Source organism: Pelecanus crispus, chromosome 10 (genome assembly GCF_030463565.1).
Source record: "Pelecanus crispus isolate bPelCri1 chromosome 10, bPelCri1.pri, whole genome shotgun sequence".
NCBI lineage: Eukaryota > Metazoa > Chordata > Aves > Pelecaniformes > Pelecanidae > Pelecanus > Pelecanus crispus.
Genome location: NC_134652.1, coordinates 6472128 through 6616306, shown reverse-complemented (window position 1 = coordinate 6616306; position 144179 = coordinate 6472128). Strand labels below are relative to the sequence as shown.

The window sequence follows — 144179 nt, the reverse complement described above, 5'->3', positions numbered from 1 at the left end:
AGTCTTGAAAGTCCAACACTGTATGCTTACACTGCTTGAGGAGGGCAGCCACAAGGCTAGCTTTGCTGTCCGTACAGCCAGCAAGGCTGGCTCCGGGCATGGCCAACGACTGTTCTCACATACTCTATGGGCTCCCAAGGGCTCATACATCAGCAGCTTAATAGGCTTTTAGATATTCGGCACAACTATACCTATTGAGAGTTTGCTGGTGCTGCCAAAGCCTTGTAAAAATCAGCTCTGCAGTTGGGAAGCAGATGAACAGCAGAGCACCCTGTGCTTTATGAGCAGTTTAAAGCCCACTCATGAGTATAGTGGTATTGACAGCAGACATGAAAGCACTTTTTTGAAAAGGTATAGCTGCAAGGAGAAGGTTAATTGTCTCAGTCATGGTAATAGATATTGCATTGGATTGAGGAGGGGTAGAAATGTATGTGTTTTCTCCCTTTCTGCTACATAATTCAATACTCAATTTCTGCTGCTTCTCAGATGTCGTTTGTTCAGTCCTTGCTGTCTGTAGCAATCCTGAATGCAACCTTTTTTATGTGGATGTCTTTAAAGTCTGATTATGTTGGAAGTGTCAGAGTTTCTTTTCCCCCAGAGAGGGAAGAAATGTGTTGGTCAGTGTTTACCTCTGCAGTGAATGTATCTTCAATATTTCTGTGAAGCAAAATTCCACCAAAGATATTGGCGTGAACTTTGTTAATTAGAAAATGCATTGAATGTTGACCTGGCTGACAAATGATATCGACTTCTAATGTGGTTGGAAGCAAGACATTTCATTAAGTACTAACAGTTAATGATTTGAATAATTGGCCTGAGAGGAAAAGAGATCAGTGTTGATACACAGAGAATTGTGCTGGTACTAGCCCTGTAAAAATGACAGCAAATAACACAAGTCTTTTGAGGAAAAAGTCTGACCTGGGAAGGCTGTGTGGAAGGTTCTTGGGTGACAGAAAATGTCCCTGTATGCTTGTAACATGAAAATATTTTGGAATATTCTGAATATTTTACTTTTAAATTTCAAATTTTGTCCAAACAGACAGGTCTGGGAGTAATGTCAGGAAACCCCAACACTGTCATAGATGTTCTCTTCTGTTTTTTTAAACTAGCTGTGGCTGTAACTCACATCAGGGAAGTTATAACACAACAGGGAATTTTTTAAAAATTGAACTAAAACTGTGACAAAATAAATGAGTAGAAGTGAAGGTGGTAGAAAAATCCTCCCAGGTTACCCTAGACTGCCAATGGTTAGTATGACTCCTACCATAAAAATAGTTCTGCCCCAGTATCATGGCTTTATCCCTGCAGGTTTTGTTGTGCAGATCCATCCAGCTCACATGTAGGTTTGTCCATTGCATGACCGGCACTCGCTTGATCTTCATTCTTCTGCAGAATTTCCCAAAGACATCTCGCGCTGCAGTGTGGTCCTCGTGCCAGAAAGGCCACCACACTGCAGGCCATCCTTAGGCTCCAAGCTCTAAGAAACTGGGGGTGAGCATGGAAGTATCTAGTCCAGAGCAAGACGCTATACAAGGGGACAGTGAGCTTCCAGAGAGATTCCTGCTTGTTTGTGGAGTGGCACACCTGGTTAAGAACTAGGAAATGCCACTGGTGAGAAAGCACAGATCACTAGCTGAGATTGTACCTACCATTTCACCAAAACCTGCCACAGACCACTTCTTACCTTCACCAAGTTCAGTGTAGCAAAATTAATATCTCTGTTATATGGATAAAGTAAAGCAGACCTTTCGTAGGCTTCGGCTGTGCTAGCTAACCGATGCTTAGCTTCCAACCCTTCATTATTACACACATGCACAGACACGGATAAAATAAATCAGCAGCACTCTGGAGCAATCACCAGAGAGAATCCAGGACTGGAAGCAGAATTACTTGCTCATTTTATGTAGTCCCTCTAACATGACAGCCGAGGTCTATCAGAGGAAAAATGGGATGGGTTTCATTATTAGTAGCTGTTTTGTACTTGTCTTACAGCTAGCAAACTCTTACTTCCAAAACTCATAGTCCAGTGTCTTTTATTAGCGATACCTCTGTGTAGTTACTTGTTAATACAGGAGACATGCTGGAGAACAGAGATCCATAACAATCTCCGAGTAATTTCCTGCATGAATGACTCTGTGTAATTTGTTATAGTGGCATGGATATTGCTAAGAACTGGTTAGGATATTCACAAGTTTTACTTCTCCATATTAAACACTTGCATACTGAGCAGTGAGCATTGATTTTGCTATAACATCTCATTTTAGGATGTTCATCATTTTACAAAATGTAATACTATGTTTATCAGAATCCCTTAACCTATATTTTTCACTCTTTGTCTAGTTTTTCATTCTGTTTAATGTTTTTATATTACTGTTTCACAGTCCATGTATACTCAGAAGTATAAATCTGAAGAACACTTACATTTTTTTAATCTGCCAAGCATGAAAAGTTGATTAAAAAAAAATCTTGTTTATTACAGTCCAAAAAGTCTTATCAATTATTAAATCTTTCCAAATTTCTCTGCTTTACAATGAAATCAACAGAGTTCAAGTTACGCTTTTTATAACTCTATTAAATTGGAGGCTATAATTCTTGTGAAAAAAGTTATTAACTAAGGCAATTTATGATGTAGTCTAAGAAGTAACCACCTTCTCTGTGAGTAGCTATAAATATAGGTTTTCAGACTGTATAAAAAGGCAGCCAATGTGGGAACATTCAAAAAACTGGGGAGCGAAGGGCACACATCAGAGGTGCCCAGGGGGTCACGTAGGCACCAGGTTCAGCTTCACCATGCTGTTTGGCAGTGGGTTTCTCTGTATGCATGACTTTCCTTCTGCACAGAGAAGGAAAAAGGACACCCAGCCTGTTTTTTCTGAAAAATGTGAGAGGACGGAGTAACAGAGCAGATAGATATGCATACGGATTGTCCACAAAAATAGTGAACAAAGGAACAAAGCTCGCTAGTTTCCTCTTCCAAAAGCTGTCTCAATTTTTCTTCATGCTATTCACTATCCTTTTCAGATTGTACTGCAGAAAAGCTTCCACCTTCTTCCCACATCTCCAAATACATCTCCCTAATATCCCCAGTTGCCTCCCTTCTCTGAGACCAGCTTGCTTGGCTGGTTTAGATGTGTCTTTGCCCAGCTGCCTCCCTGCCTCTTGGGGACTGATAAGGGCTTATCTCCACCTCCCTTATCACTGTGGGGCTCTAATAAGGTCTCTGTCCTCCCCAGCTGCCGGATGTTCTGCCATTTGTCCTGTCACCTATTTAGAGTTCCCTGCCCATCTGTAGCAAGCAACAGGAAAGACAACTGACCAAGAGTATATCAGCTGGTTTGGATGCCTCACCTTTTTGCACACAGAGACATTAGAGGGGCCTGAAGATGCAGAAAATTAATCCTCTGAAAATCGGGCTTTTTAAGTGACTTCAGGATGGATAGTTGGAAATGTCGTTAGCAATTTGGAGAGCTTGGGTATAACCCATGCCCCAAGTACTTACAATACTAAATGAACAGACCTGTGTTCTGTTTTTTTCTGGGCTGGAAAAGGAAAAACAATACTGCCTCTACACCTCGCAGACATGTAAGTCTTCTGCACTTGGTAGAGGGCCCTCCAATTCTTTTCCTGTAGCTGCTGTTGCTCCAGGGGGTTCTCCTCCTTCTCCAAGTCTTTCTGCAACTCTTCTGCATGTCTTTTACTTGTGGTATTTCATTTTCCCCCACACCTTTTCTCTTGACTTTGTTATTTGTCGTCAGTAGAAACAAAGAGCAAAAGACCACGGATGAACAGCAATTGATTTTCTCCTGACCAGTAACAAGGAGTATATAACTTTCCATTAACTGGATCACACTTCCAACAGCATTTACATTTCCAATGCCAAAGTCGCCAGATCCCAGGGCAGACCTTGAATCATATGACTAACTTATGACTAACTTAAACTCCTTGTCAAGCAAAGTTCTTAGCACCTTTTATTTACTATACAGATATTAATCTTTAAGATGCATTTTTGTTGAGAGAGATTTAAGGACTCGGCTTCCCATCATAGCTGGATACCATGAAGAAGGGCTATCTAGAAAAAATATGCAGGCAGTGAGGGCTCATGTTTAGTGTGGCTCACAGCAGAGAAAACCCAGTGTTTAGAGTAATGTGTGATTTCAGCTACTTAGGTTAGTTTCTGCTGTCCTGTTCTGCAGTGTATTTTTGTTTGGTTGAGATATTTTATTTTATATTCCAGCATGGTCAGAGCTAACAATACACATATTTTATTCCACGCTGTCCTTGCAGTTTCAGCTTTAATTCTGAAAAATTTGGCTTATAAGCTTCAAGACAGATAAAGAAAAGAGTCTCCAAGATCAAAGAGGTGGTAGCAGATGAAAGAAAACTGGAGAATGCCTTTAGGGATTAACAAGGAGTCTTGAGGAAAAAGTACCAAAGATCCATTCAGTCACCACCAAACTCTGGAGAAAAATCTTCTCTGTGAAAAAAACAGAATTATATAAGGAAGGATGATTGCTGTTATTGAGGCAAAAGCTGAATTTCCAATGGTGGTGTGAGGGAGAGAGAATACATAGGAAGAAAATGGTTTTTTGCCATCATCCTAGAGTGAAAACCAGAAATAGTAGTGACCCTATGTTAGAGGATTCATTATTTATAACTCTCTTGAGACAAAATGTAAAATAGTTCATGTTCTTCATTCACCCCTGTGATTTGAAGCACAGAGAATGAGCTTCCTTTTCCAATATGTTCAGGTTCTGCTAAGAAAAGTTAATGCTTCTGTAAGAAATCAGTAGAGTTGCATGACCGTATGTTTCACTTAAGTATGGAAGTAACAAATCATGCTGCAAATACATAAGAATAAGCAAATGTTGACCTGCAATAAATCATCTTTCCAAACAGTACATTTAGATAATGAGCATATGAAAATCCTAATATGGAGCCTATTACTTAATGGAAATTCTTCCTGCTGAATATAGTTAGCTTTCGTACTGGCTATGGAAGAGGAATACACATCTGCTACCAAATTCTAGGCCATTATTGCATCTTTCTCTGACATATAATTAGAGAAACTACCCACAGGAGTCAATGGCAATAACCTGTTCTGCTTTGTTGGAAATGTGGAGTCTAACAACTTTGCCATGTGGCAGCTGAGAGCATCCTTTGGCTCACTGAACACACTGAGTCAATAAAAGCTGAGTGAAAGCTAAAATTGGCTTATATTGCATGAATGACTTTGACTGTCTTAAACTGTTTATATTTATGTTCGTTCTCTCCTTGAAACATCCCAAAATTTTCACGTCTGGACTACTCAGTTACTTTTTAAGATATAAGTTAGTTCATGGAATTAAGGACTCTTTTCAAACAGTGAATGCATTCAAAGTACTCAGCTTAGCTAAAAAAATGCAGCTACTGTTTTTAAGTGTTCTTAATTATTTGCGATGTTCAGTGTCCTGCGACGCTTGTGAAGGGTATATGAATAATTAATTGTCACATATGCCTTGAATCATGGAACATATTTTACTTGTTTTATTCTATCTAGCTCTAATAACTAACTGTTATCTACAGCTCACCCTCAGGACATCCAAGGCAGGAAGCTTTCCCTAAGTCCATAAATTAAGTATTTTAAAGAAAACTGCCCTGAAACAAGCTGAGCCTGCAGCAAGTCAAACTGGAGTATATGAAATGATTTAACCTGGGCCAGACTATTCTAAGTGGGTAGCTGGGGGATGAGAAAATGATGGGAGGGAGTTATAGTGGCACTCTCTGTCTAACACTTTTTCCATTTTAATATGGAAGAGATGGGTGGAGGACTGTTGGATTAGGAAGACCAGAAAAGCTTAAAGGGAAACATTGGCAGAGAGTATGAAGACATTGGTAGTTGGGAGACTTGCAGACACCAAAGATGAGGTTGGTTACTCCTTGCCCAGCGATAGGCTTGATGGAGATTTGAGGAAGTTGCCCGGTCTCTGTCCCTGCAGCTTGGGTCGCTTTGCTCCTTGGCCCTCCTTTACTTCAGAGGGAGTCAGGAAAGACAGGCTCAGCATCAATGGGGCACAAACAGCCTCTGGAAGGACTGAGGAAAGCTAAAGATCATGCTAGGGTGAATTTCTCATGTTTCTGGAGTGGGCTAGGATTTTTCCATAACTACCCATGGTCTCGGGATGCTGTAAAAGCTTTGTGTCACCCTGGCGCGTGTCTCTAAACACTCAGGAAATTGCTGACACTCAGCATCTCCCAGGGTCCAGTTCCACTGCATCTTGTAAAGTCCACATGTAACTGGCATGGGAAGGTCCCTTCAAGCCTCAGGCTTTTGAAAAATGGATGAGGTTTACTACCATAAATGTCATCACAACCAGCTATTTATCAAAGTATAGTACATTGCGTATTGGAAAGGCAACATGCTATGGTATTGCTTTCACTGGACATTCTGGGAGAAGAAAATAGCCTAGCAAAAATTAAAGAGTTTTAGAAATGATTCAAAGGAAATAACAAAGTGATCCAAAATATACTCTTCCTGGGTTATTAAATTACAGTAAAAACATTAGTCCTGCAAAGGTCATTATTTTATCATTAGCTTAATGTCATTAGTTAATGAAGACTTTCAAGAAACATTCATGCAGCTGTCGTATATGGCTTGTTAGGCTATGCACACCCATGGATAACGGACACAATTAAAATGCTGCCAAAATAATAATCTTTGAAACAAAGCTTTGCCAGTGTCTGTCAGTGCTTCAACAGCACTTTTTTTTTTTTTTTTTTTTTTTTTTTTGGTGGCGGTGGAAAACAGTTTTAATTTTACCCATATGGGTGCTTGTTTCCCACTAATCCCAATTTTACCTATAGCATGAAGCTAGGAAATTTTCTGTCATAAATGATTTACTGTTGCAGTCCCACCCCCACCCTGCCCCAACCTCCTTCCACATTTCAGGAAGATGTATGTCTAACATATGTCACTGATAAGGAGGAAACAAAATGGTTAGAAAAGGAATAAGCATCTAAATGATGACAGCCCTCTAGCAAAATTATCATGCTAATATTTCTGGGTTGTTTTTTTGTTTGGTTTTTTTTTTTTTAACTTTGTAACCTCTTGGGACTATAATTTATTTCAATAGCAGCTTCTGTATCACTTCTGTAAAATAAAGATTTAGCATCTTTCTACCAATACTATATGTTTTAGCAAAGAATTAAGGCATAGTTTAATCTTATTACATTTTATCATAGGGAGGTTAAGACTTGTAGTGGAAAAGATACAAAGTAATTAAGCAGAACTGTCTGTATTCGCTCCTTGGGACTGCTTCAGTAGATACAGAAGAGCTCCTTTCATTATTTAAAGAAAGGGTAATCCCAATGAACTGGTTAACATTTACTCTACTTGTTAATAGCATAGTACGGCACTGTTAACAGCACACCTGGAAAATATTGTACATTAGCTGCAGCTTCTACATGTCTGCTACCATTTCAGGCACCATGAAGTCCCCTGAGGCAGACTGTATAAAGGAATGCCAGCTGTAGTAAATCTGCCTTGCCATCCCTGCCTTCCCTCCCACCCCATGAATTCCTGCCTAGCTAGTAGAATAAAAAAAAAAATGCTTAAGTGTGAAAAAGCTGCAACTTGGTTTGAATCTGAATTGTTTCAGAAATCTAAATCTGCTGTTTGGTTTTCAAAATGGACTTCTCCTGAATATTGAGATTGAGATGAGACTACAGTGGATACAAACTCCAGATATATGTACATCACCCATGGGTTTTAGCCAATATTTTGAAGGATATTTTCATCTGTTAATCTTTTTCCTTGATGTCCCTTCTGCAAAGAAGTTCATGATTTTGCATTCATGTTTATGGATGATGTCCTACAAATAAGTCATTCTACCTTTTAAAAGCATTTGCAAATGTTTTCAGAAAATGTTTCCTGGAGACCATTTAAGACCTGCTGGACATCATGGAATGAAATTAGAGGTTTTAAATTCATATTCTTTATATGTAAATTATTCTGTCACCATTTTAAAATTAGATCCCTGACGATTGTTTAGCAAGAAACTAGCACTATACACACTGAGTATGTGTTGTCTTCAGCTTGTTGAGATTAAACAGAAGACTTCCCCCATCTCTACCAGTGCCTCCAGCACAAAGCTGAGACAGGACAGAGCAGAAAAGCTCACAAGGTCATTGGCCAAATCGTCAGTGCAGTATCTTTCAAAAGGAATAGATTGATTTTTTCCAAAACTTCAGCCAAGCAATTTAACAAAGAAGCCTGTGCTGCTTGGGGATGTACAACTGTTCTTTTGCTGAAAGGTTATGAAGCATTTCTAGAGAACTTAAAAGATATATTTGCACATTGTTGCCCATCCCTTATAAAACAAAATGCTGGGTTTTTGGAGTTGTCAGTTCAGAGAGCTGTTCCTTGACTGTGCTATCATTTGCAGGAGAGGAAGCAAATAGATGGGGGTTTCAAATGCCCCCCCACCCCCCCACTATGTAGAGTGTGCGTTACTGTTCACAGATAAATTATCAGCACCATCTCTTCCTCATATGTTCCCTGTTTGCACAGACCTTGAGTAAGGGAAACTAGGCTGTTGCTGGTACCTGTGCCATTGCCTTCTCGGTATTTCCAGCCCTCAGTGCAGGAATGGAGCCCTGGAGAGTGAGGCCACGATTGCTTTGATCATCAGAAGTGGCAGAAGACAAACTGCAGAGGCAGCCAGCCTAGAGTGGTTGTCATTCATCCTACCTACTGGCTGGGAATCTGTGGTCTGGTAGTGACACGGAGGAAATCTCGCCTGAATTACCCTCTGTGTCTCACAAATAATGTCCTGAGACCTTCAGCAGCTTGTTACAATTAAATAACTTTTTTCCTAATGTTCTTCTTAATTTGAATTGTTGGATTTTAGGTCTTTTAATGACATGTGTGCCACATGGCCAGGACTACAGAATCGTGCTCTCAAGATTGGCAGATGCTTCTCATAATTAACCCAGTTTTTAGTCAAAGGAGGAAGCCAACATTTTTCAGACTTGTGTACTGAAGACCTATAAATACACACTGTGTCAGGATGGTCTGTTTTCCAAAGGCACTAAGCAACCTCAGTATCTTTTAATGTGTGGGAAAATCAGGTCATTCGTACTCAGGAATCCAGTGTGGATTTGAGCACTTAACTGGGCAAACCAACCTGAACAGCCGCTGTTTCAGTTGGTAGCAAAGGGCAGAGGAAAAGATAAAACAGGAATAAAATCCCCCGAGGGCATGCTGCAGCAGCACAGCGGTCAGCGGGAACGTGGTCATCCCCACTTGCAAGGTTTGTTCGTGCTGTAATCAGTGTATCAGGGCTGATAGTCCTGAGCTGTACAAAATTACGAAGGTCTTACAGGAGGCCTTTGTGGAAGTGAAAAGCAGCAGTTCTGAATACGGTTTCTTTACCCAAACTTGAAGTTCAGCAAATGACATGGACTAGGAACTAATATGCTGTTATAAAATTTATGCTTGATTTTGTTTGAAAATCACAAGAACAACAAAGCATTGTGCACCATCTGAATTTCTATTAACATATTAAACCAAACTCGATGAGCTATAGCAATGTATTTTGATTTAGGTCAACTTCTTTTCTTAACCAAGATTCTCTATTCTACCAACAATGTCTCCGAGTGGATTTTTATTGGGGGATTGCAACTGGGGAGCAACTACTCCTCAGGAATAGTAATAAATGGAAATGCAGCACAAAACATCTCCAAAAATCTTGAAACTAGTTTTCTGAGGTGATTAAAATCAGCAGTGGGAATTCTCTTTTTATTTATTGTTTTGGAGGAGTTTCAGATCTGCATCTGAAAGAGAAGGGGCTTGCAAGGTTTTGGTGCTGGCTGTTGGCAGTTCTTAGCGCTTTCTATAACTTATTCCCCACTATAACACAGTTTCAGCAGTCTGAGGCGAGAACTGGGTTCTTGGAAGGAAACCGGGATGTTTCAACTGAATTTGCCAGACAAGACACGTTGAGTTGTTTTTCAGCTCTGTGGTGAAAGTTACAATATTTTGCACAACATAAATGAAGACAATGGCAGTATTTGCACTGGTGAACACACTTGTACACCTTAAGAGAGCCAGTAAGTAATGACATTTTAATGAACTAATCTGTAACTATATACAGATATAAATAAATATCTGTATATATAAATATAATCCAGTTGATGTCTATCCTCACTGCAGGTGTTTAAGAAATGACAAATACAGACATGAGTGTACAGACTGCCATTTCACAGGGGTTTCTTTAAGGCATGTAAGGAAGTTTGGGAACACTTGGAAAGCAAAAGGAAAATTTACTTCTGTTCCAGTCAAGGGGTGAACGGTAGAAGTTTCTGCTGTACCTCACAACAGTGGGAAATTCAGGTTTTTACCTCAAGGGGGTTAAAGGGTTGGCTGTAGTCCTCATTAGCATCATGAGCTCTGCCTGCAGAGGAGAAGAGGATGCAGGTGGAGAGGATGTCTCACTGAGCAAATGTCCTTGGAAGGGATTTGCTTTCTAGGCAAAAAATGTGTTTTTAAAGATATCCTGAGCTTCCTAAGCTTCTATTTCTTATAGCTCTCCAGTAGTGCCTAGTGATCCCTAACCGAGAAGGCTGTAAATGCTCCTTCTTAAAGACCATCTCAACCACCAAAGTGCTATTTGCTTGGCAGAGTGAGGCATTTGCAGCCACTTTCTGAAGTGAAAATGTGATGGGTGACTTCTGGGGAAATATACTGTAATTAATATTTGGGTCAGGTCTGGGGCAGCACGCTTCACTCTCCTTCCCACTTTGAGGGAATGATTTAATGTGATTTAGCAAGCGTCTTCATTTGTGTGAGGCATCAGTCAAGTTCATGGGGGCCTGTGGTTAAGAAAGATTGGTTTTTACTTTTTGCATATGCTGGAATCTTAAACTTAGCATCCCTCAAATCTGAGCAATTTCTGTCTGCCCAAAATGCCACCGTCGTTTCTCTTTTCCACTTTCACAATAACCAGCTAATTTATACTTCACGTATGACTCAGTGTAGCTGCATTCATTTCAGTACAGGAGCATCATTTTACACTATGTAAGCATCAGTTCATCAAATTCTCTCTGGCTGATAAGATTTACTATATATGTTATTATTACAACAGTGATATTAATAAAGAAATTGCAGGGTAGCATTTGTAAGCTGCAGGTCGTTTCCTCTGCCTGATCGGGTTGGTGAGAAGACAGTCATTTCTTTCTAGCATTCCATTTCTTGCACCCTTTAGGGTCTGTAGAATTAAAGCACTTTCTTTTACTGACAGTAAGACTAAGTATGTTCTGTATTTTTTTCATAATAGATAGTATTATAATATGTTTTTGCCACTGTCCTTAAAAAAAGATTAGTTTTATTAGTTCAAACTGACAGGGAACCAAACTACTCAGAAAGCCGCTGGAATTTGCAATACATTACTATATAACCTGTCTACGATCTGAAAGACTGATTGCCCTTTGATTGCTTAATCGTATCAGTTATAGCTTTATACTGTTGATCAGTTTAGATGTATGTGTCATCCCCACGGTATCACTGATTAATTCCTTCTCACAAGCTGCTTATGGAAATACTATCCCAGTATTAGGCAAGAGCAGGATATATATGAACGGGTCAACAAATGAACGCACATTTGCTGCACTGCGGAGCAGGAGCCTGAGCTCCTCTGTCCATGAAGTCCACAGAGACACTTGAGAACTGCCAGACACCTACCATTATGTCATTGATTACATTCCACTAGAAATGAGTAGGTCACGTTTTAGTTATTATCTTTTATGCATCCCAGTAAATATACGAAATCATGCTAGGCCAAAAGGAACATAAAGTCATGCTTCATGCTGATTGCATCCTTTTTTACAGCTAGACTAGAATTTTTTATTAAAGCTAGTGGTTTTACATATATCTCAAATATAAAGTTAACTGTCAGAAGATGGAAATTACTGGCATCATTTCTGACTTTTGGGAAACTTATGAAAATGATAGGTGTTAATCTAAATGTTTTATGTTTCAGTGTAATGAAACGGAGAAATCGGTTAAAATTAATCAAAGATGCACTTGAATCCAGAGGGGAGCCTTTACCATTAGTGCTTTGGGCAATATTTGAATGAGACTTTCTAAAATAGTTCAAGCCCTGAAGGCTATCCTGGCTACTTTTCCATCATTTCAAATAAAAGTCTCTTCTGAGATGCTAAGAGAGATGTTTAGTTTGCATTCAAAACGAAGTCTGGACGCTCCATCGTTCTGACTTGTGACTTTATGCAGTCTTTAGCCTTAGGGCTAAGAAGTCCTGTGGCCTGAGAGTGTGACAAAGCAGATTTCCTCGTCCCTCATGGACCTTAAACATGGTTAGTAACAGAAGAAAGTTGGGAATCTGCTACTTGCACTTTAAAAAACCCAACTGAATTAAAAGGGACATTACTAAAGAAAGTTATCTATGGAATACAAAAAATGAATTAAAAAAATGAATACAAAATTAACATTTTGCAATATGTGTTGCAAAATATATAAGCAGAATATATATTTAAACTCAACAAAAAGAAGAGACTTCTAATATCCAAACTTTTTCATTCTATGGTATTAAATAGTAACAGATGGCTAGTCCACAAAACAGGACTGTTACCCAAATGATTTACACTGATTACACAGAAAAATAGTCAGCCACTTGCTGACTGTATGGGTAAAATATAGCAGGGGAAAACAACAGACATATTCGACCTAGCTTTTTGGAAACCTTTGATTTATCACTACTAGATGTGACTGAAATCCCATTCTCCCATCCTTTCTCTGTTCTTTTTCTTTCCATTTCTACTTTGCACCTCATTTCCAGTCTTTTTTCCCTATTCTTTGACATTTTGAAAAGACTTACTATATAAAAACATGAGAGCAATAAAGCATAACAAAACTAAGTCAAGCTAATTTCTAAATCTTTTTTTCTCAGCCATGAACTTGTGGGGATATGTTTTTAATATACTGAGAGATGTTTCTAATTAGAAGATATCATTGCCTTTGAGGGTTCCAGGTGGTACAATCAAAATCCCAAAGTCTTTCTGGCAGTTTTGAAAATGTATCCCTACAGTGACCAATTGGATCAAAATATGTAAAAATAGAAAAGCTACAAGGGGGTTCAATTGTTTAATCAAAGAGATGGATAGGAATTGCAAATGCATGTGCAATTGCCTTTGGGGAAGTCTACAGAAAATATTGCAGAGTATTGCATGAAAATCCACTGACAAAATGCACTTTCCTGTAAGTGAGTTGAAGAGACAGGTCATCTCACTGGTGCAATCTGTTATCTTTATAAAGGCTGTAGGGTTGATTTTTTTTTTTTTAAATATTGTTCTTTTCCAAAATTAAAGCTGCATTTTAAATCTTAGCTCATGCCATCTTAGTAATTAGTTCCAGCATCTATCTGTGCCAGTCACTGCCACCATAATTTTTGTTAATTAAAACCAGTCATGGCAAGGGCAAATTAAAAATGTAAATGCCTCAAGTTTCATACCAGTTGCTGTGGTAGAAATTTGGAAGCTTTTTTGAAATGGCAAAACTTTTCACTGAAACAATTAATTTGCTGCTGTTATACTTTTTCAGCAGAATACCAAGGCTGAGATTACTTAATATGATAAACATTAACATGTGGGCTGCATTTCAGTAAGCCACGAGCAAATGAATCAAATGCTGGTTCCAGGCAGCATCCCTTTCACCAAGAGAGTGATTCGCCAAATGTGCATGGCAGGAGCATTCACATCCCAGTCTGTGAGCAGCATCGGCTCCACTTCCACAGTATGTGCAAAAAACCAGAAGAGCTAGAACAGCGTGTTTGCTTTCATGTCTTTTGCAACTGTTTCTTCTCATTGGACCTGCTTTCTTCGTTGCTGTTAAGACAGAAAAGAACAGATCAAATTCATGCTTGCAGTAAATCCACTGATGTGAGCTCTCATTAGAAAAAGTCGTTCTTTTCAAAGGCAAAATTATCACAAGCAGTGAGAAGGGGTTTTGCGTCACATTAAGGCTTTGTAAAAGAGCCAGAATTCTCATACTTTATTAATGAGGATTTTCTTTTGACAGATGTGCTTTGTATCCCAGTAGCTGCAAATTATTTCAGTGTTACAAGTACTTGTATGGGAAATGCCTGGGTTATTTACAGTTAAACACTGATTTTTCAAAGAAGAGTTAATATGAAATCCACAATGCATCAGTTAATGAGGAGTTTTTGCCACGCAGCCTCCTGCTGTTTGTGAATCTTTTTATTTGAGGGAACACAGATAGGGCATCACAGTGGGACATAAGAGACTCACATTTTTCCTAGATGTGCCACCAGTTTGTTGGATGGCCTGGATAAGCCTCTTCATCCTCCTCGGAGACAGTTTTTCCTACAGCAAAATAAGCATCATGATACTTCTTTCCTTTAGAAGGTGTGTAGTGAGGAATGTTAAGTGCACGACAACACGTAAGTATTCTTATTTCAATTATAAGATGATAAACCTTTTCTTTTTAAAGCAAATGTCCATTGTGGATCCCTGCCTGTGAACGCCTTTGCCAGGCCGCTAACACCGATGAACACCAGCAGCAAACACTTAGCAGGACTAATTGCCGCTGCAGCTACTGCTTCGTATCATGTGAGGAATCACAATTAACCAAAAGCAAACTTTTTGGCATCTAGGGGACTGCTGAGTTTTGACCAGCAAAGGCTTCCTTTACTGGAAAACACAGCGTATGGGTAGCACGGTTGTTCTATTCCTGCTTCAGAGCTACTCACAAACCAACCCATCATTTTCCCACCCCCCACATATTTACTAGTATTTTGTGACCTATCTGCAATCTGGCAGCATTGCCTATTACTAAATCTTGTTGTACATTACGTGTCTCAGACAGTGACTCACTCAACTGAATTGATATGGAAAAATTGCAAATCAGATTGCTTTCAACCTAATCAAAGATGCAAGAACTCATTTTGCCCAGCAGCCCTTCTGAGGACTGAGGAGACCAACATGAAAATTGGAAAAAAAAAAAAAAAAAGGTTGCTGATGGTTAAGAATAATGCAGTTGTTCTTTTAATTGAACTTTGTAATGAAATGAGGAATGCATTTAATTATATGATCCCAATGGTAATAACTGAAATAATCAGGTTTCTATTGGGTTGTCTTCTTATTCCTCCCTGCCACCATCCTTGTGTAATTTCCAATCTTGCTAAAATAATTGTTAAATTACTGTCCAATGTTTAATGCATAAATAAGGATATAAAGAGGGCTAGCACAGCATAAATATTCACATAATTAGTTTCATCTGTTGCAAAAATACTTTCCTGAGTCACATAACTAGTCCTTCCAAGTTTTAAAAACATAGGAAATAAAGCAAAAATTGAAGAAACGTGATATCGTTTAGAGGGGGAAAAATGGCTAAGGGTTTTTGTGGGATTTTAACTCTGTAAATGAGCTACCATCCCTTAGTAAACTGTAGCACAATGGATTAGATGTGCTTGTCAATACCATGTAAAAATCAAGCCTTTGAGATTACTTGTGTTTAAATTACTTTACAAAGGACTACAAACTACAAGGTTATGTTTCAAAACTGGCTTTCTTCCTTAACATTGTGCAAGAAATCATGACTGTTGGCCATGAAAATAATCTGCATCTACCCAATTTGCTGACTTTTACATGCTAATCAGCGTTTCTACACCCTGGAAAGTCAGGGGACTTAAAATCTGGAATTTAAGGCTTTGTACTTAGAACAATTTTGACAGAGCCAAAACCTTATGGATCTATGTTTGCCTAATTTCCACAGCACACTTTGCGTGCTCAACAGTATTGCATGTATAGCGTGCACGGAAGGTTCTTATATTCAGGCCAAATAAGAGGACGATTAACTTGTGGTAGTACGTTTTCTCTTTCTGGAAGGTTTCTCCTCCTTTCCTGGAGATGAAAGGCAACCTACCTTGGCTGCCTTTCCTCTTGCAGAGAGAAAGCAACTCTTGTTCTACTGAAGAGATAACGGAGCAAATGGTCTTTGCACCTGAGCTCTCTGAAGAGAAAACCTCAGCACCCACTGGTGGGTAAGTAAGCATTGAGAGGTTGATTGCTAGGGACAGGAGGATTGTGGCTCCTGCTAGGCTGAAAATGACCCTGCAAGGACTATCACTATTATATTTGATATAACAAAAAAGTTTATTATTAGAAAGCCTTAAAAAGTCAGAATACTCAGATTTATGAAGCAAAAGAAACTTAAATGTAAAATGTGCTTTTAACCTGTCCAAATGCAAGTCAGAAGTTTTGAGCAGTACATATTAAAATTTCAGAAATATATTCTACAAAAAGTTAGAAAGTTAGATATAGGAACTTGTGGTTTTATTTGAGAAATTATTTGTTAACAGGTTAAACATTTTTTGCTATCAAAATCAAGAATGCTTTGTAAATATCACCACTGACTTCAAATCTTCTTTGGTTTCAATATTGTATAACTCATGTTAAATATTTAATTTTTTTTTAGTCTTTTCTGCTCTGAAGCTTGCATGTCTGGGATGTGATTCAGATTGATCATTCTGTCATCAAATCAGGGATATTTTATTTAAAATTCTGTGGAGAATGGGGAGCTAGAGAACTGTTTTATCATGGAAAACTCATCTACAATCATTCACTATATGAAAAACATCCGCATTCCCCAGTATATGCAAAATGTACCAGAGAGAGACAAAAAGAAGAAACATGAAAATATAAGCATGATGATGGAACAGAATTGATAAGCAGGGAAAAGGTGCTTTGGGCTCACAGTTTTAGATCTGTTGCTCTTGTCACTGAAAATGTGGTTATTTAATTTGTATTAAAACAGAATATCAGATCTTCTCATAGCAGAAATTCCAAAATTGCTGGAAGAAACAGTTTTCAGGGGGATAGGAAATAAAATGAAGGAAGCCTTTCACGAGTAGCTGAAGACTTAGCCTGTGAAAATTGTGTTTACCCCAGACTCATGTTTCCCCTGGCCTGGTAGCAGCTGAGCTCTTAGTCATGTTGATCAGCATTGCTTCATTGCCTTCTTGTAGTCCTTCATCTTTTGAATTTCCCTGCTGTCTCTTGTCTGATACTTCAGTAACTTCTTAGGAGCTTGGCTTGTTGAGCTCCAAGTGCAAAGTTCTAACCATGGACTATGACATCATTCTCTTCTGGTAATGAAATGATGATTGAAGGGAAATGTTAGGCTATAGGGAAATGAGAATGATAGCTTCCTCAGCAGAGGGAGAGCATAAGCGTTTCTCCAGACTAGAGAATCATATCCTTATTCTGATACTGCAATAATCTGCTTTTTACTTTGTCAAAAAATTCTTACAACTGATCTTTGCTTAAAACAGGGTCGATGCCATTTGTTTGACCAGGAGTACATTCAAAGAGAAATGCAGGCCATTGACTTTGAAGTTAGGGCGCTCCATGAATCCCAAACGACATCACGTGAAGAAACATCATCCCAGGACTGGAGAGAACTCATCATCTTCCCACAGTATGTAAGAGGCACTAGCTTTCTGATATGCATGTCATTTTTTTTAATTTATCAAATATTTTTTAGATTGTTGATAATAGGTAACAGAATGTGTGATAAAATATGAACAGATTTTTTGTTTCATTTGAATGCTTTGCAGATTAGTGCTTCTCAAATCCATTGAGCTTTGTTTCTTTCATGCTTTGTACACACTGTCAAAGAGGAGAAGGGGTTAAAGATATAATAAAAGAAGGACATTGAGGTGCTGGAGCATGTCCAGAGAAGGGCAACAAAGCTGGTGAAGGGTCTGGAGCACAGGGCTGATGGGGAGCGGCTGAGGGAACTGGGGTTGTTTAGTCTGGAGAAGAGGAGGCTGAGGGGAGACCTTATCGCTCTCTAGTAGTTACCTGAAAGGAGGCTGTAGCGAGGTGGGTGTTGGTCTCTTCTCCCAAGTAGTTAGCGATAGGACGAGAGGAAATGGGCTCAAGCTGCACCAGGTGAGATTTAGATTGGATATTAGGAAAAATTTCTTCACGGAAAGGGTAGTCAAGCATTGGAACAGACTGCCCAGAGAGGTGGTGGAGTCACCATCCCTGGAAGTGTTAAAAAAAAGGGGTAGCTGTGGCACTTTGGGACACAGTTTAGTAGGCATGGTGGTGTTGGGTTGATGATTGGACTGACAATCTTAGAGGTCCTTTCCAATCTTAATGATTCCTAGTTTTTACTTTCATTATAAATGATCCAGCCACCAAGCCAGGAAACATGAAATTGCTACTCTACCCTGAATTGGTTTAATGATGGACTTGGTAATGTTAGGTTAATGGTTGGACTGGGTGATCTTAAAGGTCTTTTCCAACCTAAACGATTCTATGATTCTATGATTCTAAAGTAGTCTCTGCTTCTCAAAAGTATGTGAGAAATGCTTCATTTTTTAAGCCTTGCATCACAGGCAGCATGCAGAAATGTAATTCTCTTCATTGCAACCACAAGCAGCCACATGTTGTTTATATCTGCTGCACAGTAAAGTTTGGAAGGTGGGAGCTCTGATGACATCAGATACTGTGCTTTTAGTACAGACAAGTAAGCCTTGAACCTCACTGGCTTTTTCCAAAGTGGTTTCAAGAAATATTCTTCTTCCAACAACCATCAAGAGCACTAACAGTCTTAAAAAGGTCATTTCTCCCATACTGAAACTCTGAAGTATACTGATGCCACATGGTCATCACTACATATACTTATGAAATGACATCCATTAAAAATTAAGGAACAGATAGTCTTTAAACCATACTAATTTTGGCAGTAGTCATTTTCAATTACTTCCTTCTCGAGGGAAGATGAATATATGTCATGTCCTTAGTAAAAAGATATTCTTGCTTCCTATATTGCAGATACTGTGAAAATCCCATTATAAAGGATCTGGGGAGTTTTAGCATAATAAAGTATCAAAATATTTTATCTAAACTTGCCAGGGCTGGTAACATTTGCAGACAAATGCACCACAAAGTGAGATGAAAATGGACATAAGTGGACTGTGTATTTGTTGAATTAGGGAAAATACCCCCTTACTCCATAGAGTAACAGTTTTTTCTCCATAGAGAAACAGTTTTGCTTTGTCTTCTACCTACTGTCAGCACTTTCATAATTTAGGAAAACCAACTGGAAGCTGGACAGGCAGGCTGCAGTGGTAGGGACCTCAGGAGCGGGATGCTTCTTTGTGCCAGCCCAAGTGTGCAGCACAAAGAGTACTGTCTCTAGGATGTAGATACAGAAATTATCAATACAGAAGCAAAAGTTCAGCTGTAATTTTAATGGAAAGAAGTACTTTCATGATCACTCAGCACTGTCAGAATTGAAGATTTGGCTCAGAGTGAAATTTATTTTATTGTTTTACAGGGAAAAAAGAGAAATAGTTAACATATAATAATATTTGGAAATAAGGGTTTCTTACTCTCACAATTTATGTCCCATTTAGAATGCCAGTCATCAAGTATATTATTGTAAATATAGTCTGAGAGAACTGGCTTCAAACTGAATATATTCCTTCCTTCCTGATCTCATGGGAGTCCTACTTTGGAGAGGAGAAACAACAGAAAACTGAAATCATCCCTAGTATTTGCAGTACAGGAATATAACAACTCCTTTATGGCAGAATTTCAAGGCGACAATCTGAAAATATTTTGCAAGAAAAAGATAAAGGTACATTTTCACAAGTAACAAAATCCCACTTAATGCCATAGATTTTAAATTCCCCGGCCACATTCCACTCTGGAAAAATCTGACTTCTTAAATTACCCTATGCAGTGTTGCTTTTAAAGGTTATTTCCACATTAGTTTGTCTTGAAAAAGCAGTTGTCAGATGCTTCCAAACATTATTTGCTTGAAAAAAATCACTACGCCTTTGTGCATTCCTGTATAAATTCCCCTGTAAATTTAGGTTCCCGTGTGCATTTCTTACAGCTCTGCTCTATGGCCCTACAATGAGTGAAATTTAAAAAAAAAGAAAAAGAAATTCTCAAGTAGTTTATCTTTCCTGAACTTTTTCAACACTGATTGGGTCATTTCAGGCAAGCTTAATGAGGCATGGAAGAACACTGTGTATCCTTGTAGAAGTCCTAGACTCCAGAGATTTCTTAGTCCTGCATTTCATCATAATTCCCATTTGAACAGAGATCATACTTCTGAGGCATGAGATGTCTTTAACTGATAAAACTCCTAAAAAGAATTTCATGCCAACCCCTGAAGGCCTGGGGGGGTGGGAGGGGTTGTTCTTTATTTTTTTTGTGTGTGTGTGTGTGTGTGTGTATGTGTGGTTTTGTTTGGCTTTGGTTTGCCTTTTTTTTTTTTTTTTAATCTGCCTTTGTTTTTCTTCTGTGCTGAAGACAGAAAAGTCAGAAATGGAAAAGTAAATAAAATCAAGTATGGGAGTATTGCCACAGTATGGAGGACCTTAAAGTCAATTTATCATATGGCTGAAGCCAGTCAAACTCTCTTGCATATATGAGAATGAACTGAAAAAACAGCTATTATTATTTTTCTGACCACTGCGTGTTGGGAGAACAATTTTACATTTTAAAGAATCCTCTTTAAAGAAGGGGATGTGAACATTTTAGAAAATAAAGCAAAGACAAAACATTCTCTCCTACTTTCACTGAAGGAGAAAAACAGATGAATACTGCTGATGCCACAGAATATAAACCAACGTATGCAGCTCAAATGGGACTGTGAAGGAATACATTTAATTCAATGTATTCAATCAGGCAGGGGTCTGATCTCTACTACAATGTCAGTATTTTTTTTAAATTGACTCTTCAGAGGATGATTTTCATATATATGAAGACATGGTATTTGTCTATTAACAGATACGATACGTCAGCCAAGTCATTTCATACCCTGCAGACATTTATAAGAACAGGACACTTTATATGTCAAATGTGATGGGTCTTGTGAGGATTTTTACCTCTATATTACCTTTATCAGCGATCATAAAACTTGCTTTTTCAGCACTATTTCAGTCAGATCAAATAATTACTGTACTTATGGGAAACATTTACATAAGCTCTTTAAAATCTGAAATCAGAAAGCAGTTTAAAGTGTGAAAAACAGCCACTGCAGGAGTCAGCCTTATTGAAGAAAAAGCCCGTGTGACCTGCCTTCACTCTACTGACCACGTATTTCGCCCTTTCCCATGGTTCCCAGTCTCTAATCTAAACTAATTGCTATCAACTTCCACTCCCAAGTAGACGACGATAGGATGAGAGGAAATGGGCTCAAGCTGCTCCAGGGGAGGTTTAGATTGGATATTAGGAAAAATTTCTTCACGGAAAGGGTAGTCAAGCATTGGAACAGGCTGCCCAGAGAGGTGGTGGAGTCACCATCCCTGGAAGAGTTCAAAAAACGGGCAGACATGGCACTTTGGGACATGGTTTAGTAGGCATGGTGGTGTTGGGTTGATGATTGGACTGATGATCTTAGAGGTCCTTTCCAATCTTAATGATTCCTAGTTTTTACTTTCATTATAAATGATCCAGCCACCAAGCCAGGAAACATGAAATTGCTACTCTACCCTGAATTGGTTTAATGATGGACTTGGTAATGTTAGGTTAATGGTTGGACCGAATGATCTTAAAGGTCTTTTCCGACCTAAACGATTCTATGATTCTTTCCACTCCTCACATGTGTGATGTTTCTGCAGAGCTGCCCTGGCCAGTCTGCCCCACAGACAGAGGCATTCCCCTCTGATGAGGTGGAGGCCATCCAAACCACCCAGCTTCCCATAGCCATGCTTCTGTCTGTTCACCACGCTGGTTTGCTTTCACAGCCTTTTCCAGAGTCTTTTTTCATCCTTTAAGCAAACCTCAAAGCACATTTGCTGTTTCTTCCTCCAGGATGCACTAGTGTCCTTCCCCTGCATGCCCAAGAGCCACAACTTATGAAGTAGCCTGTAAAGCATCATCAGTGCACCAACATCAGAAGTTGATTTTTTAAACATGTTTATTTAATATTTGGATTCCAGCAGCTGTGTAGAATTACTGTCTCTCTGACTGTCACAAATCTCGGTATTTTGTTCTGCTACCGATATACAGATTGCGTAGTTTATAATTTTTGTTCTGCCAGACTGCTGCACGATTTTCTGATTCTTACAGACTGGTTCCTAGGTGATCATTCTTTGCTTTATTTAAACTGGAAAAGTGACAAATCCCAAATCAAGTTGACCAGAAACTCTGGTGCACTTACACCCTGTGTTCCAAAAACTGAGTCTTTTCTTCCTTCCTGTGATCAATTTACAATTACTCCCGAGGAAAAAGAAATCACGGCACAGCTAGAGAGAAGCCACAAGTCATCACTGTGCCAAGTAAGAAGGAAAGCAAGCTTTGTGCATTGTATTTCCAGAATTTTCCTGGAACTTCTATTTTTTGGTTCTGTTTACCTGCAATGCCTTGGTCTTCCACCTAGTATATATCAGTATATCAAGGAGATCAGAGCGTTTTTCAAGACACTTTTCAAAAAAGAGCAATAAGGTTCATGAAAGAACCCCAATCCCATAGCAAAACACTGTGTAACACTCTTAAAAGTTATTTTATTAGGGGAAAAAAAAAAAAAAAGAGCAATTACAAAGCTGCTACTGAGGCGGAATGTGTAATGCCTTATCAGAAACTGCTACCTAAAGCCGCTGATACCTCTGAGAGGAACTGGTGGGCATACATCCCTGACCTGCAATAGCAGTGGTCATAGTATCAACTGGTAGCTGAGTAACTGCCATGAGGACTGGAGGCCCATGAAATGTGGTGAACAAAATCTTACTTTAAATAATGTCCCTGTCTGCTTGCTAAAGCTGTTTGAGTTTAAACAGGGACTTTATCCTTCACAAGCCATCTTAGCCTTTCTTTTGATTCTTTGTATTGTATTATCTTACCAAGCTTTAAGCATCCTTACTTTCCCTTGAGCTTATAAGAGGTTCAGAGGCTTAAAGCTCCACAGTATCTCTTAGTCACAAACCAGTCCAGACCACAGAATTCACATCCCATTTTGTGGAGGAGAGACACTGGTGAAGGAATCATCATGGTTCAAGTGGCTGATACGCTAGGCCGTTGCCACATGCAGATTGCACTGTCACATATTGAATTATACACAGTTATTTTGCACCATATCGAGATTTTTCACGGATATCTTCCATGTAAACCCTTGAAGCAGGGCCATGCTTTGACAGCAGCTGCCAAACTTCACTGGACATTGGAATCAGACAAGTCCTAATATATAATTTTCCAAACAATGTGAAAACCATTTAATGAAAGTGTTATACATTATAAAATAAGAACAACTGAAGGTTTATGCTCTCATAAGAATCATTTGTGGGCTGTAGCCAACCTAAATATTGGTGTGTAGGATGTATTACATTCAGCAAATAACTCTTTACTGGATATACTTGGTTACTGTGGTTTCTGGACATTTGAATTTCTGAATTTAGTTTAAAAAAACCCTGCACAACCCAAAACATTAACAGCATGGATTAAAACTTTTTCCACCCATTTAATATGCAATATACACAAGGACACTCTTATTTTGCAATATACACTTTATCAAATTCAATAAATTATTACATTCACATTTTTTTAGCTGTAGTCATGGAGTTGCAGTCGTTACTTGATTTTCCATGATTTTTTCATGAAGCATGTCTTTTTAGAGATTTCTTCTTCCTTAAATATTTATGTCATGGAACACCAGGTTGTCAGGAACACTGATTCATTTATCAGTCTTGAGTATACGGCATTGTTTCACATAGCTTTCAAATCCCAACTTCACATCACCATTACTGTTATCCTGTATCTTAGAGTAAAATGCAGTGATGCTGATAAATTGCTTATTAGCTACAAAAAATAATACTTTATGTACATGCCTAATAAAGTAGTAAAGAAATGCTTTCTTAGGCTGTTAGGACATTTCCAAAGCTCTAAAATAGAATCATAGAATCATAGAATGGTTTGGGTGGGAAGGGCGCTTCAGAGCCCACCCAGCCCAGCCCCTGCAGCGCCAGGGACAGCTTTAACCAGCCCAGGGTGCTCAGAGCCCCGTCCAACCTGACCTGGGATGTTTCCAGGGATGGGACATCTACCACCTCTCTGGGCATACACAATACTTCAACTTTCATAAGAAGTTATTCACCTCCTGTATACAGAACAGTTTCAGTAAATGAATATATTTGTGCTTTAAGAAAGGAAAATGCACAAAATTTCCATGCAATTACAAATATGCTCTATTAATTGCAATCTGTGGAAATACCATTTCTTATCAAGAGGCCTATGATAATTAAAGATTCTTTTGTGATATTCGTACTACATATCCAAAAATGCAGGCATTTTTTTTCCAGTTCCAAGGCAGACTTTATTGCCCCACGTCTTCCCGGCATTTATGCAAACTCATAGACAGTCCAGTCGCCTCCAAAGAGGTAAAAAGTCAAGAAGCAGAACAGCCCAGGCCAGTCTCTTGTCTATGCTATCGTTATGTTCTTTGTGGCACTACAAGAGCTGCTCGGCTGAGCTGGAGTGGAGTGAAGCACCGGTTATCCCCCAAAGCCAGCAATCCGGGGGCCGGGGACAGCCGTGAGAGCAGGACTTTGCTCAGCCTGTGGTCTGGGGCAGCACCCAGGGAGCAAATCACAGCTCCTACGCAGAGGAACGATTTATTTTACATGCTGCTTCGCTGCAAACTGTGCCATAACCCTGTGAAAGGATTCTGCCTCTGCCTCCACGCCGGTGCCCTTCTCTCGCTGGCTGCACGCCTGCCTGCGCACCCAACGTCCTGGCCCGCGGCGCGGCACGGCACAGTCAACAGACGCCCCGCATCGCTGACGAGGAGGACAGTAGTTTCCACAGCTGGTTTTGTGTTTGTTTTTTTGGGTTTTTTTTTGAAACACAGCTATGTGTGGCTTTTAAAGCATTTTGTACAGCTGGAAGAAAGCGGAAGGGAAACAGAACACCAATGTGCCATTGCTGCTGGGGCAGAAACATCCTCCCAGCTTGCTGCATGCTGTCGGTGTGAGGCCGAGGCGTGGAGGGGCACCGGGAAGGCTGCTGGGCCAGCGAGTGTATACTCTGAGCTCCTCTCCTTTTACTCATTTGCTGGATCATTTAGTGGCATGGATATCTATTGCACGCTGCCTGGCATCCCAGGCACAAAACTCCCATGCTTATCTAGAGCAGATACGCATGCACAAGAGCCAGTGTCTGAACCTTAGCAATAGTCACCACTAAAAAAGCTCAGGGTTATCTTAGTGGAAATTTTGATTTCCCTTCTTAGGAAAAAACTTAGGTTTTGTAGTCCAAATCAATCAAATGGGCATTTGATGTGGATATCTGGGATTAGCAGTCTTGTTCCCTCTTCGTGTCTGTGAGTGATTACACCCATATTTCAGATCTATGTCTGTTTATCTGATGTATTTCTCAGGAGACTTTTCACATTGTCAGTGTACAGGATATTACAGGAGTGACAGGCACACTGTTATTCTTTTGCCTTACTATTTTCCTGTAGGGCCTCTAGGTTGCAATTTAACTCAGAACTTCCATGAGTTCTGAGCATGAGACGCTGTACAAATAACAGACAAATAACAAACTCTGTCTCAAGGCCTCATAAATTGAACAGACAAGAGAAAAGTAAAAGAAAATAGGAGCTTCCTTATCTTGTACTGGGTGGGTAATGAGACAGAGAGATGTAGATTCTGACAAACTCACTCTCCCTGGGTACTGTTTAATGCACAGGACTGCATCGGTCAGCATTAGATAAGGTGGCATGATTTAGAGATTGGCAAGTTTGTGGTAGAACTAGACTAAGCTCTCTGTCCTATTCATTCGCCTTCTCTTTGTTTTATTTATGAATTCTCTGATGCTGTGTTTCAAAGTATTTAACAAACTATTATGACAGTCAAGGTTGGTGCAGCAGTAATTTACCCATTGAAGAGTATTGCAGTTAATTATTTCATGGCACCCATACTTGGAAGAGATGTAGCACAGGTAACAATAATCCTCTTTTTACAAAAGCTTTAAGTCTTTTATGATTCATTTCATCCCTCATTCAGGGGATTAAGCCACCCCAATATTGTGGTCCAGCATCATTACACTGTATGGTTCCAACTCCTAAATAGTTTTTGAGTTTCCTTTCACAAAAGTCTACTAAAGCCAGACAGAAGAGGAAAATTCACGTCCACATTTAAAAGAGAGAGAGGACACAGGTTGTTGCTCTTACACATAGGCTCTCCAGAAACCACAGGCAATGTGAGTCACACAGAACCACCAGCAATACAGCAGTAGGAAGCTCATCCTGTCCTCTGCTCAACATACTCTTCTCACATCGACCAGATGACTGCTCTCGTTCCAGGTCTCCTCAGACACATACTGAGCTGCACACTAAGAACAGACACCAGTGGGGTGAGACTTCTGTCCCCAAAAGGGCTAAAAGAAGCCTTGACAGAGGCTGCCAGCATCACTCTTACAGACACAAGAGGAGCATCACTGGTCAGAGGACTGTTCTCTTAATAACTGTCCCTAATTGAGATTTCCTGAAACCCAAACAATTCAATTTAATGAAACTTCTCTTTAACAACAGCAGAAGTATTCAAAGAAAGGCCACAAAAGGAAACATAATGGTCAAAGCTTTGCAGTGATTGTGTTAGAGCAGTCACGGATACTTGAGCCTAGGATGAAAGCAGAAAGAAATGGAATAAAACTGGCACCATAGAAATTAAGTTTAGTTTGTGTATAAAATAATCATTTGTTCTACATTTCACCATCTTTTTGGACCCTTAGAAAAAGAGAAATGCCTAAGGTTAAGGAAAATATTTTTGGGGAAAAACAGCAGACCGCTTGATAAGTTTTTCCTTTGATGACACTTAGTCAAAACAAAGTGAGACTGCAGGCAGTCATTAGAGCGCTCTTCATAGGCTGCTCCACTGCCTTTGAAAGTTTACATTTACGTGTCTAGCAAGTTCAGTGGAACTGGATTAGACCACACATGCTCACTTGGAGGAGAGTTTCGGGATAATTTTTGAGTTTTTGAGCGGAAAGCATTCAGGAAGGGAGACAAGTATTTGGGCCTTTGGTCAAAAACATCTGGTTTTGCATAAAGCTGATAGGGTTCTAGGTACCAAATATTTCACACACTGAAATTCATATATTGTTTTTATTTTTATGTCAATTTTAGAAGAACTCTGAAGTCCCAGAAATAGAATCTCTTTCAGCAATGCCTTTTATTTAATCTTTTTTCTGAAAATACAAAATGAAATACAAAGATCCCTATTAGGGTCATAGAGCTAGGTTGTGATTAAATGAATCTTGACTTCAGATTCATTTGCTTTGCAAACAACAAAAAAATTTGCTTGATTTTAAATAACAAAGTTATCCACACTAACACTCAAAGCAAGGGAGGGCATATTGAATTCCACTGGTATTCAGGGAAGCCTTGAGACGTTTCCATCCCCTTTCTTTAGTGCAGCTTTAGAAATAACCTGAAGTGCTTCATTGCACAGCATGCTTTGCTGAATAAGGATGTGATTTCTCACACTTGCTTGATGGAGAGGAGTGCGTTGCTGGAAGAGACCTAATTCTCTGCTGATTCTGAACGCAGACCTCTCAGCTGTCTTCTTGAGAAAAGACAGTGTCATGTCAGGTTGACTGATGTGGAACATGTCTTCTCAAGGGAACTACCTTCCGGTACTGCTTCCTTGAACATAGAGTCTGTGATGTGACATGGCTGTACTGTATCTGTCTTTACACTCGGTGATCTCAAGCTGCAGGTGCCGAAGGACAGCTTGTTTCAGACAAGGTGTCTGCCATTTGAGGAGGTTCCCCTCGTGGGGGCACAGGACATGGCATGGAGCTAGGGATGTGTAAGATAACACACATAGCTGTGAGGCCGTACAAGGCAAAGGACAACTGCGCAAGTCTCATGCTCTGTGCATGAGTCCTGATAGAGAGAACGGCATCAGTTCTGTGCGTAGTTTTCAGCGTCGGCCCCCATTCAACAAGGGACGCTTAACTAGAAGAGAACTGAAGAAACCTTAAATGCATGGAGTAGAACTGATAACATTAAGGCAATAACAACGTAATTTTTAAGGCAAATATAACTCTGCCCAATAACATGTATGAATTAGTTACATATCCTGATTTCAAACTGGGTTTTGTATAACGGAATGCAACAGCGCACATTCCTGAATCGTGGTGGTTCACTGGTGGATCCCAGGAGCTCCTGGAGCTCTACCTTAAGGCCATAGAAATTCAAGAACTCCCAGAAGCTTTCACAGGATTATTCCTGCAGTAATTATTATATAAAAGAGAAACCTAAAACAGGGAGACTGTGCACACATCTCTACCTTGGTCCCACTTTTCCTTATTCAAACTCACAGAAAACTTATTTAGAATCATGAGCCGAAACCTACGTAAAACCATAGTTCTCATTATTTATTTAATCTGAAGTTTTTTTCTTTATTGTTTTTTATGATTACCTACAACCTCATTCTCCATATGTACTTTGTGAGGACAATTGGAGCCTAAGCTGTCCGGAATGAAGTCTCTCCTACTGAGTATCATATCTTGGACAGTCCCAGAGGTTTTAGTGGGTCTAATAGAATTCCTGACTATGCAGTTAAACAGCTTGAAGTTTGATATTTATTGTTTGTATAGCAATCAAAAGTGAACCTTTGTATTTACAGATGAATGAGAAGACTAAGTGCCTTGACACGAGTACTTTACATTCTTCCTTAGCAATGATTTAAATGAAAAATAACATATAAAAGAGTGTATAAAAGAGTGCACACTGTTAACCACCTCAAAGACAAAGTTAGCATCTCTGGTTTTAGTTCACATCCATTTGCTGTGTATCAGCCTCTGTGCTGGTGAGTAGCTAAGGATGGACCCCAGGAATCACAGGTAGTTAGTTCATCCAGCGCACAGCTCTTCTTCCCCTCTGACATCTCACAACATTTCTGTTCCCTTCAGCTCTTCCAATGGTCCTTATCGTTGTTCACAAACCTCCTCCTCATCTCCTCTCTATCCTGCTGATAAATCTTCAGCACATATTCATCTGGCTGATGCACCCTGATTTTCACCCTGCTGTCTGACCCTGAAAACGCCTCTTAGGTTCTTAATTTTTCAACCTCTCATTTGGTGACACAGCCCTCACTGCCTCCTTTTTTTTCCCCTCTTCTGGTAGCTTTGTTCTTATCTTCAACTACCTTGAATTCTATTTTTTTTAAGCATTTAATTTATCCCTTGGTTTTCTGATGTCAAGAAAATGGATAGAAAATTGTCAAGAAGTGCCTCTGTCTTGGTTGTGCAGAAAAAAATTTCCAAAGCACCCTTCTCACAAAACCCCAATCCAACAAACCAAGCAAACAACCAAAGCCCTCTGAAAACATGAATAGCAGCAGGATGTCCAAGGACACAGAGAAAACACCCAGAATTAGCAAAAAAACCCTAAAATTAATGAGGTTAGTGGCTGCTCAGGCTCCTGCAAAATTGATCTCTGGAAGTGTAGATCATGTTTTCCTCAAAAGTTAACAAAGAAAAAGGAACAAAAAATTCGTCTACTTCTCAAAAAAAAAAAGATTTTTCATCTTTTAAGGGTAAAGAGAGAGATTTTGGGAGGAGGTTTTGAGAAATAAGTTCCAGTATTAAAGTGACCTGCAAATGGACTTGAGCAATGTACTATGTTTCACGAGCAGATTTCTTTAGAAGAGAGTTGGAAAACACATCAGCTACAGGTTGTTTCTTGAGTTTCCACTTGCACAAATTCAATTGTGATTAAAAAGAAAAAAAAAAGAGGAACACCACTTATTGCAATCTTCTGTGACAAAGTGACGCTGCGGCAATGCAAAAATGTGTGGCTGGCATTATGATCTTGCCAGCTTTGGCCATCTAGTGGCATCTTTTTCACTACGAAACCTAACAAATAAACAATTACTAGCCATCTCTATTTTGAAGAGGAATAAACTCCCAAACAGTGCATGTATGTCAAGTAACGAGCCTGGAACTACGTGATTCTGGCCATCTTATCAACGCTGTGGCACAGAAAAACGCTCTGGATGTTTCAAAGCTCTGCAGCCTGGTGTGCTCCGGTGCAAATGCACAGCTTTCTTGCATGCAGATCATAGAATCACAGAATGCTTTGGGTGGGAAGGGCCCTTCAGAGCCCCCCCAGCCCAACCCCTGCAGTGACAGGGACAGCTTTAACCAGCCCAGGGTGCTCAGAGCCCCGTCCAACCTGGGATGGTTCTGGGGATGGGGCCTCCACCGCCTCTCTGGGCAACCTGTGCCAGTGCTTCACCACCCTCACTGTAAAAAATTTCTTCCTTATATCCAGTCTAAATCTGTTCTTCTTTAGTTAAAATCCATTATTCCTTGTCCTGTCACAACAGGCCTTGCTAAAAAGTCTGTCCCCATCTTTCCTATAGGCCCCCTTTAAGTACTGAAAGGCTACAATAAGGTCTCCTCGCAGCCTTCTCTTGTGTCAGCCTAGGTGGCTTTGCCAAGCACGTGTGACAGCTTGGGAGCAGGCTGGAGGACGGGTTGCCTTAGGTAGGACTTGGTGCCTTCTGGTGCAAGTTAAGTGCTTCACGCTGCTATTGAGGGATGGAGCAGCAACACAGTGGTTACCGCAAGAGAGCTGTCACTTGCGTTTTGCCATTTAAGAGGTAATTTTGGAGCAGTGAAAGAAATTTGCTGGATCTAGTAGCGGGTCCTGCAGCATGCATGCTCCTGGAGGTCCACATGGAGACCGGTGACAAGTGGAGTCCCTCAGGGGTCCATACTGGGACCTGTGCTATTTAACATCTTCATCAATGACACAGACAGTGGGATCGAGTGCACCCTCAGCAAGTTCGCAGATGACACCAAGCTGAGTGGTGCCGTTGACACACCAGAAGGATGAGATGTCATCCAAAGGGACCTGGACAAGCTGGAGAGGTGGGCCTGTGTGAACTTCATGAAGTTCAACAAGGCCAAGTGCAAGGTCCTGCACCTGAGATGGGGCAACCCCTGATATCAATACAGGCTGGGGGATGAAGAGATTGAGAGCAGCCCTGCGGAGAAGGGCTTGGGGGTCCTGGTGGGTGAAAAGCTGGACATGAGCCGGCAATGTGCGCTGGCAGCCCAGAAAGCCAACCCCATCCTGGGCTGCATCCCCGGCAGCGTGGGCAGCGGGGCGAGGGAGGGGATTCTGCCCCTCTGCCCCGCTCTGGGCAGACCCCCCCTGCAGCCCTGCGCCCAGCTCTGGGCCCTCAGCACAAGGACACGGAGCTGTTGGGGCGGGTCCGGAGGAGGCCACAGAAATGCCCCGAGGGCCGGAGCCCCTCTGCTGCGGGGCCAGGCTGGGGGGGCTGGGGGTGCTCAGCCTGGAGAGGAGGGGGCTGCGGGGAGGCCTGAGTGCGGCCTGGCAGTGCTGACAGGGGCTGCAGGAAGGGTGGGGCAAGCTTTTTAGCAAGGCCTGTTGGGACAGGACAGGGAGTGATGGGTTTAAACTACAGAAGAATAGATTTAGACTAGACATAAGGAAGAAATGTTTTACAGTGAGGGCGGTGAGGCACTGGAAGGGGTTGCCCAGAGAGGCGGTGGAGGCCCCATCCCCAGAACCATCCCAGGCCAGGCTGGACGGGGCTCTGAGCACCCTGGGCTGGTTAAAGCTGTCCCTGTCACTGCAGGGGCTGGGCTGGGTGGGCTCCGAAGGGCCCTGCCCACCCAAAGCACTCTGTGGTTCTGTGATTCTATGACAGGGAGCCCTTTGCGCGCTGAGGTGACTTCAGGTGCCCCAGTCGCAGACTGTTCAACAAGCACAACTCTCGCTGGAGCTGCTCAGCCAAGGCAGACGGGCCTCTGCCACCCCCACGGCGTGCCTTCCGCCCAGGCTGCGCGATTTGAAGGCAGCGAGGCAGAACCCGCGTCCCCAGGCGCGGGTGGTTGCGCTGGGGCTGCCCGGAGGCACCGCGGGGCAGCCTGGAAGGCCGACACGGCGGGCCGGTGCCTGAGGCGGCGGGAGGCCGCCGCGCTGAGGGGCCGGGCCCGGGACAGGCCCCCCGCCGCGGCCCAGCGCAGCCTCTCCGAGCGGTGGCGGGCGCGGGCGGCCCCGGAACTGCGGTTCCCAAGCCGCGGGGCCCCGGCGGACCCCGGCGGCAACGGACCGGCGGCACTGCCGAGGCGACGCTTCCTGCGCGGCGGCGGCGGCGGCGCTGGGCAGGGCCCCGGCAAGCTGGGCCAGCGGCTGCCCGGGTCGGGCCGCCCCGCCGGGCCCGGCGCTCCCCGGCCTCGCCATGCAGCGCTTCACGGTGAACATCAAGCTGCCGGCGCGGACCCTGACCGGCGCCCTCAGCGCGCCGAACAGGGGGGCGGCGGACTGGTGAGGGGCCGGGCCGCGGGAGAGCGGGGGTGGCCCGCCGGGTTCGGGGGGTGCAGCTGAGGCGACCCGGGCCTCTCCTCGCGGCGTCCCCCGGGTCGCTCCGTGGCTCCTTCGCCTCTCCCCGGCCGCGGGTTGAGCTTCGCGGCTCGGTGCCTGGGCAAGGGGCCGTGCGCCCCGCTGCCTGCCCCGGCTCTGCCTCCTCCCGCTCCCCCCTCAGGCAGCGGGGCCCGCGCTTTTAACCGGGACGTTCCTGCAGCCGCACGCCCGGGTGCCGGGGCTCAGCCGGCGCCGGCAGCAGCAGTGAAGCGGCGGCAGCGATCCCTTTTGGAGGGCTGGCTGTGCCCTCCTGCGAGGGACTCGTTACCAGCCGCCTTGGCCAAGGCGGTCACCGCAAATACTCGGGTCTTTTTTTGTTGCTGGAAACAGGCGTGCTGTGCTCTTGCGTCCAAGGCAAGCCTCCTTCTGCTCGGCACCGTGCAAGCTGCTGGCATCCCCGTCCTCTCCCCTTTCCTAGCTGGAGAGGCTGGCAGAGTGCAGGCTGGGAGCCCTGTGGAGTTGCTGCTGTCCAGCTCTCAAGAAAGAACAGACCCATGGTGGTAGAAAAGCACGGGCCGGTCCCTTCTGGCAATGACATTTGCTTCTCTGGGCTGAGGTCTGGGTGCAACAAACTGTAGAGTTCAGAGCAGCTTCTTCTGGTTTCTATTTCTGTTATTTTTTGAGAGCTGATGTACAAACCCAGTACATATATTGGTTTTTGTACTCATTTTTCTGAGCAGTGACTTCACGCAGCTGTGCTGAAAAACATTGATCTAATACTGCTGAATCTTAGGGAGAGGAAATACAATGAAGTAGCTGAACCAAGTAATTTTTGAAAACTGTGGCCTTTACGTTTGTCAGCTTGCGAAGCAGTGAACATTGAAATTTTGTTTTTCTCCTTTGCCTGTTCCCACTTGCTTGGTGTTCACCGTAGCTTTATAATTGTCACCGGTGGCTGCATTAACTGCTCCTGAAGTCAGACAGGCCTCAGCAGATTTTCATTATTACTGTAATCATTGTTCCCATGCTCCTTTTTTGTCTCCAAAAAAAAAAGGATGCAATTAATTATGTAATTGCAAATATATGGCTTACCTGTGTGCTTATATATAATATTTGGGAATGTTCTTCATGAATTCCTATGTGATGTCTTAAATTTACAGAAGAGGATATTTATAGATGGACACAAAGAGGCACTTTGCGGTGGCTTAGCGTTCCATCAGCCAGTGGTTCAGCAGCCAGTGCAGCAATGGCATTTAATAATGCTTTTGAGTTTTATGTTATTGAATAGTTTTTGCTGTTTGATGTTTGTGTCTAGTAGAATGCATTCAACTTACAAAAAAAAAAAAAAAAGCCTCGTTCTTGATGTGAAGTGCTTTTTGTTCTTTTTTGCTTGTTTGATGATGATATCTGCTTTTCTAGGGGCTGGCAAGGTTTGATTGCATATGGATGTCACTCTATTGTGCTGGTAGTCGATGCCAATACTGCTCAGACTTTACAGGTTTTGGAAAGACACAAAGCTAGTGTTGTCAAGGTGAGACGTACATGTTTTAAGGTATATTACTTGATTCTGGTGCGTATATTATTTTTCTAGATCACTGTAAATACTTAACATTATATTGGACTTGATTTTCACATAAAATCTATTGTAAAATGCCTGTATTTTACATGATCTCTTTTACAGCTAAATCAAACCACACATGCTGGAATGGGACCTGAGGTTAATGGTGTATATTTATAGAATATATAGAAGGTATAGAATGTATAGAACATTTTGGTAGTGGTATAGAACACAGACAGAAATGTTTCTAAGAAAGCTCTTAACATGACAGAATTTCAAATGAACATTACAAAATATCATATGAATCTCTTTGTTGATGCCCTTGGCTGATCTTTCCTGTTGTGGGGGTAACCAGTGCACCATTTGACTAGAAAGTTACTTATAAGTTTTTACCTCTGTTCTTACCTATAGAAAAGGAACAATAGCAGACAAAACTGAACATTTATTTTAGTGATAAAAAATGGCTAAAATTTAAGCTTAAGTGTAGGGTACCTGTGCTTTCCTTTGAAGGTCCTTGACTTGAAATTGCAGAGAGTTTGACTTTGGGTCAAGTGTGGAACAGGAGGTATTTCTTTGTTAAATCATTTCTTTGACTGTGGAGAATGACGGATTCAGTCAGGGTTTAGAGGAATGTTTGGCTGGCAGATGTAATGTTTGATAGTCCTTAGCTCAAATGCTGTATTAGGAGGCAGTCAGTAATTTGTGAAGAAAACCAGATTTTTAGATAGGGGGATTTTGGTGTTTTTTGTAGTAAAAGAAAAAGGTTGAATGTGCCTTCTGGAAATTGCACACTCTTTTTTTTCCCATGTGTAATTTTCTTTAAATAGACCATCTTCATATAGATACACTAATACTATATCAGATATGGCCACTCTGGTATTTTAAAATCAAACACAATTATTTTGTCTTTGGGTTTGATAATTTACTGACTTCTGAGCCATCATGTTCTGATGATGTCTTTCTGCACATGAAAGAGCTTCAATTTTTTGGTGAGTGGTTTTGAAATTTCAGTATATACAGTAGTTACACAGGTGGTGGTATTTCTGTGTCTTTATATAGTATAATCCATTTCCGTGCTACAGAGTCCAATTAAGTGCGCTTTTTTATAATAATAAATAGACTGTTCAAATCCTGGGTGAAAATACTGGGTAGGGCAAAATCTATACGGATCCATACAAGATCTTGGCCAAGAGCCATACAGATAATGACATTGTAGCTTTTAAAAATGGTTGTAAGGTTTAGGAATTAGTTTTGCTTGATTAGAGAGAGTTTTGAAACTGACTGGCAAAAAGGAAGGTAGAAGGGTTAGTTTCAAAATAGATACTTCATGTCATTTTTTGAGACTTGTGTGCTGTGGCATGTTTAAAAATAATGCTAAAATGTCACAAAAGACTGAAAGCTGATTTCTTCCAGCATGTTTGTATACGTGCCTAAATCTTTCACTGAATTTTGAGGATTGTCAGGGTTGCCCAAACATTGCTCTCAGCTTAGAGCTTGTGCTGCTGATATGAATAATCTTTCTGGTGACAACTGTGAGGCAACTTTCCTGACTCTAAGTGAGGAGAGGTTATTTCTGTTATCTCAGAGCAAAGGTACGTACACGACAGCAACCACGGTGTTAAGTGGCACTCTGTGAATCAATACCTTTGCTTGCCTTTCGGCAACTTGTTTGGGAAAGCATACGCTTAGCCTCCCCCAAACCTCATGCTTCAGATCTGAAAAATTTCAAAACACACAACTATCTATCTGCAATAAAAAAGCAAAGAGAAAAGGGATTGTTCCATAATCCTTCGCAGTCTGTTGAACTATTTTTCTTTAAATACTTCCTGGCCTTTGGCTGTCATAACTGTGTCTGGAATAGGTAATGGTTTCACTGAAAATTGATCCATACTAGCTGTCCATACATTCATATGGTGTTTGTGGGAGACTGATAACTTTGTATGGAGTGGTTTATATCTGATTTTTTTTTTTTTTTTGTACCTTTACAAAGAGTACTTGAAAGAGTACTTTTATGAAAGGAGATGTAATTACAGGAACAATTTTTTGATCCATCAAAAAAATGTGAGGCTAGAAATTAACATTTGTGTCTGTTCTGATGTGTTAATAAATGGTGATAATAAGGTTCTTTAAATCAGGTGAGATAGATTCTGAAAATTAAAAAAAAAAAACCAAACTTCACCTATGGTTCCTGTTTCTGACCAATGCTGCTATATTTTCAAGTCAAGGTAGAGAGGCAGTGACCAATACAGTAAGAAAATCATTTCCGTTAGCAGAGGATCAGGTCATGTGTGGGGCTTTGTTGGAGCAGTGCAACTACAATAAGAAAAGAGGGCTTGCAGCGTTAGACAGCTTCATGAGCTCTGGTTAAGACTGATAGTGTAAAGGTGTCCTTTTTGTTGTTCATAACGTTGTGACAGCTCCTCCCTTGGGAAATGAAGCTTTCCAGACTTGGAATTTGCTTCAAAGTAATACATTTTTTTAACTGAAGAAGAAACAGCTTTGCAGGTTTCTATAATTACTTTTTTAATAGCTACATAGCTACATGCAGGTATCCTCATGGGTAATTTTTTTGAACAGCAGGGAAGCAGGAATTGCAACTCTGAAATCTGCAGGTAGAGGAGAGTCTCCCAAGAATTCTTTGTTATTTTGGTAGAAACACACTTTGGGTTTATAGCTAGAGCTCTTTGAAGACTGCTTGCTGTGCATGTGTAATGTTTGTTTAATTTATTCAGCTCGGCTTTTGAGATGCATCCTGGTCACACCTCTGAGAGGGTAACACAAAGGTTGCTACAGTCCTCTGAATGCTGTTATAAATCTAATTCATGTTGCACAGTTAGTGGTACCTAATGATAATTCTATCTCTATTTTTTTAATGTCATGCTTTCAATATTTGCAAAAAGTGTTGTGTTTGGCCTCACCCTTTCTGTCAGGTACTGTGACAGCACACAGCTAGCTGGCTAGCTACAGCATCATTTTTGTAGTAGGAAAACTCCCATTAGCTTAGCATTAAGATTTCTTTATTCTGTTAGTGTCTTCACTCTCTCTTAGGGGCAGAAGTTCACCTTTAAAGCAGATAGCAGAACAAGTCCATATCGAATAGATAAAGGAGGAGTCAGTGTTATCTCCCTATAATCTCGCCAGACTTGTAGGCAGAATGTTTCAAATTTCAGGCCACATGGTTTTCATAAGTATTGCCAAATTGCAAGCCCATGCAGCTTGAAATCCCTGACCAGAAAGTGGTATGTGGAAATTGGTGGTGGCAACATGCTGAAAAGGACCAAAAAGATAGCAAATGCCAGCAATAGCTTGACATGAGAAAACATATAGATGAAAGACTAACCTGCCTTCCTCCTCAGTACCATAATATAATTATGTTTGACAGATGAGGAAAATGACATGTTTTAGGATGTGTGTAAAAGTTGGATCATAAATTTTTAACTTTCAGTTGTTTGGAAATCAGTGGGTATAGGTTTGTAGGTGCCCACAGAACCCTAAACATTGCCATTTAGTTTCTTTTAAACACTTGAGTAAACTTTTTATATACATAACATATATTTATGGATTGTTGTAGTTACCTTCAGGAACAAGGATTGTTGATTTATGTAATTCGAAAATAGCAACCATGCAGTCATGCAGCACAGTTGCAACATACCTTAAATTTGCACAACTGATGGTAGCTTAAAGGTATGCTTACACAGATGCTATTAACATTAACTATTACTGTGCTTTTTTGTTGAGTTATTACTTGTTTATCCATCTGAAAAATATGAAGTATGCTGTCCTTGTTATATATGTTTGCTTCCTTTGCCCAATTTTCATCTGTATCTTCAGGTTAAGTGGGCTAAAGAAAATTACCATCACAATATTGGCTCTCCATATTCTTTACGCTTAGCTTCTGCTGATGTTACTGGCAAAATAATTGTATGGGATGTGGCAACAGGAACCGCTCGTTGTGAAATACAAGAACATGCAAAACCAATTCAAGGTAATGATAGTGCATGATGTTTGTATAGAAGTTATTTTATGGGGCATTGTGTACAAATCCATCACCTACATTTTGCAAACTAGGCTCAGTTCTGCCATTGAATTTTACTGTTGGGGTTACTAGCTTTCTCTATGTTTGTCTGCTCAGGTTCTGTGTAAACAAGACTTACTGTCTCCCAGAGAGACACTGTGAGGTTTAATTCATTGTGGTAATATTTTCGAAGATCTTCTGAAAAGAAGTCACAATCTGTTGTTATTAATGTTATTGATTGAAATAATAATATTGACAGTGTCAAGTACATCTTCCTGCTTTTGAATTGGGGATGTAGTGCAGTTTGCGTTGCACCTGAATGTTAATGTTGTCAATAGCGGTGTAGTACTTTAAGAGTATTATGCTGCTGTAAGTTAAGAGTGTTGATTGTGCACATATACTTTGACAACTGTTTAAATAGTTCATTATATAGCTACTTCTGATCAAATATACTAGTACAATAACATGCATTTGCAGTGTAACTAGAGAAAGAAAGTTTTTTTGAGCAATTTAAAAATTTTTGAGAAATTTAGAACATTTCCCTTCTGCCACCTGCCCTGAGAAACTACCTTAATGAGTTTCTAAGAATAATTTATACTTTATTTGGACTATTTTAAAAACTTGTGATGAGGCTTGTGTTATACTGGTTTTTTTAATTTTGAATTCTATTATATGAAAGTCCACTTATGAAATTAGGTTGTTTGTTTTCCTTATTATTCTGTTTTTATAAATCCTGTGAAAGTAGGTACAATACAACCTCTCCTACGAGGACAGGCTGAGAGAGTTGGGGTTGTTCAGCCTGGAGAAGAGAAGGTTGTGAGGAGACCTTATTGTGGCCTTTCAGTACATAAAGGGGGCGATAGGAAGGATGGGGGCAATCTTTTTAGCAAGGCCTGTTGTGACAGGACAAGGAGTAATGTTTTCTTAAACTACAGAAGAACAGATTTAGACTGGCTATAAGGAAGAAATGTTTTACAGTGAGGGCGGTGAGGCACTGGAAGGGGTTGCCCAGAGAGGCGGTGGAGGCCCCATCCCCAGAACCATCCCAGGCCAGGCTGGACGGGGCTCTGAGCACCCTGGGCTGGTTAAAGCTGTCCCTGGCACTGCAGGGGCTGGGCTGGGGGGGCTCTAAAGGTCCCTTCCAACCCAAAGCATTCTGTGATTCTAATATTGTAAGTCTGCAAGTCTGATAGTGGGACATTGAAAATTTATTCCATTGACTGCAGTTAATCTTAACAGTTTTATTTCTTTTTTTTTGTGTGTGTGTTATAAATAGCATTTTATTTACTCCTGACACCGATTCACTGAATGTTTGGTGGAATTTTCACCATGCCATTTGAAGTTTTCTCCAGGTTTTCAGACCCAATGAAGCCTTTCCAATCTGCTGGGCAAGAAAAAAAGTTAATAAGCAATAGAATTAAAATTCCGTTCCATCCTCAGTCCCTGATTTCATTCGGCAATAATGTCTAACAAAAGCAGCTTCTTTTCCTTTCCATCTCTTTCTGAGGCCTCTGGCTGTTTTTTTTACAAGTCTGTAGAAAATGGTGCAAATACAGAGATTGAGCACCCAAGTGATCTGCTCGTTCTCTGTGTGTTACCTGCAACAGCTTTGTAGGATAACAGCTGGAGCCGCTGTTTCAATGAGGGGAAAAGTGGTGCTTCAGTGTAAGGCATTCTTCTTTATTTGATCCAAACTCTGTGTTCACCTGGGAAGGAGTTAACCATTTGTTAACTTACAGTGTAACTGATGGACACACATGTTGCATTTTTTTTTTCTCTGAAACCCAGCGAGAAGCACTTATCAGCTCTGAAACAGCTGAATTGATAAAACAGAAGAATGGCTGAGGAAGGAAGTTTTTTCGACATCTTTATATATGACCATGCCTTTAGAGAAGCTGCGAGTTGGTGAGGTCATGCAGTGAGTGGTAGGAGCTGGACTGGGGGGACTTTATCCATTGCCTGCCTGACCCTTTCTATTGTCTAAAACACTGCCCCGTGGAGTGGGGCTAACACAGCTCCTTTCTAATAAAAGAGGTGGCTCCCTGTTCTTATTGACAGAAAACATAGTCTTTTATGTCCTTTTATCTTGAATGTTTAAATGGTGCCCAGCTGTGATGATTGGCAGCCATACCTCTTCAGATTGACCTTAGCATTTAAGTACTGTACTTGTATTCTTGATTGTCTGTTACACTCAGATTCATTTTACTCTTAAACTTACGGCGCTCTGTTAAAAAGCATTGGAAGTGGAGAAGATGTTTGTTTCCAGGTCCAGTACTGATACTATCTCAGATATTAATTTGGGATGGTGTGCGGTTCATGGTTGTCGTGGTTTAGCCCCAGCCAGCAGCTAAGCACCACACAGCCACTCACTCACTCCCCCTGCCCCAGTGGGATGGGGGAGAGAATCAGAGGAGTAAGAGTGAGGGAAAACTCCTGGGTTGAGATAAGAACAGTTTAATAATTGAAATAAAGTAAAATAGTAATGATAATAATAACAATATACAATAATATACAAAGCAAGTGATGCACAATGCAATTGTTCACCACCCACCAACCAACACCCAGACAGTTCCCGAGCAGCGATCGCTCCCCCCTGGCCAACTCCCCCCCCGCTCATATACCAGGCATGACGCCGTATGGTATGGAATAGCCCTTTGGCTAGTTTAGATCAACTATTCTGGCTGTGCCCCCTCCCAGTTTCTTGTGCACCTGGCGGAGCATGGGAAGCTAAAAAGTCCTTGACTGGTGTAAGCAGCACTTAGCAACAACTAAACGATCAGTGTGTTATCAACATTCTTCTCCTACTAAATCTGAAACACAGCATAATGCCCACTACTAGGAAGAAAATTAACTCTATCCCAGCCAAAACCAGGACAATGATGTCATTCCAAATATTAGTCAGGATGTTGTATGGTTCTTTTCATTTTGATTCTGCAGTGGTTCTGTGCAATACAGTATGTTGTTTCAGGTAGGAATTCACGGGATGAAAAGATCTGACTTCTTCAGATTGGATGTGGGTTGTGTGCATGTGTGTGGACGTGTGTAACCCAGTGTATTGCTGCTTGTTAAAAACATAAATTCAGGCCGTAAAAGGAACTTACTTTTTAGAATTGTGAAATAGAAGCGGTTTGTTACTAACAGGTCACTATTCATTTCTTTAAAGATGAGGTATTACAGAAGAAAAATATTTTTAAAATAGAACAAACTTTTTTTGAAAATTAATTTCACTGTTTGTTTGTTCTTTCTTTTTACAGACATGCAGTGGTTGTGGAATCAAGATGCTTCTAGAGATTTACTGCTTGCTATTCATCCACCTAACTATATTGTACTGTGGAATGCAGACACGGGCACCAAACTTTGGAAGAAAAGTTATGCTGAAAATATTCTGTCTTTTTCATTTGACCCCTTCGATCCATCACACTTGGCTTGTAAGTTTGCCTGTATAAAATAGTGTGATGTGAATGTGGCAGACCAGGAAAAATGTTGAACTAAAATGTTAATATTGAGATTAAAGAAATGGATTGGAGAGAATAATGTCATTAATGCCAAGAAGAAGTCTCAGAACAAAGACAGGGGAGTCTTTGGTCAATGTGGAATCTTCTAAAATAAGATGCCATTGTGTGAGGGGTGGGGGAAAGCAGGCATGAGTAGAGAAGTTGGAGATTTGAAAATAAATGTTTGAGCCTTTATGAAGAAGGTGGACAGCATGTAAATAGGGAGCTGGAGGAAGCCAAGTGTAGAGAGCCCTGTTAAACTGACATGAAAAGCTGTAAAAGCATGGATGCTGAGGGAGAATCCAGTGAGATGAGTAGACCAAGCATAAATGGTATTTTCAACAGAAAGGATTTTTTTTAAAAGGAATAGAGTGTGAGCATCAGTTTCAGAAGCAATTCAAATGTTAAGGGGGATGTAGTGCAGATTTATTGACATTTTAGCAGAAAGAAACTAAGAGAAATAAGAGAGTCACCATTTTATTCTTTAATTTCCCTTGATCACTCCTGATGAGACAGTGCAGGTTCCAGGCTTTGTGGTTGTCTTTTTTATCTGCCATACCATTCAACCTAAAAAAAAGAGCTGCTTTTTTTTTGCATAAACATGTAGTAAAAGCTTAGCTACATCTTTACAGCTTACCTGAATCTTTATGCTGCAACATAAATAATGCGAGTTAATGATTCTTTGAGCCATGCTCTGCATGAGAACAAAAAATGGTGATATAGCCAATGTGGGCAACCCTGCCTTCTGTTTGCATTGTGAAGCTTAAAGAGAAATAGTCAATGAGAGAGAATAACTGTACTGAAGAAACAAGATGTTTCTGCCAGTAATCCCCACAGTATTTTTTTAGCATAGACTTCATTTTGAAAAACTGAATTTTGTGGATATAATTAATTGTAATGGACCATCTGTAGTTCTTTCAGTAGAAGGTGCCTGTTGTCTAGAATCATGAGTTTTCTACCTAATACAGTATTATGAAAGTTGTTAATATTTCTCCCCACCAAAATGTCATTAAAATGGAACACCACAATCAAATTGCAGATTGTATTTTGCTATAATAAAAAATTTTTTCTTGGTACAGTGCTCACCAGTGAAGGAATAGTGTTCATCTCCGACTTCTCTCCTTCCAAAGCTCCTGCCAGCTCAGGGAAGAAAGTTTACATCTCTAGTCCCCATTCCAGTCCTTCTCACAACAAGCTGGCTGCTGCTACAGGGGCCAAAAAGGCCCTTGATAAAGTAAAAATCTTAATCAGTAATGAAAAACCAAGGTAGGTTGCAAATACTTCTTCTCAGATAATGTTTTGTATACCTGTGTATTTTACAGATGTAATTAGATTAAAGTCTATAAGATAATTAGTTTTAAAAAAGAAAATTCATTGGGGTAGGCAGATGGTTGGATGTCCTATATGAGGACATTATGTAAGGATATAACATTGACAGTCATTCATCCAGTCCTGTTCGTAAAAACAGCCATATCATCTCAGCATATTTTACATAAGTTAATGACATAATGTTCTCCCTTCGCTAACAGATTTTCATGCAGGTGTAAATTCAGAAACATCTTTCTTAGGTGGGAAAAAAAAAGATTAAAATGGGCTAACATAATTCATTTCAATTGTGGAATGAGGAGGGATATAATAAGAGAATAAAAATTCTGTTAGTACTGATACATGAGAAGAGTTGTCATTCTGATGTACATGGTGATGCAGTAGGAGGCATTTTTTAAGTTAATAGTGTATAAATATAATTAGAATTTATACATTTGTCTATTTGCTGACATTTTAAAACTGAAGTCATTTCATTTTGAGGGTTTTTTTTGCTAGGAATTTTATAGACCACTTTTGCGTGGTGTAATTCTTTTTTTCCTTTCGTACTTTCTATTTGAGTAATAGAAGTATTTCTCGAGTGTCTAGCAAATTTGAGAACAAACTAATCGGACTGTATTATTAGTTAGCACTCAACACCAAAATTTAGTGCAGATACGAAATTTATACTCTGTTTCAGTAAGGTGTTGAAATTGCAAACTGGGGAGAAGACTTGATGATACTTCTTTTGTTAATCATTTAAGAAATTGTGATTTTTGTATGAAGTTAAAGGGCATGATCTTGTCATTTTGTGTTCTGTAATGCCTAATTTGTACCGCGTTGGACTAAACACCTGATTTGCAAGTACTGAGACAGTACACATGCTGCTGCAGCCTTATGTATGCTCTGTAATAACAGCAAATCAGCAAAGATACCATTTTTTTGCATTCTTCTGATTGCATTTTAAAGTTGTATATGAATATTGCTAAGGGTATGATAGTCTTCTCTTTTCTCCCTCCTTTTCCATCTAGAACACCTGAAAAAGAGCAGAATGGGAAAAGGGGAAGAAAAAATTGTAGCAGCAGTGGTTTATCTGGTTTTATATTAGTTTATGGAAACTTTGAGGGAAGAGGAGCAGGAGATTGTCAGGAAAGTGAATGCAGAGAGAAGGTGAATATTACTCCTGAAGCAAGGAATGAGATACAAGAAGAGTGTAAGGGAGGCTTGGTGCATGGTAGAATGAGGAGATTAAAACCAAACCAACCCCTCAAAGGGATGATACATTAAATCACTTAAGAGACCTTCAAACCTGAGACCAGTATGAGGATGTTTTTCTTCAGTGTGACTTATATTATATACTTCTATACAGTTCATTGGATTGCATGTACCTAATGAACCTCTTTACCTTGCAGCCAGTCTCCCGTTAGCAATCAACAAAATGACGAACATTCCTGCTCTTCGCTATTTTCTTTAAGTTTGAAGACTGGTATTCTTGATAGGCTAGTTCTGTTCATTTCAAAATAAAGTAATACGCATAGTAATATAAAAACTGAAGTAAGCGATATGTTTAAGGGTAATTTCCCATGAATGCCAGTAAATATCATGGCAGCTAGCACTGTTCATAATTGAATTGCTTTGTATTTGAGATGTGCAAGAATTACACTTGTTCCATTTGAATTACATATTATTTTTAAAATTACTCTATAATCTTATTTAGACAAAAGTCAACAGAGTGTGTGTCTTTTAAAGGTCAGTGATGCTTTGCACTGCTGTAGCAATTAAATGGAAATCTACAAGTTCCGTAGTGATGAAAATAGGGAATACTTGAAAAAAAAAAAAACCAAAACAAAACCCGCAGCTGCAGGCAAATTTATACTGTTAATTTTATTTTTAACTTGAAGTATTTGTTGAAACTAAACTTGATTGAAGTTTATATCTGATGTTTTGCAGTGCTGAATCTGTAACACTCAACGACTGTCTTCAGTTGTCATATTTGCCTTCCAAAAGAAACTACATGCTGTTACTGTATCCCAGAGAAATTTTGATTCTTGACTTGGAAGTGAATCAGACAGTGGGTGTGATTGCAATTGAAAGAACAGGTGTGCCTTTCCTACAGGTAATGAGAATTTGATTGGTTTCTATCATTGTAATAGTTTATTAAGATCATATGTAAGTTCATGACCCACTGTTAGTTGTGTTTTGATTAGTTCTACAGGATGAAAAGAAGTTAGATCACCGGGGGAAAAATGTCCTCTGAACCAAGTATTATTTAATTTAGTTTTCTGAAGTCTGCAGCAAACCCACTTTATTTTGTGGTGTTACAAAAGTTACCAGGGTGGAAAAAGGACATTTTGTTCTCTGGTGGTTAAGCTGCTTACACACAAGTTAAGACTAGTTCTCTGAGCATCTGCCTTTACTTAATTAGACGGCTAAGTCTAGTCTGAGGTCTTACTAAAGCATCTTTATTCTATTGGAATCATGAATTCTGATACAAAAAAATAAAGTGTTTCTTAAAGTGATAGCTAAAAAGAATCTATGAGAGTACATTAATTAAAAAAAAAAACAACCCAAACCAACAAACCCCCAAACCAAAAAACAATTCAAACAAAACCTTTCAATTAATTTCTCAAATTAATTAACTTCCTTAGTCACAAGTGCTGTAGCTAAAGAAAGACATTGAGGTGTTACATTAATGGTAACATTTTTAGTGACTTGCTTATACATCAGGATACATTAGTGTACTTTGCAAAGGATAAAATTTTAATAACCCAGTATAATGTGGTATCTCTTTACCTAGGTAATTCCTTGTTTTCAGCGTGATGGGTTATTTTGCCTACATGAAAATGGTTGTATAACTTTAAGAGTTCGCAGATCTAACTGCAGTATAACTGGAACTCCAAATGAAGAGCCAGGTAAGTTTTCTGTCAAAAAGGTCCAGAAATGAACTCTGAGATGTTTTAATTAATGCTTTAACACCAACATTAACCATCATGCCTCATACAGCATGGTGAATTACAGCCCTTCTAGTTTTTTTTTTCTCTTATACTGTATATGCTGTATTCTCCCAACATTGTTTTTGACTTCCCTGAAATTTAGTGCAAAATAAGATATTAATAGCCTGAAAATCCTTTTATCACTAAATAATACTTTAATTATGAGGTGGCTAAATAGTCACATATACAAGAAAGTTTTAGATAAAAGATGATTAGTTTGTTCTTTGTATCTTTAAAAAAACAAACAAACAAACAAAAACCCAAACATTTTTCAGGCAAACACAAGGTTTTGGAAGTTATTTGGTTAATTGGAAGAATTGATTTTAGAACTGAAACATGGGCTTAAATTTAGGTTAAAATCTAAATTATTAAACCTTCATCTCTTTTATGAAATATTACTAAGAATGGCCTTTTGAATATAATGCAGAAGACTGGAAAAGAGAAGGGAAAACATAGTTCTGTAAATGTAAATAAGTGATATTTTTGGTTAGTTTGTTTTGGTTTTGGCAGTTTGGTAATTTCTAGTGAGCTACATTACTTGCTTCCAGGTTTACCAATAAACTGAATGAGTTTTGGATTGTGGAGAGCAGATGCACTTTCTGCCCAGATATGAAACAGTAATTTTTTTAGATTTTGCAAGATTCATGTAGAATAAGACAAGAGTTAAATTTTGGAGGAACTTCTCAAAGCTGTGTTGTGTACAGCAAGATGAATGGTATATGGTTTTTGATTATTTTTCCTAATTGTTGCAAAGGAAGCATGTGGATTTCAACCAAAGAGTGCAGTCATTCTGCAAATTTACCTCTGTTGATTGATCACATCATGTGTTTTCCATTCTAATTGTTTGTCCTCTGTGGGACATTGATGTTACAGATCCAGACCCAGTTCAGGAGCTGATTTATGATTTAAGAAGTCAGTGTGATGCAATCAGGGTAACAAAAACAGTTCGACCCTTCAGTATGGTGTGTTGCCCAGTGAATGAGAATTCTGCAGCTCTCATAGTCAGTGATGGCAGGGTAATGATCTGGGAATTAAAATCCAGTATTTCTGGCAGAAATGTGCGTAACAGGTAATGGGATTTATTTTTCTTACCAGAGCTTCCATCTGTTACATTTACAAGTGGCATGTAGTATTTAATTATATTCTAAAAGCAATAGTGATGTCCTTCTGTGTATGGTAGCGTGACATGTGCTATACATGTGTATGAATGAAAGGAAGAGGAACAAAATATAACATCCAAATAGATTAGTTCCCTTGGTTTGGGGAAGTGAAGGAACTGTATTTACTCTTTTTTCTTTAAAAAAATCATTCCATACTAAGTGGTAGGAATAAGGAAACAAAAGAGAGGAATGAATATTCACATTATTTTGGGGGAACATTTTCTTCTCATTTGGCTTTCTTCAGGCTATATAGTTTTCTTCAGGAATGAATCCCTCCCTTTCAATCACATGAAAGGACTGCAAAACAAGTCTGGAAAGGACTACATTTTTAGTAAGGTTTTCTGCTAGATTTGTGTGAATTTGACACAGAGCAATATAAGGCCGCACAGTGGGTGGGCTGGAATACAGTGGTATAAACAATATTTTTATATACAAAGCCTTTAGATTTTTAGATTTTCAGCAGTCTCTAAGCATACTATATGAAGTAGTATAGTTCTTTAAACATTCAGTGTATTAAGGTCATTCTGCTGCAGTAAACCTTTCAAGTACTACTGAATAAAATAAATAACTTACTGCCATAGAAGAAATAGAGAATTCTTAGTACACTTTTAAGTGTCAGAAGTACCAGATTTTCAACATAGATCCTTTTGTTGTTCATCAGTGATACAATGTTTTTATGCTTGGTGTTCTCAAAAATAGTTAGATGCAGTCTTTGTGATGCATATCCCAGAGAGCTGTTTAGGATCCGTACATCGCTGAGTTTTACTTCTTGGATTCTTAGGCTCATTTCTAAAATGTTGATTTTTGTCATGAATATATAACGAGGAAAAATGTAATAATAATGTAAGAACCACTGAGCCTAGAGGATTCTGGATATGGTTGGATTGTACTGAAAAGTAAAGCATATGTCTAGTTGGCACAGAGCCTTTAATGGTTTTCAAAGGAGTCTTCCTCCATTAGCTCTTGATCCTTCTGGATTTGATGGTCTTAATTAAAATTTGAACTCAAAAGTCCGTTAAAGATAACTCACAAGAATGTAAACATAGGTAATACTGTAAGTTTCTGCTGTAGCTTTGCATATGTAAAAGCAGTTGTGTTTAATATGTTTAGGTGAAAGGCATTATTTCAGTTATGGGCTTCGTCACCTGGAATGTATATAAGAAATATACGTAGGTAACAAAAACCATTCCCCAAGTTTGGGAATCTGTTCTTAAAGGTCGAAATATTTATGCATATTCCTTAGCTGTATTCATTAACATAGCTCTACATATTAGTACACAATATATTTAAAAGCTTCCATTCAGTGCTTAGGTACACTTCAGAACAAGGAATACATCTGTTTTTCTGTTACTTGTAAATATGTCTGTAAGGAAGATGAAAGTTATTTTAAATTTTGTACATTTTTGTGGGGATTATCTCCTGGTAGAGTCGTTCACGGAAGTTGATGTTGGGAATAATCTCAAAATACTCTGCAACTAGTAAGTGGTAGGAATACTGAAGGAACAACCTGGGGAGAAAACAAAATCGAGTACCTACGTCAACAGGTGATCCAGTTTGTATTAGGAACTTGTTTTTGTTTCTTTTGCAGCAGTTCAGGTGCATCACCCTTGTATTCCCCAGTCTCATTCTGTGGAATTCCTGTAGGAGCATTCCAGAACAAACTTCCAGACCTCTCGTTAGATAACATGATTGGTAAGAATTTCTTTCGCTAATATTACTGCTACTCGTTTCTAGGATTTTTGAATCATTGTACGTCTTAGCTTACTTAAGAAGTACATATGTTAGAATTATTTTCTATGCAATTTAAGTAGTAATTCTGAAAGAAAATAATGTCTGTTTGCTAAAGAAATTACCAAATTAATCTTTTTGAGGATTTTATGTTGAGGACCAATATTGAAACCTCATTTTCTCCGAGGGAAAAAAAAGGTAATTTAAAATGAATTTGGCCAAAACACCTTCATTTTTTAAAAGTAATCTTAAACGGATGAAGACAATTGATCTTGACATATCCATCTTTGTGAAATCTAGATAGCAACCAACACTTCAGTATTGAGAAATGTTTCATAAAGGTGGTTACCTTTATGTTTTAAAACTAATTTTTATTGGAAAAGTGACTAGTGCTGCTCAGAGATACGAAGGTACAGGTTTGGATTTGGTTTGGTAAAAGTTCTCTATATTGTTAGGTGCAGGCAGCTTACCACTGTGGGAGGTTCTTTTGCACGTTATCTCATGTGTTTAAAGATGGCATTTAGGGCATGATTTTTCTCTTACCTGCATTTCCTGTAGTCAATGAGATCATAGCTATTGTTATTTTATACCTTACATCACTTGGACTGGTACAGCTGACTGCAGAAGCTGTACAGCAGGGGAATTGTATCTTTTTTTGTGCCCATGTTCATTGTATCTGAGCAAATTCACTGTATTTCTAGCTTTGGGTTGCCCTCAGTTTTTACTGTTTGGAGTTATACCTCTGTAAGTCTTTGAATTGGTCTAATAATTTTAAAATATTTGTAACTAACTTTGAAAAAAACAGAAGGAGAAAAAAAGAATAGAAACTACCCTTGAATTCTGGAAGAAGACTGAAATGGTTGCACTTACTTTTTTTTTTCCCCTCTTCCTTCCTTCCATTTTTTTTTTCCCTTCTTAGAGTTAGGAAAGAAAGCTAGTATCAGAGAAATTAGCTGAAGTGCAGTCTTTCAAAAGGTTTTATCATACAGAGTTCAACAGGAAGGAATGCCTCTTTAAGTAAACATTGCTAACATATATGTTAGGTTATTTGTAATTTTCATTTTATAAATTCCTGTGTCTGATAACTTTCTGTAACACCTCAGATTAAAATTTAATACTAACAAGAGTTTTCATTTTTAAGCAGGGCAAGGCACAATTGCTGGAGAAGAACAGTTAAAAAGTTCTTTTCTGCAAGAAGTACACCTCAAATTTCTGCTGACTGGACTTCTTTCAGGACTTCCTTTGCCTCCATTTGCTATCCGCATGTGCCCACCTCTTACGATAAAAAACATTAAACAGTATGAACCAGTCCTTGCCGTTGGTAAGTATCTTGAGTAGTTTATTGGTTGCTCTGAAAATATTAAATTCTAGATTATATACAAATATAGTAACTAATAGAGAAACAATTCTGTTTTTTTGATCCTATGTAATGCATCAAAAATAGCGACCCTTGTATTAGTTTGCATCCATGGTAGTCTTTGGATTCTTTTTTTACTGCCTTGGGTTTAAATATTGCTACCTGAAAAATTGCATTATATTAGCAAGTTTGTATTTATCCTTCATTTACTATGATATTGGTCCATTCATATGTTCAGCGTTTTATGTGCTGCTCTCATTCTGAATATCACTAAATAGGGACTTCTGCAGCGCTGCATTCCTAGAATAACTGAATTAAATTAACAGACTGTAGTTTTGTTATGATGAAAATACTTAAAAATATACTTACAGCACGTTATTTTTCCTGAATGAATCTATTTTGTCTTGTTACAAACGTAGGTAACTCATCTAGATATTACAATAGTTGCCAGCGAGCACCTGATTTATTAACTCAGTTCTTCCGATTTATATCTGATTTTTCTGACATGCTCTTTCAGACCACATCAGGGATTTCACAATGTATCCACACAGGCTGCTGTCTTCCTCTGCAGTCAGCGGACTGGAACAGTAGACACATAGATGCTGTAATTTAAAGATTGTAGTAGGTTGTAAAATTAGACGTCCAGATTTTGGTTGTTCAAAATTGCTCTTGGTACATCTAAGGCCAGTTGATTCTTGGCTGCCCTTCGAGGCTGTGCCTGTCACAAGTCAGACTTGGGAGTTTTTTGTTATTCTTAAGGTTGCCTGTGCTATTGAGCCTTAGGTTTTTGAATGGGGCGGGGAGGGGGATTGCAAAGGTAAATGTTAACGCAGGAGTTTACAAAGAGGATCTCACTCCAGTAATGAAAATGCCATAATCATGTATGTATGCATGCAGTTCTCGTAATACTTCTGTTATTACTGAGCTAAAAGTATCATCAATAGTTGTGCTCAAAAATGTAGGCAAGCTATCATTACATGATGTGGTGCTACTGAAATGTAATTTTTGATTTTTGTATAAGCTGTAGCTGTTAAAACAGGCGAAATATGAAGACTGGGAAACTAGTAAGTAGGTATGAAGTGCATCTACAGCAGGGTCTGCAGCATTCTAGACTTAAGGTACCTGAACATCTCTTTAGGTATCCCTGTATTTAATAAAGTTGATATGAGTATAAAGAAAAAAGAGAAGGAAAAGTAAGTCTTCCCAGTGTGTAATAGAAAATTGCAACTTTCAGTGTTTCAGAAGGTATTTGATCTAATTGAAGCTAATAGCTGCTAAGTTACTGATTTGTAATTTGAAAGAGGTCGTTATTTCAGGGATGAGAATGCAGAATTGCTTTAATGATTCAGTAGAATCTACCCATGATTTTCCCCTGGGAGTATTGGTGGATAACAGGTAATACTCTTCCTTGAGGCATTTACTCATCTTGAGGAATCAAAACAAAAAGAAACATTCTTTTCTCCTACAACTGGATATGTTGTGAAAATGCAAGAAGAATGAACAGATTTTCTACAAGCTCTACAAGTAGGTTCAGGAAAATGGCTTGATCCAAATGGATTTCACTGGCTGGAGAGAGCCTTGCACAGTTTAATATTTGGGGTTTAACACTAGAAATCAAAATACCTTTTCCAAAATTGTACAATATAAGTTACAGGTATTTATTAAAAAAAAAACCCCAAAAAACCTGAGAGAAATGTAAATCCTGCATTTTCACTAAAGTGTGGAAGAGATAAAACAAGTCTATGTGTTTTTTTTAAATCACTCTTTATAGGTACAAGTAACGGCTCTGTTCTGGTGTTCCATCTTACAAGTGGACTCTTACACAAAGAGTTAAGCATCCATTCCTGTGAAGTCAAGTAAGATTTTAATTTTAATTCCTACTATAACCCTTCTGGGAGACAAACATTAAAACATCTGACTAGCGTTGTACCAGCAATGCTGTCTTGTTTCATTGTTAATGATGCTCAAGAAAATTGCCTGTGGAGTAGTCTACCTTAACAGTATCTTTGCTATATATAAGCAGTGACACACTGTCAAAATTAGAGTGAAATTTACATTGAACTAAATATTTGAATTGTATTTGTGCCTGCTGATCTAGGATGCATATCAACTACTTCCAGTTTCTTTAGTGCATTGTAGTACAAAGAAACTTTTTAGGACAAGAAACTATTACAGTGTCTTATTTATATAACTGTTGTGACTCACAGATTGTGTCCTTTGAAATAATTCTGGTTTGTATACCAAGGTTTATTTACCGTGGGGTTGAAATTGCTGTTGAGGCAGTTCTAGTCCTAACTGAAGTAAAAATAATTTTATTATTAAAAGATTTTAAAGACTGAATACAGGACTCAGTATTTATCCATGCTAAGTAAGGAGCAGAGTAAGTTTTAAAGCTGTTGTACTGTGTATTTGTGTGTATGGCATAACCTTTTTGGATAACTAATGGCAAAGATATTCAAGGTGCTTGCTGGATGCGTATTTCTAGACAGATTTAAGCATGGAAAGTAAAATACCTATTTTTATTAGTAATATTAGTAAAAATTTGTACCGGAGTTGTGGCATGAAGCCTTCATCCATTTTACTGTTCATTCTACAAAAAGATAAGAAAAGTACAGATGTCTGAGAATAGATAGCTCTAAGAATTCATTATGTAAACCTGCTTTGAATCTACCACCAAAATCACATAAGTGTTTTTACGTTTGTGGTGTGATTAGTAGGCACTGTAAGAATAGAATTTGCCTTTCTGTTCTAAACCATTTCAGTTTTTTGTTTCATACTGTTAAGTACTTACAAAGTTATTTTCATTTTACATTCTGTTATGCAGCACAAGAGAATACGGCTTTTTTTTCTCGTTAAGCTGATTATAGAATTCGAAATTAAAACCTCTACTAACATTTCACAGATTAAAGAAACAAAAAAAGAAAAAAGATGGAGAGACAGGAGGAAATAATACACTTTTGAAAAAATATTTCTTTATCTTTTATTTAGTCTTCATGTATCATCGGAAGTACTGTCAGTTTGGGCTTTTCACTTTGCAAAGGTTTTGCAACTTTTGAATGCGTTGTCTTTCTAGGAACTGTCCTTGCACAAACAGTATTTTTAGAACAAAATTTAAATTATTGTGAATTTTGTTTAGTCATAAGCTGTTATGTGGCTAAGTTTTTTCAATACTTGTTTTAATTCCCTCAGTCCTGCTCTTAATGGTCTGAGAGACTTTCTGCATAATTTTTACAAGTTCAAGGGAGTGCTTTAAGCAATGTAGAATAAGGCACAGTACGGTTTTTTTTTTTAATTAATATTCCTGGAGTGCAGCAGTTTCTCTTTCAGTGGGAATTCTTACCTTACCTCTAAAATGCAGATAGATTGGATAGTGCCTCTATTACAGTTTTAACTGAAAATACACCTTTAGGGAACACCCTTATTTTAGTATGTAATTGAGAATACCCTGAAACTGCAACTCAAGGCCAGCAGGGTTTTCAGTGCCTTGCAAGTTTAAGAAGAGAATGTAATAAAACTAAGGTCTTTGGAGTGGCAACTGTCTTCTACGTATCAACTGTGCTAAAGTAATGGCCACTGAGTTGTCTAGGTGCTCGCAATTGACATTTTTTTTTTCTGAGATTAAAGTGTTCTTTTTTAGCAGCTACATATGTAGTCACATGTTGAATTTTTTTTTTTTTCTGAAATTATTTTTAAACTTCGCAGTTCGGTATTGTGAGTGGGAGTAGGGTGAATTGTTTTGCTATCCTCTATTTAAAATAGTTCATACTTGTGAGTAACCTTGAATATTCATTTTGTCCATGATTATTACTTAGCTATTTCACTACGTTTAGAATTATGAGTAAATAATTTTCCTTTGAGTTTAATTTGGTTTTTATTAGGAGACCGAGGCAAGAAGCAGCAGAAATGCTTCAGAGCACAACAGAGGGGAAAAGACAATCAGGCTACTGCTAGGAGCATAAGTGAGGGGAAGAAACAGAGGGACACTATAGCATGTGTGCTGGCTGAAAGCAGCTGTGAGCAGGAGGTCAGTCTTTCTTCCTTCAGGATACAGAGAAATGCACTTAATTCTTATTACTAAGAGGAATTAGAAGAACCATGAAATGACTAAGTCTGATACCCGTTCTGTCTTTTAAGTGGAGCACTCTAAGCTATTGAGGTAAGATAGGAGATGATAATAAATCTTCAGTGCAAAGAATATATTCGAGATATGTAAATAAAATGCCTGCAGTCTAGCTTCTAGTTCAGTGAACGTGCTGCATTTGCAATGCCTCTCACTGCTACTTTTGCTTATTCTGATAGCTAGATAACTGTGACTAGAGCAGTTGTTCTCATTCTTTTTCACTGAAGCTCAGCAAGTTCAAGGTTGCAACACTTTTAAAATTAAAATCTCACTGTAACAAGAATGTGTATGTCCTGCAGGCAAAACTCGGAAATTACTGCATTACATCCAAGTTTTAGCAGTTGAATTTAAGCTGACTCCCCTTTGGGAGACTGGTTTGCAAACATTCATCACCTCCTTAAAAAAATTTTCCTCACGTAGAGAAAGATGAATGAAAAATAGGTACCACTTCTGTCATACAGGTGTTGGTGTGCTAGATTTATTTCTGTGTGTTAGTAAATACATGTTGCCTGACAAGCGTAAGGAGTGTTGCAGTGTAACCCTGTGTATTCAGAATTGAATTCTGAAGTTTCCATTACTTCAGGATGGACAGTTATCTCAGCTGTACCATGTTCAGCACTTGTAATTTCTTTTTCATAACCTTCCTCTTCTTAAAAAGGAAAAACTTGTTCCGTTGCTGATACTCACTTTTGGACATGATGATCACACAAATACTTTTGAAGCACAAGGACAACTCTTTTTAAATAATAAAATTTGAGGCTGAGAGTATTTTCTGATAATATGATTGAGATTTTAGTACAGTTTTCTTTAAGATACGGTTTTATTTCAAATTATAATTAATATGAGTAGCAGCTACCTTGTCATAAAGTCACAACAATCTGTTCCCAACTAGAAAAGTCATTTGTGTTTTTGTGCGCTTCAGTACACTCTGTAATTTGTTTGCATTGGAAACATGAATCAAAACAACTGAATCTTACTCCTGAAATATCTGAGACAAGTTGAATGTATAGAATCATTGAATTTCATATTTTAAAAGAGTGGATCCACTCTGAGAAATAGTTTACAGCTGAATGTAACCCTTAATTCTAGTAGGCAAAGATGTCTTTTATTAGGAAATTTTGCAAATGGAGATATTTCAATAGGGAAGGTATTACTTGTTTCCTTCATTAAAACTTGAACCACTGTCTTCAGATTCTCAATTTACATGTATGACAATAACAAAAATTATATTGTTTTAGGTGCAAGCAGTTAGCTAAGCTAAGGTTTCCTTTTGATTATGAGTGTCTTGGGTTTCTGTAGATTTTTATTGGTATGGGCAGATGGCCAGCTGGCAGCAAAGAAAAAGGACTTGTCCTGTTAAGTCTGAGCTGATGAAAGAAGTCTAGAAAATGCCTCAGGTCTTTGAACGAGAATAGTGAATAACTACTGGCAATAACAAAGCAAAGATTTTTCCAAAAAACATAGTAGAATAATAGATAAAAATTAGGAAGGTGTCAGAATTCATATTTCTTCCATTTCAGAAAAGCTGCCTGTATTTACGACCCTTCGGAGACTGGCCGTGTCACACATTATTGCAATTGTAGATTTCTATTCAGTCATTCCTGTAATGTTTTGATTAATAGTTGAATGCCACTCATATTGATGGAAATTACTGGTTGAACTTTCATAGGTCCTTCTGGAAAAAGGACTGGGTCCTAAATTTTTAACTTTACTCAAGGACTTAGGAATAAAACTTCCCATTTTTTTTTAAAGCTTGAACTAAAAAAAATGAAGATAATATGGCTGTAACTTGTATGTGCAGAATATTACGGGAGTGCTTTCTGCTTTCACCCATCCACATTGCATTTAGGAAACTTCTACTTAATATAATGTGAGTTGGATTTACTGACAGTAAATCATAAATACTGTTATTTATCTTTCTCATATTTCACATATATCCTTGCAAAACAGACCATGATTTTACAATTAATGTAACAGAAGACTTAGTTGTCCTGGAAATAGTTCTTAGGTAATCTGTGTTTGAAGGATTTGAGGAAAACCTAAATCCTTTTATCCGTGTTAAAATGAACTTGGGCATATATATATATATATATATATATTAGAACAGACTCAATTTTCTTTTAGATTAGTTCCTTGATTTATTTCACAGATAAAGCACTCAACTATTTATGCTGGCACAGAGTGTGTGTGGGAAATGGGGATGGGAGGACTATCTTGTTTTGGAACAGTACCACCTAGTGCTGCTTTCTGTCCTTTTGTGGCCTGTGTTATATCTCAAGAATTTGCTTAGAATCCATATGTGCTGACAATATACAGTGTAACTTTACATCCTTGCAAGACTTCAAGGTAATTTGGTTTGTGGCTGCCTTGGCATGATCTAAAAGAGAAAGGAAAAAAAAAAAAAATCATGTTTTCAGTTCTTTTGTGATAGCCTTTGAAATCTCCACAGTGTCTCTCTTATTCTATCATCTTTGTTTCTCCTTTCTCTGGACTGAAAGAATCACATCTCCTCACCCTGCTATCCATATGAATATTTTTCTCTTTCTATATACTGGCAAAGTTGAGTTACTTGGTAGTTCTTCCCATCTGGTAAATCACTGATTTAATGAGAGCAGTGATTTTAGTCCACACTAGTGCTGAGTATCTGTGAGGGATTTTTGCAAGTTACCAGTGTTTCTAACTGAATTTTTTTTTTTTTAACTAAACAAGAACCAGTGCAGTCTGAAAGGAAAGTTCTTCTTTAATTTAATTTGGTAACTTTATATTTACATCCTAATTCTAAATGCGTAGCTTCTTTTTATGCTTAAATATAGTGTTTCCATAAGATGTAGAAAACTACTTCTGTGCTGTTTTCAAATTGAAGAATATGCATGAAAAAAGTTATTGTACTTCAGTCCAGGCTATTTTATAGCCATTCAAATATTTTGGCTAATATACTCCATGTACTCTCTTCTGATGACAGAGGAATTGAGTGGATAAGCTTGACTGGGTTTATTTCCTTCGCCACATCAACACCTAACAATCTGGGGCTAGTAAGGAATGAGCTGCAGCTGGTGGACCTACCAACAGGTTAGTATTTCCTGAGAAATCTGTACAAGAGGCTAACAGATTTGCTGTGGAGTGACAAACAGAAGTTCTTACTACTTTTTTTTTTTTCCTTCTGTTGTCACAACAAAAAAAAAAAAAAAATAAAGAGGGGTTTTAACTGGTTCTGCTCTTCTGTCCTTGTGAAGCCACGTAATGTGTTCCATCTGGTGCTCTACAGACAGACTTGAAGCAACACCTTTGCAAAGATGTCTGTGGCTTGAACTTATTAAAAGAATGATTATGCGTCAGCAGGAGGTTTAGAAGCGTTCAGACAGCATGGGTATTAGTGGTATATTTTGTTCGCAAAATGCATATATTTCCAAATGTGTTTTGTCATAGTCTACACACGTTGTTTCATATGTACCTGTAATAGTGTTGAACCATTTATTGTGGTTTGTATAAGCAACAGATACTTTTTCAAAGTAGGCCAGGCATGTGGCCAGAATTTGAGTGTGTGTATGAATGTTAAATGGGTATAGTTTTACAAAGAATTGGAAGGGTTAAAAAATAAATAACTGTTTAAAAGGTACAGTTGATAGGAAAACTAACAGCCAGATTGTGTGTGTTTTTCAACCACTCTGGCCTTATAATGGATGACAAATATATTTGTGATTGAGTTCAATATTTGCACAATACGAGGAGGTAGAGTTTGGAAGATTAGACAGCTCAAAATAGGAAGCACTTCAATAATTTTAAATTATTTTTGAATGGGAAAACCTGGAGCCATTTAATTTCTAATTGAAGACCCTGAATCTTGTAACACATGGCTAAGTCTGAATTGCTTTATGTAGCATAAAGTGATAATTTTTGGGGTTTTTTTTTAAGCTTATGGAAAAGACTCAATTTTTGTATTTACAGGGATGCTGTACAAAGAACTTATTCTTTTAACATAACAATATTGTAATTTTTTTTTCCTGAGAGTGTCTTTTGTTCATTTGTTTAAAATCAAAATAGAAAAGGCATGTACTTTGTAAAATTAATTTCATGTAAAATGGGATTTTGATTTCTCACTCATCTTGTAAATCAGTACTGAAACATTTATAAATATAAGTATTTCTGCAGGCAACCAAGTTTCAAGTAAATGTGAATACCTGACACCTTAGCATATGTTTTGCTTAAAAAAAAAAAAAGTCACTTTTCCTCTTTTAAAACTTACAAGAAAGGCATAGCTACTTAACTGTTTGATTGTTGGGTCTTCCATCACTGTGTAGCCCAACTTTCTATTTTAGTTCTAGGAAAGCTCTGCTGATTTGTATTTACTTCATGAACATTTTGACAAAATTCTCATTTACGTGTCTGAACAACAATAAGGAAGAAAATTCCTATGGGTTTGATCACTGATGAAGAAAGTAGATCTGGAAAGTTTCCTGCAGGCTGGCCTCTGACATGAGAGCTCTAACTGGCATTGTTGATAACCAGATTTAGTCACATAATTGGCATAAGTAATTTAGCTATGAGTAGCCACAAGAGCAGCTAAAGTTTGAAAACTTGCATTTTCCTTGAAAGCTAAGGAGAATGAAACTTGCATAGGAGATGCTGTGATACCCTGGTGTTTGTCGATCATTATTTTAGTGATGTGTATAATGCCTTTAATTCTGCCACGCTTCCTACAGGTGAGTCAAAATTTTGTTGGGGATAAGATTATAAATTTTTATGGCGTTTCAACAGTGTTCATTCTTTTAGCTGGAGAGAAAGAATGGTTCTGCTAAATGTAGAGTGAGTTAGTACTTCAGCATGGAAATACTTTCAGACTTTTAAATATAATATTAGTATATGGTACAGTTAATTTATCTTACAAAACCAGAAATCTACTCGTGAATTTCCTCCTTGGGGAATCAAGAGTATATCTCATTGGCTTTGAGTGGAAAATAATAACTCTTTGAACTCTCTCTCTGTATTTATATAATGCTGATTATGCATCTATTTCAGTAGTTGTGCTCTGAAGCCAGTCAGGTATTATCTGAGACAGTAGAGTTTCCACTGTATTTAGTCCTTTGAAACATAGTAATACTTCGACAATGACAAGAGTAATGTAAGGTAGGGCAGGTTACTTGGAAATGTTCTAGTTTAGTTTGTAAACTATTTCTGTTTATAAACAGAATAGTTTACAAACTCTTTCTATATTTGTATTTAGTTCAGTAACTCTTTCTGGTTTCCCCCATGTTGTTTTTGTGTTCCAGGCAGGAGCATCGCATTTCGTGGGGAGCGAGGCAATGACGAGCCAGCTATTGAAATGATAAAGGTGTCTCATTTGAAGTAAGTAGAGTAACATTGTGAAGTTTATAACTTTGACTGTATTGCATGAGGATCCTCATGACTTAATAGAAATAATAGGAATTCCACGAAAAAACACTCCAGAGCATACAGAAAAATGTGCAACAGCATCAAGAGAAAAATATTTTAGAATATTAGTTCAGAGTGCAAAAGCTGTGAATGTTTCTGTGGTTGACTTTGTCACTTCAGGATCCAATCACATGGCAAGGTGAGTCATTAATATTTTAGTTCTTTGAAGAATTGTGTTCACTGAACAGACATTTTGATAATATTAGGGAGAATAAAAGTGCTGAGCAATTTTTGTCAGCTTCGATTATGTTGTGAGTTAATTCCCTTTTCTATAACTTAAGCCTTACTTAAAACTAAAAGATTGGCGTTAAAGGTGTGGGATGACTTTTCACCATCAAATTCTGCTTATTTTGACATCAGGCCTGTGACAGGAGGCCCTGGTCAAAAATAGTAAAAGTAGTGCTCTGTGAGATTACTTTACTCGCCTGTGTAAGTGAATTAAAGTAGTATTGTATTTAACAAGGCATTATCTCTAAATTTTAAAAGTTTTTTTCTTTACAATGGAAGAAAAAATTAACGTTCTCTAGCTTGCAAGGGAATATTTTCAGAAGTATGTATGTGTTCCAGAGAATTTGGAAGTGTTCAACCATATAATGGTATCAATACATTAAAAATAAAGAACAGCCATGGGCTTAGATGAAGAGACTAGAATGTTAAGTGAGAACAAGAAAGGATAGTTCATTTGAACAGAAATTAAGACAGTTGAGAAGAGCACAAATAGCTGCAGAGTCTCTCTGTATTTTCAAGGTACATGTGAAAAGTGGTGGAATAGAAGGTGTTTTACTCATCATGACTGACAAGTGGTTTAGTGTAAGAGGATTTTATGTTCATTTATCACTTGATTAGGTTACTGGCATGCATCTGGAGTAGAAAAAAAAAATCTATCCAACCTAAAGGCTTGCTGTGTCTTTCTGATATCTTGTGCAGTCATCAATTCAGGCTGAATATGGCTAAATTAGAGGTGCTGCTGTTTTCTCTGAATTCCTTCCCTTGTCTATTTACAGTAATTGAGCAGTACCACCTGACAGAATTTTCTAATTCTTTTAGCTTTGAAGGAGGATGCTTTTTCAGACAGAGTCTTTTGCACTTGAGTAACTCAAGGAAATCACAAGCTTCGGAGTAGGATTTGATCCAAGTTAATTTACTCTGCTTTCTCTTAGTTTTTGAGGTTTTCTGGAGTGCTGATATGAGCAACGCTTGTGAAGTAAAATACTCAAATTAAAATGGAATGATTACTTTTGATATAGTAAATCCTTATTTGTTTTAGGCAGTATCTAGCTGTAGTATTTAAAGAAAAACCACTGGAGATCTGGGATGTCAGAACATGCACTCTGCTCAGAGAAATATCTAAAAACTTTCCTACAGCAACTGCTTTGGTAAGGAATAAAATCTGTTACTGTTTGTTAAATGTAATATGTTGAGATAGTATAAAAATCTATGAGCAATTTTGCAGCAAAATGTTACTGTACAGATAAGTGCTTTCACTCTTCTGGTTTCATCTGTCATCAAATAGAGGCACGAATAAAGGAGGTAATAGTGGAAAAATCTGGTCTGCTCCTTGGGTGATGGAGGGAGGTATCATAGAAAGCAATTTTCATTGACATTATTATAATTAGCAGAAAAATCCCCAGTAAATTTGGGGAGTAAACATTTGTCTTTCCCATTTTTCCTGGACAATTTTTCACAGGAGTGGTCACCTTCTCATAACTTAAAAAGCCTGAGGAAGAAGCAGTTAGCAGCCCGTGAGGCCATGGCCAGGCAGACGGTTGCATCAGATACAGAAGTTAGCAATGTAGAATCTTCTGTGATCAGGTATTTCTCATTCTGATATCGTGTTATTCTGCATCAGTTGTTGTTTTTCCACTGTGTGCCATTGTTCTGTAGAACGGAATATTTTGGAACTGATTCTTGAGTGCATAGCAGAGAAAGCAACTTTATGGGCCTCTCTTTAGCTCTAAGATGTGGAACTTTGATTTACTGTTGAATGAGAGAAACAGTGTACCTGTTTCTCTTGGGTGTGTCTGCAGCAGTCCATTAGTTACCTGGTTCTTGGAAGTAAAACTCTTATTTGCCCCCAGGCATTTCCACAAGCGTGTAAATGAGTTAACCGTTGCTTCTGGATAAATTGTTTTGAAGGATATATGCATTGTTGTGCTGCCTCTGTGCATTAGTTAGGAAGAATTTGCCTTGCAATTCTAATTTCAAGAAATACATACTTGTGTCTCATTCTGTTTTCTTTAAAGCTTGTTGCAGGAAGCCGAAAGTAAATCGGAGCTGAGCCAGAACATTTCTGCGAGGGAGCACTTTGTGTTTACAGGTGCTGATGGGCAGGTTTATCATCTCACAGTAGAAGGAAACTCAGTAAAAGACAGTGCAAGAATTCCTCCTGATGTGAGTTCCAATTTTCTGTATCACTGATGGTTTAATGTTTTCCTTAGGTATGATTGCCAGAAAAAAAAATCAGGGATATGCATTGTACTGCCAAGTGGTCATTAACGCAGTAGTTTGAAATACGAAATAAAAAATTCCAACTGCAAATACTATAGCAATTCTGTTTTCACAAAGTTTTCTATTGAAAATGCTGGTGAAATAAATATATTTTTTTTTTTTTACAAGTTAGAATTTTCATAGGCCCTGACTTGCTTTCTGAATAAATTACATGTCATATTTTTAAGAATTTTAGTAAGGCATATATAAAAAGCTTGAATGACAAAGAAGATGTTATTGAAACATGACTATGTTCTGTTAATGGATTTTATCTTGCGTCATAAGGAGGACTTGAGTGGGCCAGAGCACTCTTTTGTGAGTTTTGATTCTGCCCCCCCCCCCCCCCAGATACTCTGAAGAACAGTCTTTTTTTTTCAGTTGTTCCTGAAGGCTTTGAGAAATTGAATTTACAAGTAGGATTTCTTTTATTTTTGTTTCCTACTTTAGTATATGCTAGTATTGTGTTTAATGAGGTCTGTCATGTTGGTGTTTCCTTGCAACAAGAAACAGAGAAGTGATTTCCATTGCTTTAAACCCAAAATTTCTTACAAGGAAATGTCTTTTGAAGTATATTGAAGCAAATATGACTGACTTGATAAATGCTTATATTCAATAGAATTGTTTCTTGTTTAACTGAGTAGAATTTGGTCTATCATGTCATATAATATTTTAAAAAATAAAATACTAATTTTGAAATGTTTGTTCCTATGTTTGGCTCTATTAATCACAAGATCTTATTCTGTTTCTTAAATATTTCCAGGGAAGCATGGGTAGTATTACGTGTATTGCCTGGAAAGGGGATATCCTGGTTCTTGGAGACGTTGATGGAAACTTAAACTTCTGGGATTTGAAAGCTAGAGTATCCAGGTATGAATGCAAATTAAGTCTGATAAACATGAGATAATGAGTGTTAGAATGTTTTGGGGTTGTTCCCCCCCCCCCCCCCTTCATTTTTGTTCTTCACTGTAGGTGGTCATCTGTGATGCCTGAGGGGAAAAATGCAAGTATTTTGCAATAAAATTTTGGAAAATGCCTACTGTGTTACAATTCTCTATATTCATCTGTTGTGTTTTCAGATGGAGTGACATTTTATCAAAGTTTTTAAAATGGCTAGATATCTTTATTATGTTAAATCTGCAATGGCTTCTGATAAATACTACAATACTTAACATTTTATTTCAAGCATTTAATCTTTTTAGTTTTCATGATAATTTGGATAGCCATTTGTGTGTGTGTCTATATATATGTGTGTGTATACATAGTTCTCCTTCTCAATCTGTACAATATGATCTGCAATGTTCATGGAAAGGATTTAACTACCAACAATATCATGTATAGAAATGTTGATGCTAATCTTGTGCTTTGCTTTTCTTAGGGGGATTCCTACACACCGAAGCTGGGTGAAAAAGATACGGTTTGCCCCAGGGAAAGGAAATCAAAAACTCCTTGTGATGTACAATGATGGAGCAGAAATTTGGGATTCCAAAGAGGTAAGCGTCTGTGGTTTTGATATGTGCTTCTTTGCAAAATACACATATTACTTCTGAAAATCAGGATGAGTCAGGCATTAAGTTTTACTTAGTCATGATTTCTTGGTGACAGTTTTATAATAAAGTTGTATGGCTTTTCTCAGAAGACTTTTAGTTCCTATAAAGCATTTTTAAGCTGTCATCAATGAAAAGTACCTTTCACTCATAAAGCTGACAATGTCTCTGAGATACTCTGTCATTCTCTTGTAATGTTTTTGAGGCGGACATTGAAAATTTAAGGGGGAGTCCTCAATCTCAGAATTTAATCTGTGGACAAGAGAGTATTTTTACTACAGGTTTCTTAACTTCTGTGCATATTCAAGAGTATGTATTCTTCAGCACAAGCAAGACTCTTGCTAATTAATGTTGTCTAGCTTCTCATCTTATTCAAAAATTCTGTACTAATGTTCAGAAGTCTTCTGAGGTTTGCTTTATAGGTCTTTCAGGGGATTATTGTACCATGGGGAAGGAAAGATAATTGTACAGTTTTAACTTAGCCCTGCAGAGTAAGCTCAAGTTATGAGGGTATGAAATGGGAATTTTAATGTTTTTATGTTCACTTTTTTTGTAGTGAGCACCAGATCTGAAATCAGACACTTTGGGCAATATGATATGCTCCCTTGATGATAGCAGTTGGACAGCAGATACGACCAACAACTGTGAATTATGTAGGCAGAGTAGACTATTATCCCACGAGTCCCTCCTTGAAGAACATTTTAATAGTTTTGATGCCATGGGATACTCTTCCTGTAGCTGTTCACCTCTTTTCTGGGACAAGGGAAAGAGTTTCTTACATGAAAGCATTTAAAATTAATTCACATTTTCAGCTGAAAATCTTTCAGAGTATCTGTAGAAATATTTCATAGTCTAAATCCTATTATCCATATAATCGTCTCCTTAGAACTTCACCTTTGCCTACAACCAGTTATCTGTTATTTCTACATTTTTTTTCTAATTGGGTGCTAAAAGTTATCGTGCTCTAGAGCTGTTGTACCTTACATCTCTCTAACTTCATGCTTTGCTCTAGGACAAGTGAAAGGAAATAGCAGAACGTTGATTGCAGCAGAGGCTTTGTTAATATTTCCATGTATTAAGAATTGTAATGTTCTGTGATGCTACAGAAGGGTTGCAAAATGTCTAACTACTGACCTGTGGTTAACAGTGCAGTTTAGAAGGTTTTGTTTATCTGTGCATTGCAATAAATCATCATATTCCCATAATGTTGTGTTAATAGTATGTCTAAAGGCATTTCTAGACAAGTTCAGTATTTATCAAGAAAGCATAAGTTCATGCAGAGCATGAGTGAGTTAGAGAACCTCACTTCCACCTTGATGCATGTATGCTAGATCAGGGACTGGAATTAGAAGGAACGTAAATTTCCAGCAGTTTACCGTGGAAATTTTATGTCAGAAAAGATAACAAAAAGGCAGCTGTACAGCTGTGCTCAAAAGGATGTTTTCTCAGCTCTCAATTAGGAAAAAGTATTGTTTCAGGGCAACCATGTGCCCTGCTCCAAGGTTTCTAAATTCCCTACTCTCCAGAAGAGACCATCATTAAAATGATTTATGACTAACTTCACCTTTTATTGCGAATTTTGTGGTGTGCCTCTTGGGCGTGTGACAGAGTCTTACACTGTGTGATGGAGAGCCTACTAAAAATGAAAAATAACTCAACTTTCCAAGGTACAAATGGTGAGCAGTTTAAGAAGTGGAAGAAACATCAATTTCCGAATCCTGGATGTGGACTGGTGCACGTCGGACAAAGTGGTCTTGGCATCAGATGATGGGTGCATTAGAGTTCTAGACTTGTCCATGAAACCATCGTGCTTTAGAATGGATGAACAAGACTTAATAGGTATGTTGATTTATTTTTGCTATTGGCTGCTAGATACTCCATTTTGAAAGTGGACCATAAAAATGTCCAGCGCTTCTGTTAGAACAGAGAATTGTCATATGTAGAGGATTAGGCGTCCCTAGAGTGGTTTTCATAGATGCAGAAAAATTTTTCAGGCTTCAGGCATATGCATGCTTTTTTCATACAGGTTTAATCTAAATAAACTTACATTTTAATAGCTTGATTGGAATATAGATTAACAAAATAAGAGCTTTTTGTACAGATGTCTAGCAAGTTGACCTAAAAATCATCGGTACATCAATTGGGTATCAGTACCCACATCACTGCTATTCATTACATAATTTTGAAACATTTGTTAATGTGTGAAAAATGTCTTTTCTGGTATTTCCAGATATCAAAGGCAGTTTATAGACTGATTCATTGCTTTTCAAAGTAGATTTTCCCAGTGAACTCTAAAATAGCAATATTAGAGCTGTTTGACTTTTTTTGCCATATAAGAAGGTAATTTAAATACTTAATGGTTTAAATAGTTAACTAAGCTACATTTTTCTATTTTTTATTACTGATGTTCCAATTAACTGCTTTTGGTTTGGTCTTTTTGGTCAATCCTGCCTTTACTTACACAACTTCCTTTAAACGTGGATTCTGACTAAGGCATATGTAATAAACAAAATTGTGATGTGGGGAGCTGTGGTGTGGGATGTTTGCGGAAACCCATAATTTATCACAGCTATTTATACTATCGAATGAATGTTCTGTAATATTAAGCTATAAAAGTTAACGTTCTAAAACCAAGCACACTGAAATTAGGGTACACCAGGGTTAAGGTTGCCTGTGATTTAGCTGTCCTTCTGCCTCTACGCTGTGATAACCTTTTGATTACAAAATCACATTTACAAGGTTCCTACATCATTCAGTGCATATGAAGTATGGGGAATTGCTGAATATTGAATAAGGTAGCTGGTTGGTACTTATTTTACTCCTAAGTCACTGGGTAGCATTTACTGCGTATCATCCAAACCTTGTACTGAATACAGATTTACTGACTCTTAAATTTGTATGACAAGAGATAGTGCTATAATTTTCATCTTATTTCTTTGCTAATATAGACATGTATTAAACTTTACAACAGCCTTTTGGGATGATGGTTATTAATCCTTGTATTATACTGTAGAAACTACGATTGCAAAGTAAAACTAAAACATACATTATGGTACATTTTGGTATAGCTGTACTTACTTTCCAGCATGTCCTTGTAGTAGCAATAATCATCATGTACAGCTCTACTTAGTGCCAGTATAATGTATTACAGGAGTCTATGGCTAAATTCAATATGGAATGTCCCGAAGTTCTCATTTGAGCATGGTTGATAACCCTGTACCTTCTATGAAACATTTTTGCTTGAGTATAAAGATAAGCTTTTATGTCTAGTAATGCATGCTGTGTATATGAAAAGCCTGTGATTTATGATTTTCTTCTGGTGCTTGCAAACAAGGTGGTACATTTTATGGTTACTGAACACAGTGTTTATTGCACATTAGCCACTGAACAATGAATCTTTTCCTTTTGTTTCAGAACCTGCATGGTGTCCCTATCTGCTTGTTCCAAGGGCTTCATTGGCTTTAAAAGCGTTCTTGTTGCACCAGCCGTGGAATGAGAAATATGCTCTAGATATTATAAACATGTAAGGAGAAATATATATAATTTATTATTATTATTTTAAATTCTACATATTTTGTTAGTTTTTCTGTGCAAATAACTGTTAGACATATAATTTTCCTCATTTTGGGACCGTAAAAAAGATAATAGCTTCACTATTTATTACTAAAAGTAATAAATAGAAAAGGCTTTAAGGTCAAGTATTTTGTTTCTTTCTTTTCTTTTGTTTTTTGTAACTTTCAGTAGCCCTTGGCTATTGAAAACTGCTGTCTATGTTAAAATACTGGCAATATTTTGATGTCATTTACAGGTTATATTACTTCAGAGGACAACTGTGTGTTCTCTTTGTTCAAGAAGTTAATGTAAATAGTCAGAGTGGGTTCCTGAAGTGTAATTGAAAGTGATATTCTAACTGATAGTCTAACAGGCATATTTTTACTTTTAGTGAGCCATACTTCACATCACAGTAGGAGCACCTTTCTGTATCCTTTATTGTGTTTGTGTACTGTTGGTGGTCACATAATAATGGGCTAGGCATTGTCATTTTTATTACTTTCAAGGTTAATGAATAAAAGAAAAGTGGGAAAAGAAAGATTGGCGCCACTCACTCTGAGGTTGAGAGAAAGCAAACTAGTAACTAGACAAAGAATCCTGCATGAATGGCTTACCATAAGAATATGAAAGACTGTTTCCATATATGTTCTTGTGTTTGTCTACTACCAGTAATACCCTTCCATTTCAGATAATTCTGTCATTTTGGTGATATAGTAAACCTTTTTCTTTTTCTTTTTTTTTTTTCTTTTTTTATCCAGTGATTATCCAGAGAATGAAAATATTAAAAACCTTCTTCAAGAGCAGTTGAATTCATTGTCCAAGTAAGAATTTTTCTATTAAATATTTGAGTAAACTAGTGAATTCAGAGAAGGCAAAAAACCAGACATTTGTGGCAATTCACAACTTAATGAAGAAAGAATGCTTTTTACCTCTCTAAAGATAAGCTTGAGTAATCACAGCTTTTATTTTAAACAGTTAATTTGTTTTATGTAACTCCTGAAGGTGGTGCTTTATTCATTTTATTGACGATTTAAATTTTTTTTCTATTTTTTCTAATTAGAAATAAACCATAATAAAATCTCAAAAATATTTTTTAAATAAACTATCTCAGAGTAGTTTGTTAAATATTAACTCAACAGTCAAAATATACTGTTCTGAATATATAAAGTGTGATGGAAGACAATATTGAATTTTTAACATTGACTTATCATGTAGTGGCTGACAGCAAGAGTTTTAAAGATACTGATTAGGGTTAGTGTATAATTTATAATTGACCAGTGAGCATTCATAATTTTTTAGGCAATACCTTTTGGTAATGTTGGTTCAGACTCTATTGGATACTGCTACTTAAATACTTCAGTGTTTGTTTAAGATACATAAGCTCTGAGGAAGAAAAGACAAACAATTCTAAAAATCTTTTATTGAAGAAATACTTCCAGAGTAATATTCATGCACAATGCTCTGCTGACACAGAAAACAAATTTTGACATTCCATTTAAACTATGAAAATAATATTTGAAGCTAGTAAGCAGAAGTTCTTCCCTTTTCCTTTTGTTCTCTCACTTAGTAGGATGGAAAAGATAGCGTATTTTTATCCAGTCTGAAACATACATAGAAAACCTGAATTCATGCATGTCGATCTCTTATGCTATGGCACTACATAGTTGCAAAATTATTCATAATTAATTTAATCTTGTAACTTGTAGAATCACTGCAGACTAATTTACAGCTTTGTATACACCCTTGTGGTTGGTCCCTTTATTACAAGAATAAGGGATTCCTGATGGACTCACTACTTGTATTTAAACTGGTAGAGTGACTTGCTCCTTGAGATCAAGTATATTTCAAATTATATGTACTTCCTGTTGTAATTGTTTTGATAGATACTTTTTTTTTCAGTTCAGAAGAGAAATTGTGTATTTTTTGTTTTGATGTTTTTCAATTTGTAGATGCTATATCCTATTTGTGTTCAAAAACAAGCAAACAAAAAACCTTGCACAGCATTTTACAGCTAATTTATGGCTTGCTTTCTTTGCAGTGACATAAAGAAACTTTTGCTTGATCCAGATTTTACTCTGTTGCAAAGATGTCTCCTAGTTGCCAGGTAGTAGAGATTCAGATAACCATATCAAATGTTTCCTAATAAAATCTTGATCCTATTAATGCATATGAATGTGCTGAGGTTGAAGTATTCAACTAATTCTCCTTTAACTCAGTGCAATTCCTAAAGTACTTTGTTACCCAGGTATTAGAGTGTTTTCAGGACTGGGAATGGAAATGTTACCTTACTGAAACAGTTTTTTTTGCTTGCGGATGTAGAGACCTTCCTTCAGTCTTGGTGGTACTTTCATAAATGCAGTTCTGCTAACTACATTGCATTTACTTGTACAATGGCCAAAAAATGTAATTCAGAACTTCGCAACACACAATAGATCATATGCAAACGGGGGAAGGCCTGTTTTTTATTTCAAATATATTTCTTCTGTGTTGTTCTTCTACCTAAACTGTAGCTAATTTTAGACTGTCTATATTCAGAGATGTTTTTCAAACTTAGTAACTTGGTTGTAGTTGAAAGAGTATATTAATGATTAAGTGTAAAATAATAATAAAATACCAATTTCCACATATTTATATGCTGAACCTTCATGGAGTTTAATTGCTATTGTAACAGTCGTCTGGCTAACCTCTTATCTAGCTTGCTGAATGTCATTCCTTAATCTTTTCTTGTAGTTTGTCCCATTCATAATGTGAAATACTTGTGGTGCCCATAATAATGCATGGTCTTTGTAAAAAGATATTTTAAATGTGTAATATTTTTATGTGACATATGAAAAAATACAAACGTATTTCACATCCTGATTTGCATTTTCTCAGACTGTATGGGGATGAATCTGAACTGCATTTCTGGACTATTGCTGCCCACTATTTGCACAGCTTATCCCAGCAAAAGCCTGCAAAACCAACAGACACAGCTATCCTTCAAGAACAGTTGGTTAATCCATTGGATATATGCTATGACATACTGTGTGAAAATTATTACTTCCAGGTATTTCAAAGAGTTCAAAAATATATTTAATAACAGATCAGAACATTAAAAGCTCAGCATTATAACCTTCTTTTTACCTTAGAGCTTTTTACCATACATATTTAACTTTTACTAGTAACATACATCTCTGGATTAAATGACTCCCTATGATTTCAGAAATAGGGAGATTTTTGGAACTCCCAAAATACTTCCATATTTTTTGTTTCTTATAGTAGTCTTATGTTTACAATATTTTTTCTTCTTCATGCAGAAATTCCAGCTTGAAAGGGTAAATCTCCAGGAGGTGAAGAGATCAACATATGATCATACCAGGAAATGTGCTGATCAGCTGCTTCTCTTGGGCCAGGTTTGTGGGTAATATTTTAATTTTTTGTTCTTCTTCCTTGTCCATTCTATGTACTTATCCTATTCAGTTAAAGGTTTGTCTAACTCACATGTGTTGCTTCATACCTTTATTCACCCCATGGATAGTTTTTGCTGTCTTGATATGTTACTACACTGCAGACTCAGTGTAATGACACGGTATATGGTAATGTTTGGTATTATCTGATTCAGAATGTATCATTTTTCTGGGAACCCTATAAAAATCTTTCTTTCCATATGGTGACTTAGAAAAGAAAAATTACATTTTGAGTTTTCCAGAAATATCTTAAAAACAACATCTTTAGGATAACTCAGTCTGCAATTAGTACTCGTTTTAGGTAACAAAGGACATGTCTAAGCTTTTGGCAGATCCGTACTGAGCAATGAAACATTGTACAGAGCTGCTCACTGATAAGAATATTGTTGCATTTGTACAGTATATATCATGAGCTGTTCCCTACTAATGCAGTTGTGCTGCATCCATTTCCAAAAATAACTTTGGTGTTACTAGCTCAAACTTAAATGATGTCTATGCCAGTGTGCGTTTGAGCATGTCAACAAATGTTACCAGTAAAAGATGCCAGAAATATTTAGTCTGTTGACAGTCTGTTTAAAATGCCAGTTTGTAGAAGTTTAAAAGTACCAGTTTATTGAATTGCTGTATTTTAATATGTATTTAATGTGGCTTTTCATTATTTCTGTAATTACCTAAGCCATCAGCTTGACTGACCTCTCCAAATTAACCTCTGTAAAAGTTAGGCATATCATTTTAATAACAGGCAGAGATGACATGCCTGCAGTAATTCATTGAATTTGGAGAGAGGTGTCCGCAGCCAGTGTAATGAGCCCCACTAGTTAGGTGCTCAGCTGTGGCTAACCTTTTAAATGGATGAATTCTACCTTTGTTTTAAAATATCAGGTATTTAATCAGTCCTTGAGATCCTGGCCAGTTTCTGCATTTTATTTCTTCTCTGCTTATTTTAAATGCTTCTCTTCTTTTATAACTCTGCAAAAGACTATGTAAACAAGGAAATACGTGTCCTGAATTAAACTTTTCTTTGGCTTCTAGAAACTTTAGGCTGTGATTAAACGTTATATTCATGATGGATGTTTAAATGCTATCCTTACTACAGGTATTTTACTGAAATAGAACCTTAATTATTACTATGCTGGTAGATATTTTTGTAGTCTATTTTAGAATAACTTCATTGTTATTTGTTCCATGTCTTAAAAAGAGTAAAAAATGTAAAGACTTTTGTTTAAAAGTGAATACGTTGTGATAAAATTTGTATTTTTCACTCTTGCCAGACTGACAGAGCAGTGCAACTATTGTTAGAAACAAGTTCAGAGAATGCACGTTATTACTGCGATTCACTCAAAGCTTGCTTGGTCACAACTGTCACCTCATCAGGTCCATCTCAAAGTACCATTAAACTGGTAGCAACCAACATGATAGCCAATGGAAAGCTCGCAGGTAAAACATGATTTAATTTTATGTTTGCTTGTTAGCTAGTAATTGTGATCTTATTAAGGCTGCTGATGGAGATGGGAGAGCAGAAAATTGTAGTAGATCTTATATGTTGCATATGTTATAGTATGCACTGTCTACAGTAGATAACAAAGATGATCAGTAACTCAGTTATAAAGCTCAACTTGTTTTGATTCCTTTTCATTGGAAAACATATTTCTGGAGTAATTCTCTTAGCAATTGTTTGTACTAAAAGAGGCTGAGCACATAAAGCTATGCATTTTCCACTTTCCTAATTAAAGCGTTAATAAAAAAATGGTTTCTTATTACTGAAGTTGAAATACAGACTTAGTTTCCTTTCCAGTTCAGAGCTTGTTTCAAAAAGTGTATTTTCTTATATGTACATGTTAATTTTGCTTAATGCAGGAGATGTTCACAAGATGATGATTGACTGAAATATTCAAAAGACATGCAGAGAAAGTACAAATGTCTGTACTTGCCTGGAAAAAATACTTTCCACTCTGTGGACAATTAACACTTCACTGTTAATAATTACACTATGGACAACGTTAAATTAAAATAAAGGATTATTTATGAAATCTGTGTATTTGACTTACAAAGATCATTATCTCTTTACGATGAGAAGTCCAGTGAACTCCTTGTCATTTGTATTTAGGGCAAAGAAAGATGAGAGCTTTGTGAGGTCCGTCTAAGCACTATAGCCCAGGGAGTAGATATGATAACTGACACCCAGGTATTATGGAGCCAGGTGGTAGAAGGGTTTTTCAACATCTTCATATGCTAAGAAGGATATAAGAGAGATCCTTTTTCTGGGGATGAATGATCTTCTCACACTTACATAGCACCTCTTTTTTCCCTTAACTTATTATATAGTGTGCTTTTTATTTTCCAGAGGGTGTACAGTTACTGTGTCTGATCGATAAGGCTGCTGATGCCTGTCGTTACTTGCAAACTTACGGCGAATGGAATCGTGCAGCATGGCTTGCAAAGGTAGGTAATTTGTCAGTTTTCAGTTTGCCAACATAACTGACCTACTTAGTGTATGTAGGTATGAAGGGTGATGAGGGTGCTAAAGTTCTCTAAAGTTAAAAAACTGAAACACCAATTTGAAATACCATTATCAGTTCTTTCCATGTGTTAAGCTAGAACAAGCCAGTTCACGCAATCAGTGTTGACAGGTTCTTCTTCAGCCTTTTGACTGCAAAGGTCTGCCCTGGTCATCCAAATGACAGGACTGGGGCCTAAAAATGGTTAAAATACTCAAGTGTCTATTTTTTGAGCAGTGATTTGTGAAGTTGCATATAGCTGCAGCAGTACAGAGTTCATAATAAACTAGAAAAAAACATTCCTGGAAGTGGTAAGTATTTGGGTGATTGAGTGACTTTGTGCTAAGCTCTATGTAGCTTGTGTGCTGATTTTAAAGTTAGCACCAACCACATAAATTTGCATCAACTTGTGTTTTGGTATGCAGACATTATTACAGTAAAAGTACCTAGACACAGCATTAATTCTCCATATTATAATGGACAGGAGTCAGTAAGGATGATCTTTCAGTGTCTCCAAGAAAAGTTGCTGTTATGTTTCCTGCAGAAAGTATGAGAAAAGTCATACTCGGATTTGCTAAATGGATGAATCCCACTCTTAAGGAAAATAAAGGTGTTTTGTCCTTAAGTTTTCAGCAAAGGATAAAGATTTCTAACTGCTTGATACTTGAGGTTTTAGTAAAGCCTTGTGGAAAAATAATGTTAATCACATGTAACTGTGGAGTGACCAGAGTGGGTTTTTTTTTTATATCTATGTATTTCTTCTTTCTCTTTATATTGTATTCGATCAAGGTATTAGTGTACTTTTTATAATAAAGTTGGTAATTTCAGATGCTTTTACTTCTGTCCAAAGTTTCTCACTGAAAAAACTGAAGCACAATGCTCTCTTTAGTGATCAGCTGAGAATTCACAACTGGCTTTCCCATCTCTTAAAGGTTCGTTTGAACTCAGAGGAGTGTGCTGATGTGTTAAAGCGTTGGGTCGATCACCTCTGCTCTCCACAAGTCAACCAGAAGTCCAAAGCCATTCTTGTCCTCTTGTCACTTGGATGCTTTACAAAAGTTGCGGAGATGTTGCACAGGTAAAGCTGAAACAACACAATCTGTATTCTGCCTTGTCCGAAACTTGTTATTTAAGCATTTGTGACTTAGAAGTCAAGGAGGTGTGCAGTTTAATTTCTGACATTTGTTTCTATTTTGGCATGTTTTTCTTTTAACTTTAACCTCAGCAGTGTGTCATTTCTTTGTGCTGGAACTGATGATTTTGTTGCAATTTCAGGAAATATACTGGCACTTAAGTTTACTGCAGGCTTTAAGATTGCTAGCACCCATTGACCAAGTAGTAACAATTCATAGTAACTATGATTATTTCTGAGTAAGTTAAGCCTTGATCTTTCAAAAACTTTTCATCAAATGTCAGTTCTTTGAGTGCAAGGAAGAAGGGGGGATGTAAGAAGCCTGGGGAGAGGGCAGTGCCAGGCTAACGGGTGCGAGAGGGGTCCGAGGCAGTATGTGGGAACAGTGTGACCTGTTCCTACATACTGCCTGGGAGCAGGGTCGCAGCATTCGCTGCCATGTGGAAAGCACTCAGTGCCGTCATGATGTAGTGAACGCTCGAGGCCTACGAAGCGTGAAGGCGCAGAGAGCAAGGTAGAGCAACATTGGAAACCGAGAGCAGTGTGTGATGTGAGAGCGTGATTATGTGCCATAGTGGCAGCTAAACGGTGACGCTGTTTAACCTTGGCGATGTTCGGAAGCCTTGTTCAGCCCTCAGTGCAGAAGAGATTTGCCGCTCCAGACCTAGCTACAAAACTTTAGAAAGTGTTTTGATCAAGTGTTTTGATGCAATGTCCTGGAATACTTTTCTGTTTTCCTGTCCTAACAAATTATTCTCTCTTCTTTTTTTTTGTTGTTTTTTTGGTTTTTTTGTTTTTCTTTCCCCCCATTTAACAGTATGAGGTACTTCGATAGAGCGGCTTTATTTGTTGAAGCTTGTCTGAAGTATGGGGCATTTGAAGTTAATGATGATACAAATATCCTTTTTCTGAAATCCTGTTTTTGCACCTGTGTACTCACACACAGTGAGTATGTGTGAGCCGATGTTAGATGAACTAGTCTACGCAGGAATAGGGGTTCCTATTTATATTTTCCAGGTTGTGTAGTTTGAAGGAAGTATGAGAAAATGAGTGAAAAGGAGTCATTTGCATAAATCTGTAACATTGCCTCTTCCTGATGATCTGTGAGGCCAGTGGAACTGGAAGACAAACTAAAAGTGAAAAAAATAAACATAGGAGAGAAAAGAACAGATGATAAAATGTTCTTTGCAGAACTTTGAAATTATTACTGCAGACTGTGTAGTGAAAGCACTGGTTCAGTTATCTTTTAAATACTGTATCTAAGGGGAAAAAACCCTGCATTGAACCCCTCTATATACTCGCACGCTGTTTTAGTGATTGACATCTTTAGATGAAACAGTCAGTTTTGAGACTGTGAAAACAAAGAAAATGAAAGGTCAAGATCAGATGAGGCGAAAATGTAGTAAATATTTTAAAAGGTATCTAAAGTATTGGTCAGCACAGTCTGCACATCTAACCTGGTGTTCTGAAAACTCGGAACAGTTGCTCTAACTTTTGTATTATACACAATAAATAATAATACATATGTAAACAAGACCTGGTTGTGTTTTATGGAGTCATCACTGATGTCAGCTTGTAAATTAAAAAAGCCACTGCTAAGTCATGTGGATAACTCCAGTTCTAATTAACGAACAAATCTTGTAGTATGACCTTAGAATTTCTTAATTTCTTTTGCAAGTTATGACATGGTATTATGGTAGGTACTTATGTGTATCTGAAATGTATCTGTTTTAGTTTATAGCACTTTGCATATTGCCTGATAAATGCTAATATGCATTCAACAGTAGAATTTAAAGCAACTTTTTTGTCTGTCTTTGTGCTGAAAAATACTGGATTAGCACAACTGGCAGCAATGTTCAGCATTTTCAGCTTGGGAGAGCTAAGGAGTGAGGAGAAAGAAAAAAAGATTCTGAGTTTTTTCATTTTGCTATTCATTTGTGTTTTCCTTAATGCTTCGTTTACATAAATTGATCCATGCTGTATATACAGATTATGCCAGAAGCTTGAAGCTCCTGGGCTTTAAACAGGGAGCTATTCTCTTTGCCTCAAAAGCGGGAGAAACTGGTAAAGAGTTACTGATGGAGCTCAAACAGTCTAAAGAGGAAGTGACACAAGAGTAAAAACTTTATGAGGAGATTTGGGTTGTCTATCAGACTGACATTCCACTGTGTGAAAATACATTTTTCTCTTGAATCACTGTAATAGCTGATACGTGTGATTTGAGCAAATATTGTTAAATGTGTATGGAGGCAAGATTAAGAACTGTTTTATGTTTATTCTTATGTTAAAATAGTCTTCACTTTCACAAGAGGGGAAAGAAGCCTATGATAAGATTTTACAAGAGTATTTCCAACTTTTTCAACTGTAGCAGAAATCAAATTTTAAAATGTGCTGAAAGAGTTCTATAGCTGTGTAAAAGTCTACTCCATTTACTTCTAAAAATCAAATCTTTATAGTTCTTCGCTACTGTTATATTTATATGTATAAATGATTCAGTCTGTACTATAAAAATATAAATATATTTAAAGAATAAATATAGATCGCAAAACACTTTTTTTTCCAGGAACATCGTGTTTTCTCAATCCAATTTTTCCATTTAATATTACTGTTATTTTAAATCTGTTACTGTATTGTCATTTTCATAACTGTCTGGAATGGAATCTTTAACAGGTTTACTTATGAAAGTCTCCTAACATTCCAAAAATCCATGAAATGTCCTTTTTTTTCAATTACGGTATTGTTACGGTCCATGTTGTTCTTAAGCGTGCACTCCCTGCACACCTTAGGAACTAAATTCTGCCTTGTGTTGACTGGTTCATGGGATCAAAAGATGGGAGAAGATCCTACCTCCAAAGCAGCACGGTAGGCTCCTGCAGAATATTCAGGAGATTGCTAGCGCTGTCTCCACGGTTATTGTTTTGTTTGTTTTTTTGGATGTATGATTAACAATACATAGAAAAAACATTGTGCAAAGCCAAAATGTTGGCTTTTTATTTAGATACTTTTTATGCTAACACATCTTACGGGCCAGATACTTAAGGATGCCATCCATAATGTCTTTTTCTCATTTTTGTGCCAGTATTTCAGTATTTAAGTACTTTTTTTTCCATTATTGATTCTTATGTCAGATGTATCTTTTCTATTTATTTGTGATTGACTGAGAAATTTTACAGCTGGGGAGTGGTTACCGATGTTAAATATCCCCTGCAGATTGAAGACTGTGGCATGTGAAAATTAGTCTTGGCTAAAAAATAAAATTACTCTTTTTACCAAGTTGTTGGAGCTACTGAAGTTTAATACACAGTAGTGAAAAGAATTGTGTCGTGTAAAAGTTCTCGTTTGAATGTAATTCATGGCTTGTCTACTCAAAGTAATAGTGTGTTGGATTCTCCTTATGTTCAAGTATTTGTGGATGCATATTCTACACTCCTTCCTAGAGGAGCATCAGCTTCGGGACATCTCTTTAACTTCATAAACCTTTTAATTCAAATCTAAAATAGCATTTCTGATGTGCTATTTTCTGATACTGAAATGTTAGGCTTTTCAATAATGATTTTTTTTATACAAATTGAAAATGTGAGTTTCATTGCTAGAAATAGAAAAATGTTTTAAGTACAATGTATCTTATTTCTTCTTGCCACATCTTACCTACACTATAAAATGCTTTCTGTTTAATGTATTACAAAAAACCTTTATATAGTTACTTTAGTGTGGGAAAATAAGTATACAATGAAATATGCCTTAAGCTTTAACTGGTGAGCGACAGAGTTGAGCAAAGTTAACTGTCACTAACAATGGGCTAAATTCTGGCTCACACTGACTACTACAACACTCCTCAATTCCTACTCTTGTTTTTGGTAGCAATACTCATGGACAAGGATGCTACAGAGTTAATGTAAGCACGCCCAAACTTGTTCTTTGACAGGTCATGTAGAATTGTTTGTCCGTGGGTCTCTGGAAAAAAATCTCCTTTAATATAACTCGGATTTATAAATCTAATGTTTTTAAAAGAAACACATTGCAAAGGCCTTTTAATACCGAATGTTTCTATATACTTTTAAGTGTGAAGGTTACAGAATAGTGTGGCATTCGCTATTGAAACCTTTATGGTGAAAATAGAGTGTAAAAGTAATTGAAAAGTTTATTTAGATAATAATGCTACAATAATAAAAACAAACTTTTAAAATCTCTGTGTGTCTTTATTTAATACAAAAATGTCACCTGTTGCACTGGGATTGAACTCTAATTGTGTAATTGTTGTATTTTTCCTTCTGGACCGGCACAATGCTCAGGGCTGGTTTTAGTAGAGGAAGTGATTATCCTTTGTACATATTAGTCACATTTTCTGTATTACTACTAATGAAATGTTGGGTTTGAGTAGTATTAATTCCCAACCTCTACTAGCAAACATAAAATTTGTACAGGTTAAATTAGAGTGGGACATTGCCTGCACTTTCTGATTTTTTAAAAGCATGGAAATAAGTGATGAAAGAAACCCACATCCTTTCTGTTTTCATGCTGCCCCGCAGATGATAATACAAGACTTTTCCTTGCTTCTCGGCTGATGCCAGCGAGCGTTGCACATCTTGGTTTTGTCTAGGAGGCAGGAGCACTTACAGCAGTGTAGGTAATCAACGTGTCAAAAATATGAAATGCATTCAGCAATGCTGAGATCCGTGTCAGTGAAGCCTTCTTTGCTTCCTTCCTAGTTCCCATAACTTTCTTCTTGGCTCTTAGGATGCTTTTGTCACTTTGGCTTAGAAGTTGTTTAAAAAAAATACCGATAACCATCTGATGTATAATTGTCTTGTACAGAATGAAATGTGAGAAGCTTCTCACTTGTACGTTTGAAGGACAAGCCTGAGAGCTGGAACATACAAAGAAAGTGAACTGAATTTATTTCTAAAAAGCTACCAATAAATATGATTTTACACCTTTAAATCCATTTGAGAATTCCTTCCTCAAACCACTGTGAATAGTTCAAGTAGCCCCTGAGGTTTATAATCTGTATTTGCCAGGTTTTGCATTTTGAAACTTCCGTCAAGAGCGAAGTGTTGCCACAATTCTGCAGCCTGTGTTTGACCGTTCTTGGCAACAAAGAAGCAGTAGAGGAATTGGGTTTGCAAGCCAATGTACAGAGATTCTTTATTGATCTGTCTTTGAACATGAATCTTACATTAATTAATATAAGAATGATGTTTCATTATCAGAGCAGATTATTTGGTAGCTATTTTAAGATTCATTTGCAAAAGGCCAGGACCTTTGTCCATAAATAAGGAGGTTTTTTGACATTTGGGTTGTCTAGGTAGCTTAACTAGTGGTGGTTATCCCTTTCATTATATTATATGAATCATTTTGGATTTGTATGATCAACAAAAAAACCATGCATACAACTGAGTCTACAGGGATGCATAAGTTGTCTTCATGCTCATTCAGTCCTGCAGAGATTTTCTTTCTAGATCGGTGTTCTCACATTCAACCAGTGGTTTTACAACCTGAGAGAAGCTTATGGTAAATATTATCACGGGACTTTTGCGGTAGTACTTAATTATCAAAGTGGGGTTATTTTTTTCAATTCCTGATGTGATTCTTAAAGTAAGTCCAAATTATTTCAGTTTTATGATAATGGACGTACTTGTTCTTGCTGTAAGTAGAAAGTCTAGAAAATAGTCTAGGAGCTTAGTTTCAGTATAAGCAAGCCCTAATTAGAGTTTTAATTAGAGCATGGCGTGCCTCAATAAAGTCAGCCTCTGTAAATCAATTGTATTGATTAACAATGTCTAAAACTGCCTAGCTTGGATCAGTTTCTGAAATACTTCTCCAAAAATGTAATTACATATTGTGTATATATATATACATACACATATACATATATTTGATTCAGGGCAAATAATCTATGGAAAATGACAAAATGAATTATTTTGTTGCAGTGTAAAAATGATTAGCACTATATTGCAAATTACTTATAATTTACTCTCATTAAAATGCAAACAGTCTGCCAATTTGGAGGCTTCGCAGCCAGATAGAGGCATATATTATACATCAAGGAAACCTGGTCCAGAATGTTGATGTGTTCAGTGTCTGAGTAAATAATCGAAGAGATGATGTTTTGCAGCAGCTGACTTTAGAGACAGAAAACAAGGACGATCACAGATTCTTTAATAGGAAATGGGATTGGTTTGGGTGATCACTAGCTGCCCAAAATTGTATTCTAAAAGCCCAACTGAAAATGTAATTGCTGGTGAGCAGTAAAATAATAACAGCTTGGCAAAGAGTAAGGGCTTTTTTTTAAAAAAAAAAAAATTTATTTATTACTTTCTGAGAAGAATTCAGCACAACTTTGATGTTAACATGAACCTGGTAAGAGAATTCATTAATGAGTTCAGGGTAAAAATTTTGTATCCATCGATCTAAGTAGTGGCATAAAATTCTTTAATGTGGCTGATATGGACCCATTTGTATTTTTGAATTGGGACTTCTTGGCAGTAAGTTGTTCAGTTCCTACTTAAACTCTGAAGATAGGAGCCACAGCTGTGATAGTTTCTCAGTATCTCTGGTTTTGCTGGCAGGCAGCAATGTTAAGGAGAATTAAGACGGAAAGAGCCAAGATTAGAAAGCATTGGCATGTAATGTAGTTTCCTTAAGATGGCATGTCTTAGTTTCATCATTCTGCTGTATGAGGACCAGTGAAAACTGGCCCTGAAAATTCCAGTATTGTCAGAAAAATCAGAGAGGAGAAAAACAAGTAGGATTGAATGGGTTGTGCTTAGGCCTTATCAAAATTTTTCACGCATTGAGCTATATTAATAAGTGAGAGAATATCACAGCCATTTACTGCACAGAGGCGATGCTGTAGAAAGACGTCTCTGCCTCCTTGTTCAATGAAGGCAGGTGGCGACAGGTACCAAAGCTCAGCATAAGTTTGCAAGCAGAATGAGAAAAACTCACAGGAATTGGGAAGGGAGGAGAACTTGACAATTCTTAAATTGAACTGGAGATGAAAAAATCTTAGAAAGTCCTTTTTCTTAATGTCTGGGGAAAGGAGTGTTTTAAAAGGCTTGTATTAAAATGTAGGAATGGAAGAATGGTGAAATAAAATCAGGGGATGGATGCTGATGATGCATTTGCAGATACACAAGGCATAAGCATTTTGCTTCAAAGTGACAGATTTAATACAGGATTATTATAAATAAAGAGGTTCCGCAGAACTGTGTGCTCATCTCTCCAAAGGCTGTGGTACTAAAAAAATGAAATGGCAAAGTCAGTATACGTTCATTTCCCAAAAAGAAGCTACAAAAATAATTCAGAGCCTTTCCCAACTTCATACCTACTTGCATGAGTTGCTGTCATGTCATATGTTGCTTTGTGTAGGTGGGATCTCATAGAAATGGGAAATTGCCCCACAGGCAAACTGGGTTTTGTCTACACCTGTTGATTCAAAGGGAGAAGGAAGACCTTAATAAGATCTGAAATTAATTTTCTTTGAAGCAGACTGGTGGATTTGGACACGCTGAAGTTATTTTCTGTGGAACCCATATACAAGCTTTCTTTTGCGGATCTGAAACTTGCTCCTCTAAAGGGTGGGAAGATGCTGGCAATAGATATAGTTAAACTTTGCTGTCCATGTGCAAAGTACTGTATTTTTCTCCTTTGATCTAAAGACGAGGTCTACCTTTTCAAAAATGCCTTGCTTCTGACAAGTATTTATTATGTGTAGTGAATTAAGAGATCCTATGAAAGTACATGCTGACAATTTAAATGGAAGGCACTAATTTGCTTCCTGCAAATTTTAACAATAGCAAACAATGAAGAGAGACTGGAAGTGCATACATACAGTCTGTTTTAAATAATCAACTACCAGAAGGCTTCCAACCTTCTGTAATAGAGAACATTGACCTTTTCAGAGGTCTCTGTTATTTTGCTGTTTCCTCAGTCCATCTGAACAAATTACGTTGTAATGAGTTGGGAATGGAAAGATGCGAAATACTGAAAAGGGTAAAATGTAACATATTGGTGTAGCTTGTAGGTACACCTTATTGCGGGGGTTACAACTCATCCATCTGATTCCATCTGCTCTGGCAGAATAGCAATAGAAAACATGTACATGTATCTTAACTACAGCATCTAGAATTTTTTTTTTTTTTTTAATTCTTTGAATAGTCTAGATTTATTTGCGTTTAACTTGCTATTAATTTGTTTTGTGTCAGATGGCTTTCCAGCTTGGACACAATAATTCTGGAAGAAAAGGAAGAACATGTTTACCCAGAGAAGGGAGCCAGCTAACAGATTCAAAATGCAATTACAGAAGGTAAGCGGTGTCCCCCTGTGCCTGCACTCGGCGCTGGTGAGGCCGCACCTGGAATGCTGTGTCCAGTTTTGGGCCCCTCACTACAAGAAAGACATTGAGGTGCTGGAGCGTGTCCAGAGAAGGGCAACGAAGCTGGTGAAGGGTCTGGAGCACAGGGCTGATGGGGAGCGGCTGAGGGAACTGGGGTTGTTTAGTCTGGAAAAGAGGAGGCTGAGGGGAGACCTTATCGCTCTCTACAACTACCTGAAAGGAGGGTGTAGCGAGGTGGGTGTTGGTCTCTTCTCCCAAGTAGTTAGCGATAGGACGAGAGGAAATGGGCTTAAGCTGCGCCAGGGGAGGTTTAGGTTGGATATTAGGAAAAATTTCATTACGGAAAGGGTGGTCAAGAATTGGAACAGGCTGCCCAGAGAGGTGGTGGAGTCACCATCCCTGGAAGCGTTCAAAAAACGGGTAGATGTGGCACTTTGGGACATGGTTTAGTCTAGTCTGCCCTTGATTGGCTTAGAGTAGACTTGGTAGTGTGGGTTAATGGTTGGACTGGATGATCTTAAAGGTCTTTTCCAACCTAAACGATTCTATGGTTCTATGATTCTAAGGGACGTTGGAGTTTGATTTCAGGCTTGAAAGCCTGAGATAACCAGTTACGTGATACTAGGTTTATTTCCGTGGTATTCATGGAAATTCATAGGTTAAACTTCCCCCTTCACTTTCCTATTTTCTTCTCCTTACCTATTAATGCAGCAGCAGCAGGAGGAATCGTGGCTGATAGGAGGGGATTGCCATCACCCGCGGTACGGAACGGCTCATGAGCAGGGCAGCAGTCGCTAGGGGTAAAACGAGGGTTGCCTGCTAGGCTCCAAACTCAGCAGGTGGTAAAGGCATGAGCATTTAAATACTTCTTCAGAATGGCTTTATCGGCCCAACTTAATGGTTTTCTTTCTGGGATTCAGGTCCGTAAGTTGAAAATACTTTTTTCTATGTCGTTGTCACTGCTACTTTATTTGGCAGATAATGACTGTAGTTCTGTGCGGTTCCCAGTGACAAACTCCATTTCAGTGACTGCTTTCCAGAGGGTTATTGAGTGATAGCATTAGATATCGTTCAGACCAGATGCTAAGAGGTGCTTTAAAAAAAGGCAGTGTTTTGTCATTGCTTTTCACCTTACAGTAGCAGGAGATAATAGAGGTATATTAGACTTGTCTGGCTCCTATTTCACTTGCTGTAACTAATAAAAAGCTGCAGGCAACATATTTCATTTGCAAAAAGAAGGTCATCTTTGTGCTTTTTTTCCGTGAGTGGTCATTTTTTTTCAAACATTTGTTCCATAGTTATGGCCCTAGTGAGTCAATCTTTCATTGCTGTGAGGCCTGCTTTTTGAATCCAACCGTAGACTCGTGAATAATATTATTTTGATGCCCCTTTGAAAATATTTTTTCCAGTGTTTGTGAATGAAATTTCACAGTAGCCTGTAACAAGCAGTCACAGATCATGACTCAAAAAAATGTACACAGCGTACACCTTCACAGATCACTGTTCCTTGGTAGTATAATGCATCATATTCATAATCCCCCTTGGTGAAACTGCTAGCCTTTTCGCAGTGATGCTCTCTCATCACTGATGATTGCAGGATCTCAAGGCTCACCGACATAAAGGCAAAGGTTACCATGTTTCTACATACCTGTCTCTTCTGAGTATGTTTTTCTGTTGCTGTCTTCAAGGTTGTTCCAGTATGCTGGCCTATTAAGACTTTCAGATTCTCTTCTTCATTCTGGCATGGCATCTCAAATTTCAGTCCGTACAGGAGGTGTGAGGTGTCACTCCAGCACGTCGGCTGGATCTCTCGGACAATCTGTATAACACGCTTGCTGCGTCATCTGGGAGTTAGAGCAAGCTTTCAAACATATTTTCCCTGCAAAGTGCAGTACAACACATGCAGGTTTGAAGGCATAAGACTTAAATGGAAATAAAATATTAACTCATTTCAGCACATTTCCAAATACTCTGGGTATTCTACTACTGAGACAGATTTTATTTTTTAATATGCCAGATAACAGTGATTGTCAACTACCCGTGTTTTCTTTTTCTAAGTTTCTACATCTGCCACTTATTTAGACACATCTCATTTTACCCTTTTTGCTTTCTGTCTCTAGTAATGCTTTATGTAAGCAGGAAATTAATCTGGTGTTTTATATTACTTGCAGGACTAGTATCTAGTCTTTACATCCAAGCTATGTCAGGAAGTTTCGTTGATGGTTTCCATATAATGCGTCTTCTCCAGGCTCTGTATCTCTTTACTGGATTTTCTTTTCTCTTATTCAGCCCTAGCATTATCTTGCATTATGGAAAACTAGCAAGATTGCTGCTGCAGGTGTCGTTTTCCAAAACCACAGCTTTGATCACATCACTGTGCTCTTGTACTCCTTATTCTCCATGTCAAAAAGTTGGTCTTACCTTCCAGTCTCAGTTCCCAGGACTCCACCTCTGAACATTTGATTTTTTGTGGTTTTGATATTGTTTTCTTATGTTTGGGAGAAATTTTTTTTCCTTTTTTTTTTTTCCCCTTTTCCCTTTTTTTATAAAGAAGCTGTTTTTCAGATGAAGAGCAAAGTATGAAGTTATGGACAGATGAATGGCAGCAAAATGACTCTGGGAACAGGCTGTTCTGTCTTAGCTCTGCCTCTGTGCTACCCTCCCATTTTTGCTTTTTTTGCTTTCTTTCATACTACTAAGCCATGATCCAGAAGCACAGAAATGGCAGCAGTAAATGAAACAAAGCAACCACCTCCTAAGTGAAATCGAAGCTGTGGCATGGTGCTATGACGATAAAAGCTCCAGTCTTATGCCGTGGAAATGAAGGGGAAGAGGAGGAGGAGATGCAAACCTGGCTCTGCCCAGGAGCACCACTGGCTGCTTTGTTCTTCTCCCCACCTCGGTATGCTCCGTTTCTGCTGAGGACACTGCTCTGCCATTATTGCAGTGTTTAATTTTGTACATACAAGAGACGGTGGTTCAGGACTCATAACCTCCAGCTATAAAATACCAGACTTCTTAAAGCACATTGACTTACTCCATCACTCAAGTTCTACACTGTCCATTGCACTGTAGATTTGCAAGTTTTCATAAAACTCAGAATTTGGGCTAAAAGAAACTCTTTTCATAATTTTTTTTTTTCCAGAACAGATTTTATGCAATCTTCTTGATCAATTTTCTCCTGTGGCTCCTAGTTGAACTTCTTCCTTGTGTACTACTTGGTGGTTTGGTAACCAGCCACTTTTCTGTTGCTGAAGAAAATGGCCCTGGGAACAAGAGGACATGTATTAAAGCAATGGACCTATTGTTTGGAGAACAACTGGGGATCTTTGGGGGTGGAAAATAAGGTTTAATAAATAATAAGTTATTTGTCCACTTTAACAGAATTCCATTTGCCTGAGAAAATACTTGTGAAGAAGCCATTAATTTCTGGGTGATAAAGGCATCCTGGGCACTGGTACACAGCTATGAATACAGCAGCTTTATGCTCCTTTTTGCACAGGATTTTCACTCCTTGTCCTGCCAGAGGAAGTATCTTTGAAAGCAGAGAATTATGCATGTCGAGGGTCATATGAACATAAGCTCATATTTTAAGAGTAATTTGATCTTTCCTCATAATCAGAAGCACCCTTACAACTTCTGAATTATTTTTGGCCTTCGCTGACTGAAAACAAAATCAGACAGTCTTTTCTTGGCCTCTTGGTATGACAAGGCAGGGTTTTTCTAATTAAAGAGGTCAGTGGCTTTTGATGCTTCTCTTGCTACGTATCTGTTGCTCCACACCCTAGTTTGGGGCTGAAGACAAACAGGGCTGAGCTGTGAGCGATGCTGTTAGCACATGCTTTTGGGCTGGAGAGAGGAGACTTGGCAGAACCACCCTGGTTGGAAGGGTTTCAACCTAAACCCAAAGCCATGTGCTGAAGAACGGCTTCTCTGAGCATCCACATCTTGCTGAGCCAAGAACACCCTGTCATTACACTGCAGTTTCTCCTGAACAAGTTGAGATAAGCCAGGTCTCCTGAATATAAATACTATTAATTAGCCTTTTACCCTTGACTGATAGGACAATTCCCCCAAAAGCGTTTTCTGTTCTGTTCTTAATTCTTTGAATTCTCCCTACAACTACCTGAAAGGAGCTTGTAGTGAGGTGGGTGTTGGGCTCTTCTCCCAAGTAGTCAGCAATAGGATGAGAGAAAATGGCCTCAAGCTGCGTCAGGGGAGATTCAGATTGGATATTAGGAAAAGCTTCTTCACAGAAAGAGTGGTCAAGCATTGGAACAGGCTGCCCAGGGAGGTGGTGGAGTCACCATCCCTGGAGATGTTCAAAAAACGGGTAGACGTGGCACTTTGGGACATGGTTCAGTGGGCATGGTGGTGTTGGGTTGATGGTTGGACTGATGATCTTAGAGATCCTTTCCAACCTTAACGATTCCTAGTTTTTAATTGCATTAAAAAATAATCCAGCCACCAAGCCAGGAAACATGAAATTAATTATTACTCTACCCTTAATTGGTTTAGTGGTGGACTTAGTAGTGTTAGGTTAATAGTTGGACTGGATGATCTTAAAGGTCTTTTCCAACCTAAACGATTCTATGATTCTATTCTATGATTCTGTGAATAATCTCACATATCTTTACAGTACTTTGGCTATATCCAATGTCTTTTTCAGGAACAAAGGAGTGTGCACTGTCCGTCCTCTCAGCTAGGAGCTATGTAGTCACACAAACACAGGGCTCAGACCGACCCTGGTGAGCTGGATCAGTGAATGATGTGCTCTCGTGCCCGTGTTCACTTCCCTTGCACCCATGCTCCTCTCTGCGTGTTCTTGCTCACTTTGTGCTGGTGAGTACGTGGCAGTCATGAGAAAAGTCTGGAAGCTGAACTGGCTGGAAAATAATGGGTTTTGTTTGTTATAAGGTCTTTTTGGGTTTTTTTAGATTAACATTTTGCTGGATCAGTTCCCTGGCCTGGTTCACCATGTGCGTACTAAGGCACAGAGAGTTGAATGCAGATGTGAGGGTTTGGAGTTAGGGTAGTCTGGCTTCAGGTTGCCTGTGCAGACACGAAACCACGCTCTTGATTTTAAACCTCTGGGGAGAGAGAAATATGTGAGGCGGTTGGTTTTTATTTTGAATTACAAAATTTGACTTGCAACACCTGTATTTGAAGTTGCCAACGCAATCATTTGCATTGGAGGTAGCATAGATCAGGTATTCATGGTGTGTACCATTAGTTGCTGGAAATCATTAAAAGGGAAAAAACGCAAAACACAAACAAACAAAAGGTATGAAGTTGCAAATATCTGAGTCTTTTCTACCCCACCATATTCTTATTTCAGTAATTTTCTTGCATCTGAAATTTTAACTGGTATCTATGCTAATTGAAGCATTTTATCTTGATTTCTGGTTGCTTGCATACCATCCCTCTCTAGCACGTAGAACAACTGATTAATTTGGAGTACTTGTTTGCTTGGTTTTCAATTCCTGACAACCTAAAAGTTCTATTTCCACAATCTGAGAGGATTGTTTTGCAAACTATCAACATGGGTTTTTTTTTGTTTTTATATGTTACACAACTACATAGCAGCAGCCACATGCAAAATACTGTACAAACCAGCTCATTCTTCTCACATTTGGGAAAAGAAAGCAGGCATAGCCATTTTTCCAAACTGGAACAAAATGGAGTGTTTTCTTTCTCCCTTTGCTTTAGAAGAATAGTTCTTAAATACTTATCAAGCCAAAATGACTTGTCTTTCTGTTTCTTCCAGTTCTAGTCTGTGGTTTACCTCAGCATCTGATTTCTTTTTCCATTCTCCAAAGTTAAGCCTGTTTTTGATTAAAAGCAAGCTAAAAGGCAGATTAATGCATTGCAAGAAAAAGCAGCCTTGCTAATATGAAAAGAGAGCAGGAAAGTAATTTGTTAGTGATTGCCCGGTCCTGGATGTGGTGTTTTCTGGTAGCAGCTTTTTCTCCCAGTAGGACTAAGCCAATGTGTAGGGGGTTTATTATTATTTTATGCCACAACCGTCTCATCAAAAAGCCAAGACACATTCTTTGAACTGAACTGAAACAATCTGTTTGTCCTTTCTGACCGCTTTGCAGACAAATCCCTCAGCCACAGAATTATTTGCGAAGTACATTTTTCTCTTTCCCATTCCACCACATTTTCATTTTTGATGAACTTTCAAAATGCTTGTGTTTCTGTGAAATTCTAGTGCTTTGTGATAATATCTTATGTGACTTCAGCTTTCAAACACAAGGGGCAGTGTGAAATCAGTCTTACAAATTACTATCCCAAGCTGATCCCATAGGCAATCTTGTTCTTGGTATTCCTCAGTTTTTATTCAAAGAAATGCTGAATGAGTTAAATAATAACAGAAAAAGTAGACAGAATTAAAAAAAAAAAAAAAACAAACCCACCCAAACCAAAACCACAGTATGTAGAGTCCAAGGCAGTGAATGATGAAATGCTGAGACTGGAGGGGAGGAAAAAAGGAGAAGATCAGACTCTGCAGGAGAGGAGAGAGATGTACACAGATTCTGTATGCAGAATAAGGTGGACATTTTTTTTTCTATAAGCTGAAGGAGCTACAGAACTCATCTTCTACCACCTGAAGGCAGCGTGAAGACTGGGCTGCTTCGTTTCTGAGCTGTAGCTGGAGAATCTCCAGGGTGGTGGCTGCCCGACGGGGAGCACAGCACAGCGGAGCATAGAATCACAGAATGGTTTGGGTGGGAAGGGCCCTTCAGAGCCCCCCCAGCCCAGCCCCTGCAGTGCCAGGGACAGCTTTAACCAGCCCAGGGTGCTCAGAGCCCCGTCCAGCCTGGCCTGGGATGGTTCTGGGGATGGGGCCTCCACCGCCTCTCTGGGCAACCCCTTCCAGTGCCTCACCGCCCTCACTGTAAAAAAATGTCTTCCTTATATCCAGTCTAAATCTATCTTTCTTTAGTTTCCCAAAGCACCCGCTCCCACGCACTGGCCTGCCCTGGAGGCCAGGGAATGGCACTGCTCTGGGCTTCAGCCTGACTCTGACTGAAGCAGGAAGTCAAAGCAGAAATACAGCTACTCGGCTTGTCGTGTGAGCAGCCGAGCGTTTGCTTCCTTATACACACACACCAGATAAGTTTACCACTTCTAAATTTTCTATTCTCTTGCTGGATATCTCCCTAGCAGAGGATGTCACACATCAATATCTGGATATATTTATTTTTATTATTTCATTTATTATTATTATAAATAATATTATTTGATTATTATTATTTTGTCCCTTACCCCATTCATTAAGCTGTCATGAGCACTCACCCTCTTCAGCTTCAGTTTTCCCTAATCCTAAAACTTCTGCCCCATCCTCTCAGGGTTTAAACAAGTCCCCAGGACCAGCCTTAATAACGGGTTACTTCATTAAAATCCTCAAAAGCGACTTCCCAGCTCCTGCAGGAGAGGGCAGCAGAGATCAGCAAATGCAGGGGCCGGGGGGGACGGTCGCTTCCAGAGTGAAATAGCGTGAACCAAAGGGTTGGCGTTTTTCTTTCCTTATACTCGGTTTTAAAGAGTGGCAGCTCTAAGGCACTAGCCAAGCGGGAGCGATCTGTTATGGGTTTTAGTGCCATTTTTAAACAGCCGCAGGCTGTTTGCAAAGGGAAGGAGGACATCGGGAGCACCCAGTTTTCTTCTAAGGCAGTAAGAAGTAGGCACTAGGGTTGCTATTAAACACGAGGCCGCACCTCGCTTGATATCTGTTTTGATCTGGCAAGTAAGAAATGCTTGAAAATTCATTAATAAGTACGATTTAACACATTATTTTGCATCTAATGCAGGAAGGGTAGGGTTTGCTTTAAAATTTGGTGGCTGGTTGTGGTCAAGTCCAGTTCAGTTTATTTCTGTGTCGAAGGATTGCCTCTTATTTACGTACAACAAAGGGGAGATTTACTTTCTAGAAAATACTGAGAGCAGATGTGACGCACACAGGAATTGCAGCAAGTGTGTCCTGTGTTCAAGTGGCAAAAGTAAGCTGGTGCCACGGTTACCTGCCGGATCAGAGGATGCTTGTGCCAGTAATCCACGGTAAACTGCTGGCAGCATTCCTGCGTACCAGCAGAGATCACAGTAGCTTATTTTTTGTGTGTATCTGTAGGAAGAAGAAAGGAACAGAGAAAATTTACCACCGGAAAAGTTCTCTCTGATGGTTTTCAAAGATATGTACCTCTGGTATGGGTGTTTCTGGTGAGCAGCAAATTGTTGTCTGTGAATTTTAGTATGATTTTAGCATACTTAAGTAAACTAGAAAGTACTGCGAGCACAACTGACCAGAGGCACCAGTGTGTTTTGGACAACAGATATGCTGAAATAATCTTTTATTATTGTTATTAAATCTCAGTAACTCTTGCATCATGCCCTGAACGCTCCTATCGGCTTCATGGCATCCCCTTTGAAGGGAAACCAAACTGCACAGTTTCTCTTTCAACATGCGGACTTGTCACGGGGCTTAAAGCCCTGCGTGCGCTAATTCGGAGCCCAGAGCAGTTTTAGCTCAGCAGGAAGCAATCCCTGCATTTTCAGCTGGAAAGCCGACACAGAAATGAGTTTATTATTTGGTAGAAGCATCTAATATTCAAAGCTAGTGATGAGAGTCCACAGTGGTGCTGATTGTTGAGGCCCAGCTCCGCAAAGGACATGGTCTCGTTCGAACCATGTGCGTATCCCCGTGGAGCTTTAGGTGGATGACAAGTACGGGGCGGTCTGCTCTTGTGCTTACAGCAAAGCATCTCACTTGCTAGATACAGTTCTTCAGCTAACATGGTCAAAAGTGGTAGGAAAACCAAGGGCAGTGATGCCGCTGGTATCGAAAGGACTCTCACCTTTACCCTGACAGCATCTGCGAGGAGCTTGTGCCATCCTCCGACCTCTCCAGAGCCCCTTCATTTCCTTGCCCTTTTTGTATTGCAGGCTCATGAATTATAGGGGTTGGGGACCAAGGAAGGTATATTTGTACCTTGCGTGTCATTCACACCATTTCTCAGAAAAGAGCATAATTCACCAGGATGAAAATGAACCAAAAAGCCTGAAGGCACATACTGAAAAGCCTGAAGACACATACTTGTGATGTCTTCACAAAAGAAGGGTTTGTGATGAACGTGAAGGTAAGTATTGGCCAATGCTTTCTTTGAATACAGATGATTTATTTTACACAGTGAGTAATTCTATTTTAAAGCACGGACCTGCTCATGCTCACGCCCTGAATCTAGGGATTGAAGAAATTATTATATGTATGGAGCTCGTAGTCCTTATTGAATTGGCTTCCTCCCAGCTTTTAATTCACTCTGGGGTCCTGTTTGGTGTCTGCCTGAGAGAGCAGGGGCTGGCAGTGTGTAAGGGCATCGCTGGTCAGCGGGAGGCTGGTTTCTGCGGCTGCTGGCTGGAGCTGGCCCCACTGCAGCGCGGGGAGGGGGGAAAGGTCCCCCCTTGCCCCACGGTTTTGGGGGCCGTGTTCTCTTGGCTCTTGGGAGCTGTGCTCACTTGGGACTTGTTCACCCAGGACTTTGAGGAGGTGGTAAGATGCTCTGAGTAATGAGTGTTACTGAATCTTTCACTTGCAGGTCTAGTTGGAAGCCAGCTCAGACTGACAGCAGTTGCACCCCAGGAGAGTGATAAATTGCTTACATAAATAAAGATGATGTAAACACTGGCAATGTCAGGGGAGCTGCCTCCCAAAAGCAATTCTGGGTTCACTGATGCAGTCTGTGCTTAGCTATCCTGTTATAAAAGATCTGAGAAATTAATTTCCCTCTCTCAGCCCAGCAGCAAAGTTGGGGCACTGCTGGCAGGGCAACATCAGTTCCTCTGATCTGCGCTTATAGGTCTGGCTGTTTCTGGGTTTTTGTCATTTATCCTCATGTGAATCAGCAATATCTGCTCTGAAAGAGTCCGTTTCATTTTCCTTTTAAAATGGATATTTCTGATGGCTGCTTGCTCTGTTGGTAAGAACTTCCAAAGAGGCCTTTCAGCAGATTTATTCATGGGTAAGTATAAAAGTCACGACTCATCCTTGACTGCTGGAAAGGCCAGGATGCTCATGAAGACAATCAGCCTGATTAAAAAAACAGTTTACTGAGACTTCCACAAAACTAGTTAAACCAACCGTATCTTGAACACCATATCTAATGCTTGGACACTTGAACGCTGCTTGAACGCGGTGTCTGATGCATGCACATGGTGAGTGGGACTGCAGCCTGTGTCTCTGCAGAACAGCCCGGCCGCTGAAACGCTTGGGGAGCTGTGGTTACCAGAAGCAGGACTGTCTGCAGATAGGCAGATACCTGGCACCAGCAGTAGTAAGAAATGAAAGCTAGGGAATGGTTTTTGCCTCCTGATTTTGCCGGCTCAGTCTCTGCGTCTCTATGCCTGTGGCAGAGGAAGCTGAAGCAATTTTCTCTAGAGCTTAAAATGACTTTTGCCTTTGTTCTCCAACCCTCATCATGATGGATATTCAGAGAAATGTGGGTAGTTGAACATCTTGCCTCTGTAGGTAGGCTTCTGAAAGGGTCTATGCATGTAAAATGTATGCAATTTTTCGTAATAGCGGGCAGTGCAACTATGCGATGCTTTGCATTAAATTCATGGGAATGACTACCAAATTCTGGACCCACCCATATACCTTGGCATAAAATTCAGGACACTGAGAGTCAGCAAAATGAAAAAAAAAAACCAAAACTAAAAACCAAACCCCAATCTGCTAACATTTCCTATACTGTATGTATTTTTGGCCTTACTACAGTGAGAATATTTTTCACAGTAACTAAATGTAACTTTCAGAGGGCTCCCTCTCTGTATATCGAGTATATATCTGTCTTCCAAAGTATAACATTAGACTTGAGGAGAAAAAAGGGCAAAAAGCCCAAATTGTTTTGTTTTGAAAGGTGAACAATTACATTTGTTTGTACAGATGTTTGACTAGCTATGCAACTGTTAAAAACATTTTAAAATATATCAGCAAATTTATCCATGATGAGTATATCCCTTTGCCATATAGAATTTTCAGTAAAAACTTAGTCAAAGCCGTCTTTTTCTGAACATATATAGGAGTAAGTAATCAATAGGAAAGAACCATAGTGCACGGACTGCAGTGTTTTCCTGGGCAGCTGTTGGCACAACATACAGTAGCGACGGACACCGCTCTTTGGGGGTTTGGAGCAATATTGCTGTTGAGGAAAAGAACACTTTGGAGATCTTTGCAAATGTATTTATTTGTCAGTCTAAAGCTTCTTAGCCACTACATAGAGAGTGAGAAAGTGATTTAAGATATTGGCCAACCTTGTTTATATTAAAAAGCACGTGTCATTTCCCCACTAATACAAACCAAACCCAATATTTGTGAAGCATGGGTAGGGCAGGGACTGAACATTGCTTTGCTCCAAGTGTTGCTATCATCCTTGGGTAAGCGCCAAAATAAGCACGACTGGAGCAAAGGACAGTGACTGTTTGAACATTGTGCATCTCAGAAACTATTGTAGCTGGAAAGAATGGAGGAATCCCAGTAGCAGAAGACTTTCCTTTTCTTTTTTTTTTTTTTTTTTTTTTTTTTTAGATTATAGCACTTCATGTGCCATGAGTAAGACATTGTGTAATTTCAGTTTTAATCACCTTTCTTGCTGACAGTTGACTCAACTGTTTTTTAAGATCCAGTTTGTTGCTATTCATTTTTTTTTTACCGACTGGTTTTTTATTTATGAGAGGAACTTGCTTTCTGCTAGCAAATCTTCCCCATCCTTTTCCTGTTTCAGAGTCTTCTAAATGATAACATGTTTTCACAGAGGAATGACTTATGCTGAAAGGCTCAGTTCCCTCCAAAACTTTCCTTCTTTTCGCGTCTCTGCAGGGTTTCATCCTTGCCAACTCTTTTCTCAAGTTCCATGCTGCTTACGTACATAACTTTTGAAGATGAGTTTCTTGTCAGTGTCCCTGTGGCAGAGAATTTTATGGCAGTAATTATCTCAGAATTAATACTTTGTTGGGATTAAAGGTCTCAATTAATGTTCTTTTAGTTTTGTGTTTTTTAAAAATGTTCTATGTGCAGATCATGGGCTACTGTTTAATTTTGTCTTCCAAACTTCTAATTGTTTAAAATTTTGCTCTGTTTTCTTTGACTAACAGTGTTACAGGTTCTCTGTGGGAGTGCAGTTCAGGATGCAAGTAATAAAACTGAGTGAAGAGTTAATTGCTTGGGCTCAATCCCATACTATTGTCTGTCCTCTGACTCAAGAGCTAAAATCCTTAAAATGCGATAGCTGATGGGAACAGTTGCGTTCACAGGAGGTGAATAATCTCCAAGAGAGCTTTTCAAATTCACTGTGATGCATCTTCAGGATATAACTGCGCATAGCTTTTCTGAAGCCAATTGTATATCAGCTGAGGATCTGCCCAAAGATTTCTTAAGTACCATGCCTTCACTAAATTCATTCATGCTAAGTTATTCAAAGTGAATCAAATGACAGTGCATTTTAAAAAAAAAAAAAAAAAAAAAAAAAGACCAGGAAAGCAATTCATATTTGCTTTGAAAGTTTGTAGAAAAGGGGTGGATTCTTTTCTGCAACTTTGGCAGGTTCGGATTCAGCTCTGGCAGTAATTATTCAGTGCAAAGATGGATTCTGTATGAGAGAGAGAGAGAAAATACACATAATTCCCAGGGAGTCTTGACAGTCTACGTAATTAAACTGATTTCTGACAACTCTGGACAGTGGGAAAGGATAAAAATGAAGTTCGTATTTGATAGACATGAATTCTTAAGGTAGAAAAACCAGCTCGTCTTCCAAGATGCCACGTGATTCTGCATCTGCCCCACGGTTGCTGGTTAGGCAGGAGGTCATCTCTTAGATGCCCTCTCCAGATTTCGAGTCTCATTTAAAATTACAGCTTCTGCTAAAAAAACCCATGTGCTGTATTTCCAGATTGAATTAGCCTAGCTTCAGCTTCTAGCCATTCATCATGAAGTCAAGCTGAGGGCGTTTCTGTATGTCAAAGCCGGAGAGCTGCTGGACGCCAGCCAGCTCCGACCCCCTGAGCCAGGCTGACGGCTTCAGATGTTGTGTTGCAGTGTCAGGGTCGCCCAGCTCCCCGCTCGCAGCAGACGTGCTTTCTGCCGTCGTATCGTGCGGGCACAGCGGGAGGTATACATGCCGCAAGGGTTCCACTGCTATCTCCCCCTGGTTTCACAGTTTAATCGTTGTCCACTGCAGTTCTTTTCAAAGTGCAAAGGGCTGTTTTCTAAGACAATGCACGCAGTGAAATTCAGCGTTTCTGGTGCCTTTGTGTAAGAGAGTGATTCTATTTCTTCTGAAGACCCCTGCTGAAACACTGCGTGTATGTTTTGCCAAATGGCTTGCTGAGCGCCTTCCCGCTTAGAAGCACCTTCACGAAGGCATCGCTTTACCGCTGTCTGAGCTGAACGCAGATTTTACTGTGATCAGATTTCAGTTTCTGAAAATCATTTCTGAACTTCCCAGTGGTAGAGATTCCTTCAATAAAGACTTTCATCAAGCAATCTTTTGTAATATCAGGCAAGTTACCTGCCCAAAGCAGAAAAATCCAGACATGGATACACTAAAAATATTTCCCATGCTACTAATTGATAGAAAGTGATCGCTCTAATGTGTCCTTAATCACACATTCTGGTGACATTTCTAGACATATATAATAGCTTGATCTGCTGTTTTTTTAAACGGGTATCGGTGGTTATAAAGAAAGCTAAATTCATGTCTATAGCATTGCTCTCCATTTCTGCCTGGTCTCCTGGCACAATGTTCAGAAGCCAGCAACCTTCAATGCTCTCTTCTATGAGGCAGCAAATTACTTGTGTGTTCAACACTGCTGGTCGCAGGATAAAATAAACTTTCCAGTGGCAGTTGTGACTGATATCTATAAGGGATATGATTCAGTTTAAATATAGTTTACAGACCACTTAATGGAGAGTCTAAAGTGCATTTGGCATGATGCTCCTGGGACTTACTTTGTCCCATGCTATCAAGTGAAATCCGGAGCATGGATTCAAATTGAGTGGAAACATTGCAGAATCATTAGTGTTTGTTGATGGATTCATTTGGGGTTTTTTTGTTTGTTTGTTTTGTTTTGTTTTGTTTTGTTTTGTTTTAAAGCAGAAGCTGTCATCTCTTCTTGCGGGTAAATCAGCATCTTTTATTAGCTATCGTAATTTCACATTATGTACCCAGCAGAATCTTTTTACAAACTTTAAGATTCCAGGAAAATTGTAACAAATGTTTTAAGTCAGTCAGGCATGAAGCTAATGACAGAGGCGGGAGGAGTGCTCCTGGTGTGGTGCTTAGTTTCTGCCTACAGCACAGAGCAATTTCATCTGAAAGGCTGGACTAACTAATCTAGGTTACATATAACAGGATAGGAGTTTAAGTAAGGTAAGGGTGAGCCAATATTAATAAACAATTTACCATAGGAAGGTTTCTCCTTAGGACTGTTGACTGCATAATCTCAAAAGCAATGCCCCAGCCTTTCCTGGCAGGAGCTTTGGATTCTGTACCTTGCTTGGCCCCTGAGCTGCCATGTGGGCAAATCACTTGCTTTTTTCTCTTGTGCTTACCTGTCTGTAAAGTGAGGGTGATTTCTGTCTTCTTATAGTAAATTCTCTGAAATCTGTAGGTTAAAAAATGCTACGTAACAGACTTAAGAGTTTACAGGATCCTAGTGGCAGATTCAGCACTGAAAAGACAAAGTAGGTGGAAAACCATCTAATGTACTTTATTCTATAATCGGTTGTTACTGTTGCAAAATCATGAGATGAGAAAATACTGCAGTGGTCCTATTTGCTGAACGTCTTTACTGTATCCTGCAGTGGGCATGTCTTGTGAACATGATGTGTTCGCCACTGTTGATTCACGCACAGGTTGTAACGCAGAGACCTAAATGCTACCGAAAACATCCCAAGGTGAAGAAATTAAGGTTTCGTAACAAACTAGTAACATACGAAAGCAATGTCAACAGCCTCCAAATATATGAGCTGTTTCTGATCTGTTGGTGGCAGAGAAGGGTTCTTGCGACTAAAACTCCCAAAGCTGCTCGGATGAGCTTTCCAAAGCAGGACAGATCTTCTGAGAAGACTGGTCAAGCTCTTCCAAACAGACATTAGGTTGGTTTCCTGAAAAACACTAAAAATAAGCACCAGGGATCATCTTAGGGCAAGGCAAATTAAGTAGTTGGAAGAACTTGTAACCATAAAACTGTCCTTGTCCTGACTCTTCCAGTGTTGTCTGGCTCAACTTGGAAGGAAAAAATACACAAAATTCACCAAAATTGACTCTACAGTAAAAACAGCAAGACAATTTTCCAGTAAAAAACTTTCAGGTAGATGGGTCAGTGGGGCCTGGTGAGTTTTTTGGTGCATACGATTTTGAATCATGGTGAACACTGTCAGAAGTTGCTGGTCGGAGATTAACTACCCCTCTCAAGCCTTTGAGGCTTTTGGTTAAATGCAGGCAGTTAAACTGTGTTCATCATCACTAATTCAGGTGTACACATAGGCACAACAGGTTAGTGATACTTATTTTAATATTGATGAAACGCAAAGATTGTGTTTAGTAAAACACCTTATCCAGTAAAACACCTTATCCTAAACCAGGTCTGGTTTCCTCTGTTAACTTCCATTTTTTTCCACTGTATGTGAAATTGTATTCATAAAAAAAAATTGTGAGTGAAATATATTGCAGTTGTCGTGGATGATCATTATAGATTTGAGTTTATTGGGGGTTACTGCTTATACTTTTTCTCTGGTAGCATTTTGAGCCCAAATTTAAAATCCTCTAAACAAAACCAAGCCATGAACTACTTAAGGTGATGACTGCTTTAGATCCCCTTTGATCACTCTGTAGACCCAGGCCTAATTTGGAGAATCTGTTAATACATTTTGCTTTTTTTTTTTTCTAAAAAGGTAACAAGTCAGAACCTCAATTAAAAAAAAAAAAAAAAAGGGAAAAAAAAAGAAGCCATGCTGCTATTTTTTCCCTTATAATTCTATTCAGATATATAGCAGTATCACAAAATTAACAGGCACAAAAAGATTAATTAGTCCTTATTGAGGTATTTGGTGATCTAATTTCTGGTCATCTGAAGTCAATGAATCTTTGTTGTTTACCAGCTGGGAAAGAAATCGTAAGAGCTGCTCTTTACTAAGCCTTCGGTCCAGAATTTTACCCTATCACAGGAGGAAACAGAAGTGATCTCTCCTGTCAGGGGTGTCCATAATGTACTGTGATGTTTCCCATTTATTATGGTAGCTGCATTATTGAGGTACAATGTTTGCCATCCACAGGTGTTTGATTTACAGTGTTGTTTTATACTTCATCTTCTGAGTTGAGGTAGGACAGAAGTTGCATGACCTTCGGACAGCTTCTGGCCCACAGCACACTAAGGGTTTTGTAGAGGTCTATTTGATCAAAAAGTGACTCTTCCATTTCAGTTTGCTAAAGCCCCACATATTTCTTTATCATCTTCTATAAACAAGCTATTACCTCTTGCATTATGCCCTGGAAAGTAGTCATAACTCCTTATCAGTCCGCAAGCCTGCATTTCTGTTGACAGATGTTTGATCCTGTGGCCTGGATAAAGAAGTCATCTTTCCTGGAACCAAAATTCACCTGGAACCAGTCAGAAGGTGAAAGCTGAATAAAAGGTTTCATTTTCACTAAAAAAATGCAGTTTGTTTGGACTGAAATTTTCATAGTAATGCATCTGATTCGAAAACCAAGATTGTTACGTCTAGGATGGAATTTGGTCAGATGAGGACATCAGAGCCAAGTCAGCAGCCTGGAGGTCACACATACCTGTGAACACCTGACCGCCAAGTAAGTAGCTGACCACCAAGCTATTAAATCTCCAGAAGTATTTGCTTTCCCATGGTATTTTTGGGGGACAAAAATCCACAGATAACCTTTGTTTTTCCAAACTATTGCAGAATGAATTCCTGTTGTCTTGTCACTCCTAATTCAAAATCCCCTCCCTGACCCCTCTCCCTCCCCTCCCATTTCCTCCAACAGCCTCTCTGTAGCTGGGATGGACACTCAAGCTTAAACCCTGTTACATCTTTGCTGACTCAGTATCTCACAAAAGACCTTTGCAATGTCTGCTTATGATCATGCAAGAAGGTAAGAGGATCAACAGCCTTTGAGCCAGCACTGGGACATAAGTTAAGGTAGGGAGTACAAGGCATTAGCCAATACTATTGTCATCACCTCCAGACAAGTTTTCTCTGAAGTGGTTTATCCATACTCCAAACTGGATGAAGCCAAAAAGTGAACACTAGCTTTAAGGCATACAGAGTGTATAATTAATAAAAGGACACTTTCAAGGGAGGAATGTATGAGCTAATGCAATCCTAGAGCAAAAGTAACTCATGCTTCAACAAGTTACATGCATTTTTGTGTCTCTGGTTGATAACTTGCCCCTACTTGTCAATGCTAATTATCTCCCGCTAAATGAATGTTCAGCTCTTAGTGGCCAAGAGATTCAACGCTTAAATGAACAACTCCTAAGTTGTCAGAGAATAGGTTTCCTCACATGTGTGGGTTAGTGAGCTAGCATGTAAACATGTCTATTTAGCACAAGGTCAGTTGGTGTACAAGCTCCAACTGGTATGCTTGCATGGTATATGCATGAAAAAGAAAAAAAAATCAGACTGAAAACAAGACATTGGAAAATAAAGTGTTTCATTACAACAGTCATTTGGAAGCTGTAGCTGGCAGCTATCACTTTGAGGGGGGAAATGGTTGCGGCTTTGACAGTAGCAAAATAACTGTGTACGTATGAGATAGCTAACAGTATTCATAGAGGTGTAATTCTGTCTTAAATTGAGCTTTCCTTTGGTGTCAGCAGGCTTTCTGATGAAAATATTAAGGCACAAGTGTAGATATTCCTAGAGAAAGCTTAAATATGGTGGCCCAGGGAGGATGAGGATGAGGAAGAGAGGGAGGGAGGATGAATTCTTAGCTCTCCAGGGTAATTCAGGATGGAAGGGACCTCAGGAGAGCTCTAGTCCAACCTCCTGCTCTGAGAAGGGTCAGCTCTGGGATCACACCAGGTTGTGCAGGACATCCTGCAGTTTGGTCTTGGAAACCTCTAAGGATGGAGACCTCACAGCCTCTTGGGGCAACCTGCTCCGCCAGCCTCATGAGGGAAAGTTTTTCTATCAGCATGTGAAGCCACTTGGCTCTAGATATTTGAAATCATGAGACAGAGGTGACCACTAGTGGCCTTTGAGACACTTCTCTTTCTGTGAGAAGACGGGATGTGCACCATTGGTCTTTGGAGGCAGAGCTTTGTTGCTAGACCACTCTGTTACAGGAGAGTATTTGGTCAATCTGTCCTGATGGAGCTATTCCAACTAATATAAGATGTTTCTGGGAGGTAAAGCGAGTAGGACTGTGTTGCTTGGACCCTTGTTGAAGACAGCAGACAGGAATTCTTGCTGGTGTTTTGCTTTGCAATATTTCACGTGCAGTCTTACCTTGCAGGGGTGGTCTGCTACTGCCTGTTAGATGGACCCCATCAGGTAGGGCAGAGAAACAAGAGTAGCTGATTCATACTGCCAGATGGAGTTTTTGCATTCTAGTCCCTGTCTAGAATCAAGGAGCTTTCCTAGGGGCTTCAGGTGCCTTTACCATCGCAGAAGAGCTGATCAGGCTTTCAGAGGCTTTAAGCTTTCCATGAACTACCAGATGTGAGTTCTTAGGCTGGGTCGTGGACCTCACTTCTGGTCTGCACCGGGCACAGCAGAGGAGAGCTTTGCTATTTGTTTCACCTCCCATGCTGCAAAAATGCAGCAAAGGACAGAAACTGCACTCAACTTTCAACTTTAAACACTGAAAATAGCTGAAGAGCAGCAAAAGCATGCTCCTGAGTAGCAGTCTGTAGAGCTTAAGTGTTTGGCACACAGTTACGTGATGTTTCAGTAGAGCTCCTCACACACTCCAGTTTAAGCATCTGTTTAACTGTTCGGCTGACTAAAGCCAAGAACTCTGAATATTGTATAATCACATCTCATGCTGATACCTGTTAAAGTATGTATATATCATCGATACTGGATGTCTGGAAGTAATTTGAGCTCTGTTGATAAGTCCCCAGGGTTTTCTTTTTTCTTTCTTTCTTTCTTTCTTATTCTCTTAGAATTTAGCTTAATAGATTGTATACAAATATCAGTGTCTATTTGTCGGTGGGAATGTAGGAGGTAGGAATTTTGAGTTTATTTGCTTGTTGATACTGACCTCTTTTGTGACCTTAGGAATGGTGTGTATGTATCCAAAATATGACTTGCTTTTTAACACCTACCAGTCATTAGGCTTTATGGCTATTGATTAACAAATTCTTTGAGAACGAAGTATTTTTAATATAAAGTGTCACATTGTGATGGTATATTTTGATGGTCTTTTCTGTGCATGGTATGTACAGATTTTTATTAGTCTTTACATGTAAAAATTAAATTAATTGCTTTGTTTTCTGACACCTGAAGGAAGACTATTGAAAAACCTAAATGTTTACTAAGGTTAATAACTGTTTATAACCGATTTTAGCTGTAAAGTTTGACCAGCTTGGAATGGAGACTGATGTTTTAAAAAACTATTTCTCACATCAAATTCTAATGTAAATGGAAAATTTTAATTTTAAAGCATTTAAGGGAATATCAGCAGGCTCTAAAAATTTGTACTCAAGTGGGTGGTCTTTACCTTTGCAATCCTGTTACTATGGATGAGACTACTCGCATGACTGAAGTTTGCAAGACTGGATCCAGAGTAAATACTTGATTTAGTGGGATAATATTCTGAGTCCTTTAAAATGTTATTCAGGATACTCTAAAGCATATTTATAATTTACTGGAAATGCTTGCTGTTCCCAACTTATTTTTCTTTCTCTATTGGTAGTATTTGTTGTATACTTACTCTAGCTTGTAATAGCCCAGTGTATAACACATATTTTCCACTTGTTTTGAACACTTTTAAGTTAAGTAACATACTCTTTTTAAAAAAAAAAAAAATCATAACAAAACCCTAACCTTTTCAATTTCTTTCATCATAAAGAAAAGGCTAAGATCTCAAGATAAAAAGTAAAATGAAAATACTGTAGTTTAGTCTGAGCCATGAAATGGATTCTGATATGCTCACGTTTGTATTTCCAGAAAGTAATTTTGAAGACCCTCATGGCAAAATCTAGGGGAAAAATTACGTGCTTAAAAAGGCATTTTGCTGGAATTTAGACACCTATACCAAGAAAGTGATCTGGATAATTTGGGTTTGTACCTTGTGTCTTTCCCAGGTTTTGAAACTTAAGTGCTCAGCACCTGGCCGGGCTGTGTCCACGGAGCTCTTGCCTCCTCCTGCGATGGGACCACATCTGCCATAGCTGTGGGCAGTGTCACTGATGCTCACCTTTACCATGGCTGACTCATGACCACTGCACCGCCTGAGAGGTAGGTGAATTTGTCTTTCTTGCCTCCATAGCACTTAGTTCTCCCAAAATTGTGTAGGTCACTCCCGGCTTTTTGAGTATTCTGTGCTGAGGTATTGTCCATCTCTCTTGCTGAAGCTGAATTATTGTGCAGCCAGGAACAGAAGCCTCATAGAGCTAAAGGGAAAGGGGGAGGCAGTTAGGCTTGTGCCAAGGAGATTTGGGGGTACTCGTTTGGTCCCCATGACTGCTGTTTCTGTCAGGTGGAGTCAACATTCTTAGGACTCTTCCAAAAGATGCAACCATTGTGAGTTAGGCGATTTTGGCAACAACGGTTTAGATATGATACGGAGATCTCTGTGCTATGCAATCCATCATTAACTAAGGACCTAATTTCTGCAAATAGATCTCCTAAAAGTTGTGCTTGCTGTCAGGAGTAGTCCCACTGAGAGATCTTACTAGCAAGTATAGTATACATATTTATATTTTCTAATAGCGTATTAGCATAACCTACTTGCTGCTTGGTTTCCTAAAAAAAGAGTTTAAGAAACTCATTCTCTACAAATCCCTTTTAAGACACTTCACTTACCTATTGACTTCTTCAATAATATTTAAATTTCTCTCTAAAGGACATCAGTTCTTGAGAAAGATGCTTAACAACTGGCATTGCATTGCTGTGTCCATGCATGGATACAAATACATGTGCCCAGCCAGCATTTTCGTATGTACATGGGATATTTCTGCTCCTAACTGGACTGATCCTGAGCTGACATGTATTTCAAGCATACTTCTCAAGGAAAACAGGAGCCTGGTGTTGGGGAGAAAGCACAGCATCAGGCCCTTTACCTTCATCTAACTTACAGAAACATCCAGAGATTTATTTTATTTTGACTATGAACGGTGAAAACAAATTCACTGCTCATGCAGGTTGAGATCTTATCAGACAAACTTTAGCGCAAAGCACATTTTACATTCAAGCTATGAACCCTTGGAAGCAGAGGCTTATAAGGACATTACTGACAATGTTTAGCATTGCAGCAGAGTTGATGCCAGCATGGTTGGTAAAAATGATCTTGTTTTTAAGGTAAAGAGTTGGATCTGTTTTAACACAGTAATGTCATCAAAAAAGAGGGAAAACATTACTTAGGATGACTCATAGAAGCACTTTAAAAATGCTATTAAGATTTAAGGCATAATGTAGATCCTATAAATCTACTCTGCATTCTTTCACTGGGAATGACTGACTTTTATGAAAACTAGAGATTGTAAATCAAGAACCTAAATAAGGGGTTTTTTTGGACATGTAAATACAGATTATAGGTTAGCTGAGCTCTGACTTGACTGCCTCCTGGTTCCGTGGGGGAGTACACAAAGTAGGTGTTTATTCTCCTGAGCAACAGTTTTACCTTGTAAAAGCTGGTAAGCAAAAATATAGATTACCATTCCTCTGGTGAGAAGCTTTTTTTCTAGTAATTCAGGAAGGGGATTTGCTTGCTCTCTCACTCAGCTCTGCTTTCCTGCCTCCCTATTTATTCATCTCTTGTTCAGGATTGTACACGTGTATGCATTTTTGAGGAGATGGCGTGACTTCTGAAAGCACTCCTGAAGCTTTCTAGACACAAATGCTACCTAGAAGGACAAACCCCCCACACACGTGCAAGCAAGCACACTCAGGCACACACGTACGCACATGCACGCACCCTTTTCAGCGTTCCTGGGGAGCGTTTGCTTTGTTTCTGAAATTGTTTTAAGCAGCAACTTGCATGCCAAACTATCTTTCAAAATCCATTAGATGTCCTTAGGAAATGCCAACGGCTTTCCACCTTGTTATCACAAATATATTTGACCATTTGCATCTTTGGCCTCAGCTTAATTTGTTTTCGCCTCGTACCCTTGTCTCCACGCTGTAACTCATACGGTGCAATCTTGCACAGCGAATACTCCCCTGCCCCTCCAGCTGCTTATCTGAACAGCGAGCAGACCTGGCGCTCTCACAGCAGCCAGCTTACTTAACCTTATCTGCTTTACGCTTCTATATTTAAACAAGGAGGGCTCTTTGTTGCTGAACTAATATAAAACACAACTTGACTAGATGCCTGACTTTTAAAGAAAGGGCATCTATCACTTTTATATGGCATTTCAAAGACGACAACATTTAATAACGCTGGAAGACAAAGAAGGGAGTCTGTCTTAATGTACAACTAGCCGTCTAATGATTAACTTCTCTTAATACTTAATTGGTTTATGGTAGAAAAAACCCGAGTGCCACGGCATGGTTCAGTGTTGTGTTAAGGAGTTTGCTGCGCTGCTTAAAGTGATACAGAAACTGTATACAGCTGGTGTACAAGACTGTATGATGCACTTCAAAAAAATACATGCCAGCAATACTCAAAAGCATTTAAAATGGGGAAGAGGAGGGCAGCAGCGAGCCTCCAGCCTGCAGGAGGGAGCAGTGGATGCAGACCATGACTTCCTCATGCACCTGAGATGTTAGTGTCAGGCTGTGCCACGTCCCCGGCGCTCCGGTCTCTGTCTCAAGGCCGGTGTCCCGCTTGTCCCAGCCCCGCTGCAGACCTGCGGGAGAGCTCCTGCTCGGCGGAGCAGGGACAGTCAGGCAGCTGCCAGCAGTTTGTGAAAGGAAAAGGACGGCTCTTACCCCGGTCCCGGTAGCATGAGGCTCTACCTGTGTGGGGAACTTCTAACTTGAGAATACAATGGGAATTTAACACATTTTCAACATGACTCGCTAAGCCAGCCTATTGCAGATACTTCCGTGCATATATGTTGATTTGTGTAGGGTAATAGTCTCTTTCCTTTCCATGCCTACTTCCTGGAGAACGGAGAGGTTTATTTATATTCCCTCTAACTGCTACAGAAGTTGCAGATAAACTCACCTTCAGCCATCTAAGGTTCGTTTGGGTAATTCCTATCTCATAAGAGGAAAACAATCCCGTCCAACGTTTTTACAAAATAAAAAAAACATTTTGCAGTTGTAGTCTTAAAGAACATCAGAGAAAACCAGGGAAAAAACCCTAGGAAATTGTTACAGTGGGTGTGACTTTTTCATTTATGGTGATTTTATCCTTTTATTCTCCTAAGAATAAAAGTTTACACAAGGCAACTCTCCCATTGCCTCTATGTACATAAAACAGAAATAGAAATCACCTTTTCCTTTCTCTTGGCAAAAAATCTTTCTTTTTTTTTTTTTTTTTTTTTTGTGAGTTTCACAGCTTGATTGCTATGCCATAACAGTCCGTACAGTGTAATAGCATGGAATACAGTGCCCATATCATTACTGTCTCACTGGATTAGAGGACTGCATTTGTCTGTATTTGTGAGAAGAACCTGCTGAATCTGTTCTACCCTCAGTTTGAGAGAGAGAGAGAAAGAGAGGCAAAGTCTTCATCCTCACTGCCTTCATATGTCCAGTTTCTTTTTATGAGAGCATAGTGCAAATGAGGAAGAACAGCATGTTTTGACTTGCATTTCCTATTAGTTGAAAGACCCTGCACTGATTTCTCATGAGGACAGTAATTTTTAACTGACATTATTTGTGAGGTAGTTGTGATAAAAAGTATTTTTTTTGTCAACTGTAAGCAACTGCACACAGTAATTTGTGCCTGCAGCTTAGAATAGCAGCAATACTCAACATACACCTTACGATGTAGTCATGATCCTGGAAATTCAGTATGCACTCTCCTTTCAAAACAAAATGAAAGCCTCAAGCTGAGTGCCCCTGGATAAAGATTGCTTAGCGGTGATTTGAATGGGTGTTCCTCTGGGTAAAGGGCATTGTGCACCTTCTGAGATCTGTTGACATCTCAAGTGCGTTGCATGGGTCACCCCAAAGGGCAGTTTGGACATGCTTGCCCTCATTTTCCTGGGAGGGAGTCCCAGTGATGTGCAGTCCCTGCTGCCACCTGAAATTGCAGCTAGACTCTGGGCCGCTTACATTTTGGCCTAAACTTTGTAAGAGGTGTGTGAACTCCTGTGAACCCAGCCTGTGCTCAGGACATGGGGCTCTGATTATTAAACACTTTTTCAATGTCTGTAACAGCTTTCACCCAAAGACCTTAGGACACTTGAATGCACTCATGATTAACTGCACACTCTGCACTCTGTCCCAGTAGAAAACACCTGGGAAAGTCATGTCAGTGCTGAATATACTTTCCCAACATGAGGACATGGTGGAGAGGGACCTGGACCGAAATCTTGTTTAAAATACCTCAGACAGCTCAGCAGTTCTGCTTTCCAGCTCTACATCTTGAGTGGCCCTTTTCTACAGCATGATTTAAACCATGCTATAGAACAACTACTTCCAAGTTCTGGAAAAAATACAGATGCCATATACATATGTAATATACAGCCAAATCAGCTTGATGATTATACAGTAAGATGAAGGACAGTCCCAGGTTTAGAGTACCGGTGTATGATTTGAAGACCTGGTTTTCAGCGTTTTCTTTTCCCAGTACAGGATTTTGGAGGGGGAGAAGAAAATAGTTCTGCCTCTCTGTTTCATACATATTTTTATTGCTTTATTAAACTGTCATTGTGCTTGAATCAAAGAAACTTTCCCACTGCAGCATATTATGCAAAAAAAAAAAAAAAAAAAGCACTAAAGAGCAAGATCTGCACCAGTGTTAGGGTAGTGGTGGCCGGTGGCCAGGTGGGTGTCATGGCTAGCCCATGTGCAACCACTTCCACTGACTCACGTGGCGGTCTCTCAGCAGAGAGGCAGCAGTGGGTACAGCATCTCCGTTAGCTCCCTCGCCTTGCTCTAGGGACTTCCTGCAACACAGGGAAGTCCTAACACCAAAGCTGTTATCAGTCTCTCCTCCGTACAGGTGGTGTTTAGAGGGAATTTGCTTTATTTTTCTTTTTTCCTTTATTGTTTTTTTTCAAAGTTGCGTCTCACCTGCAGCCCAAAAACCAGGTGAGTTTGCTGTCTATATAACTGGATTTTGTGTCTGTGAATATATCTGAAGGCAATGGTCAACACCGATCCTTAAAAGCCTTCTACATCCTTTCAGTTTTTCGGACACAGCTAGGCATAGAACCACAGAGTTGCACAGCCAAAGACTTCTGCCAGCTTTCTTACATGGCTGGGGTTTTATAGCGATATCACACTTAGGTGTGACTGACAATTCATAAAACCCCAGAAGTCAGAGGTGGAAAAGACTGTTAGGTCACTAGCTCCATTTCCCTGCCAGGGTGGGATATGCCGCAGGTGTTTCTGCTCTAAGACACAGAAGTGCTGTGCCAGTGGTGGTTGTCACTAATTGCTGTATTTGTGAGCCTAAGGCTAAATCCTGGTGGGGGGTGAGCACTGCCTTCCTACAGCAGTGGGAGTCCCAATGGCTCAGTTCTTCCCAAACTTGGGACATCATGGTTTGAAACGTGTTCTCCTGTAATCTTTTGTCCAGAAGAGTAGAGGACAATAAAGCACATGGATGAACTGGGTCATTCACACAGGCATAGTTTCTATAGCTGGTGACATTTAGTCAGCTGGCTGTACCCACTCAGTACGATAACTTAGTCTGGCCTTGCCTATTTTTAAGTCAGGGAGAAATTTCCTTTTTGCTACAGGGTAGTTCATTCACAGTTAAGTGTGCTCTTTCCCTCATTATTAGTTTAGTACTGTGCAAATCACTGGGGTCTTTTATTATGATATTTTCTGCAAAGGATGTTTCAAGCTATTCATTACTAGCTAGATATTACAACATTTTGCTTGAACTTGTAGAATTAGGTACTTTTTGTTTTCTTTTTTTTTTTTTTTTCAAGTAAGAATGAAATTCTTTTACTATGTTATGAGAATCTTAATGTATCTGACACAAAGAAAATAGAATTAAAGCAAATAGTAGCTCAGTTTTTACCACAATATGAAATCCTGTTTACTCTCCGATTGCACATCAAATGTTGACATTAACTAGCAGATATGCCACTTCCATGCCAGGGTTTCATTCTTGGAACATGAGATCAGGCTGATTCTGTGAAAATAAATATTAAAGAAAACATGCTCAGTAAAGTGCTCAGCTCATAAAGGCCCAGTGCTAAGAAATCTGGGCAGCCACTGGCACCCCCACTGAGGCTGGCTCGGCTCACAGCTCTCACTTTCCAAGATTTGCATTACAGTTGTATTTTTTGCAGGTAGCCAGCATATTCACATTTCTATTTAGAGTTATATGACTTCAGTTTCCAGTTGTGCCCCCAGCACTGTATTTTGAATGAGCTCTTTTCTAGATACTGCAAGTATCAGTTCTTTTAATATTTTTCAGCTGCTTCCGTTTCACGATAACCTGGCACTTCCTCGGCTTGTTTTGTTAGAAAGCAGGAGGCTTGTTTTTTTAGTGTTGTTTCCTTCTCGTTTTGAGCTTCCTCAGGTTCCAGAAATGACCCTACAATTAGACCCAGCATGCTGCATGCTTAATCTTCCTTTGCAGCTGTACAGAAGTTCAATGTGGCACACTCTCGCCTTGCCTTGCCCCATCTTCATAAGATGTTAGGACCTAAGAACTAATGTACTAATAGGACACCGTCAGTGTTTCTCCTGAGCTGGCACCCTTGGCTATAGAGCAAAGACTGGTTCTAGGTGAGGAAAGTAGTAACCAAGTGCAGCTTTTGGCTCTAGGTGGGGACAGGAACAGCCAGGTTCATTCAGCCTTTGGTTATCACCTTTGAATATGTCTGGTCTGACGGAGTGGACCCATTTGCTATTGCCCCCTTCTCTCCAACCCCTCCCCAAAGAGGCAGAAAAAGCCACAATGTTATAGACAACTGAGAAGGTTAGGGAAGCCTAGGCAGTTACTGAGGACTTCTGCCCCACAGCCATGTAGTAACCACCATATAACAAGTTTTAAATTTTATATTCCTATAGCAACAAGAGGTCCTGGACAGGCAGAAGCTCCATAGTGCCAACGTGCTATATGCGTGTGTATATCCACTCCATCCTTTCTTTGAAGATTTTCCAAATGTAGACCTACCCTTCAAGGAGTTTCCCCACAGGTAAGCCCTCCTCACTTTCAGTGATGCTCTGTGACTGTCCTGTGAACCAGCTCATTTCAGGATCAGGGGCTGAGGAAAGACTAGATGAAAACATGTAAGCGAGTAAATATCTAATATGAAGAAAAAGGAGGAGAAATCCTCTTCCCCAGGGTTACATTTAAAGCTGAATAGGGAGTTGTGGGTTGAAAGGTTAGGGAGAGAAATTATTTTTGTTTCAGGTGGAGCTCTTGTTGGAGGGAAGTGTTGAAATGAGGGAGCTTTGGGATTAAGAAAGTTTCTATGCTCAAGTTAAGTGGTAGCTGAGAATTTGCTTTAAATAATTTCAGTAAAACTAGTGAGCAGGAAAATTAATTTCCTTTCAAAATGATGTGGTGGAAAAGCAAAGCCTTGGGTTACAGCTCAGGTAAAAGAAAAAGGTAAATGCTTTGCACTAAATTCCTTGTGCTTTTCATACTTTTACAGACATCTTTGAAATTTATAGTGTAGATGCGCTGGTTTGAAGTACAAGCTCACCTTGCCTGACCTCTCCCATTACACAGGCCTTTGAATCTGACCCTGTAATTTCTGCATCAGGCACCTCTCTCTCTCTTTGAGCAATAACATATCTCTTAGATATCCATCTAGTCTTGACTGGAAGTCTGCAAATAAAGGAAATCCATCACATCCTTAGGTAGCTGTGTTTAAATCACCAAGATAAGCCTGTACATCTAAGGCTTTCCCTGAAGACAAGACAGCAACAAGAATTTGCTGAAGAGGCCAGTGCTCGTGGGAGGGTAAGAGCCTGCAGATCCAGCCATTATTTTCATAAAGCTCAGACACGGGGGAAAAAGCAAAGCATTGCTCTGGTTCCAATATAACATAAGTATAACACCATTCTGCAGAGGACTTAATGTGAAATGTATGCTTCACAAAGTTAAAGGGATTTGAAAGACAAATGGACTTTGGTTTATTAATTATTTGGTTTTTAAGGCTGATGGTTGCGTGACTAAGCAATAATGCTATAGTGAGAACAAATTAAAAACTCTTTGAGAAAAGGGGGGGTGATGCTACCTATCAAACCAATTCTATTAGTTTTTGTACTATCTGATTGCAGATCATCTTCTTCTGTCCCAGCTGTTTCAGAAATTGTTTTGAAAATATTTCACTTATGTTTTTGGCATTTGGAGAGCCAAATTTGGTGTCTATACCAAAGACTTAGGTGAAATTTAAGGCCAATTACAAATGAAGTAAGTTGTCTGAGGTAACACTACATGGACTGTTTTTATTTCATGCTGATGACCTCTAACTGCTGTTACTCTCTAGTAACAACAAACATCAACCCAGATTTCAGTTTTGTTTTTCTTTCTGTCAGTATTTGTCAAAAACTACATTCAGTTTCTCAACCCTGGGCACGAACTTTCAGCTGGACTGATTTCAGTAGCATTAGACATATACTTTCTGTATTATTTAAGTGATATAGCTCTTACCAAAGTTTGAACAAAGGTGCTGACTTGAACCATCCAATGGCTCTATATCCTTTTTACAGAGATCTTTTGATATGCTTTAACATATTGAGTTTTCTTGTCTTTCTGTGGTTTTTTTTCCTCTTAACCTTTACTGTAAACATCTAATGTTCTTGCACTTTTGCTTCATTCCTTTTCTGATCCCACTTTCCTTAATACAGACCTCCTGTTCGTAGCACCCATCAGTCAAAAATCCTAGACAAAAATAATCAGACTGGGTGGCTCCTGGGTGCAGATGGAGGTGGGTGGCAGCAGCCTGAAGCTGCCTTGTGTGGGGTGGACCTCGGCTGGTGTCCATCAGCATTCCTTTGCTGGAGAACTTTGCTCTGTTCTCATTGCATTTCACTAGGAAGGGTTTCGGTAAAGTATGTGCTCATTCTTTGAAACAAGTCCTAGCTGACTTAGAAATAAAAACAGGATGTCCTCTGAGGTGACACGTGTGTAAAAAAGCCCTTTCCAGTGACACCTCTGCCTTTGGATGCCTGATTTCACTTTGTATTCAAACAGCATTAACTCATGTATTTCCCATTCAATATTTTCATGTCTTTTATCTGTTGTTCCACCAGTGAGATCTGTGGAGTTTAAAGCAGAAGATTTAAATCATCTGGCTTTACAGTGAAGTCAGTTCCATTTTTCCTATTAGATTTGTTTTTACCTGGGTTAGCCTCCCCACCGATAGTTCTTCAGTTTCTTTGTCTTCTGCTCTTTTTCCAATTACAGACATCCAAAAGAGATTTTGCAGTATTTAAGACGACTGAGGTAACCCCTGGGTTATATTGTTCCACGTGTTTCTCTGTTCACCTAGACCACTTCAGCATTACGTTTGCTTTCATGCTATAGAAAGCACCATTCCACATTTTTAGTGCATCTTAGGACAGAATGACCATTGTTGTTCATAAATGACTGCAGAGGCATCTGAAGGCTATTCTGGTTAATTTAACTAAAGCAGCATAATTAATAAGAAAAATATGAAGGAGCCTTTCTTAGATTCAGGAAAATCTCTTTCAAGGTTAATGAGATTCCCTCTGCCTCTCCTCACAAAAGTACCCAAACAAGCAGTCTAGTGGTTTTGGGTTTTTTTTTTTCCTCATAGAAGTATCTTAAGAAAGGGAGCAAGTGGGTAATCATCAGGTCAAGAGCCTTTGGTTATGAACGCTACCTTTCATTTGCTTAAATAGGTAATCACATGGCCCTGCATAATATTTGGTACAGCCTTGTGTTAGAAATGAGGTAGCATGTTTATGGATGGAGACATCAAGCATGTGGTTCTGTAGCTCACAATTTTATGCAGTGCGTTATTTCTCCCTGCCCATCCAAAACTTCATTAACGATTATACAGAACAACTTTGTCAGGCAAGTAGAATGTGCTGGATTTGTTTAAGGGCAATTATTTCAAATGCAGTTGACCTGTACTTTGTGGGTAAAAGTACATTTAAATAAGCTTCTAAATAAGGGACTAGGACAGTGTATCTTATCATTAAAACACTTACTATGCTTGAGGTAAGAAAAGAGAAGATGAAAACTGCTTGCGTATCTGTGGCATGAAGACCAAGGTATGCAGGGGGAAAAGATGAGTAAGAGAGATTGGAAATTAGAGTGTCATTCATTAATTTATCACCATACGTCAAGTGTTTTGAGCTTTCTTAAGAGAAATTATATAGGAGTTATCTGAGGATACAAAAAATACTAAAACACGTAAGAAAGTTTATGTTTCAGGCACAACATGTAGTTAAGTAAATATATCTAGTTAGTAGCCTAGTTTCAGGAATATGGACTAGACTCACTAGTCTGTGGTAGGTGCCTACACCAATTTAGCACAACTGGAGGAATTTTTTCTGCTTAGAATTGCTCATATGCAACTCTTCTGAAACTTCTATTATTACCACTACAATACTGGAAATCGTAAAAGACTTAGGGAATTTAGGACTCCTATGCACAACAAACCAGTACATTAAAACTCATCATTCTTAGGTCTTACTGCTGCTTAGGATTAACCAAACTGGAAGCAAATGAAATATAATTTTTGCACAGAACAGCAGTAATGTGCTCTACAGAGCATTTGGCTACAAAGACATACACTTCAAGGAATCTATTGTACCAAAAATATAAAGGGTTTCCATTTTTTAGCAGTCAACGAGGAAAAAAATGTGTAGATTACTGCACTACAGAACCTTTAGAGAATTGCTCTTCGAGGTCAGGATCACGCTGGTAGACTTCTACAGTTACCAGTGCTGTATTCTGTGCAAAACTTTTCCGTGAAAAAACTTTTTAAACTTCACAGTAGACATGGGATTTATTGCACTAGCCATTAACTGTTTAAAAGTTAGCATCCTATGTCAAACTAACTGTCTAGTTTAGGCAAAGGAAAGAGGTAGACACCAGGTAACAACTCTTCCCACCTATTTGTAGATGGCTGTCTGATGAGGGGGTGGGTACTAAAGTCCTCATTAATCTCTGTTCATGTATGAGAAGCAGAGGACCTACCATGTTGTTAGGCAGAGCATTGGAAATATGAGGTAAAATGTTTATTTTCCAAAAGCAATTAGGTGCTAGTGAGGTCCTGCCTGTTTTGGGCACTGCTTCTAAAGGAACTGGCTAGAATTCACCAAGTGCTGGCCTATCCAGTGAATGACGATATTAAAAAATGAAAGCATTGAATTTGGAAGGCAGCATCCAAATAACTCCAAGTGGTTTCTAAACCATATCTTGGGGAAAAAAAAAAAACAAACAAACCAACCCCAAAACAACATATGCTGCTCCTATAATAAAATTAATAGAGCAAAGTAGATTAGTACTGTCCAATATAACCCTCTGACTTCCAGGTCCCTTCCAGACCACTTTGTGAGTCCAACTTAGTTATAAGTTCATGTTCAGAATTCAGAAGCAAATTGTGTACAGCCTTCATCTACATTAGGCTAGATGTATCATAGAATCATAGAATGCTTTGGGTTGGAAGGGACCTTGAGAGATCATCTAGCCCAACCCCCCTGCAGTGAGCAGGGATTGAACCCGTATGTTGGGTCTGTTTTCCTATGCCCTACTTTGATCGCTTGTTTTGATTGCTTCACAGGATATCAGTAATTATTACGGAAGGAAAATGAAATTAAATCAAAGCTTTTCCAAAAGGTTATGGGAAGTATGGACTCATAGCCCAGGAAACCTTACCAGATTCAAGTCAATTATACAGTCTGTGACCACAGAAGCACTTTAGGAATTTTTTTTCATTTGTCTTAATTTTATATATCATGAGGTGCTTAGTAAGATGCCATGTGTAATGCTGAAGTGACCTGCTTCTACTTTACAAGTGCAATTACCTAAAGACAAGCTGGGTTTTGTGCAGTTTTCTGCTGGGACGTTGAGGAGACGGCAGGTGGTAAAGCAGTCGGTGCCAACTATTACAGTGCTGCCCTTCTGGAAAGTGAAGTCGAGGTGAAAAATGTTACCACATCTCTGGGTCACCTTTCCCCCCCGAGCCTCCCGCTCTGGAGGGAAGCCTCACTGTTCAAAGGCTCGCATTGTACCCGTGGCCTTTCTGGATTACATAAAATGCACTCCGGTTCAGTGTGGGTGGGCAGTTAAAGCTAAGGTAAACAATCCGCATTGCCAAGCAATATTTTTTTAAGCAGTAGGCAAGATGCATTTTAACAGATGCATTTCAAAAGGAATAACCACAAAGATATGGGAAACACCTGCAAGCCTTTGTTGTATGGGACTCTCTATGGTGGGACCCAATGGGAGCACAAAGCCCACCTGTAACTTCTCTGCAAAGCTGTTGCAACAACATCTGCAAGGCAGGAAAAAAAAAAATGCACCCATTGATCAGGCATGTTTTGTTTGTGAAAAAGAGCATGGGTGCGCACAATAGTCACTGTAAAAGTGAATGCAAATTGCCTCCCCCTTATTAGTGGGGGAGGATGGGGTAGAGGAAGGGCCAAAGCAGGTGGTTGTCCCCTCCAGAACAGCCCAGGATGGCACAGCAGCACCCAGTTGTGCGACACAACACCGGCTCTTTACCTAGTGTGTTTTAAGATCTCAGCCTCAAGATTTGCTTACTAACATCCTCACAGGTACAGCTGTGATTCGCAGGTGTCAAGCTAACAGCACTTTTTTGTCATACACACCTTGCCTTGGCTAGTTTCATTTGATGTCTTGAAAATATCATCATCTTGAATAAGGAGGAGACAAACACCTCTATAGGAACGAGTAACTTTATATAACATGTTTATAATCATTCATAGATCAAGGCCAGAAGGGAATATTTGATGTCCTACACAGTACAGGGCAAGCTGCATTATTCAACAGAAGGATATGTTTTAGAAAGACATCCATTTTTATTTAAAAAAAAAAAAAAAAAAGTGGTGGGGAAACCATGCATGAGAAGTTCGTGCAGTGATTGACTGCCAGTAAGTAAAAGTTGTCACTTTTTTTCCAGTTTGAATTTATGTAGCTTCAGCTTCCAGTCTCTCAATCTTAGTATGGCTTTGTCTGACATGTTTTAAAAAAACCTCTAATATCAGATTTTTTTTTTTATCCATTTCATTCTAGATCAGTGTCTCGACGGTGGCAGGGCACCTTTGGAAGTTTAAATAGATCTAGCTTCTAAAACTATCCCCAGTTTTCCAGAGGTTGTATTATTCTTTCATCTGTCTTTTGGCCAGTCTTCAGTGTTTCAATAGCAGAAACACTACACACAATTCTTCCAGATTAGATCTTTTAATTTCTTATTCCCTCTACATTTCTTTATAAACTTGCCCCTTGGTTATAACGTTTGACACCTTCCCAGCTGATGAGCTGCCATGAGGAGCAGCACGCATGGCGAGGCAGGGCAGCGTCTGCTGCTGTCCCAAGCTCAAGGAGAAAAGGGAAACAGGGCAGCCCCTTCTCCCTGGGCCCTGGGTGTCCCGATGCTCATGAACACAACCAAAAGTACAGTACCTTAGAATAAATGGGATTGCGCTGAAGGAGCCCTGTGCCCACAAAGTGGGTCTGGTGCTATGAGAAGGTTTGACTTACCTAATCTACATCTGTAACAACTTAGGAAAATACCACAGTTGTATGCAATCCTAGTTAATGTCATTGCATCCCTATAAAACCCATCACAGCAGTGGTCTGAAGTCGTGGCAGTAATACAGTTTGGAGCTGTAGAGGTCTTGGACCACATAGTGTGTTTGTTTTGTCAAAAGCCTTTTCCTGGACTCTAGCTGCAGCCTCTAGCATTTGCATCATATTTTACTAGCATACATGGCCTCTCTCTCCCTCTGATCCAAGCAAACTGGAGGTCATGTAGCCATGATTGGTATGGGAGTCATTCTAAGGGGAAAAAAAAACCTGCAGAGAGACTGGGATAGGGGTGGAAGTCATGCCCCCCTGAAATAAAAGATTCTAGGACAGACAAAAATACATCACTGCCTTGTGTTGGCTGAAGCTAATCTGTATCTTTATAGGCTTAAATGAACACCCGGTGGAAAGACTCTTGGATGAGCCGCAGCTTGGGGCTTTTGTCAAAAACTTGCTGTACAGATTGCACCATCATGAGACACTCATCTGTTTCCTGCGTCTACTTAGACTCAGATCTATTTGCTTTGGTCTTTAAATAACCTATTGCTACTCTTTCTGGGGTTTTCTCAGTCCTGTGGAAGTGGAAGGTAACTGGGGTTCTGGCTCACATACTGTGAGTGAGATTTTTCAACATTCTCATTCAAGACCTTTTCAGAGAGTATGACCCAGAAAATATCAAGCTTTACCTTTGTTGAGCTCTCAGTGACAGGCAGTAGCAAACCTGTCCTTTCAGTGCTAAACTGGATAGGTTTGATCAAGAAATAATTGCAAGGTAATAAATAGGGAATCCCAGGATGCAATTTTTAGAAGTCTGTTTTTCACAGAAGCGCACTGTAACACACATTATTGCGCTTCTACTGTTTTACATTTGTTTTCTCAGCAGAAGAAAGATCTCCTCCCTTTATTGGACTAATATGAAGAATACAGAATTGAAAAGCCTGAAGAGACCATCTGAGGCTGAGGGGACACTAACAAACCCTGAGATTTTGATAGGTTTAAAAAAAATGAAGATCAAATGTCTAACTGTTTGAAGTTTTCTTCCATGGGTTGTTTTCCTAGTGAAAAGTCACATATGGATCTACATTGATAGTTCTTTGTAAGAAAGAAGAGAGAAGACAGTGTATATGTCTGTCTGCCATTCTAGGACGTGGGTCCAAGTTGTATATTGTGATTTGTTCAAATATTTTCACTGTCCTACAGGAGTCAGAGAATTTTTCTTCTCAAAGTCTGCTCTCTCAGGTAGCCTTCCCATTTCTGTTATACTGGAGAAAGAAGAGATATGCAGTGCCATGCACCTGTGTCCCATATAACACTACTGAATTTTCAGTCCAGAGACTAGTCTCTCAGTTGGCAGAGGAGAATTAAATGTCCCAGCACTAATGGGACATTACTCTCTTCCTGCTCTCACTCCTGGGGTGATGTGATTAAAGGCAATGTTACGGTCAGTGCTATATGCCACAACAAAGGCAAATCAGAAAAGAATAATAATTCTAAAAGCATGATGAAAAGTAAAGAAGAGGATTAAACAATTTCTTTGTCTCCTTACATTCACCAAATTGTTCTCAAATTGTAGTCAGCGGCACGATAAAGATCCACTCTGTCAGGGAGAAGAAAGAGTTCCAGGGGCCGGTGCTCTGGGGAAATGTTGCTTTACTTAAGGAGCACTGAGGTTGTATTAACACAAGCCCAAAAGTTTAATGGCTGTTCTCCTGCTTTAAGTGCAGTGGGCTTACCTTGGTTTAGAAGACTGCAGAAAATGGCAGATTTGTGCTCATTACGCTATTGATAAGCAGAGAAGCTACTTAAAATGTTTTCTAAATTCTTTTTGTCTGACAGGTAACTGATTACTCTTTTGGGGATGAATGGGTCATTAATACAGGCTGTCCCTGCAGGCTCAGGTTCTGCTCCTTTGCTACGGGCAAGTTAAAGCATGATACAAGTATGCAAGTGCCAAAACTGTCTTTTCCATCTTGCTTGGTAAAGTACTGGAATGCCAAACAAACAAAACACGTCCCGTTGCTGTCAAAAGCCTGTCATGCTGGTACTAAAAACTGGAACTATAAAAGTAAAGGTCATTTCTATCCCTTTGCACAGAAACTGATGTTTTTGTTATGTTTATCAAATACACAAAAGGATCCTGATCCGTAACTGGAGCCAAATAAAAAAAAAAACAACCCAACAAACCACCGAAGATGACAGCGGCACTGATGTAAAATAGCCAACTAACTTCACACTGGATTTTGAATCCTGTTTGGTGGAGGTCTAGTTTTCTAATAACCTGTGTCTGGGTCTCATTGGAAGTCACGCATGGAGACCACTTGCCTTTTTCCCTACCAGCAATACTTCTCTTCTTTCAAGGATGACAGGCCAATAGCATCCCAGGGCGTGCTGAGCTAATGCCAGCAGTATTTCTCCTTTGTGGATCAAATAGCAGGAATTGGAATGAACCTTCCTCAAATTCTCTTTCAGGATCTCCTCCAGGCAAAACTTTGAGGTTTGCATAACTCTGAAAAGTAATCTGACTTTACTTTGGCAATGAAAAAGCAGCCTCTTATTTGTGCCAAGCAAGAATGTATTTCTTCTTAGTAGCATTTTTCATTGCTAATATGTCATTTCTATCTTCCCCCCCGCCCCTTTTTTTTTCTTTTCCCCCCTCTTGCTGTGATTTTCCCCTCTTTTAAGGACATTTTTACATATACTGTTTCAGGCATGCTGAGACAAGAGTAAGATATTTGCAGTAGTTTATCAGAATGCATGAATTTGATGTGGTCAAACACAACATTTCAGTTAGTGGTCTGAATGTGGTGTTGAAAACTGAAGGATGATATGAATAAATGGAAAAATCAATTTTCCTTTGTTTTTTGAAATACTCCCAGAAGCCTCAATGAGGACAATCCAAAAAAGAAAAGAAGAATGTCACTTCGCAATTAATAGATAGAAATGTGGGTTTAATACAATGTAATACATTGCCAGAATGAGAGTAAAGCAGCTATCATCTTCATTTTTGATCAAGGCAAAAATTTTTGCGAAGCTTTTCATTTTCTTATATGAAATATTATTTTTAGTCTGGAGCCAACTACAGCCACATAGATGTCAAGACATGGTACCTTCTGCCATTAGAAGTTTGTGCTAGAAGTTACAAGAAAGCTTAGTTCCGGACCTACAAGATCCTTTGGCCAGTTTCAGGAGATGCTTGTGTCTCAAAGGTGGATATTTACTTACTCAAAAAAAAAAAAAAAAAAAAAAAAAAAAAAAAAAAAAAAGAGATGCATGCATGTCTTCTCAGTGATACAGCTGTGGCTGCTTCTTGCAACAGCTCTTGTGGTGGGTTCTTCTGAAATTCCTGTATGTAGCAGTCTCTATAATGATAATCTCAAATTCCTGGTGATTTTTGAATGTTCTGGTGTGTTTTGAAATATCACAGATATGCCCTACCTTTAAATGGTCATGCTCCCCTTGTTCATGCTTTAATCTTTTTGGAAGAGGAAAGAGAGAACAGTCTAGCTGTACATTATATATTTAAATCAGGAAATGTCAGAGGGGCCGTACAAAGAGGGGAGCTGCTAAGACAGCTTGGAAAGAGGTCAGGCTGGATCACATCGATCACTAGTTACAGCTTTAACCATATAGAGGAAAATCACTAAGGCACAACATCGGCAATGCGCAGCTTTCATCGCACCTTTGTCAACTCTGTGGGTGATGGAGTACAGGTTGTAAGTCCTTGATGTTAAATACGGTAATGCCCTGTGGAGTTGAAGTTAATAATAAAGAGAAGAACAAGGGAATGCAGTGTTGAACAAAAGGGGCAGGTTGAAGTGATTTATTGGGAGAGCTGAATTTCTCATTACTATGTAATGGAGAAAGTTTTTAAAACACCAGAAGTTTTTAGGCTTTCTATGGTTAGAGATGAGTGCTTTGCAGTAAGATGAGTAGGCAGATGATGTCCTTGTCTTACATTGCATAATTATTCTGTAGTGAAAAGCACTTATTCTATGTGCTCTCTTCAAGCATTTACTGTTTAATCCTTCTCATAAATTGAGAGACAGCAATCACCTACTTCTTTTCAAAGTTCCCTGTTCCTGTTTGATGCCATTGTGCTTAATTCATCCTTTACACCAGGGTTAAACCTTGTTTGCTTCTCTTAGTGCTGCTTCTATTTAATCTTCTTAATTTATGTGATGTGCTGAATTTGTTTAGAACTCTAAAATATATACAAATAGGAAAATGGAGACATCACTGAAACAAAGAGTACCTCTGTTAATAAGCATGGAAAGTAATCTTCTTTCTGTCATCTCTAAAGAGATCACATTCATGAAGAGAAACTGTGTAAAGAGGAAAGGGTTCATTTTGTGATAGACTATTTTTTCAAAAGAAAATAAAACCCAGGAACAGATTTTTGGTATCTTTTTTGGTATTATATAACCAATACAGAGCATAAGACTCCATACAAAGAGATGACATGATGTAGAACATGTCTGTGCTATTAGATTTCATTAATTTTTTTTTTAATGAAAAAGACTATGTTTTCAGAAGCAAAAGATGCATCATTTATCAACCACACAAGACAATATCATCTATCAATTTTAACTTTCCAGCCCATAATGACATTAACAGAATTAAGGATATTGCTTAAGAATAACTTCTTTATTTTCCTGCAACATGATAAACCTTAGGATGGGCAGCTGTATCCATTTTTGAGAAGATGGTGGCAGAAGATACATTGACAACCTGTTCAGAGGTCAATCCTTGTCATTGCTGGTTGGCCTAAACACTCATCTGCATAGCAGGTAGTGTAATCCAAGTTTATGACAGACCCAACAAGACTTCTCTAGAACCTAATTTAAGTATAACATTACCGAATGGTGACACTGGAAGAAAATGGTATGACAGGGTTGACCTTGACCATGAAATGGATTTCTGCTGGTGTGTAGGAACTCCCAGCTTAGTCTTCTGATTTGAATGATACTCTCTACCATACAGAAGCTGTTGGTTGCACCAGTGGCGGTTTGTCTTTCTATCCCTGTGCGGTCATTATATAGCAACGTGCCCGCATTCCTGAAATTAATTCCTTTTTGCTTACTCAGTGCCTGTTTATATACCTTTGGTCATTTAATAAGACCAAAGGAGCCATTTTATCACCTACCTAGCATCACCGCAGCTGCGTTTACAGTCAGTCTGGTGGAGAAGCTGTGGGTAAGATTTATCATTTGCCATTTCTCAGCTGGGCTTCCTCATTTAAATGGCTAAAAAACCTCAGGCTCAACAAGGTTGTTTTATGGGAGTTATAAAACTCTATCCCAGTAAAGCAGGCTAATTATTCCATCTCTTCTAGGCCATGATTGCTAAGTAAGTTTATTGTAAGCATTCGGATTAAGGAGATGTTATTTAGATTAACCGTATATGAGTTTTTTTGGTGGGAAGGATTGCTTACTGTTGTGACTTCACGTAACAATAAATAAGAAAGGATGTATCAACTGAGTTTATCAGCAGCATTGCTGGGAGAGATGGAACCTAAAATGGCAAAATAATATCCCTCTGTGCAGGATCCTCAAAGGAAATAAACTAAACTGCCAAAAGTTTTTGGGTTTTGCTGCAATGATTAAACTGACTTTAGGTTGCTAGTCAGCTGAGCTTTGCTGGTTAAGCAGGGATTTCTTTTCTGTCTTCCTAACCAATAAAATTATGCCTGCAAAACTTTTAGGTTTTAGACAGAATGTAAGTGACATATTTCAGTTGAATGATCTCAAAATTTTTTGTGTGTCTCAATCTCACAAATGTCCTTTTCAACACCATTTTACCAAAGCTGGTTTTGTAAGTGTATTAGACGTTCAGTTGCTTTTATATATAATTTTGTAAAACAATAGCAGCATAAAATACAAGGGGACCCTTATTCCTCTAAATAACTCTTTGTGCCTTTCAAATACTCAGCATTTCTCAAATAATCCTCTAACACTCTGTATTTCTTAAATAACCATTCTTATTTGTATTAATTAGTTCTGGACAACACCAAGAATTACGGACCTCTAGGTTCAAGTCCTGTGCAACAGAAATGGAATTCTTAGCGATCAGCAAAAGGGCAGAATCATGGGGTGTACAGAAAATAACTAGGTGGTCTGTTGGTGATGATTTACTGAGATGATTTAATTTTGTCAAATAGAGGAGAAATAAGTTTCATGCAGTAAGTAGAAAAAGAGATGCCCATCATTTATCTCAGTGGATCCAGTTTAGTTGGCCGGCATTTTCAGCTTTCTGTATTTCTCTAGTCCAAACTTTGCATGTGTTTTCATGTGACTGATTACACACAAAAGCAGATGCTGAAGTTTCTTCAGATGCTTAGTTATCTTGAATTTTCCTAGGAAAAAGTTTAAAATTTTCCTATGTTCTAAGTCACATTTAAATAATCCAGGGCTGTGATTCAGCTGTTTCAGGTCTATGGCACACTCCAAGTGGAAAAGCCTCTCACAGCTTTCTGTCAAAAACATATGGAGATAATATGGTGTGAAGTGGAACGATTAGCAGTAATCAGCCCGTTTCAGCTCTTCTGAGAGTGGTACCAGATTCCTCCCCGACTGGAGCTACTCAGATCACGATAGACAGAACGCCTGACTCTCAAAGTGCTGAGCATCTGCGGTCCCATTGACTCATTTAAGTCCTCAGCTGTCCTGAAATCTGCTAAGTTTTGCAGTTAGTTGAATGGTAAATTCCTTATACATAGGTTATGTGCCTGGCTTTGTTCTCCAAAGAGGCCACTCTTTTGGAAGTCAAAGGCTCAGATCTGTACTCATGTAGCACAAGCCATCCCACCCATTAATTCAACTTCATTTGTTTGGAAGAGTCTTCCCTTTCCTATGATCCCAGTAGGTTTTCTCTTGCCTTCTCATTATCAGCTTTCTCGTGTTCAATAACCAGAGCACAGCAGGACCTTCTTTCCTCTCCTAACACTAAAAATGAGCTGTCATTCCCAAACCTTTCCCACCTCATCTGTGTTTACTCAAAGCCGTGTCTCCATCTGTAAATTTCCCTTTGCGCTTGAATTTGCTCGAAGGTTGGGACCTCTTACCTGGGCATTGCGTTGCTGTCCCTTACATGAGGAACCAGTCCCTGTGTTTCAGAGCAGAAATTTATGCTACAGATGGAAAAACACATCAGGGCCTGAAGAGCAAGCCTCTTCTGCTGGTTGGCTCCAGAAAACCCTGCTGAGCTTGTGTCCCCAGGCCTGGTCACCTTGCTATAATGATATTTCCAGGCAGACCATGACTTCGTGTCCACTCCCCCCCGGTTTTCCATACAGGAACCATCGTCAGGGCTAAAAGGGCTGGTCAGTTCCTGGCTCAGCCCTTGTGTGATCCCCTCAGGGCTGCTGAAACAGCCCAGGACTGTGCTGGCTTCACTGTGATCTTCACTGTGAGCACCTCAGCCACAGCTAACAGCTATTGCTGCTTCCTCTGGGCGTTTTGTGCCTAACACTTTGTTATAGCAAGTCCTCAATGAAGGCTTCAATTAGCATGTCTAGTGTTAGAATGAGTGTATTTATCTTAGGCTAACATGACCACAGTTAATAATCATGTTGTAATTGAAACTTGCCTTTGACATCACCTCCCGACTGACTAATTGGATTGTGTCTAGTTAGTCTCTTTTTTTTTTTATTTCCTGGCTGTTCTGATCAGCCTGAGAGGTAACTCCCCAGCAGTATTAAACTAAAACTAAATTGACCTGTCAAAGCAAGCAAGGCAGGAGTTCATTTTTTACACTAGAGACCCTCCTGAACAAGTTAAATGAATGAGGTGAAAGTTTGTGCTTTGGTGCATGGTGGAGCTCAGTGACTTCTTGTGTCACCCAGGATTTTGGAAGTCAGTTTTGCTGTTGCTTTACTTTCATCATAATTGTTTCCATCAGGACAATATGGATTTTAGATGTTTCCAAATCCAAATGTTAACGTTATATTCTCTCACCATGTGTAAATGAACATATGAATTGTGGAATATTAAAATTATTTTCTTGGGGTGGTTAAGAGCATATAACACACCCTTCATAATGCTATTTATAAACATGGAGAGAGAAGTGAATGTCTCACTTAAAACAGCCAGCTGACTATGTGGCTTATAACATATAAAGCACTTCCCTCATAATGTTTGCATTTGTGGGAATATTTCTTTTTCCTACACTTTGTCATGCACTGATTTTAAATGACTGATCTCTTGCACGATAGCCTGTGTGGCTGTGATACAGCTGGCAGGCAACCTAAGGCATTCTTTAATTTTTAAATAAATAAGTTAAAATAACAGGGATTGAAACTCTGGCTGTATAAAACTTGATATAAATAACCCAGCTTACACAAAGACAGCTATAACTTTATAACTTGAATTCACCTACAGATTCTGTATCACTTCATCCATTATTCTAAAAACATTTCTAGGGAAAACATACTAGCTGACTACCCATGATTTTTCTTGGAGGGACAGAAAGGGCTTTTTGTCCTTGAAGTCACCTGTTAATTTCTTAAAACTGTAAAGAGCAACAGGACATCACGTTACTCTATATACACACAGACTACCTGAATAATACAGAGATCAGTTTCAATGCTGACTTTATTTTTTCCACTACAAGAAGCATGTGATATTTCCACTGAATGCCTGCATGAATTCACAGCTGGTGTAAATCGGCAAATTTCCATTGACTCCTTTCTTAATGCAGTGTAACTTTAGGAAGTGCCTGGCATTGTTATCAAAAGGGTAAACAACAAGACATCAGCCAGGATCCTCAAACACAACTAACTCCCAGTAACTTCAGTGGGAAAGCATCATACACACTATGCAGAAATGTGTGAATTTATCTTAAACAACTCGAAGTGTGGTTTTTTTTCTTACTCCAGAAATGGTATAGCCATGTCACATATGCTAGAGGGAAAAAAAAAAAATATTTATAATTTAAGTAATACATATTACTTAACACAAGTGCTATTCCAAACATGCTGCATAAATCCATGCTCCTTGTCCTAGCAGCTGAAGCAACCCCAGTCCTCTTGGGAGAAATGGAAGTCTTGGCTAACCCTACTGTGTCCTGCGCCTCCCACTCCCACCCTTGGAGTGGGGTGAAAGGATTTAGGAGAGATTTACTGTGGCAACAAGCCTAAACCCATTTATTTAATTCCAGAGCTATTTTCCCTTTTTGCAAAAGGAAAGCACACAGCCTTTCTTTGTGCACCACTTTGTGGTGTAAAACTTCTCTTGATTAAAGCAGTGTATAAATGCAAGACTTTTGTACCCATGTCATTGACTGGTTATGCTGTTGGTCCATCTGCTTCATCTGCTACTGTTCATGCTGTGATCTTAAAGTCTTTCCATCATGTGATATATTTGGGTGCTGTTAGATTTATATCTGAGTTCGTTTCAGGTTGAGATTTTTTGTATTGTTTAAGGGAGTAGGATGCCAAATTCCCACCACACTGATGAGAAAAAGTAACCTCTCCCTTTCAAAAAGGGTTCTTGTGTCTCAGCTGAAGGATTTCACTCACACTAGCTAAAAACTTTCCAGTACAGAGACCATTAACATATTTACGGGCAGTGGTTACTGAACAGATGCCGCTCTCACAAGTGAACAGGATGAAAATAGGTGATAAAATTCCTTTCATTAAAATCAATATGCGAGGAATGGCTTGACTTTGCAACTTTTGGGAAGGAATGATAGATTCCTTTGAGTCCTGTAGTGCCCTTTCCAACACCAGCTGCCCTTCTATATGTAAGAAGTTATAAAATCAGAAAGGTCCATGGACTCTATCTTGTAAATCATGTTGAATTCTGTCTCCTAAAAACAAGCTTAATACTTGGCTGAAAAATCACCTCTGTTAATAATATTCTTTGTAAAAAAAACAACTGGGCTTACATGTATGCTCTCTTTTTTGAGTGGAAAACTATAAAGATGGTCTGACTGATTTTCTTTCCATAGAAGTTATTTATTTCCTCTCTCCTCCATGTTTTCATGCAGTTTTTGGAATCCCTAAAGACTCTGTATCTGACTGCAGCGGGCAAATACGATTTCTTCCCTTAATTCCTGAAGCTCAGCAACAATGTTGTTTTCAAACACCTGGAAGGCAAGAACAGGTGTTGTCATTTTTCTTCAGCACAATTTAATTTTTTCAGAGTTATTAATAACTGGAATGGTAGATTTCCATCCTCGTGTTCTGTTTTGTTTCAGAGCTTCCCAAAGGTCCCAAATTATGTAAAGTTTCAGGAAGGACTCTTTTGTCTTCCACGAAGGCAGTGCTGGAGACAAAAGCAACGCCAGAAACTGTAAGATTGGAGTTGTAGCCAGATGGGGTGCCAGATGGCTATTTTTTTAAAATTGTCATGGGTAAAAGAGAGGAAAGCAGGAGAACTAAAGCTCAGCTTCAGGTGCATCTTCAACCTGCTGTGTATGAAGCTTTGAAAAGTCTGATTTACTGATCTCATTGTAAGAACCTGCACTAACTTTTGCTCCTGTATAGCAGAACCCATATGTGCATAAACAATGCAGCTACTTTCATCATCTAACAAGAAATAATTTATAGATTAGGACTTGTAGATGACTTTTTATTATATAGTCACCAGCTTCATGAAGTAGAGCTCGCTTTGAATAATCATGATCATTCCATGGAGACATCTCACAGAGTGATGATTAAAACTCCTGGTTGCTTGCCAGTTTCCATAAAAGTTCTTTGTCACACAGCAGGACTATGGTGTCATGTAACTAAGCAGACAAGGGTTTGTTTTCTATATTATTTTCCCTGTTTTGTTGTCTTTGGCAAGCACATTGCTGTTGACTGCACACCTACAATCTTTAGTAGAACTTGATATGTTAAATCTGTTTCATGTTCATCTAATCTATGCCATGATTAGTATTTGCAAGAACAGTACATGCCAGGAGTGAGTTAATGTTTGCATAAAAGACATAAGTTAATCAGAACAAGGCAAGCTCAAGGCTACCAAACTGACTTGGCTTATTGACAGCCTGTTAATGTAAAATGCAGACCATGTTAATTGTTAAATATGCTGATCATTCTTTCCAATTCTCATCAAACTAAATCTAACTTTAAAGGAATTAATTCAACTTCATCTTGAATGGCGATACTCCTATTTTAATGTGTGGGTGTTCTTAATCTTCCTTTCTCCCTTCCTATCATTTGTATATACTCTTCCATTCTTCTTGAGACAGTAAATGCTGTCTGAAGCATCATAACAGAACACACTGGCTACTGCTCCTGCTTTGCTCTGGACTAGTTGTGTGATCGTAGCATGTTTCTCTACAATTTCACAGAGGTACCCCTTTTCTGCAATACTTCTGAGAAGTCATTCTCTAATTCTTCTTGGTTTTTGGGAATTAATACTTAAAGGATCACAAAGTTCATTGCACAGAACATGGCAGCCTAAATAGTTATAAATTCTGTGAACTTCACAATAACATCAGACCCAGCTGAACGTTTGGATGCCTTACCAGTTGCTACATCCAAGTTTAGGACATGTTCTTTGGTGCAAATCCATTAGTATAATGGTAGGAACTTATTTAGTTATAGGTACCTACAGCTATTTCCTTTTTGGACTGTAGATATTAATGGCGATTGCAAAAAACTAAGTCATGTCTTTAATTTGTTGTAAAAATAAAACGCTCCTCCCTACCTTTTAATAACATGATACCCTGTGCTCCTTCCAAAGTTCTATAAATGGTCTTAAAAAGAAAACCCTGAATCCGTGAAATGTGGCGGGTTCATTTAACATCTGGAAGTACTCTCATGGCTGTCTTCACTTGCTTGCAAGACAGTGAAAAACTAGGCTGTATGATTTCTTGATATTCATACAAGGAGTACCTAGTAGCATCATTGCTAGTAAATAACAGATTAAATTTTCTACACTGGAGATTGATGTTTTAAAGTTTGGGTTTGGGCATTTCCTGAGGGCCTGTTACTAATGCATAATGTTAGGAGCTGTTTGTTTTTACTTTGTAACTAGAGGAGGCAATCTAATGCTCATTAGGTAATCTGTATTGGACAATCTCTGCTGTATTTATACTGAATAGTACCCTTATTACATGCTTAGTTCCATTTATTTCATCTGTTAAAATTAGATATTTCCACTGTATTCAAAAAGCATCCATGTTCTTGGCTAGCAGGCCCAGAATTTGAAGCTAACCACTAGAAAATGTTTCTAAAACAACTTTTTATAGTTTATTATTCCCATCTCTTCTGTTCAGGAGCAAGTGTTCACAATGTCTGTGGTACCAGTCCCCCACATGGAAAATCAAGGGAAAGAACACAGTGACAACTGTGATTTTAAAGAAAGTAAAAAAAAAACAAAACCCAAAACAACAACAACAACACCAAACCCAAACCAAACAGGTAACAAAGAAAATATTCAAACATTTAATTTTGTATAATAAAATACGAAGATTTTAAAAGCTCCATGTTTAAAGAGCCCTTTGCATATTCCCTTTAATAGTGTTGGGGTTTTTTTGCTGGCTCTGGCCACTCCGTGGATCTTCCCTAATTTTAAAAAAATGGAAAAAAAAAAAAAAAAAAAAAAGAAAGGAAGCAGTTCTGTGTATTTTTAACAGTTTAATCACCTCTTTTGACATTTGCTGTGTATTCCCTGGATTTACAGTCTACTATTTCAGCATGCTGTAGTGAAATCCCAGCTATACAGAAGAAATAGGACATTCGTGTGGTCACAGCTGTGTGACTTGAAGAAAGGACTAGAAAAAGGAAAGCACTTTCAATTAAATGTGTGAAGAAAACAAATAATTGCTTAGATAATATTTGTATAGAAAATGCCCAGAGGTTTACACAGAAGGCACTGAAAGACACTGATTGTGTCCTTTCTAAAGCCAACTTTTAAATGTCTTTTTTGCATTTTTCAGCTAAACCAGTAAATACAGAATAAAAGTCAAGACATTCTTTCTCTGCAGGTATTTCAGGGGAAAAACGTCCTCTGCATTTTAATAGATGTGCTGCATTCATACGGCATGCAGCCTACAATGTTGGCACTGGCACTGCAGCAGTGACTGGCATCTGGTAGGAGTTCATTTTCACATACTTCCTTCATATAGGTATCAACTCTACTTGTCACAGATAAAAGCTTGATGAAAAACTTTCCAACTCAGATTTTTAAAAGTTTTTTGCTAGATCCTGCTAGGACAAATTCAAGAGTACAGTGTTTAATAATTTTTATCTCTTGGAAAAAGCACCAAGATTATATCAGTGAACTAGAGGATACTGAAGCATAGGGAAAAAATACCATGAGCATAAAGCAAGCTTCCAGTTGGACTTGACCTTCACAGCTGTGTGCTGAACGTCCTGCTGAGGCAGGCTGCTGGACACGTTAGAAACGGGGCAATGACCCTCAGTTGATTTCACAACGGCCATCAGATCCAGCTGATGTTCTCGTGTTATAGTTTAACTAGTGACCTGAAGATGGCAGTTTCCCTGTTGCATGACCAATATCTAAAATAACAGACTCTTCCTATTTATCTGTGAAGAGTTACAGCTTTCTATCTCGAGCTTGTTTGCTCTTGAGGACACTACAATAAGCAGATACAATGGGGGTTTGTTTTAATCCTATAGTCAGCTGGAGACCTTGCCCTACTGTCAAATACAACAGACTTCACCAGGGTCATGTGGAATTTCTTCCAGTAATTCCTTCTGAAATGGAAGTAATGGTTCAGGATCTCATGACCTACATTGTGAACTTAACTCATATCATTACTGAAAGAAGTTTGTTTGCAGAGATTTTCTTTGTATTTACTATTCCAAACAAAGGAAATTCTTTGTAATTTTCTTTCATTGCAACATTTTCTTGGAAGATTCATTTGTATATTTTTACTTTCTTTTTGTTTGTATGTTCTCTATGAGGCATGGAAGAAATTTCAAAACAATGTATGAACCAGGCTTTTCCTTTTCAATGTGACATGCTAGTCTTCAATGGACTCTCATGTGTGTATCCTTGGGACTGTACTGCTAAGCTGGAATTCTTTGGAAGTGGCCACAGATTCAGGGTTCTCAAGTTGTGGGGTGTCTCATTTGATACAAATAGGTTGGGTCATCAGATGATCATGTCCTTAGCATTTTCTTTGCTAAAACCTTCTGAAGACAACTATTTCAAATTGAAAAATCTTAATAAAAGCATCACTTGGAAATACGGACTTAACCGTATAGTTTTGTCCTTTCCAGCTGCAATATGCTATATTGTCTCAAAAATGACGATCTGATTTATTAGTTGTTTTGTCATATTCTCATGGCAGTTCTCTATTTTTATATTCCAGTGAGGGCTTACAGTGTAAAACCGACAGAGGTTTTCCTAAACATTCAGAAAAAAGTCTGGCAAGGGAGTTCCCAGTGATTGCTTTATTCATTCTTGAATATGGTGATACAAATACAGCATTTCATAGCAGTGCATAGGATATACATGTGATTGATAAGAAAGCGTTTCCCAAGGCTCCCAGCTCATCTGTGTGTCATACAGTGGTATGGAAAGGATTTGGATCCTTCCTCACAGGCAGCCACTGCAGGGTTCTGCAAAGCAGTTCAACTTTGACTATGGACATAAATGTTCTCCCCAAATTCTTTTTTAAATGAAGATTTTGGACAGAAATTAGATGAGCTAATCCTTATAAGTTATAACATATGCCATACCAAGTAGAATGTAACATATTAAAACTCTGGAAGCCCATTAAGATCCATGACATTTAACCCAGTTTAATTTTCTGAAACAGGATTCTTCTTTTATGAAATAACAGTCAATTCAACTTTTCCAGCCTTATGCCTGTGTGTAATGGAATCATCCATCAGCATGACTGATGATCGTCCAGGGCTTAATGGAAGAGGTTCTAGCAATTATAAATCCTGATTTGTGAGCAAACAGGCGTACTTCAGGAGAGTCCTGCTCTAGCTTTGTATCCCATCAGGTATCCTTACACACAGAGATATAATTTAACAATCCAGACTTTGGTGCACAGATACCTGAGCTGACACTAGTCAGACAGCTCTTTGCATCTGGCGTCTGAGGCTTCACGTCTTGTGTGAGCATTACCTTAGGACTTGCTGCACGCTTCTCAACTGCATAGCATGGATGGCCTCGTTAATTCCTGGAAATGATATCAGCCAGAGAGCAGAGCTTAAAGGAAACCTTTTTTCTAGGTTTTGGAGACTGAAATCAGTCTGGATTTGTGGCAGAGGTAGCAGCAAAATAGCAAGATTTTTATCCCATCTAGAAAAATGGTTGTTCTTAATCGGTGGCCTAGTGCTGTATTTAGGGCCTATGTCATTATGAGTGTAACAGGGATTTCTGTTCCATTTCATTCCACACTGTCCCACGAATTAAAGGAGCTCAGCTGACAAAGGAAACTAGAAATTATCTGTGAAAAAAAGGAATGGCTATCTCTTAATTTTTTTTTTTTTTTTTAAATTCTTATGTGGTAAAATGGAAGGGTACTGTACACTGGAAAGGTGATGAAGAAAAAGGATCCTGGAAGGATACAGCCCCAAAGTGAAAAGAGGAATTTGGGTAGAAGCAACTTGACTGTGCTACTGTTCTGCTATATCTGTGTATCCCTTATGTTGATGTAAGTAGAATGCAATTGGCTGTGGAGCCTTCCCACAGCTGGTGTCTCCGAAGGGCTTAACTAGAGCTGTTAAACAGGATAACCCAGTAGGTAGAAATATGGGAGAGGGTTCTTTGATGTAACAGTGGCATCTTGGCTTTGGCTATATTTTTTTTTTTTTTTTTCTCCCTCCAGTCCTGAAGTCCTACAACATTGGGCTGAGATCTCTGAGGAAAGGATACTGAACAGAGCAGGATGAGTGCGAAGGACTATGACTGCAAGTATATGCCAGAGAAATGGAAGAGAGGGAGTGCTGGAGGCTATAAGCGTTCAGGAAGATGAAAGCACAATAGCCTAATATGGTGGACCACAGACACAGCATCCTGGTTTGTGACATTCGGTTCCAGGTATAATGTGACCTCCTGTTTTCCCTAATACTGCTATCTACCAAGTGAATAGGGTTGAGCCACTTTTTAAGGTGTGTCTGGCAGCATGGTAGGCAGACACAAGTGAAACCAGTCTCAGCTCACCATCTGATCTAGCTTGGTGAACAGAGACGCAGTTTCTGTATACTCACTGGGCTGTGAACAGCTTTAAACTCACTCATGTATAACTTTGAATTTATCAAGTAGAATCCTCCAAATTAACAGATGTGTAATTGTAAGTGTATCCTATTTAACTGAACTATTATCAATTCATTGTTTGTGTGGCATCATTCATGAATTCCAATAAGCCCTATTCTACTGAATTTTTCCTTGCTTTGGATGTAGGACCAGCTTACCCCAGCAGTGCACTAGTTAATCCTGACAGGTTCAGTGTGACATTCCAGACCCACTTTGGCTGCTGAGGCACCATCAGAAAATCCCTTGCCATTTCCCACCTGCTGTAAATGACACTAAAGATAGAGCTGAGACAACAGTTTACTAGAAAACATAATTACAGATCCATTTTTCTTCATTAAATTAATGTTAAACATAATCTATTACAGAGGTTCCATTCAAGGAACAGATGGTAAATACAAGGTAATACAGACACAGATTAAACAATATTGGCATCAGCTGATAAATTTACAGAAAGCACAAAGCTAGTAGGTGCTAAGTGTTCTTTAAAACTATGCTTAAATCATGGAAAACAAAATCCTTTCATAATTTGTTTTTAAATTTGCTCAGATGAAAAGCACTTCAATGAAGCTACAGGGTAAAGGGCTCCCAAGATCTCTGTCTATGAAACTTCAAAATCCACTGTATTAAACGTTTTGAAGATTTTCTTGTAATTTCTGATTTTACCAAGTTATGATATCAAACAAATAAATTGCTTGAGCAGGGAATCCAAGAATTAAAGCTGAGATTTCTGGGCTTTTCCAGTGGGAGGAACTGCTGTCTTAAGAATAGTACAGCAAGATTTTGTTTGCCTAAGAAAAAAACCCAAAGAATTCAGCTTCCACATGATAAAGTGTGAACTGCTGTGTGAAGCAACATATTCCCCACACCGCAGCTGAACATCTAAACACTGCCTCAAAATCCTTTCTTCTTCACATTGCTGATATCTGCCGAATAGCCATGTGGTTTCTTATGGTACCCATAACCTCCATCAATGTAAGATCAACCAAAACTCTTCTGCCTGCATGACTGTTACTTTCCCATGGGGCAGGATGGGGCTGGTAAGGATCCAGTCCCTGGGATTTGGGCGAACAGTTGAGGACCACCCTGTGAGAGAATTTCTAGAAAAAGGGCAACAGAAAAGTATCCCCTCCTTCCTTGTTTGGCTTGAGAAGAAAGTGACAGAAATACTCTTGTTAAAAACTTGCTTTTTCCTTTACATTGAAACAATATCCAAGGGAATTTCTACACTTATTTACCGTAAAAAACCCCCCAGACTCTTGCTCTGCAAGACCGTACCTCTATGCTTGCCCCTGGCTGTGGCTGGGCGAGGGAGACAGAGGGAGACAGGCTGGGTGGGACTGGACCACGATGTCCGCGAAATGGCCTGCGAGATAGTTGGATCTTCCCAAGTACTGTTTGAGAGCCATGATCTCAAGCTCCCTTGAAAACCTCACAAATGCGAGTCAAAGAGCAGCAGTGATCGAACAGGGAAAACTTGTCTTTTCTGGTTTTTCTCCTTTAGTCTGCTCCCCTCATTTTGTCTTTGCTCTCTCTCTCTCTCTCATCTCTCTGTCTTTCTCTGTGTGTGTTTTGAGGTATGCAAATTTATACAAGCATATTTATACTTAAGCAAACAAAACCTCTTGCTTTGAAAACATTAAGTATTCAAATATCTGGGAAGAAAAGCCAGTGAGTGGATGTTAGGCACTGAAACAAAATAAAGCAAGACAAAGAAACTCTAGATTTATTACAAAACTAAAAACCCAGTGCCTGCAAAACAATTTGCTTTAAGTACGGTAATAACTCCTTGAGGCAGATTATATGAGCCCCTTACACATGAGTTACACTTGAATAGTGAAATGCAACTCGGTCTCGCAAGGAGATACAGCCCCAATATTTAGAGCGAGTAGGCTCTGGCTATAAAATGTGCCTTTCTGAGTCAGTGCAGAATCTACCAGTATTACTCTGCAACTTTTCAAACACACAAGGTCACGGAGTTTTCAGTTATATGTTTTTTCACGTTAACGATGAGATGCGACATTCTTATAGGAGTATTATTTTCCAAAATGCCTATAAACTTTCTGTCCATTGATTCAGCGAATTCACCCGGGTGAAACCTAATCCATAAGAAAAAAATATTTGGCATTTAGCTAGGTTGACTCTCTGATCCCTGTTGCACAGCACGACCACAGGCGTGCAAGGACGGAGGTACCCATAGCGCTGGAAAGAGAGGGAGGGTGAGACTGCGGTGTAGCCTCCATGGGAGCACACCTCGCCGAAGTGCCCGATTGCTGGGTGACACTGAATCACTGTTGAGTTTCTGTGAAGACTCCGATGCTAAGTATTTTCTTACCCCCCCACTCTGTTTTTCTTCTCCCCTATTCCTTCTCCAGTTAGTGAAAGCCCAGCTTGAAATTTCTTAAAATCCATTTTTCTTAGGTGGGTTTTTTTATATATATAACATTGCACTGTTACAAAAAATAAATTCTTTCCCTTCCTTAACAGCCTCTAGCACATATAATTTTGGCTAGCAGCTTGAATAAACACATCCCTTCCCATCAAGGCTGCATAAACATATTGGGTGCTGCCTGATCCAAGACACCTTTACTCTTTCTTAGGCATTTGTACAGTCTACCACAAGATGCCTTGGAAACTTTGGAGTTTCCAGTATAACCGAAAGTGCTAACTCCAGATATTTAATGTATAAATGCTCTTTCTTTCACAATCTCTCTCGCTCATGTTCCACTTGGAAAGCAATCTCATCACCATTTATTTTATGTAAGCCCCACTTCAGAATGAAATAGAACTATCATTCTCCTCATTTATTTTTTCCTGTCTCATCTTTGTTTTCTGTGCTCTTGAAAGGCTGTTTGTCCTGTTTTCCACTTGCATGGACTCAGTAACTTTTTTTTTAGTTTTATTTAGTTTAATTTCTAGGTTTAAATCAAAATTTTGGGAAAGAAAAATAAGTTTTTGAAAACGTTGCTGGGGAAAAAGTGTTCAGTTCAGGGTGGAGATTTTGCTAGTAGTAAAAGAGGTCAGACTAACTGATACCAATCCTGGCTAGGTCATGAGGGTGAGGGACCCAGATTTTGTTGCATAAGTAATTATTTATAGAAAGTAGAACAGATCCAAAAGAAGAATTTACCAATCCAATAATCTAATGGTTGAGTACCAAAATAATAGTCAAAGGACTTGAACCTATCTTATTTACAAGAATAATCTAACAGTGGGGCAATCATCATCCCTGTTTGATAATTTCAACCATTGAACTAGCTCAGTTTAATCCCAGAAGCTCCTCTGTTCCTGCAGATGTGTGTTACGCCACTGACTGCATCTGTATGGCAATCCTACGCTGAGCATGGTGGAGATGGGACCCAGACACTTCTAATACTTCACGTGCTAATAGGTCAGATGAAATAAGCTAAATGAGGAGACCATTTAAAATGTCTTATCAATGTATTGCCTTTGAAGTCTAAAGAGACGAAAACTAGAATTTAGGGCAGAATTGCTTAAGAACTTAGCCAACAACTCATTTATATTATTATTAATGGTACCTTTAAAAGGACAGTCACACCCAAAACGAGCTTTGCACTATACACGCATGTACAAAGACAAACTCCCTGTCCAAATAGCAAACAATTGAAAAGTATTTCTTTCCTTGTGTCTTTATTTTTGACAAGGAAGGTTTCAAATGGAGACACTGAAGATTTAATTCCAGTCTCCAGTGCTACCTACAATATTGAGATGTACTTTTCTGTATAATTTCACATTCTTGGAATACAAGGAAGCATTTTAGATTTGTAGTCACCTGAAAAACTACTGATGGCACATTGACGGAAATAATTCATTTTACTATCTGTCCTAATAACTTTTCTCAGTCTTTCCTGTCAATAGTTTTCTTTCTGGTTGCACCATTATTTGAACTTACATGTTGCCAGGATTAACTAATATGTGTTTCATTCATTTTGAGCCATGAAAATTTCTGGCTACATAAACTCTTCCTTGTACCCTTCAGTAGATTTTATTAAAATAAAACCTCATATTGGAGATAATCTTTTTCTTATCAGAAAAGGAGAATCTGATGGGTTTTAGGTATTCCAAGAATAGAGGAAGTCTTTAAATTCTAGACATCTCAGATCATCATATCGCCTCGGTCAGATCCACTCAAGGATTTAGACACCCAAATGGGATTTTGGCAGAATTTAGGTGCCTAATTCCAAGACTAGGTTGCTCCACCTCCTGCATGGATCTTCAGGTGTCCAGAATTATTCACACTTTGGCAACTGGGCCATCATTTTGGCCCTGTTGTTCCCTTATGGAAATTACCTCCACCCTGCTTGGAAGCAGAGATACTTGATCAGCTGTGGTAGATTTGCAAGAACATCCCAAAAGATCCTATTTTAGAGGATACCAGTGTCAAATGCTGCACTGGATAGGACTGGTGTATACTGTAGACTTTTCCAGTTGAACTCCAGTTATGGTTCTGACCAACGTTTTTGGACCAAAAGGTTCTAGTGTTCACTAATTTTGGGGTATGCCAGATTTCTGACCAACTGCTCTAAGGGTATATCAGTTTGAGTTACAGAAGTAAAATAGAAAATATTCTACAGCTTCACCTGAAGGTGGCAAGAACTGCAGCTCCTTACTTCATAGCACCAGAGCTGTTGCCAGCTGTTGAAAGAACCTTAGCTGCCTCCTGCCTCTGAGGCACAGTTTGTTCCAAGGCTTTGGCTGGATAATGTTTATGTTATTGTTTGTAGGAGCAAAGCATTCATTATATCATGTCTTAGAAAAAAAAATGGTAATGAGTCTACAAATCCTTTCTAAGTAAGCACAACTATTTAGAATCAGTGAGCATATTTCTCCAAGAAACTTCTTTTTACTTTGAACTACACTGGTCTTTTTTAAATATGACTTCTACAGAAGGTATTTGTTCCATGGTATTTTTCTTAATCCACAATTTCTCTCTGAGTGTTGTGCTCATTTTATGCATTCAGACTTTCCTGTGTACGGAGTGCCAGCCGAAAGCAGGAGCAGCATCACGAGCAGCCGTATTTGAAGCAGTTGTGTGCTCTTGCACACATGAGGAGCAAGCGGCACCGGGCAAAGGCTGCACCCTCCGACGTGCCCTCCATCCCAGTGAGCTTTGTTGACTCAGAAGCACGTGCACGGTGGTTCTGTGGCAGGTCCACAAGTTGATGCGGAGACAAATTGCCTTACCCTGTCGGCTCCCCAAATTAAAAACTGAGACTGGCAGTACATCAAGTACCAGAATTTGTTCCAGATTTAAGCAAATGCATAATGGCAGGTGTACAATGGAATTTAGGTCAGGCAGGCAAGAGAGATCAACAGCACAGAGCCACAGGCTCTAATTCTAACTAATCAAGAGACCAGCCAGGGGTTTAGTCCTGGCAATTGAAGTGGCAAACTGAGAATAATTACATGTTTGGAAAAACATCCCCTCGGGCGTTCATAGTCAGCCCAGATCACTAGAAATGATTGTGATAAAAAGCATAATGAAATAACCAGGTCGGCTGTTAGCAGCCGGAACATCTCTTGCAATAATCATAATCCAGGCTCTGCAGAGAGTTTTCAGAGGAAGACTAAAGGATTAGTGAAGAACTAGTGTGTGGGGAAGTGCAGCTACTTAGGTATTTGGGAAACCAGAAATTTTAAAATAATCTTATATAAGAAAAAAGAAAAATCTGACACGTTAGATTTAGCAGAGCACTTAGAGATAAATTTCTTAATTTCTATGACCGATGTCAAATATTTAAAAATAGTTGTTTGGAAAATTGCTATTTCAGGCAGGTGTTCAGTGAAGCCTTTGTAGGAGCATGAAGATGTCTGCAGAAATCTAAAGCACATAAATTCAAGGAAATACCCTTGGGGTTAAGAAGTAGGATGTAATGTAAATTATTCATAGCTGGAAATTAGTAATTAGTCATTCAGTGACAGAGGAGACAGGAAGCCTAGACAAAGTGTTCATTAAGAGGTTCTAGGCCCTTTTTCAGGCAGGCTGCAAAGTGATAACTAGAGTCATCGGCCAAAGAAAAGCCCACAACACACCCAATTAAGAAGAGGTTATCTTGCAGGAGCAGACTGTAAGTCAGAGAGTCTTATAGCTGTGTGAATAAAGTTGTGTTCTCCATGGACCCACATGGAAGTTAACTGAAGAGATTAAGGCGTTGCCCATAGGTGAGCTGCTAAAGTACTTTCAACATACAGGGAGTCATCTGCTCCTTGAAAGATGTCCCTCAGCTCGTGGAAGTCACCTAAATCCATGGGGTCACTCACTCAGGGTCATGTCAAGCACACAAATATATAGCGCTGGGGTGCCACTGTTTAATATTGCACTATTATTCACTTTGAGCACTTTCGGGTAGGGGCCATACTGACCTAAGGACTTACACAGTGAGTAGTTATCACTTATGTGGCCCACATGCTCTCTGGGGACTGTAGATATCTGCTCCTGGAAAGGAAACAGAATGAAAGGATTCAACCAAATAAGGCAACTCAAACTGTACAAAGATACAATAAATGTAATTTTTGGTAATAAATATAATAAAGAGAGCTGCAGAAAAAAGCCAGTTACTTTAAAAATTAATCTTGATGCTTTAACATACTTAGAGGAGTTTGGTTATTTAACTAATTCACTGCTATTTTATGGAAAATTCTTTGGTAAAGATTTTGGGTTTTAAAAGATAAAAACTAGAAAAATGCAATGAAACTAAAATTCTTTACTAAAATAGATAAATACATTTAAATAAAGAAATTTATCACCCAAAGAATTTGTAACTTTTGGGAGCAAACTTTGGGAATAAAGTAACTTTGAAAAAATGGGCTTAAAAAATCTGCAAATTTTTCATTTTAACCTGAAAACACACATTTATTAAAAATATTTTTAATAACTTGTATATAATATGCAAATTCTTTTAAGTTTATTAAATTAATTGCAGCAACTTAGTTTCATGGGTTCAATCTATGCAATAGATTTAGGGCAATATGATAGACAACTATTTCCTAGGGGATGGAGTCCTCCATTTGAATTCTCCCACAAAGGAACCTAAAGGATCAGAGAACTGCATTTTAGAGGGGTTTTTTTCAGCAGAAAAGAAGCTGTACCCACTTTAATTTTACTCTGTGTGCATAATACTAACAGAGGTTTGACCCATGGCTGTTATTGCTCATGCTGGGAGAAGCAAAAAAATCTGGGTGACAGTTGGCAGTATGGTTCTTAGTGCTGGAGTAAGTTTAACAACTCTGTATTTGTTACCTGCAAATTCTCAGAAGGCTTACTCCATTCGTGGTTTTTTGTTTGGTGTTTTGTTTTTTTTTTTAAGGGGATATACATGTGGGAAGACTACTCAAAGCCCAAATGCATTTGAGTGATGTTGGTCTGCATTTATGTGTCAGATAGATGGTGTTAACCATTGCTGAGCTCTGCTTCCTTAAGCTTTAGCCTTTACCCACCCCTAGAAATGCACCAGGCAAAGCACTCCAATGAGGGCTGAAGGCATTTTTATGCTATGGGACTTAATCAGGGGCTTGTGTTGTAATTTGTGTTTATTTTGTAGAAAGGCAAGCCATAAGGATCCTTCTTAGCGTAGTGTATAGACTGTCTACATGTTATACAGAAGAAAAGAAAATGTATGCAAAGTCAAGGGCAACTACAGTATACAAGGAAACTGTGTTAAATTAGGGCACATATCTAGGTCAACAAAGGGTTTCAATGGAGTGGAAAAAATGAGGGAAAGAAGATTTAGGAGACACAAATAATTATCGAGTAAGTTTTTGGCATGTAGACACTCTCAGGATAGAGTCAGTCAAATAGCTTATTTGAACTAAAGTTGGCCAGTTTTTGCTATATGAGGAACATAGCAGTGAGGATCATTTTTACAGACCAGAGGGAGGAAATGAGAAGATTACATAGAAATCAACAGAATTGGAAAAATGTAATAATACAGAATTCTGACAAATACTGTTTTAAAATATATTCACTTATTTAAAAGCTCTTACCAAAGCTGCATATAAACTTATAAGCTACCGAGAGTTTGAATAAGAGCCTCTGGGGTTTTACTCATAAAAATGTGCTGACATGGTTGGGTCAATTTTTTTTCAGTTAAGTTTAATGGTAGAATCAGCATGTATATCCATGCAGGGCTTGAAAAAAAAGATGTCCAAGTTGTGAAGTCTGGTACCAGCCAGTGAATGAGATTAAGAAAATGAGAACTTAACGCAGGGAAAAGCTCCTGTTTTTCTCCCATAAAAATGAGTGATCATATTCTCAGCAGCAAATGTGATGCTATTCTAGTGGATGCTAGAACTATCACGTTGCATTTACTATGGCAATGCATAGTTGTTGACAGATACACACGTTTCCTTCCTCCTGACTTTATTTTCTTTACTGTGTTTATTTTTTAAACAAAAATGTTACTTGCAGATAGCAAAAAAAAGAAGTGGACTAAGAGTACAAGCATTAACTGTGGTCAGGCACCTCAACTTAGCCATTTTCTACTTTTTTTAATTGTAAATGGACCTGATCACAAAATACTAATTTGATTTTAGTTACCCTAAAGGCTTGTGGATACAAAGAGCTGGAGTGCTGATTCTGACCCAATCATACCCTTTACTTTGTGATCTCTTGAAAACATGTAGGCATGTTTAAACAACAAGGGCAGACAATCATGTTTGCTCCACCCTGAGATGAACCTGACTAGACATAAGCCTGCTTTAGACCAAAACTTGGGTAGCCACATTAGACCATCACATTTCCTTGGGTTTATATTAGTGCATCTACATTGTTTCCAAAGAAGATGTGGTTTATGGCTGGCTAGGCCAGAAGATAGGCCAAACCATAACTGTCTGCATCAGTTTGTGTTTACTCGCTTTGAACAGAACATGTTGATGGGAGCTACTATTCGTGGTGCCATCAATTTTACAGCTCTTGGTTTCTTCATAGCCTCGTGCTAATTTAAAATTGCTTTTATTCTTTTCAAAGGAGAAGGAACACAACAGCAAGTTCTATAGCTAATATGTAAGACCGTACACACTGCTTTAAGGACAGGCATTTATTTAACTACTATAGTGCTAGCAATTAAAATACACTTTCAGTCCAGCTTTAAACCTGGGGGTATAATTATGATATCCAAAGTCCTCAGTAAGATGACTGAAATATCATTTAGGTGTGTAAATAATGGTCATGTGAAGTGTAAAAGAGCACCTGGGCAGTTAGATTCCCCATATCTCTACGGAATGGCATGTGGTCAAGGGGACAGATCCATTATCTGCTCTGACAACTCATACTTTGTTTAATCCATTTGTTCCTGAATGCAGTTATGCTAGTAGAACTTCCTACAATCTCTTATCAGAGCTATAGTAAAAAGTAGATATAATTCACTGAGAATGATCCCTCTATTGGGTCTGATAACCAGAAAGCCCATAAAACACTTGCACTGTAAAAAATAATTTTCCAGAACTTCTGTTTTCTCAACCCTGTAAACACTGTACGTACCAAAATGTACCATTCCTCTGATGGCTGAGACATCCATATAATGGCAATTTAAAGTCCAATACCCATAGTCTAATCATTGTATCATGAAAGAGCTAGAAAGCTTGATAAAAAGTTGTTTCAGGATTTTTATGAGTTGATCATAAGTGAGATACGTAAGATAATCATATATCTCCCATTTTCCAGCATGGAATAGTAGAATAATTCACATGGGAATATTGCTAGATGATCTACTATTCTGTCACTGGTGACATTTCTCCTTTATGTAACTGGAAATGATCTGAAGAATGACAAAGTGGCAATCATTCTCAGCTCCCACACGGGAAACCATCAAATCAGCTTGGACTCTTCCAGAAGAGAGGCAGCCAACAAGGTCTATAAAATGATGAATGATGATATTGTAGATGCTAAAGACTGGTTTAAGAGGAAATTGGACAAGTTCATGGCATAGGAATCCACTGAGGGTTATTAAATCATGGAAACCACATCTGGAACTGAGAGCGGACAGAAGCTGGGAGAGCTTGAGTGGGGAAATCATCTTGTGCTTGTTCTCTTCTTGCTCTTTGCCTGTGGGGGCTGTCAGAGAGAGTGGACTGAGGTAGTCAGACCTTCGGTGTGATCACTGTCCTTATATTTTTATGTAATGAAACCTGTAGAAACTGCAGTCAGTTCAAGTCTACAGGACTGGTATGACTCCTCTGCACAGAAAGTGATATAAAGACCCCTCTTGTGTATTTGATATATCACACTCGAATGGGTATTTGAACAAAGAATTAAACAGGGAAAGCTTTTATTTTTAATGTCCAAAGATGCAATTTTATTGGAAATGTTTTTCAAGAGCCAAAAGAGAAAGTATTTCAGTGAGTTAGTCTGATTAAAGTAAAACAGGGCTCATCTTTGCATATTTTGCTGTCTGAAGAGTTTCATGTCTCTCCTTCTTCGGTCCCTGAAGAGGTTCAACCATTTGCCTATTCAGAACTAGGACGATGGAAAAAGCTGGTTATGTGGTAATCCAGTTATGTCCTTACCAGTCCTAAATATCCTCAGACAAGTCTTTGGAGATGCTTGAATGTTCAGACAATAAACCAGTGGAAACCCTTACTCTAGGAACACTGCACAGTGATACCTCAACCAAAGCAGACACAGTTACATGGTATGAAATGCAGGTTTGCTCCAGGTGTCACCGTGATCAGTGATATCACCACCTTCAGAGGTGTCACTGTCTCCGTGCAAATGCCTTGACAAGGGTGAGGTGACTGCGTATCCCTAGGGCGCCACAGGCATGAGGAGAAGAGCTGATTTTAACCTCACACTCAACCATCTACCCACACAAACCCAGCTAATAAGGAATTACATTGGAGAAGTTACTTTCACCACAAACACAGTAACAGATAAGACAAGATGAAAGTTAATCCCTCACTAGGGAGGGAAGCTAATGAATTAAACCACTAGATAACACCAAGAAAATGTTGGCTCCAGGAAAATCCAATGGGTGGGACAACTGCTTACCAGTGCCAAAATTAAGTACAAATATTTAAAAACAGTATCATCTGGAAATTACAGGGATAGAGATGAAACAACTACTAAAAAGAGATAATTTGTACCAAGATAGTGGCAGAGGTGGAAGAACCTTCATTTTATTGATTGTTCTCATCAGAGCTATAAAATGCAAATGTTGTGCACACATGTGTCTACCATCTGCAGGGCCTGGCAGCCTGCAGGCTGGCTGTATGGGCAATCAAATTTTCACATTATGAACGATAAGAAAGCAATACAGTGGCAGCGGTGGCTCATGATGTGGTCTACCACACAGGTGGTGTTTACAGATAAGTGCCTTTTTGGAATGAACACTTGAGGTCAAAATAATTCGGGCAGTTCTTTGAGCAGAAAAGAAAACAATATTAAAATAAATATGAGCTCATTGTAACCCTTACTGCTTAGGCCGTTGTGTT

The 144179-nt window shown here is 38.9% G+C and overlaps 1 protein-coding gene across 2 annotated transcripts; it reads left to right on the top strand.

Annotated features, from left to right (window-relative positions):
* Positions 1-32255: 32255 nt before the first annotated feature.
* On the top strand, positions 32256-76809 carry WDR11 (WD repeat domain 11). Of its 2 annotated transcripts, XM_075717491.1 has the most exons (29): positions 32256-32341; positions 33797-33908; positions 37767-37920; positions 41205-41378; positions 42524-42710; positions 44697-44862; positions 45544-45658; positions 46613-46808; positions 48488-48591; positions 49772-49948; positions 51756-51840; positions 57067-57173; positions 59372-59447; positions 60802-60910; positions 61222-61346; positions 61778-61925; positions 62782-62888; positions 63397-63511; positions 65233-65404; positions 66980-67088; positions 67876-67938; positions 69156-69221; positions 69992-70163; positions 70414-70509; positions 71835-72000; positions 72908-73005; positions 73994-74139; positions 75011-75090; positions 76156-76809. In XM_075717491.1, exons 1-29 carry the CDS (start codon positions 32256-32258, stop codon positions 76311-76313), a joined length of 3669 nt encoding a protein of 1222 aa, XP_075573606.1. In that variant the 3' UTR covers positions 76314-76809. The 2 variants fall into 2 exon arrangements, with proteins under 2 accessions (XP_075573606.1, XP_075573608.1); XM_075717493.1 differs by lacking the exons at positions 32256-32341; positions 72908-73005; positions 73994-74139; positions 75011-75090; positions 76156-76809 and adding an exon at positions 32688-32993 and having other exon boundaries at positions 49769-49948; positions 70414-70517; positions 71835-71909.
* The last annotated feature ends 67370 nt before the right edge of the window (positions 76810-144179 follow it).

What these genes read in the sequence shown, in the direction of transcription:
- WDR11 (XM_075717491.1), top strand. Translation starts at nt 32,256, where the DNA reads ATGCAGCGCTTCACGGTGAACATCAAGCTGCCGGCGCGGACCCTGACC. An exon ending in GGATGAACAAGACTTAATAG is followed by an intron (nt 65,405 to 66,979) that starts GTATGTTGATTT and finishes CTTTTGTTTCAG; the next exon opens with AACCTGCATGGTGTCCCTAT. An exon ending in TGAAGTTAATGATGATACAA is followed by an intron (nt 75,091 to 76,155) that starts ATATCCTTTTTC and finishes TGCTTCGTTTAC; the next exon opens with ATAAATTGATCCATGCTGTA.